The 135,730-nt window shown below is 39.2% G+C and overlaps 3 protein-coding genes across 7 annotated transcripts; 1 reads left to right on the forward strand and 2 right to left on the reverse strand.

Moving 5' to 3' along the window:
* The first annotated feature begins 3,888 nt into the window (after positions 1-3,888).
* LOC102075544 (uncharacterized) lies at positions 3,889-64,656 on the forward strand. 4 transcript variants are annotated; one of them, XM_019360257.2, is made up of 4 exons: positions 3,889-3,921; positions 62,518-62,617; positions 62,747-62,783; positions 63,545-64,656. In XM_019360257.2, exons 2-4 carry the CDS (start codon positions 62,523-62,525, stop codon positions 64,472-64,474), a joined length of 1,062 nt encoding a protein of 353 aa, XP_019215802.1. In that variant the 5' UTR covers positions 3,889-3,921; positions 62,518-62,522; the 3' UTR covers positions 64,475-64,656. The 4 variants fall into 4 exon arrangements, with proteins under 4 accessions (XP_019215802.1, XP_019215801.1, XP_005460208.1 ...); XM_019360256.2 differs by lacking the exon at positions 3,889-3,921 and adding an exon at positions 47,132-47,311; XM_005460151.4 differs by lacking the exon at positions 3,889-3,921 and adding an exon at positions 59,078-59,264.
* Positions 7,099-21,992, reverse strand: LOC112845981 (proline-rich protein 36-like). The gene is made up of 4 exons (XM_025905149.1): positions 21,955-21,992; positions 16,513-16,577; positions 7,681-9,622; positions 7,099-7,533 (listed from the first exon to the last, which is right to left on the reverse strand). Exons 3-4 carry the CDS (start codon positions 8,761-8,763, stop codon positions 7,099-7,101), a joined length of 1,518 nt encoding a protein of 505 aa, XP_025760934.1. The 5' UTR covers positions 8,764-9,622; positions 16,513-16,577; positions 21,955-21,992.
* On the reverse strand, positions 48,445-53,647 carry LOC102083036 (flocculation protein FLO11-like). Of its 2 annotated transcripts, XM_025905993.1 has the most exons (9): positions 52,742-53,647; positions 51,251-51,369; positions 51,041-51,162; positions 50,308-50,373; positions 50,097-50,185; positions 49,327-49,432; positions 49,024-49,129; positions 48,816-48,877; positions 48,445-48,721 (listed from the first exon to the last, which is right to left on the reverse strand). In XM_025905993.1, exons 3-9 carry the CDS (start codon positions 51,077-51,079, stop codon positions 48,629-48,631), a joined length of 561 nt encoding a protein of 186 aa, XP_025761778.1. In that variant the 5' UTR covers positions 51,080-51,162; positions 51,251-51,369; positions 52,742-53,647; the 3' UTR covers positions 48,445-48,628. The 2 variants fall into 2 exon arrangements, with proteins under 2 accessions (XP_025761778.1, XP_025761777.1); XM_025905992.1 differs by lacking the exons at positions 48,445-48,721; positions 48,816-48,877; positions 49,024-49,129; ... (1 more) ...; positions 50,097-50,185; positions 50,308-50,373 and having other exon boundaries at positions 51,073-51,162.
* Positions 64,657-135,730: the final 71,074 nt, after the last annotated feature.

The following is a 135,730-nucleotide window of genomic DNA, read 5'->3' on the forward strand; positions in this document are numbered from 1 at the left end:
CTTCTTAATAAATGAAGACGTGTCACTTTGCTGTTTGTTCGGAGTGTCTCAATTAACCTATCAGATCACATGTGTATGAATAGTTATGTGAGGAAAACATGTAAAATAAATAAAAGAGCTAGTTCTTTGCACATTTCAAAACCACTAATGGCCCCTAATTTGAATCTGCCACCTACTGTTTTATGACTTAGCATCTCCAGCTATTGAGCAGTCTGAGTATAGCACAAAATCTCTTAATCTCTCTAAACTCCAGATCCAACATTCAGAGTATGCACTGCATACTTTATAGTACCACTGAATGTTGTAGGGTTTGATTTTGTTTTCCTACATTACTTTTTGAGCTGCACGTTTGAGTTATAATCAGGGCCAAACATGAACTTTGTCCCAACATATTTAATCCATATATAAATAAATTAGATCAGCAGTTTATTAAACTGCCCAGTGACTTTATTTTTCATGTGAGTATTTACAAGAGCTGAATTTCCTTAAATCAGAAAACAATCTTACTTGACAGCTCCGTTCTCCTTCCTTTGAGGCACTCAGACTCAGGGATGTTGTCATTATTGGCATTAAGCAGGATATACAGGAGGAGTGAGTCCAAACCCTTTAGATCTTACAAAAGCTTGGAGAATTATAAATGTAGAACATTAAGTCCGGCTCCTTATAAAAAAAAAATTAAAGGTAAAGTATAAAGAAATGAGGGATGGTTAAAGACTTATACAGTACCTTATCAAATAATATTTTCTAACTATAGAAATGCTGTCACTCACCTGAGTCCTGTTGTTCGTCAGCGGGGAGCTCCGTTTAATACCAACAAAGTGTTGTTATTAGTGCAGGTGAGCCAGAAATAATAATCCACATGCACTCATCTAACATCAAGTACATATTATTCAAAACTAACCATTATGACATGGCTGTTGATTTGCATATTAGGATTGGACACCTGGTTTACAGTCACCCAAACAGTTTATCTTCTATTTCTTAATACAATACACAGTAATACAGTATTATTCTAACTACTGACCAGTCACATTCTTGTGATTAGCTTTGTGACTTAAGAAAAGATTGGTATCTTTGGACTAAACATATTTTCAGAGGCTTAGTTCAGATTTTCTTTTGTAAATAATTCATCTGGATACTCAGAGAGGGTGTGGTCTATTTGACACTGACAAGTGTCCCAGCACAACTAGCTCTCTGCTAGTGAACTCAAAGTAACTGGAGTCACTGAGCTTGAACTCAGGACTGTGTTTTTGCACATTGTGAATTTTTTTTTTATTGAATTGTGTAACAAATGATATGTCTTACAGTGTGGTACAGATCCTTCAAGACATTCATGTCACACTTCTGCTGGGCAAAAGTTTTGTTTGGTGGCTGATAAGTTTGTAGCTTGAACCTATTCGCTGGAACGTTGAAGACAATTTAATTACACAGCAAGCAAGACACGAGTAGGCAAAGTTCTTTATGTTTCCGTGCACGGGAGAGAACCGGACAAACGTCGTTCCTTCGCTTGACCCCAGTTGCTCTCGTTCGCTCTCCCGTAACACTGCTCTTTTATTGTGGTTACATGAATATGCATAGGTTCACTAACATATGACATCTTACATAGGTATACATGTGAACAAAGAATACCGTGTGTGTGTGTGTGTGTGTGTGTGGGGTCAAGATGTGACCCCATGAAGACTCCCCTAAACCTGCTGGCCTGGAAGTCCAGCAGTTCATCTAAACAAAAGGCGCTTAGACTAAAACAGACATAGATAAGTTTATCCTACCATAAAACAATAAGAGAAGGTACGACCTCTCCCATGCTCCCAGAGAGCTCTGGAATGCACACAAAGTTTGCAGACTATTAAGGATCAAACCTCTACCAATCTACACCTAATTATAAAACTCTAAGAATATATAAGTAGATCTTTCTAAGCATAAATGACAATCAACAATACAAAAACCTAACAGTGGCTTTTAACAATATTTAGTCTACATCTTAGTGGATGATCCATTTTTCTGGATCAGCAGATAGCCCAGACTCCAGCCTGTGCTCCAAATATTTTCATATTTGGTTTCAAAATACAAGATGGCAGCAAAAAAGACTTTGATGTAGAGTCCAGAAACAAATGAGTCATGTAATGGTAGCTACATCCATCTTTATTACAGTGTATGGGTACAGCTAACATCTGCAGAGTTCAGCACAAACAGTGACTGTTTACAAGTAAAAATGATAACCTGCACAACTACTACTGAGAAGGAACAAGTCTCTCTACATACAGTTAGTTAAGATATAGAAATCATCTCTGACCAAGTATATAAAAATTAGTAGTAAATGTAGCAAAAGTAATAAATGTAATAGCACTGCTGGGGTTTGTATATACTCTAAGTCTGTATTATTGTACTTTCCTTATAATTTAAAGTGCTTTACGGCAATGGTTGTTGTGATTTGACCGATATAAATACAATTGAATTGAACTGAAATCACACAAGTAAATAAACATCTAATTTCAGAGTTAAGATAGCTCTGACTCACTTTCTTTTGACAGTGCTTTTTGTCTCTTACCTTGAATTGGAAGTAAAAATTGTGTTGCTTTGCTTTGCATGAATTACAAGGCAATAATGCATGGCTTTTTGTTTCATATATCCACAGTTAATGTGATAGTGTGATATAGCAGCACAAACAAGACCAAGGAAGTATTTAGCTGATATTTCAAATCTTTAATTAAACTACCCTAATCTTACTGACAGTGACTGATCAACAAATAAAACACCCCCTTCTATGTTTAACATCTCTAAAGTGCAAAAATTCTATTTATGAACATAAGCCAGGATCCTCTGAGCAGACACATTACCAATGTGAAATTCACAAATTTCAGTTTTGAAAGTTGAAACCGAAACCCTTAATTAGTTACTCAATGAGTATACAAACTCATAAACTCATAACTTGTCATAACTCATAAGGTTTCAATATTTTAAAATCCCACCACTCCATTTTTTTCAACATCCATAAACTCTTGAGTCCTCTGACTCTATCCTGATCCAGTTTACTTCACATAACATAGTTTTTTTGCTCTGTGCAGAAACAGCAGAGGAAGAACCAGACTGCTGGGGACAGATAGCAGGTTTACTACATTCCACGCAACACATAAATCTGTCTTTTCCACCAATGATAACTGGTCTGCGATGGAACAAATTAGGATCCCAGCAAATTTCAGCAGCAGTGCTCCCATTATGACCACGATCATGTAGAAAGCTCGTTGCTTTGACTGATCAATCCGTCGCAACTCCTGTGGCCCTGAGCGAAACAAAACATGGAGAACAGACAAACAGCAGAAAATAATGACAAATAAGCACATACCTGAATATGCTAGTAGTAGCAGTACTTTTACTGAATCCTCAGCAGACCATATTATCCCGTACCATCCAACATTCTGCACCCAAACACACACAGTGCTGATTTTTCTAATCTTGAGCCCGTGTGTTTCCCGTAGACGCATGTAGGTGATGGGGTGAACAACAGCCAGATATCGCTCCACACAGGTCAGCATGTGAAACACAGTCTGTCCAGGAAAACTGTTTTCAAATAAGTACCTCCCAGTAGAAAGAACTCTCGTGTTAATGGTAAAAGTGCCCACAGTGTAGAGAACTGATCCCAAAACACCAAACATCTCCACAATAATCATGTTGTATGTGAAAAAGTCAGAGTGGCTCATTGTCGTCCCTGTAGGTGCATTGCGCCGATGCCTCCAATGCTGAAAGCCCATGTAGAATATGAAGATGCAGAGTGGAAAGAGGAAGAAGATGTTTATGATGGTGAAACTGGTGAAAATGACATAACCGACTATGGGACATTCGAATGATCTGGAGGAGTTAAAGTTTAAATAGCTGGAGACTGAGACAGGATCACTGAGAGCTGAGGAAGAGTTGATGAACATGGTCTGTTGAAGGCAGTAAAAATAAATATATTTAATAATTTAATACTTTTCAGGAGTTTCAACATGTACTATATCACTTACGCTGACGATGTTCTTGTTTGTAACTGATCCTTTCAAATTATTCATTCTGCAAAAAAACTCATCAATACTATGTTCTTGTCAGTGCTTCGTGCTGACAATTTCCCTTCACTGGCTGTCTGTACATTTTAGAATCCTTTTAAAGATTTCTTTTGTTTGTTTTTAAATCTCTAAATGGCCTCAACACGAGTGATGTGTTGAGGAATTTTCTTTGTCTATGAGTTTGGTCAATGCATATAAGACAGCGAACCGTGACCATCTTCAGAGACTACTTTGGTGTTTGACCAGAGCGTTTCTCCATATTGCCATATGTTATTAAACCCACTTCAAAAGACACTCACCAAGTGTTTGCAGTTCATTTTAAAACTTCACAGCCCAGTTTACCAGAAAAGCAAAATGAAATTCATGGGGATTGGATTGCCAAGGCTTCCACCCCTGAGTGCCACAGTCAGAGGGCAATGAGACCTGGAGAAGCCTGGTCAGGAGGAATGGTCTGCCTGAACTGAAACTGAGTGTTGTTCTGTTATTGAACTTCTGTGCTGATTCCATAACAAACATCATAAGGGTGTTAATGTGGCACTAGGACACCGTAGGCTGCACAAAGCTGTGGTGCACAGAGCTTGTGATTGGTTTCTTTTGTCCTGTGTTTAATCTCTGAACCAGATGGTGGTGACAAAAGCCATCAAGATAAAAAAATGAGTGCTCCTGGGCTTGGTAAGCTTGTAGGACTGTGGAGATAGCTGACAGGTACTGGCAGGCTAACTGGAGTGTGGCTCTGGCAATAACTGAAGCCAACAATTGCATGAAGCCATGGAAGAAGACTTTCGGTCAGCCTTGAAGCAACTCTAGTAAATTTTCAGCTATTATGAAATATGAAGGTCAAAGAATATATTGGTGAATTCTTTAGTAAAGCTATGTGGATGTCAAAATGCTATATTTACTGACTTTAAAAAAAAAATTAAAATCATCAGTCTTATAGAATTTCACTGGCTTTAAGTTACCATACCATAAAATGTCTCTGTAGGTATGAGAGTATTACCAGAACTCTGCAATGGTTTTGGAACTTGACAATTTTTGAATATAATATAATAAAGCAAATACTAAGCTAGTTTGAAGAAATAATGAATGGTCAATAGTTAAAAATGGTATAATTACAGAAGCAAAATTGCTCATCATTGGCGTAAGTTAAGAGACATTTCTTTAATTAAAGAATTTAATCTAATTAAAGAAATTAGTCAGTATAATTAAGCATTTAACATCCATCAGGTCATGGCAACTCAAGTTATGGCTAATCTTTGGCTTTGGTTTTAGCTGAAGTCCACATTGTCCTGTTACTTTTGAAAATGTTCCCCTTTTGAAATAGTAAAACCTTCTTAAAAAAAAAAAAATAATAATTGTCTTTTAGCATTTAGCTAAACCAAAACCCTAAAAAAAAGAGTCAAACCTTATGTATATTTTTCTTATTTCTTCTTAATAAAGGAGGATGTGTCACTGTGCTCTTTGTCCAGACTGTCTCAAGGTGTCTTATCAGAACACATGTTGATGAATAGTTGTGTGAGGAATATCTGTAAAAACAAAATGAAAGAGGGAGTTCTTTGCATGTTTCAAAACCACTAATGATCCCTAATTTGAATGTGCCACATACTGTTTTATGATTTACCACCTCCAGGTGTGGAGCAGTCTCTGTTTAACACAAAATGTCATAATGGCGCATACTCCAGAGCCAACATTTAGAGAATGCAATGCATGTTGTACAATACTTTTTAAGCTGCAGGTTTGTGCCTGTTGTTTTCATGCTGGTGGTCTCTTACTTTAAGAAAAAGGTTTCCTAAATTTTGAGTTTTAATCAGGACTAACATTAATTTTATCCCAGCATATTTATCTATAATAAATTAAATCAAATAACTAGTTCAGGGGTGGGCAATCTCAGTCCACGAGGGCCGGTGTCCCTGCAGGTTTTAGATCTCACCTTGGGTCAACACACCTGAATCACATGATTAGTTCGTTACCAGGCCTCTGGAGAACTTCAGGACATGTTGAGGAGCTAATTTAGCCATTTAAATCAGCTGTGTTGGTTCGAGGACACATCTAAAACCTGCAGGGACACCGGCCCTCGTGGACTGAGATTGCCCACCCCTGAACTAGTTTATTACACACTACCAAGTCAATTTATGTTTCCTGTATCTATAGCAGCTAAATGTCCTTAACTCAGAAAATAATCTTACTCGACTGCTCTGTTCTCTTTCCTTTCAGGTGCTCAGACTCAGGGATGTATAACTAGATACACAGGAGGAGTGAGTGTAAACCCTTTAGTACAGAAGTTCTATAATAACAAAAGTGTGTGTCCCTTTGCAAAAGTGGTTTGATAAAGGTGATATTAGTCACCTGACTTTATTTTAATTGTCAGGTACAAGAAATACTCAGAAATAAAAGAAAAAGCCACCAGTGTCTAAATAAAAAAAAACTCTGAAAGGCTTTCCAAAACCCTCGAAGTGTTTGGAGAACTATAAATATAAAACATTAAGTTTGGCTACTTAAAAAAAGAAAGCTGCAATTTAAAGAACGAGGGATGGTTCAAGACTTATACCCTGCAGTTTTTGAACAATAATTACTGATTATAGACTGACTAAGATTATCTTTTTAAAGTAAAAATATTCTAATCAAATTCATAAAGATTGTATTTAAACATTCTGTCACTCACCTTTGTCCTCTTGTTCCTCAGCGGACAGCTTCCTTTAAAGCCGACAAGTGTTATCAGTGCAGCTGAGCCAGAAATAATAATCCACATGCACTCATTTAACATCAAGTACATATTATTTAAAACGATCCACTAGGTACAGCTGGTGTTTTGCATATTAGGATTGGACATCTACATTGCAGTCAGCCACATAGTTTACTGACCAGACACATTGTTGTGATGTTATATTTTCATGACTTGAGGAAAGAGAGTGTAAGGAGCATGAGTCAGCTGATTCTAAGAGGCTCACATAGAAACTTATTTCAGGTCTTTATTTCTAACTTCATTTGGATACTCCACAGAGGCTTTTCTTTGTGTTGCTGTGCTTTGACATTAAATATTGCCCACTTCAGTTTTTACTAATTACCCTTTGTCAGGGCTCCTGTGCGGAGGTGAGGAAGAGATGACCCACACAGGCACAGTTCCGGTGGGCGGCCGCGTGGCCAGCAGCTGAGCCGAAACAGTTCTGGTGGGCGGCCGCGTGGCCAGCGGCTGAAGTGACTGAGCAGACCGGAGGCTGACCATGCGGAAGGCAGTGGCGACTACTGAGCAGGTCTGGAGGTCAACCACGTGGAAGGCAGTGGCGGCGACTGAGCAGGTCCGGGGTCGACAACACCGGCGACGAGGTCCAGTCAGCAGCCTGGAAGGTGGCCACTGACACCGAATCCGACGTGGACGAGGAGTAGGTGGTGGAGCGGCAGCTGCAGGCGACGGCGTCGGAGCCGACGGAGGCGGAGCAGCGGCCGCAGACGACGGCGTGGTAGCCGGCGGAGGGCCAGCAGGTGCGGAAACCTCTGGCTAAAAAGCAGGAGAGCTCACAGCTGGCACTGAATGCTGTGGCTGCAGGTCAGGGAACTGAATAGGAGGATGAATGAGTGACTGGGCCAGAGACTGGATAGGAGATTGGGCAACGGGTGACTGAGCTACAGACTGGACTGACTGTACTACAGGAGACTGGGCGACAGACTGGACTGACTGGGGAACAGGAGGAGACTGGACTGACTGGGGAGCAGGAGGAGACTGGACTGACTGGGGAACAGGAGACTGAACTGACTGGGCAGGAGGAGACTGGACTGACTGTACTACAGGAGACTGGGCGACAGACTGGACTGACTGGGGAACAGGAGGAGACTGGACTGACTGGGGAGCAGGAGGAGACTGGACTGACTGGGGAGCAAGAGGAGACTGGACTGACTGGGGAGCAAGAGGAGACTGGACTGACTGGAGAACAGGAGACTGAGCTGCAGGTAACTGGACTGACTGGACTGAAAGCTGAACAGCAGGCGAATGAACTGACTGGACTGGGGAGGCTAATGGATGAGCAGAGGTTGGCGAAGCTACTGGTAGAGCTAAAGATGGTGACAGTGCTGCAGCCTGTGCTAGCAAATCTGGTGCTTGAGCTGGGAACAGATCAGCTAGCCTAACTAGGGACTGAGCTAGGGCCCGGAAAGCTGGGTTAGGAGATGGATGAGGTGGTGGACTAGGTGGACAGGTTAGCTCTTCCAAGCGTTCAGAGCGAGAGGTCAGCGGCTGGAGAGCCTCAGCTGAGTCTCTAGGGGGTTCAGGTTGGACCCTGGCTGCCCTCACCATGGGCGCTGGGACAGGCACGGGAGGTAGCTGGACACCAGTCACCCCTACCCGAGGAACAGGAACGGGTGCAGAAGTGGACTGGATCACAGCTGCCCTCGTCCTGGGAGCTGGCACAGGTGTGGGTGTTGGCTGACTGATAGTGGTGGAAATAATGACTGGGTGAGTGATACTGACAGGTTTAGGTGCATGATTACTTTTAACAGTGGCCTGGGCTGATGAAACCGGAACAGGCTGACAGGTAGGTGAAGAAATAGTGATCTGAGAAAAATTATCAGCCTGAGCCAGGAGAGTCCCCCTGAAGACGTCCTCTCGCTCTGCGAAGAGCCGCTGTTTCTCCTTAAGCTCCTCCGCCCAAATGGAGAGCGCTGCCTCCTGTCGCTCGAACAGATCTGAGTCCGCTGGGCCAAAAACGTGTCTTCGTGGCACGGGTCGTGTCATTCTGTCAGGGTTCGTGTGCGGAGGTGAGGAAGAGATGACCCACACGCAGGACTCTTGGTGCAGAATGAGGAGGTTTTATTGGAAACAGGGACGACGGAAGACAAGCTGGCTGGCTGAACTGAACACACGACAAGAACAACATCAATGACAATGACCAGGATGAAACTGAGGACTTAAATACACCGGCTGAATAATAACTGATTGGAAACAGGTGAATGAACAGCTGAACATTATAGAACTAATGATACATAGAAGCGACAGGAACAGAACAACAGGAAATGAGAACGAGTGACAAAATGAGCTGAATCTGAAAAAACAGAAAACACTGGGTCACTGACCCAGGAACCCTGACACCCTTCAATGCTTTAAAAGTCTGTGCAGTGCAAGAATTACATTAATTAACATAAGGTGGCACTGTCTGAGGAGACACATTATCAACATGAGATTCACTCCAGTTTTGACATTTGAAATCATAAGCATTAGTATACAAAAGTCTTCTAGACTTGTTTTAATTCATAAAGTTTTAATAGTTTCAATCCAAGCACTCCATTTTCACATCCCTAAGGTCCTGATTCCTCTGATTCTACCCTGATTCAGGATGCACAACATAACAGTTTTTTTGCTCTTTGCAGAAACAGCAGAGGAAGAAACAGACTGCTGGGGACAGATAGCAAGTTTGTTCCTTCCCACATCACACATAAAACTTTTAGGTCCACCCATGAAAATTGTTCTATGCCAGAACAAATCAGAATGCCAGCACATTTCAGCAGCAGTGCTCCCATTATGACCACGATCATGTGGAAAGCTCGTTGCTTTGCCTGATCAATCCTTTCCTTTTTCTCACGCAGCTCCCCCGGCCCTGGGCGAATCAGAACATGGAGAACAGACAAACAGCAGAAAATAACGACAACTAAGCAGACACCTGAAAATGCTAGTTGTAGTTTGACTGATTCATTAACAGACTGAATTATCCCGTACCATCCAATGTTCTGCACCCAAACACACACAGTGATGATGTTTCTAATCTTGACCCCGTGTGTTTCCCGTAGACGCATGTAGGTGATGGGGTGAACAACAGCCAGATATCGCTCCACACAGGTCAGCATGTGAAACACAGTCTGTCCAGGAAAACTGTTTTCAAATAAGTACCTCCCAGTAGAATTAATTATTATGCTATTGGTAAAAGTGCCCACAGTACAGATAACTGATCTGAAAACAACAAACAACTCCACAATAATCATGTTGTATGTGAAAAAGTCAGAATGGCTCATTGTCATCCCTGCAGGTGCATTGTGCCAATGCCTCCAACGCTGAAAACCCATGTAGAATATGAAGATGTAGAGCGGAAAGAGGAAGAAGGTGTTTGTGATGGTGAAACTTGTGAAAAGGGCCATCCCTGCTATGGGACATTCAGATGAGGTGGAGGAGTTTAAATTTAAAGAGCTGGAGTCTGAGAACGGAGGATCATCAGTGAGAGGTGAGGAAGAGTTGATGAACATGGTCTGTTGAAGATAGTAAAAATAAATATATTTAATAATTTAATACTTTTCAGGAGTTTCAACATGCACTATATCACTTACGCTGACGATGTTCTTGTTTGTAACTGATCCTTTCAAATTATTCATTCTACAAAAAACCCTCATCAATACTATGTTCTTGTCAGTGCATTGTGCTGACTTGATAAAATCCTATTTTATCAAATCAGCTATTTGAGATGGTAATCCATGCCTTTGTTACATCTAGGCTGGATTAGTGTAACACCCTTTATTGTGGGGTTAGTAATGTGTCCATTAGGCTTCTGCAGGTTGAACAAAGTGCTGCAGTCATCATTTAACTGGCATAAAAAGGTCTGAGCACATTAACCCTTTTTTAATTTCCCTTCACTGTCTGTCTGTACATTTTAGAATCCTTTTTAAAAAAAAATTTCATTTGTTTTTAAATGTCTAAATGGCCTGACCCCCTCCCTGCCTCTTTGAGCTATTCTACAGCCATATATACCTGTGCGCACCCTTCAGTGCCAAAAGCCAAGCATAAATTTAGAGGTGACTCTGCTTTCGCTATAGCTGCTCCAAAGTTGTGGAATGATCTGCCCTTGCACATTAGGCAGGCCTCTTCTCCTTCCGAGTTAAAGAGTCTTCTTATTCAAAATGTTTATTTCCTCAAGCTTTTGGCACATTTTGAGAGGCTGACTCTTTTTTTCTATTTTCTCAATTTGTTTTTTACATGTTTGAGTTTATTTAATTATTATTATTATTATTTATATATGTACGTCACTTTGCGAATGCTGGTTTATTTTAAAGTGCTTTATAAATAAAGGTGGTATGGTATGTGGCACTAGGACACTGTGGCTGCACAACGGCTGCAGTGTGCTTGATACGCTTTTAGGACTCTGGAGATAGCTGACAGATTCCTTCGAGCCAAGTACAGTGAAGTTCTGGCAATAACTGAAGCAAACACTTGCATGAGGCAATGGAAAAGAATTTCGGTCAGCCTTGAAGTAATTCTGGAAAAATTTCAGCTATTACCCACATAGCAAGCTGGTCTGGCCCGGATCTGGTATCAAGCCGGCACTGCTGGCTGACTTCTGGCATGATAAGACGTATGTCATCCACATATGGGCCAGGCCTGGCATAGATGGCACTGTCTATGTGATGGCATGCCACATCTGACTCGATTGTGGTTTGGTTTATGTGGCCCAGTCTCATAGAAAACAGGCCTGGCCCGGATCTGGCATCAAGCTGGCACTTCTGACTGACGGTTGTTATGGCAGAGTGTATGTCAACCAGATGTGGGCCAGGTCTGGCAATGATGCACTATTTATGTTCCTATTTTCCTACACAGACGACACAGCCATCATGGGGTATATCTGGGATGATCAGGAAGAGGAGTACAGAAGTCTGGTGAGGAACTTCGTCACATGGAGTCACACAAACCACCTGCAACTCAACACCTCAAAGACCAAGGAACTGGTTGTGGACTTCAGGAGGTCCAGAGCAGGTCCACTGCCGGTTCAGATAGAGGGAGAGGAGGTGGAGGTGGTCAACAAGTACAAGTACCTCGGGCTGTGGGTGGTCAACAAACTGGACTGGTCATGCAACACAGAGCACCTGTATAAAAAAGCCCAAAGCCGACTGTACTTCCTCAGGAGGCTGAGGTCTTTTAACATCTGCAGGAAGCTCCTGAGGCTGTTTTACCAGTCGGTGGTTGCACAAGTACTTTTCTTTGCTGTGGTGTGCTGGGGGAGCAGCACAGCAAAGAAAGACTTATCCAGGTTGGAAAAACTGATCAGGAAGGCTGGCTCTGTGGTCGGCATGAAGCTGGACACTCTGGTGTCAGTGGCAGAGAAAAGGACACTAAAAAAACTCCTGGACATTATGGACAATGCTGGACATCCTCTGCATCCTCTGCACACAGCCATAAACAACCAGAGGAGTCTGTTCAGTGACAGGTTGCTTCTCCCAAAGACAAGAACCAACAGACTTAAAAACTCCTTTGTCCCACATGCCATCAAACTGTTTAACTCCTCACTGGAGGGGAAAGGGAGGGGAAACAGGAGGACAAAGGAGGGGGGAACAACTAAGCTGTAGTGCCTCTTCACTTCACTTTGCAATACTTTTTGTTAATAGTCAACAGTAGGGATGGGTACCGGTATCGTTCTGACATAAACGGTAGTAACCAGACCGAAAAGCAGCGCACATTTCGGTGCTTTATTTTGGTGCTTTTTTTTCCTGAGATGTCATACAGTTTGGATTCTAGCCAATCATTTTACCTGTGCAAGCGTAGTAGGCGGGGCCAGGTACGTACGTTCTTTTAGAGCAGAGCTACAGATTAAAAATGCCCAAGGTGAAGCGATCAAAAGTCTGGCTGTACTTCACAGCAAAAGATGCAAACTCAGCAGCCTGCAACAAGTGCTTTAAGGTGATGCTGTGCAAAGGAGGTAATTCCTCAAATCTAATGAAACACCTGGCGACGCATAGCGTTTTTTCAAAAGCCGAGAAATGCACCGTATTTGATAGCTTGCTGCAAGACCTCACACCGAGCACATCTACTGTGGGTGTGGTGCCTGTTATCGGACCCGGAGTTAGCAACATCCCCCAAAAACCCGAAGAGGAGAGTCCTGGCCCCTAGCCCTGCCAGTGTAGCAGAAATGATGACGGATGATGATGGCAGCAGCAGACGTTCTTCTCTGCGTGAGTAGCTTAATGTTGTTCGTGTGTAATTTACGTTGAGTAGGCTAACCACATTATTACATTAATGCATGTAAGGTGAACTAGCAAACACCGTCGTAGTTACATGCGGCTGTCTTCTTGTTTGATGGCAGATACTCCCTTCACCCTGGCCAAAAAGGCTAAAATGACCAAAGAAAAAGTGGAAACCAGCTAAACATGAGAGGTTTTTGGACAAAGTTTGTGTTTTTTCCATTGTTTAAGCACTCCAGCCAAGAGTGAGACCATATATGCCCTATAGCTGCAGAAAAGGCTAACATTGTTATCTTTTTACAAAAAAAACAGCTGAACATGAGAGGTTTTTGGACCAATTTTGTGTTCTCCATTCTTTAAGCACCGGTTTGAGCACCGTTTAAGCACCGGCACCGTTTCAAAAGTACCGGTTTGGTACTGGTATCGGATAAAACCTAAACGATACCCATCCCTAGTCAACGGTGCAATAGACTTCAATACTTGAAATGTGCAATTCCCTCGTATTCTTATTCCTATTTATTATATTTATCCCTTTCGTATATTTTATTTATATATGTCTCTGTATTTATATATGTGTATATATATAATATTCTGCTCACGTTCCGTAATTCCTGTCGGTGCTGTGCTATTGGAAACCGAATTTCCCAGAGGAACCCACCCGAGGGATTAATAAAGTTTTATCTTATCTTATCTTATCTTATCTTATCTTATCTTATCTAGTTAGAAGACCCAACTGCCATGTTGCAATACTATACTGCTATGGTAGCCAACGTTTCAAATGCAGGTTTGACAGGTTTGTGAGTTTACACTTTATCCAAAACCTAGTGAGGGTTTACTCATGTTTGTCACTGGGTGGCTGTAGCTCAGGTGGTAGAGCAGGTCACCTATTGATTGGAAGGTTAGTGGTTCAATCCCTGGCTTCTCTAGTCTGCATGTTGAGAGTGTGAATGTGTAGGAATGTAGTTAGGAAATACTCAGTTAAGAGGAAATGTGTGACTGTGGCATGTTGTATAGAGCACTTTGAGTAATCTGGGAGGGTAGAAAAGCACTATATATGAATCAGTCCATTCACTGTCTGAACAGAGTTTTGTCATGTTATTACATGGCTTAATTAAGTTACACATTAGGCTGACATCTGGGGCCAGAGCTGAAACTGTTCTGGGCCAGCAGAGGGCCAGCAGTGTGTCTGCAACTGGCCTTGTGCTGGCCCATTTGTGGACTACCTTTGGCAGACCTGATCTGGTCCACCAAAGGGCCGTCATTCTTTGCGGTATGTGGGCCATGTGTAAGCACATTGTGTGGGCCAGATCCGGGCCATACCAATTTTGCTATGTGGGTAGGAAATTGTGAGGGTCAAAGAACTCTGAAATGCGTGGATGTAAACAAAAATATATTGAGTCGATTTGAAAAAGAAATGTGGACAGAAAAATGCAGAACTCAGTCTATTTTCATTGGAACATTGTATGGCAACTTAAAAAAGTCTGGCTCATGGTGGAGGCGGATGCCTCTTTCACCCTCTCCCTCCCTTATCTTTCCTGCTTAGCCTCTATGTCTTTGACTAGTCTCGTCTAACTCTACAATTCGGAACCATGATAACAGAGTTCTGGCAGATCAGAGCTGGCTTATTGAAGAACAAGAAGCGGCTACAGCTGTTCAAAATCCCATAAGGCTGGCTGACATGATACATGATGGGCAGGGCTGTGAGTACTCAGACTGTGTTTATTGAACGCATATGGGCAAGATCTTGGAGAAGCTTATGGCTCTGCTACAGGAGTTGAGAGAATTGGTGACCAGTGATGGACATTAGACCAGCTGTAGAAGTTGCATGCCATTGCTCGCACTAAACCCAAGCAACCACCTTTTGAAAATGTCATACAGTAAGACAGTAATATTTTCAAGTTATGTTTAATTTGCCTTTTAGCATGTAGATAAAACAAAACCTGTTTGTAGCTCTATGTAGGTTCCTAGGTTGTAATGTATTAGAAATAATCTTACATGCTTTAAAAGAGTCAAACCTTAAGTGTGTTCTTCTTACTTCTTAATAAATGAAGGCGTGTCGCTTTGCTGTTTGTCCAGACTGTCTCAAGCTGGTGTCTTATCAGAACACATGTTGATGAATAGTGTACATATGTAAAATAAAAGAGCTTGTTCTGTGCACATTTAAAAACCACTAATGATCCCTAATTTGAATGTGAAACATACTGTTTTATGATTTAGCAGTCTGTGTATAGCAGAAACTCTCTCGATGATGCATACTTCAGATCCAACACTTAGTGCATGCATTGCAAACTTTACAACAGCACTGAATGTTATATGTTTTTCCCCCTGTTACAATATTTTTTTGAGCTGCACTTCTGTTTTGTGCCTTTATTTTCATGCTGATGGTCTGCTATCATAACAGGTTAAGAAGCATATTCAAAATAATATAACATGCCTTGAATACATTAAATAAACCAAACCTTATAGTTAGTCATCTTATTTCTTCCTAATAAATGAAGGTATACCACTTTCCTGTTTGTCCAGACTGTGACAGATTGGTCTCCTGTCAGAACACATGGTTAGCGAATACGTATGCATGGAATATATGAAAAATAAATATGGCAGGGAGTTCTTTGTATCTTACAAAACCACTAATGACCCCTAATTTAAATCTGGTATTTGCTGTTTTATCATTTAGTTAGTGGACATCTGATTAAGGGGCCCTACAAGGGGAGGTGTTCTGGGCATGTCTGGGAAAAGCAACGGAAAATGGATGCATGGATGGATAAATGTTATACTCCTACAATACTCATTTGAATCATCAAAACTATGTGATATAAAATACATTCTGACCCAAAAAGTGTAATTAAATTAATATTTATTTGTAGCTGCAACATGGGCTTATAATTAAAGTACCAGAATTCAGTTAAACTGAATCATAATCATCTCAGTCATGATGTAAATAATATATACAACATTTTATTAATACGATACTGTGCATAATTTTTACATCACCCTTAATTTAATCCTTCGTCAGAAGGATTCTGAGGAAAATGGTTTCTGGATATAGCCATTTATTGAAATGTGGAAACACATTTTTGCACCATTCTAATAAGCTTGAAAATCAATATTTGGTAATTGATACCAGTTTTATTCTTCAACACAATTAAAAGTTTGCCAAGCTTTGTTGTAATTGTGTCATATTTACTTGAAGTGAATTTATAGGTCAATATTAAGGGGTTTAATAAAGAAATAAAATGTTCTTTTGAAAATGGTCAGGTACAAGGACTCGACTGAGCATGAGTGAAAAAAGCAGCCAAGGTGCAGAGAAAAACTTTCAAGGATCTTCAGAAAGCCTGGACAGATATTTTTTTCACCACCCAAACAGTAAAATTTGACTCCTTGTAAGCAAAATTGGATCAGAAATATAAATGAGGCATGGCTGGCTTTGCACCACATGGTACTTTGATGAGTAAATTAAAATATTAATTGGAGACCAACTCAGGATAAGCTCAGTGAGAGAAACTAATCAAACTCATGAAGATTTAATATTCCAAATACTGCCACTCACCTGAGTCCTCCTGTAGCTCAGTGAGCAGCTTCCTTTAATGCCAACAAGTGTTGTTTTCAGTGCAGCTGAAGCAGAAAGAAGAATATGCACATGGTTATCTAAGATCTATAACATAACATTCAAAACTATCCATTAGGTCACTGCTGGTGTTTTGCATATTGGGACGACCTACATTACAGTCACCCATACAGCTTATTTTATACCCCTGTGTTGTGTGCTACAATATCATGATTTCTGTTTCAGGACCATCAAGTTGTGGTGCATCAATCACATGATTCTCAGAGGCTTAGGTGGAAACTTGTTTCAGGTTTGACGGATGTTTATGGCGTGGTGGTTAGAGTCTCCCTTTATAACAACAGGAGTGATTTTTGTGAACTTTAATATTTATCTATCACAATACACTTAACCTGGGCAGGTCTTTCAGGAACTGTACTAAACTGGTTCAAAACATACTTAGAAAACAGGAAATACTTTGTATCAATAGGTAACTTCACATCTGAGCAGACAAGTATCACATGCGGAGTTCCCCAAGGTTCCATCCTGGGACCCCTTCTGTTTAACATTTACATGCTCCCACTGGCACAGATTATAAAGAACAACAAAATAAACTATCACAGCTATGCAGATGACACACAGATATATATCACAATGTCACCAGGAGACCGAGGCCCTGTACAGGCTCTTGGTAAATGCATTGAGGAAATTAATGACTGGCTGTGCCACAATTTTCTCCAGCTAAACAAAAACAAAACTGAAGTAATAGTCTTTGGTGCCAAAGAAAAACGATTACAGGTCACCAGAGAACTTCAATCTATACACCTAAAAACCACAAACCAGGCGAGAAATTTGGGTGTAGTGATGGATGCAGACCTAAACTTAGAAAAACACATTAAGACAATAACAAAATCAGCTTACTATCACCTCAAGAATATTTCAAGGATAAAAGATCTGATGTCTCAACAGGACCGGGAAAAACTAGTCCATGCATTCATTTTCAGTAGGCTTGATTACTGTAACAGCATCTTTACAGGTCTACCTAAAAAATCAGTCAGACAACTACAGCTCATTCAGAACTCTGCTGCTCGAGTCCTCACTAAGACCAAAAAAGTGGACCACATCAGTCCAGCTCTGAGGTCTTTACACTGGCTGCCTGTCCGTCAGAGGATAGACTTTAAAGTTCTGATGCTGGTCTATAAAGCTCTGAATGGTTTAGGACCAAAATACATCAGTGACCTCCTGACCCAGTATGAACCTTCCAGATCTCTCAGGTCATCTGGATCCAGTCTTTTATCAGTTCCCAGAGTCAGAACCAGACACGGAGAAGCTGCATTCAGCTTTTATGCTCCATATATCTGGAACAAACTCCCAGAAAGCCTCAGATCAGCTGAAACACTCAGTTTATTTAAATCCAGGTTGAAGACCCACCTATTCTCTGCTGCTTTTGAATAAAGCACCAAATCCACACTTTTAAGCTTAAATTCCAAAACTTACATTTTAACTACTGATTTTATCTACTGTTTTGTTTGTTTGTTTGTTTGTTTGCTTGTCTTAATCAATTTTAAATCATGCTTTTTATCTATTTTGTTTTTAATGTCTCTGTAAAGCACTTTGAATCACCTTGTTGTTGAATTGTGCTACATAAATAAATTTGCCTTGCCTTGCCTTGCCTAAAAATGACTTCTTCTGGTCGATTATGTTTTTCACCGGAGCAAACAGTATCCAGAGTCGTACGTCATGAGGAGGTTAAATTATTAACAAGATAATTGACCTCTGTTGGGGTAGCGTTCAGGTAGCTGCTTGGTACAGGGCACTGAGGATGATAACAGTGGGTGGATTATATTCTTAAATTTAGTTAGAGCACTTTCAGAAAGACATCTGCTGTGATGAAGTCTACTCTCCACTGCTGTGTAATCAATTATTGTAAAATTAAATGTTATCAGGAAATGATCAGACAGCAGAGGGTTTTCAGGAAATACTGTTAAATGTTCAGTTTCTATGCCATACGTTAAAACCAGATCTAGAGTGTATTTAAAGTGGTGGGTGGTGCTGTCAATTTTAGCATCTACATGGATGTTAAAATCACCCACAATAATTATTTTATCTGAGCTGAGCACTAAATCAGATAAAAAGTCTGAGAAATCAGACAAAAAGGATCAGGCTTTCAAATTAATTAAAAGTCTGTCTTGGTCTTTCGCTGATAGGCTGGTGTGAAAAATTGCTGCCACACCGCCCCCTCGGCTTGTGCTTTGAGGCTTCTGGTAGTTAGAATGACTCGGGGATGTTGACTCATTTAAACTAACATAATCATCCTGCTGCAACCAGAACCAGCAGTGTTTGATCGAACTTCTAACCTTCAGGTCCCCTACTAACCTTAGTAGTGTTCATGTTGCACTAAGACACTGTAGGTTGCACAAAGGTGGGGCTGCAGTATGACTGGTGCCATTTATCATGTTGGTAATCCCTGAACAAGATGGTGGTGAAGGAAGCCATTAAGCAGAAGGAGGCGTCTCCGTTTGGGGTTGGTAAGCTTGTAGGGCTCAGGAGATAGCTGACAGATATCAACTATCTCCTGGTGTCCAATCAGAACACATGTTGATAAATAGTAGTTTGAGAAAGATATGCAAAATAAATAAAAGAGCTAGTTCTTTGCATGTTTCAAAACCACTAATGATCCCGAATTTGAATTTATTAAAATTATAAATACATATTTTAACTCAAAAGTGCAGTTTTTAATTTTAATGTTGTTGAAACAACAAAATAATAAATAAAATCTTATCGAGAAATCACTCATCTTTGGAAAAGAGAGTTTATTACAGAGAAATTGCTCTTTCCAAAATAAAAGCTATACTATACGCTTCTTCTGGGGTATTCTCAGCAGCATATTAGACATATCAGGTCCCCATAAGGCAGGGGTGTCCAAACTTTTTTCACTGAGGGCCACATACATAAAAATATAGGAGGGGCTGGGCCACTTACTAAAAATTAGTGTATTAAAGTTAGAAAAATCACTTCAAAGTGGTCGAATATGTTATATTGTTGAATATAATTAAAGACAAAACTGCCTTCATCACAGCTTTCCATAAATGGATCTTTATTGATTTATTCAGAAAAAGCTTTGGTAGCTCATTCTCAGAACAGCAGCAGATTTCTTCTTGGACAGAAGATTTACAGCACAGAGAAAAAACAATAAAGGGGAAAATGGGACGGGTACATTTCAAGCTTGTTATTTAAGTTCTTAGACTTAGCAACACACATATTAACGTTCGTTTGAAACGGTTATCAACATTAACAGACTGAACTGGACTTAATAACAGGAGTGCACATAATTTTAGTAAATTATTCTGGTGAGTATCAGCTGCGCTGGGTATGTAAATTGGGCCATCCAGCCGCGGTGCTGATCGCCACTCGTGCCAAAAATCCGGACAAATGTCACTTGATCAAGGAGCAGATCTGCATCAGATGAGATCAGCTGACTTTAAGTGTGCGTGCGCTGTGCACAGCGGTGTGTACTCTGTGTGTTAACAAGAAAAACGCATATAAGAAAGTGGTGCGCAAAAGCAGGGTAGTGACAGAATTGATGCGCATTATTGATATTTGAAGCACGTGTACCTGCACATTAACACACGGGTACTGTGGAATATATTTTTTACTCACCTAAAGTGCTCGTGCTCTCGTCCACTCCCCGCAAAAAAATAGCAGCTGTGCGGTGTCTGTGGCATCGGTGCTCTCATCGCATGCACAGCTTTATCAGACAGTTGCAGTTTAATGTTGGCTGACAGTCTTCAGTGCGTCGCACAACTGTATTTCTGGACATGCTGACGTTGTTGAAGTCCTGCACTTTTTTCGGGCACATTATTTCGGTGACTTTAACGAGGCAGCGTTTTATGAGGTCTCCATCTGAAAAAGGCTTGCCATGTCTTGCGATGAGTTGGGCGACCTCATAGCTGCTATTGGAGCCTTTTCCTGGACCTTTTGAGCACGAAAACAATACTGTTGCTGACCCTGCAGGATAGCTACCCTTTGCTTTAATTTCTGCTCTGGCTCAGCACCAGTGTAGGATGCATAGGCCTGATGTTTGGTTTCATAATGATGTCGTACATTATACTCTTTCATAACTGCCACAGTTTCAGTGCAGATCAAACAGACACATGTCCTCTTTAATTCTTTGAAGAAATATTCACTCTCCCACCGTGTCTGAAATTTTCTGCATTCACTTTCTACCTTTTGCTTTTAACTTGGGGTAAATTTCTTCTGTGATTGTCCTTTTTGGTAGTAGTAGTGTGCGTACTTCAAGCGTGCAGACCCTGAATTGGGACACAGCCTTAGTCTCAAAGGAGTTCTGGCAAAGTATCAGGCAATTCGGGAAGACAAAGCAGTTTTCCCACACTGTATACAGTCAGGATGGAATGCTACTGAACTGGAACACAGTCTGGTAGTGAAATAAGAGTTTCCACAAATATTTTGATGCATTCTGTAGAGGAATCAAAGTCTGAGGACAAATGGGATGACTTGTCCATAACTTGGGCCAAGGTCACTGATGTATTTGTTAATGCAAAAATATCAGTGCATTTTTTTGAAAGACTGATTGATGCTCATAATTATGTCACTTCAATTTTTACACTTTGCCAAAACGCATTTAGTAGGCCACTGGACATTTTATTATGTTGGTTGTATCCATACGGTGGTCTACACTCTTCAAATGAAATGCAGATTTTAATAATTATTTATTAATATTGTGGCCGTGATAGACATGTTGCCATTTGCGATATCAGGATAAATTTAAACCTCCAAAACAATCCACAAAGGAGTTTAGTTTCCATGTATTATGTATACATGGAAACTAAAGGAAAACTAACAAAAATCCCGTGACATCCTTGTTTTTGATTTATTTCAATCAGTGTGAACGATATATATTAATCTTAATAAAAATTACATGTCATGTGATGATGTCTAGATAAATAGTTTATTGGACGAGGAAAAATGTATGATTGCTAGCAGATAAGTACCACAACGAAAGAAAAAACATATGTCCAGCAGTATTCACTGTCCTGCCTTCACATGCTTAACGTGAACTAGAGCTAAATACTGTGCTTAATTCATAAAGTTTAGTATGACGTTGTGGCGGGGTGTGGTCGGCGGTGCCGCTGCAGCGTAGGTGAATGCACCTGCAGGGCATTGTGACAAAGTGGCTAGGACAGAATTCATTTGCCATTTGTCACTTGCATATATTGTTATTTTGTGTTCTGTTATCCTATAGTCTATCATAATGCTTTAATGTAAACACAGCACATGTAGCCTTGGCTCTACATACTATCCCGGGTCTGTTTGTGGTAGCATTGGTTATATTCATTTCATCTGTGCAAATGTACTTAAAGCTAAATGTCACTTCATCATTAATTGATTTGAATCTTTCATTTGTTTATGTAGTTTGGTTATACTTACCATTGTGTGTTCCTTTGAGCAGGTCCTATGTGTAAAACAGGTATGTGGGAAGGGCCGCCCCAGTACTTCCTGATTTTATAGGATATGATGTCATTGATCATGTCAATTGGGTGTAACCAAATGAAGGGTTGTTTCTTTTGTGTAAAATTGTGTATTTAATTTAAAATAACCCCATGAGTCAGATTAGGTGAAGAGATTGACTTTTCAAACTGTTTAGTTGGGTGAATGAGTTTGTTAAGTGGGAAAATGATTTTATTCCTGTTTCTTTGTCTAGACTGTGTTATTTAGTCTACCCTGTTTTCCCAATGGTAGAGGTTAATGAGATCCAGGTGTGAGTGTAATTCTATATAAAGCAGGTGAGATTTTGACTCACAGGTTCTTATGTTTTGTGAAACAATTGTTGAGAGGCGACGCCAGAAAATAAAGAACACTTAAAAGAAACTTGAACAGTCTGCAGATGCTGTCTTCCTATCATCTTCCATGCTGCTCATGTTATGCTACACCACAGGCATCTGCAATCACGCCTTGCCAGGTTAAAAGACTGAACTGGGTCCTGTCATGTTGTTGTTGGTGATGATGTCTGCGGCTGGCAGCAGAGGAGCTGCAGCTATTGATTTTGTAACAGCAACCGAGTTGAATAAAATAAAAAGTCACTGAATGCTGAATCGTGGTTGCGTCATGCTTCATACCTGCCACAGATGTCAATCCATCCATTGCAGCTATAACAGTTTCAAGTCTTCTGGGAAGGCTTTTCACAAGGTTTAGGAGTCTGATTATAATTTTTTTTTAAACCGTTCTTCCAGAAGTGTGTTTTTGAGTCAGGCCATTTGGAAAATTGCCTTGCTTGCATTCTCCACCCATATTAATCCCAAAGGTTTTCTAACAGGCAGAGGTCAGGACTGTGCCAGTGAAGTTTGTCCACACCAAACTTGCTCATCCATGTCTTTATGGACTGTGCTTTGTGTTTTGTGCACTCATCCACAGTCATGGTGGAACATAAGGGGCCAAACTGTTCCCACAAAGATGGGGGCATGTTTTCGTATGCTCAAGTATTAAGAGTTCCCTTAGGGATGAGCCCAACTCCTGAAAAACCCCAGACTTGTCTACTGGATTTCCAGACAGAAAAGCATAATTTGTCACGCGAGAGAACACAACTCTGGCCATGTACTAGACACCACTTGATGCCGCAGTTTGCATTGCTCTTGATGATGTAATCTTGGATGCACCTGGAACCACTAAATGATAATATGGCACGTACCACATTTGAATTAGAGGTCATTCATGGTTTTGTAACATGCAAAGAACCCCCTTTTTATTTCATTTTCACACACACACACACACACACACACACACACACACACACGCACACACTTCAACATATATTTGGACAGGACACCGGTATATGACAGTTTGAAGAAACAGGAAACGGACACATCTTCATATATTAAGAAGAAATAAGTAGACTACAGATAAGGTTTGACTGTTTTAAGGTATTCAGAACGTCTAATATTAATTCTAATATTCCATTTAACCTTTTGAAAAACAGTTACCAAATTTCTGGTGACTTGTGTGGAGCTAGGGATGGGTTTTGTTTCAGCCATATACTAACAGGCAATTTTCAAAAAGTAAACGATCTTACCTTCGATGTAAAGTATTAGAGATTTTGGCCTTACAGTTTTTCTGTTAAGAGCTCTTACAAAAAGTAATTCATAAAAGGGAATATTTCTTATAACCAAAATGTGGACATTAGCTAAAACCAAAGCCTAAGCTTTGCCTAGACTTGGGTTGCTAATGACCTGAAGGATGTTAAGACATTAATTGCAGTGACAACTTTATTCACTATTATAATAATAGTATTATAGTATCACGGTATACTATAATGCTATAGAAGAAAGTGAGTGATGGTAGGGGGAAGTAACAAATGGTGGAAGTTGAAGTCGGAAGAATGTTTTAGGAGTTCATGGTCTGGGTGGTAGGAAGAGTTACCAGATGTCTGGGAAAGTGCAGCTGAAGTTGTAAGGAAAACTGCCAAGAAGGTCTCTGGTTTATCCGCTGGATAAAGGAAACAGAACATGGAGACTTGGGATGAGATTTTACAGGAAAGTATTTAAAGGAAGAGGTTAACAATGTAAAATTAGAATAGCCAGGGAAATGAAGAAAGTAGACATGAGTACTTAAAGATAAGTATACTACATACTTTGATGAACTTGTGAATTAAGAAAATGACAGAGGGTGGAGGTGGAAATGAAAATGCAGAGGAAGGAACTGAGGGCTGCCACTGTACACAAAATATAAAAATTGGGGGCAGTTGCTCCAGGTGACATACCTAAGAAAGTTTGGAAACATCTAGGAGAGACTGGGCTTTTTAACCAGAATATTGTGAGAGGATGACTGAAGAATGGAAGAATGCCTGGTACCAGTTTTTAAGAGTTTCAGAAGCTAGGTAAGAACTAAGAAGAAAGGTGACAATCAGTGAGCAACAATATAGCTTTAAAGGACCATGACCCAACACACTGTTTTTGCTGTTGCTTAATGGTTTTTATTGATTTTGCACTCATGTACGATTTCCTGATTCTGCACACTCATCCACCAGCTTTCCAGCTGCCTGCATACTCTCCCATCTCTTGTCTCCGACCTCACTATAAGAATGGAGAAGCCTCGTTAGCTTAATCATACCCGTCTGTCCCTCCAACCTCATGTAATCATGTGGGGTTACATGAGGGATCAGCTCTGAGCCCCTTCATGTGTACCGTGGTGATGGACTGGTTGACATATGTCAAATAGGACAAAATATTAGTCCTACTAAGAATAATATTTGCAGATGATATTGTGATCTATGGTGAGGGTAGGGAGTTCTGAAAAGAAGAAGAATGACTGTTAGTACAAGCACGAAAGAATACATGCGTGAATAAGTGACAGAGGTTTAACAGTAAAGCTGACATTGTGAACTTAAAGGAGTTACCTGCAAATACCTAAATACAATTCACAGCAATGGACAGTACACAAGAGAGTGCAGACAGGGTGGAGTAGGTGGAGACAAGTGTCCGGGGGGATTTGTGTTGTGACAAAAGGATGGTAGCAATAGCGAAATGGAAGATTTACAATATCATAGTGAGATCTCCTATGATGCATGTTGTGGAGATAATGCACTAACAAAAAGACATGAAGCTGAGCTGGAGGTGAGATTTTTGTTGGGGGTGACAAGGATGGATAAGATTAGAAAAGAATATATCAGAGGGACAGTTAAGGTTGGAGGTAAAGTTAGAGAGGCAAGGCTGAGACAGTCCGGACATTCGCAGAGGAGGAGTAATGGATAATGTCGAATGTGGAGCTGTCAGGCAGGAGGAAAAGGGAAAGACTAAATAAAAGATTCATGGATGTAATGCAGGGCACACAGAAGGTTGGGAAAACAGAGGAGGATACTGGTGATAGGATGAGATGGAGGCAGATTATCAGCTGTGGCGACCACTAAGGGGAGCAGCTAATAGACTTAAAAGAAATCTATTCAAGAGTTTTTCTTGCAGAAGCACAAATATATTTTGTGAGACTCTGTTAAAAACTTCATCACTGCAACCGTATTGAATAACTTACAGCATGTTTTAGCTTTCACAAAACATGAAATTATTTACTATTTTTCTTTTTTTGCTGTCTTCCATAGGTCATGTTCATCAACATTTCCTCCTCTCTCTCATCCTTAAATTCCTCCGTTAACTCGTTTGACTCAATATGCCAGAATTCAACAGTCTTTACCATCTACACCTCCATGACCATCCTCCTCTTCCTTCCACTCTACATCTTCATCCTCTACATGGGCTTCCAACAGTGGTGTCAGAAATCTGCACATACAGGGACAACAATGACCAACTCCAACTTCTTCACCTACAACATGATGTGGGTGGAGAGTTTTGGAGCTTTTGGATCGATCTTCTACACCGTGGGTGGTTACACCAATAACATAATAATGATGTATGTTGGGATTCTTATGTTTAACATGCCTCTTCCTGTAGAGACTTTGTTTCATGTCCTGACCTGCCTGGAGCGCTACCTGGCTGTTGTTCACCCCATCACCTATATGCGTCTACAAGAATCACATGGTGTCAGGATTAGAAACATCTGTGCTGTTTGTGCTTGGCTGCAGTGTTTTGCATGGTTGGGAATTTATGTCTTTGCTGGGCCTCAATTTTTAAATATCATAATTTTGTCCTACTTGGTTATCTGCATGGTTGTTGTTGTTTTTTGCTGCCTATCTGTTCTTCTTGTTCTGAATCGCCCAAGACCAGGGGATGTGGGCCACAACAAGGAGCATGTTGATCAATCAAAGCTCAAGGCTTTCCGGATGATCATGGTGATAACAGGAGTGCTCGTGCTGAGATTTGCTGGGGTGATTATTTCGTTTGTATTGCAATATTTTTCATTGAAAGAATTGTGCGTTTTGATGGAATCAGCAGTTTGGTTGAGTGTACCCAGCCGTCTGGTTCTTCCTCTGCTGTTTCTGCACAAAGTAGGAAAACTGTCATGTTGTAGCAAAAAAAAGAAAAAAAAGAAAAAAGATTCAGGATAGGGAGTCAAGTGAATAGAAAGTTTGTAGATGTGGACAAAATCACGATATGAAGAGGCACTCATGAAGTAACTGTTGAAGTTTCAATGGCTCATTGATGTTTTAGTGTTTTTAATGTACTGTATCTCCTCAGAGATAGTTTATGTTGCTAATTATCATCTCGGTACATGGAACCAACATAACTATCAGTAATACCAGCTGGATTAGTTTAGTTTAGGAAGTTTTAGTGTGCTTCTTGTTGTGTACTATGATATTACATTACAATATTAACTTCAGATAGATGACATAAAGAGTTGAGCATTATTTTTTTGAAATGCATAGCAAACCATTCAAGAATATTCCACTTCTTTGCTTTAATAAACTCCTGGGTTGCTTTGGCTTCATGTTTTGGGTCATTGTGCCACAGCGGGATGCGCCTGTGTATTTTGCAAAGGACACAAGAGCAGATACTGTAGGAGACAGAACTCAACTTAAACCAAAAGCGAGCCTTTATTTGGGCTGATGAAAAAAACAACAATAACACTAAGGTAAAATCAGAAACCACTACTAAACTGAGAATAGGCTATGACAACTATGAAACTCTGACAAAACTATAAAAGCTATGATGAGACTATGGTTTGGCATAACAGACAATAACTGACAATGAGTGGGCAAAAACACACAGACTAAATACACACAAGGGGTAATCAGGGGAACTGGAAACACACGAGGAAACAGCTGACACAAATGAACCTAATGACGTCACAGGGAAAGTGAACCTAAACACAATGACAAAGATGCACCAAACTCTTTCAAAATAAAGCAAGAAACACTGAGAACATACAATAATCCAAGAATAAAACTAAAATATGCAAAACACTGGGTCCCAGACCCAGTACCGTGATGAATTGTCCATCTGTATTATGAAACACCGCCCAGTCAATGTGACTACATTGTCTCTGAACACATCAGAATTAATTTGGCTCCTTTTGACCTGTGTCACATCATCCATAAACACTAGCGTCCCAGGGCCAATGACAGCCATGTACGCCTAAGCAATGACACTGCCTCCGCCGTGTTTTACAACCGATGTAAAGGTATGCTTTGGATCTTGAGCTGTTCCACACCTTCTCCATACTTTTTTCTTGCCATTGCTCTTGGTTTCATTTGTCCAAAGAATGTTTTTCCAGAACTGTGCTGGGTCTTATTTAAATAATCTAGGCTTTCTATTCTTGAGGCTTATGAGTGGCTTGCACCTTGTAGTGAACCTTCTGTATGCACTTTCCTGCAGTCTTTTCTTTATGGTAGACTTGAATATCGAAACATCTAACTCCCGGAGAGTGTTGTTCACTTGGTTGGCTGTTGTGAGGGGATTTCTCTTCACCATGAAAATAACTGGATTTTTTAAATGCTTGATGAAGTTTGAGCACGACACCAAATACCGGGCATGAGGTTATTATGTGTGTGACACCTCTCAATAGACAAATATCTCCACGCCTACAACCACTAAATGATTGTCTTGTGGCCAGGGATGCACATGACATTTGAATAAGATGTCATTAATGCAAAGCACACACATTTCTCCAATCTGGCTTTCATAGAGCTCACTCTACTGAAACTGCACTTGTTAGAGACTCCAGTGACATCCTGATGAGATGTGATGCAGGAGAATGCTCTGTTTTGCTAATGTTGGATCTGACCTCTGCCAATGCACATCATAGTTTGCTCAATAGGCTGACACACTGGGTGGGTATATCTGGGTCTGCTTTGGACTGGTTCGCATCTTATTTGTGTGAACGATCCTTACTATTGCATGATGTGGAAACAGTGATTGTGGATTGTTTTGTCACTGGGATAGAATTAAGAGACGGTATTCTATATTCAAATCCATCCACACCCCGAGCCACTAAATGTTCTTTACCTGGCCACTGGCACATATAAAATTTAAATTTGCAGTCAGAGCTTTTTCAGCATGCAAAGAACTGCCACTTCTGTTTATTTTGAATTTTTCCAGACACACCTATTTTAACAATCTGTTATTGTTACAGGACACTGGTCTATTGATTGATTGATTGATTGATTGATTGATTGATTGATTGATTGATCATACTTTATTCATCCCGAGGGAAATTGGGTTAAGGCTGCCAGCCGTGCCAGCGCCGTCTTACCCTTCCGACCATACATACACTACACAAACATCACATGTGGAAGACAGGTCAGAGAGGTATAACATGGAAAAAGCACAACATGAGGAAAGATAAGGAGAAAAAAATACTCCCCCCAGACTGAGCTTCAACAGGGAGATCAGTTTGAGAAGAGGAAAAAACACCTCTGCACATAGCACATGAAAAAACTCTTAATACACCAAAGAAACACATGACAAGCAACAGGGATGGGTAAAGGGTGAGAGACAGCCAGAGTAGACAGTACATCCGGGCCTGCAGCATATGTGCTAGTCTCCATGATCCACCGTCAGCATCGGAGGGGAATAAGCGTTGAAGGCATTTGGAGGGGGAGGGGGGATGAGTGTACATCTGCATGTGTATATGTCTGTGTGTGTGTGTGTGTGTGTGTGTGTGTGTGCGTGTGTGTGTGTGTGTGTGTGTGTGTGTGTGTGTATGTGTCCAGAGTTCAGCTGAGACAGTGTCCTTCGACCTGCCAGGCTAAGTAAACAGTCTTCCAGCCAACCCAGGTGGCCTTGCATAGAATGGGAAGAACAGTCTCAACACAGTCGTTATCAGTGTGTTGTTGTTCAGCTCCAGCCTTGCAGCTGGCGCCAAAAGGGTATCCGCATGAAGTGATGGTGGTTTTTACTTTAGTGCGAACAACTCATATGAATTTCAGAGCTGTTCTAACAGTCCAACACTGGTCACTCAATCTCCCGTTGGAGAGCCTTTGCTCTTCTCCATGATGTTATCAGATCTACGCTCCGTGATGTTGTCATTCTTGTGCTCAAAGAGCCGATTTCTGAGAACTCACGACCACAGTGAGCTTCTCCAAGATGTAATCCAGTCTGCACTCAGAGATCTTATTCTGAGTATTCACGGCAGCCGTGCGGTTCTCCAAGATCTTATCCCTGCTGCACTCAATGAGCCCATTTTGAAAACGCCTTGTCCCATCGTTTCAATCCCAGCAGGCAGCCTTGTGGGGGTTTGAACAGCTGGTTCCGCTTTCTTAATTCTTCGATAAGTCAGGGCCAAGCCAGCTCCGATCAGCAAGAACCCTGTTACCATGGTTCAGAATAGGTAGATATCTTCAGCACTCAGGCTCACCCGAGCCCAGACTTCTCGTTGAGAAAAGGGTGTCAATAGCATTCAGAGACCAGTTGATCAAATCCATAATTCCTCTTTTAGGTTTTAGAGAGCAGACTGTGAGAGAATGTTCCAGGGAAAAGTAATACAAAAAACACGAGACTAGACAAGGACACAAGAGGCTAAGCAGGGAAGATAAGGGAGAGGAGAGGAGGAGGAGAAAAGTGCGACCGCCTTCGTCAAGAGCAAGAGATGGCAGTGTGTGTTAAAAAACAGAAAGAGACATGCCAAGAAACAAACAAAAACCACAACCACACACTTCAAGTTCCTGCACATCTTTCACAGGGGAAACATGATCAGGTGATGGACCTCAGGTGTGTCAGCCTCCCCTGACACCACACCCTGATCCCACTGCTTCACCCCTCCCCTGCAGCTGAGCCACAAACCACACCCCGCCACAGATAGGCTTCATTACCAAGTCTCAGTGTTTTGCTTGATTGGTTTATGTACCATGAAAAATACTAAAGATGCATGGGTCCAACAGTTTCTTTGCTGAGTGATGGTAACATTAATGTTCTTAGAAACTCTTCATGTAAAGCAACTTAAAGGCAGTGAAGTCAACTGGCACCAGCAGACTTTGAATACAAATTTTTAAATGATCTGCTCTAAGGACATCTACAGTGTTTCGACCTTTAAGAACACCAAATCGCTGAAAATTATTTGTACTAATGAATATATCTGTTAGCTGAAAAAGTAATTTGTAAAATAAGATAATTGTAAAAAGATTGTATTTTAACGATAATATATATTTACTGTGTGTGTGTGTTTGTTTTGTGTAAACGCTTAACAGAGATGATTGTTCTTTCATTCAAATGTTTGTGCTCCTGACCTTGGAATCTGATTCCCATTTAGCACTATGTTTGGAATTTTGCTCATTAAAACCTTACCTGCAAGAAAGGAAAAACCCCCAAAACAAAACAGAAAGATGAAGAAAGCAATGAGTTTGCACCTTTTCTTTACACACAATCATAAACAACACATAAAGTTTGAAGTAGTGAGAAATATTTCAATAAGTTATCAGAAAAGAGCAGTCAGACTGTTTAGAGGTGCATCACAAGGAATATCAAGAACATACCATGCTTACGTATTTAAAGATTTACTGTTGACTTATTGATGTGTGTGTATATATATATATATATATATATATATATATGTATATATATATATATATTAGGGGTGCAATGATACACAAAATTCACGGTTCGGTTCGATACTTTGGTGGCACGGTTCGATATTTTTTCGATACAAAAAAATGTTCATGCCTTTTTAATTTGTCATTTATTAAAATTATAAATATATATTTTAACTCAAAAGTACAGTTTTTAAATTTAATGTTGCTGAAACAACAAAATAATACAAAAAATAAATCTATCTGATCGAGAAATCACTAATCTTTGAAAAAGAGAAATGGCACTTTCCAAAATAAAAGCTATACTATACGCTTCTTCTGGGCTATATTATCAGCAGCATATTAAACATATCAGGTCCCCATAAGGAGAATCATGTGCTAACGGCTGTCTAAATGACTCGGGTAAAGTTTGTAGCATGCGTGCTTGTTGTTTTTGTCTGCTTCCACTTGTGTTTGCACTAGGACAGGGGTCTGCAACCTTTTACACCCAAAGAGCCACTTGGACCCGGTTTCCACGCAAAAGAAAACACCGGGAGCCGCAAATACTTTTTGAAATCTAAAATGAAGATAACACTGTATATATTGGTTTTTATCTTTGTGCTTTGTGTGAACAACTAAAGTAAGTAAGTAAAGTTTATTTATTAAGCGCTTTTCACAGACAGGCAGTCACAAAGCGCTGTACACAAATATTAAAATAAACAATACAATCAATAGACATTATACACAATGTTAAAGACCAAATGTAAATAATGTAAAGAATATAAAATACATAGATCAACAAAAGGCTTGTTTGAACAGAAAACTTTTTAACTGCTTTTTAAAAGAATCTACAGAGCAACTAAGGTCTGTTGCTTATGAAATCCATGAAGTGCTACAGAGAAAATTACATTTTATTTATGTAATTAACACATTTTGAACTCTTAAAGAAATATAACAAAAGGAAAGAAACCCAGCTGAACTAAAATGTAGCAAACAAAAACTGTTGTGAGCCGCCACCCTTTTCAGGTCAAGGCTTTTGGAGCCTTGACCTGACTTTTAAAAAGTAATTGGAAAAAAAGCACTATGCCGCTAAAAAAAAAAAAGAAGATATTTGCAAAATTCTGCCTAAATATCTATTTTACCTTGTTAATGTGTGTGGCGGGGCGTGGTCTGCAGTGCTGCTGAATGGGAGTCGGACACACCTGAGCGGCACCCGCAATCACGCCTCGCCGCCTTAAAGCCTGTGCTCTCTCTGCTGTTGTGTTGTCGGGCTGTGAGCTGAAAAGCTACAGCCGGCTGTATGCGTACAGCAACCGTGTGTGAAAAGTGGTCAATAAAGAGATGCTGAAAAGCGTGTTCATGCAAACATTGTCGGGTCTGCAGTGATTTGTTTACAATGAGACTTCTGGTCCCGAACCTCTGCGCACAGAGTCCGCAAATCGGGGCTTACAGTCGCAGGACTGTAAGCTGTCATCTGTGAGGCGTGAGCGGTGTTTGTTTTTAACATAGTTCACGGTGGAGAACAGCTGCTGACATAATGTGGATCCGAAGATCCATAATTGGCCGACCTGGGGTTGAAAGTCTCGATATATGCACGGCGTTTCGGCGGGTATACCGGCTTCCGCGAGTGTGACGCTTATTTTGAGTGATGAAAAAAATAATAAGATATAATTTTATTTTTATATTTCAAAATCACAATAATCTTCCAATTTAGAACTACAAGTTAAAAAAAGAACTAAACACAAATAAAATGCACTTCAGCAAAATACTTCTTCTATTTTCCCAAACCACTCGGAGCTGCAAAATAAGGACTAAAGAGCCGCATGCGGCTCCGGAGCCGTGGGTTGCCGACCCCTGGCCTAGGATGATGTCGGCATAAATGTGCAGTGATATTCGTTGTGTTCCCCCTAGTGCTGTCAGCGTTAATCTCGTTTACAAGCTAACTGTGCTAACACACTAGTTCGCACCAATTGAGTATTGCGTGGCACATCCGACATACTGTTTTACTTTTGTCCATGACACACTTACCATCAGGGTGAAGCGTCACATGAAAACCAAGATAGTTCCAAAGGCCAGATCTGAATGAGGGTGGTTCAGTTACAAACACTTTTTTTTTTAACAAAATACAAAATTAGGAGAAAAAGGTGCAAAAGGTGTTGCATGTTTTTTGTTTTTACATTACCTTAAAGGCAACTCAAAGACATGGGCTATTTAAATTATTTAATTTTTTTTTTCCAATGATGACTCTGGCTTGAGTGACAGAAGTTAATTGAACTGAACCATGATGATGTTTAATAATAGGTCAATAAAGAAATAATAATCAAAATAACCCTTTATACTCGGTTGGATCATTTTAAAATTGTATTAGAGGTGCACAAAAGCTTTTAAAGTAACAGAAGCTAATCAAATCAATCAAGATGATAGAGATTTAATATTAATCACTAATCCAAATCATCCTGTAGCTTCCTTGAATGCTTTTCAGAGCTAAATCCAGATACATCCACCTATCATCTATTACATTCAGTTCAAAATCATCCATATGATCACTACACTGATGACCCAAGAAGAAATGAGTGTTGGGAGCATGTTCTTTTGCATGAATCAGCTGATTCTCAGAGGGTGAGGTCAAAACTCCTTTCCAATTGGATTCTTGTTTACAACCTTGTACACAAAATTAGACCACAATCAATAGATTTACTCTTCATAAGAACTATGTGAAAATGTTTTAATAATGGATCCACCTGGATAATGGAGAGGGGATACAGGCAGCTGTAGCCAGTTGCTGTCTGCAAGCCAACTGGAGTCACCAAACTTGTTGGTTGTGTTTTTCATATCGGTTCCTTTTGGAACATTTTGATGGAATTAACTGACAAATAATATAGCGTGTTTTCTGTCACAGATCTTTCAGAAAGTTCATGCTTCAGTTTTGGTGGGCAAAACTGTACTTGTTGGCCTCTGGAACTACTTAAACTATATCTTAGTAGCTCATGCTTTTTTTTTTGTATCAAGCTTGTTAACCAAGTGAGCTACTATTAGCAGATAGCTTTCACCCCATCTTTTAATCCAAATATGGCCACATTTGAGAACATCAGCAGCAGCCACAACTAACCACTTAGTTGTGTCATGGTGATTACATCCATCTTTATTGCAGTGTATGTATACAGCTCTATAGAGTTCAGTGCAAATGTGTACTGTTTCTAGGTATTAACCACGGTCTGTACAGCTAAGCTGTCACATTTTCTCAAATAACGCAACTATGATTCATCATCTAAAACCATCAAAACCACCTCCCAACTATACTAAGTTATAGTAAATTATTAAGTAATAGTAGTAATAAAACAATATTGGAAATAAATACTACTGGTAATAAATAGTATTCAATAGTACAGAATAGACTAGCCCATTATTGTCAATGTAAATACACAACACCAACTGTGCAGGAATAAAATGTAAGTAGTAAGACAGCAGGAATAAATAAAAAACAGGGGAAATATATGCAATCAAGAAGAATTTATATATAAAAAAGACACACATTGGACTTGGTTTGAGTTTAGAGCCTGTATGTAAGTGGCTGCCCAGAAACCTGAAGGTGGAGACAGATTCCACCCGCTCCTCATTTATAATCAGATAGGAGTGGCCCTAAAGTCCATTAGGAGTTGTTTTGTTTGAGGGACGGTCAGCTTCAGGCTATTTTCTGAGCACCAGCAGGACAACTTCTCTGCCTCTGCCCACAGCACAGGGCGGAGGCCCCTATCCTGAATCTTTTTTTTTTGCTACAACATGACAGTTTTCCTGCTTTGTGCAGAAACAGCAGAGGAAGGACCAGACGGCTGGGTACACTCAACCAAGCTGATGATTCCATCAAAGTGCACAAGTCTTTGAGATCAATCAATGACATATTTTTGATCACATAACAAATCATCAACCCAACAAATCTCAGCAGGAGCACTCCTGTTATCACCATGATCAGGTGGAAAGCCTTGAGCTTTGATTGATCAACATGCTCCTTGTTGTGGCTCACATCCCCTGGTCTTGGGAGATTAAGAACATGAAGAACAGATAGGCAGCAAAAAACAACAACAACCATGCAGACACCCAAGTAAGACAAAATTATGATATTTAAAAATTGAGACCCAGGCAAGGAAATAATCCCCAACCATGCAATGCACTGCAGCCAAGCACAAACAGCACAGATGTTTCTAATCCTGACCCCATCTGATTCTCGCAGACGCATATAGGTGATGGGGTGAACAACAGCCAGGTAGCGCTCCAGGCAGGTCAGGACATGAAACAAAGTCTCTACAGGAAGAAGGATGATAAACATAAACATCCCAACATACATCATTATTATGTTATTGGTGTAACCACCCACAGTATATAAGATCGATCCAAAAGCTCCAAAACTCTCCACCCACATCATGTTGTAGGTGAAAAAGTTAGAGTTGGTCATTGTTGTCCCTGCATGTGCAGATTTCTGATGCCAATGTTGGAAGCCCATGCAGAGGATGAAGATGTAGAGTGGAAGGAAGAGGAGGATGGTCATGGAGGTGTAGATGGTGTAGAAAACTTTGCTGACTGTTGAATCCTGGCATATTGACTCAAACGAGTTAATGGAGGAATTTAAGGATGAGAGAGAGGAGGAAATGTTGATGAACATGACCTATGGAAGACAGCAAAGGAAAAAAAAACAGTAACATATGGAATAATTTATTGTTGTTTAGAAAATACAGTAAAGTTTTGCATATGCTGACAATGGTCATGTTTTTAACCAAGCCTGCATCTGTGCCTTTGCAAGAACAATTCATATAAATGAATTTCTAAGATTTTTTAGTTTGTACTATTTCCTTAAACTTAAAAAGTTTTGTCATGTCAGCCATGTAGTCTTGCTTCCCACTACAGTCCAAAGACATGCAAGTTAAGTGGTGATTGTAAGTGGTAACAGATGCTTCTTTCTTTTAGCTCAGTGACAGACTGTCAACCTGTACAGGGCGTATCCTGCCTTTCAACACATGCAGCTTCACAGGGGCCAGCACCACCACAACCCTGAATTGGATAAGCAAAAAAAAAAAAAAATGGATGGATGGGTGAATGGAAAGCCTCACATGCTGCTTGTCTTTGTAACATTAAAAGATTCTTATATGTTCAGGGATTTGTCTTTCACACTATCGTGTTTTGACAGTAGCCCAGTATTGGCTACCTGAGAGAAAAGTCCTCATATATGAGGATGAAAGAGGAGGCTGAATAATAATACTAAAACATATTAATAATAACAAAGAAAGAAGTCACTGTAATTAACCTCATAACCTTCAGGTTGTTCACAGCTGAAGTTATGACTAAGCTTCAGGTTTGATTTTAACTAACATCCACATCTTTCATTAATGATGCATACTCCACATTCAATAATATTATTGTAGAAGTGTTGGATTTTTTTAAATTTTTTTCTGTTAGAGTACTTTTTGAGCTGTACATCTGTTTTGTGCGGCTCACAAAACTCTGTACTACATACAATTTAAGGTTCCTTGAGGAAACTGTTGATGTGATATAAATTGAATTAAAATTGATTTGAGTCATAGTCAGCTAAAAATCAACTTTGTTTCGGCAAATTTAATCAGTTAGTAAAGAAATTATATTAGTATTTTATAACATAATATCACTTAATTTTTTCAGTGTCTATCGCAGCTGAATCACAAAATTAGAAAATAACCTCTCTTTACGGCCTCATATAGGTGGACTGAGGGTGGTAAATTTAAATGTAAACATAAATACTATAAATATGCTATATGTGTTTTTATTGTCTGTGTCAGTTTGCTCTTATAGCATATTATAGTATGTTGCCATTCATGTGGCTGTATTATAGGTTTGTGTATTCTCTTAAGTACTTTGCAAATAAAAAAAGAAGGTATGTGTTGGTCAATAAATCTGATTCTGACTTTGACAAGATTCCCAACACCACTGGCTGACATGCAGCTTCAAACCATGACAGCAGCATGTTTCACATGTTGTACCTCTCTCCTGAACTCCACCATAAATTTTTACTAACAAGCTATAGATTAATCCACTGATGGGCCGGATGCATCTTTCAGGATATGTGTCAAGTTGTTGCTGGACGCTTTCCTATTTCTTAAGAACTTGACTTTAAGAAACTGTTGTGTTGCCTTTTAGGTCTGTGTTAGATTTGTATTGTGATTGTCATTTATGCTTAGAAATATCTACTTATATATTCTTAGAGTTTTATAATTAGGTGTAGATTGGTAGAGGTTTGATCCTTAATAGTCTGCAAGCTTTGTGTGCATTCCAGAGCTCTCTGACTTTCACACCCACATTTTAGGAGCATGGGAGAGGTCGTACCTTGTCTTATTGTTTTATGGTAGGATAAACGTATCTATATCTGTTTTAGGCTAAGTGCCTTTTGTTTAGATGGACGGCTCTGGGGAGTCTTCCTGGGGTCACAGTTTGACCCCCACACACAGATACACACACACACACACACACACACACACACACGCACACACACACACACACGGTATTCTTCGTTCACATGTATACCTATAAGATGTCATATGTTAATGAACCTATGCATATTCATGGAACCACAATAAAAGAGCAGTGTTACAGGGGAGTGGACGAGAGCAACTGGGGTCAAGCGAAGGAACGGCGCCTGTCCAGTTCTCTCCCGTGCACGTGAAACATAAAGAATGTTGCCTACTCGGGTCTTGCTTGCTGTGTAATTACATTGCCTTCAACGTTCCAGCGAATAGGTTCAAGCTACAAACCTATCATTAATTGGTCCTTCGACGCCGGATCCCTGGAGTCGGCATTCACCGAGGAGAGAACCCTGACGTCAGCGAGACGTGAGAATTTGTCATCGGGCCGGTGGATTAGCTGTCTGTTTTCTCTCCCCGACGAATGACGATCGGCGGGATCCGAGGCTGATATTACACGCTAAGCAACGCCGAGTAAGTTGGAAGAGTTGACTGGGTTAGTGTCCCTGAACTGGGTTAGGGTCCCAGAACTGGGTTAGGGTCCCAGAACTGGGTTAGGGTCCCGAGAGAGAGGTTTTGGTGAAATCGCCCAAGGGCCCAAGCGTCCGGTGAGTGTCCGGTTCTGAAATCGCCCTGGGTTTGTGTCCCGAGCGTCCCTTCACTGGGTTTTGAGTCGCGCGACTGGGTTAGGGTCCCAAAAGAGTGTTGCTGTGTTTGTGTGAATGACTGCGGAGCAGGCATGGTCTGTGACACGGTTGTTGTTGTTGTCATTGGTTCCTAAGCAACCAAGAGTGTGTCCGAGCGTGACAGACGTTTATGCTGGACTTCGCTCCTGGGAGCGCACAGTATTTAAAAAAAAGAAAAGAAAAAGTGACGGCTCCTTAGCTGCGCGGGTTCACGCGAGCACGGTCGCGCGGGTTTCACGCGGACCTGAGCCGTGCGGTTAATTGCATGCTTATAAATGGAAGAGATTAAGTTTTCAGAAAACAGCAGCCTTGAAGAGTGTGTGGAGAAGGCCAGCCCACATCAGCAGCAGTTAAGATATGCTCTGGTGAATGGCTTCCCCCACCCCTTGCTGACACAAAATGTTTAGATGATTCTTTAGATTTCCCTGATCAACAACAGCCTGTGCTCCAGACCATTAATTTAACCAGTTGTTAACAGTAATCTGCATTAAGCTTAAGGTTGCTCAAATACAGTACAATGACATATGAGATGAAGTAAAATAGGTAAATATTTTACCTAATTACGTGCATAGAGGCACTTGACCTGTTTGAAAGACTGTCGTCTTATTATGAGCCATTGTTGAGATATAGAGCACACCTATGAAAACAACTATTATGCTGAACCCTGTGTGAAACAGCTGAAAACTACATGATGGAGAAGCTGAGTTGAATATGAAAATGTAAGTCTTTGCCACTGTGGGCAAAGCACGCAACCACAGTGTGAGGTTGTGTTGCTGTCTCTTCTGAGCTGATGAGCAAGCTACACATTATCAGATCAGGAGCTGCTGAGAACTCATCAAAGAGAGAGAAACAGAACTATGATAACTCGAGTATGTAGCGTATCCGTGAGTTCAGCTTCTTCTTTCAGATGCGCAGCAGTTTTCCTGGATCTTGATTCATGTGTGTAGATGTTCATAGCATCAGCATCATGTTTTTGTTTATTTGCTTTGTTGGGTTGAAAAATAAATAAACTTGTGATCATACTTATGGATCTCCATGGCACATATCATCAGCCATATGATTTATTTATGCAGATGAAAAAAGTGAGTGTGAATGTGCCTGACGTCACAGTGTGTGCGCTGTGTAAAAGTAATTATCTCCAATTGTGAGAGCGGTGATTCTGCAGGTCACCAGCTAGTGTAAAGAAAAAAAGAGTAAAACAGAGACAAAATCTACATTGTAGATGGAAAATAATAGGAAAAAGGTTTTGTGTTTATTAGCCAAGAACAACTACAATCTCATTTTCTGCTTTTAAGAAAGGAGAGTTCTGTGTGTTGGTTAAGCAGTGACCTGGATCAGTTTTTCACATGCAGCAGTCAGAATAAAGTTATAGTTTAAGATCATTGGAAATGTTCAGGCCAATTTTTGGGCTAACTTATTTACAGCACCATGTGTCCCTCATCCTCACAAGTGAGCTCTCACTCCTCCCTGAAGACAAGGAATGCAGTTCCAAGAGCAATAACATGGCAGATAAAGAGACAGCAGCAAAGTCCTGAGCAAAGAGTCCCAGCAAGCAGCAGCAGTGTGGACAAACAGCATCAGAGAAGAAGAGCAAACCATCATCCTGACTGATTGGATGAATGACACTGTGTTTCCAACAAGCTGCAAAGTCACTGTGCTTGTGAAAAGGACGTTTGAGGAGAACTGAGGAGACTGTTGGAGTTTGACATTTGACACTTTCGGAGTAAAATGGCAAGAAGAGACAGTGGAACACAAGACAAAGCTGAAGAAGAACTGCCGGCTATTGGACTGTTGAAGTGGGAGAGAACAACAGAGTGGGAGCAGTAGGTGAGAACACAGAGGAATTGCTGTTGTTTAATGTGGGAAATCAAAATTTGGGTTAGCAAACCTGGGGAAAAGAAAACTGACTGCTTAAGTTGGAAAATTGTGAAGGAATCTGAAACACTGCAAAAAGAAACATATACAAAATCACACACACAAGCAGAACATGCATTAACCCTACTAACACAAACAAGAGAGCCCATGAAGATTAGACAACATCTTAAGCATGTGAGCCTGTTTATCACCTTGTCCAAGTCACCTGGTGTGATGCAAAGATCAGTGGACTCATAGCACATTAGTTACAAAATGATCAATTAATAGCAGAGAAGTGTGTAGGAAAGGCAGCTTTAAGAACATGCCCTGCTGGAGATGCGACTCCAGACACATTGATTGAACCTGCCTAATAACACAAACACACATGCAATGAAAATCAGCTTGTTATCTCTCATCATTGTTAAAATAGTGTAAATTTAACAGAGACTTGTTATCAAATGCTGAATTTATCCAATGCTGACAGTTAACTCTCTAGGTTGCAGGACAACAGTTTAATTTTTATGGGGAAAAAAAGATTCTGGTTTGACCAACCAGTGATCAGACAATAAATTTAGTTGTTAATATAGTAAATTGGGAGATGCTTTCTGCCTGACTGATGAAGCACAAGTAATTTACTGTATGAGGGAAATTCTATTTTTGTGATAATATTTTGAACATGCATTTCTGTTGTCCTGTCATCTTAGTGGGTTAATAGCTGATATGCAAATTAGTTGATGGTTCTTAGATTAATGAAAGGTGACTGAATTCTAGCACGAGTGAATGGGATGTGTTGGAGTGGAGACACTAAAACACTGAGTTTCCTGTTGTGATGTGCGAGTGAATCCTGCATCCAGATACACAACTCTGAATACATGAGAACAAACTTCTTTTGTGGAATGTATGACAACATGTCACATGTTTTATGATGACGGGGAAAAAGGAAAACCAAATAAAATTTGTGGCCTAAATGAGTAAAAAGTACAGTCCTGGGGATTAAAATTCATAGCTAATAGGACATGAGGCTTATGTTGTGTGTTGTGCGGCTGATGGTTGGTTTGGAGTTTATCTAGCTGATGATTTTTCTTTTGTTGTGAAGTTGAGCCTGCCAATTAGTATGATGGTATGATAAACCATGCTAATGGTATGATTTACCCTCCTGAGATGAGGAGCATGTGTCATGACTTAACGAGGCCTTTTTATTTTGATACTTTCATAGTGCACTGAAAGTTTTGTTTGATGATCTCTGTTTGAGCAGATCTGCACGATTAGAACAGAAGCGCTATACGACGCATCGTCGAGGAAATTGTTGCAAGTGAGTTTCTCCAAAAGATTGCAATGGGCTCTGGAGAAAGCCACTTATATGGGACAATTAGAAAACAGGTCCCTACCCAAAAAAGGATTAAGCGAGATAATCCCATATAAAGTTCTTCTTTTCTTTTTGAAATGACGTCATTTTGCTGAGAAGTGGAAATGAAAATGCGACAATAATTTCCACTGTCAGCAAAGAAAGAATGAATGAATGCATGAATGAATGAGTGGAAGAGGAGAAAAAATTGACTGACTGGTAAAAGCGGACAGAAGCTGACAGACTGACTGACATCACTGTGCGAAGTTAACCCCCACCTGACAAAGGTGCAGATGAATCTATGTGTGTTTCTCTTTTTTGGAGCAGAAAGAGGACAACAACATTTGAGGTTGCGTGAGCTTTGGCTGTACCGATTTAACCTTTTAAATGTCACTTTCTGTGTCTGTGCATCTACCAGGGGTGTTATTCATTACCTTGTGTTGCTCACAGAGGTAACTGTGAGAAAGTGTGTATACACCTGCGCAGCGCTAACATTTCTACAGCATTACAGTTCTTCATGTGATTTGATCATGTGATTTATACCAGGACAGCTGGTTGATGTTTTCTACTACAGGATTTCTGGGTTTATGTGTGAAGAAAACTGTGTTTACAGGTTATGAGTTGGTGATGCTGTTACACTGTGTTGTTGGGGAAATGTTAAAGGTTACTTTGATGATGTGAATAACATGTGAGACATTTCCTGTGTTGAAACTAGTGTCACTTCTTTCCACAGCTATGGATGGCTAACTTTATGGTCTTTTATAGCACCTCTGGAACCTGTCAACTTGTGCCTGACCTCCAGGATTGTCCATGTGTGTTGCTGATGTTGTTTTTCTAAGGGTGCATGTAGAGGATTCAGCAGAAACGGACAAGTAACATGAGAAAGCAACTAAGAGATGCAGTGTTTATGGAATAGTTTGATATGGGGCTCATTAGCTGGCCACTACTGAGCTCCTAGTGTTAAATACATGGAGTGACTTTGCTTAAGGGAAGTCACCGATTACACTAATGTTAACTGAGTACATGGGATGATCCATGTCTGAGGCAAATTATGCCAATAATTGTAGTTTACTGATTTGAGAAAACCTGCACGTGGTACTTGTCCTGCTGATGCTGAATGCTTTATTACTCTAATGATACAATTGTTTATAGGTGTGGAGTTTGATTTCACTTCCAGGTTTTGTTTTCCAGGCCATGATGGTGTGTATGATGGCTCCAGGCAGAGCCAGATGTTGAGCACACTTACTGTGCAAAACACACTAACATCTTTTATTGCAGGGTTACAGAGCTACTCCAGAGGGGGGAGACACCCTGATGTTGCCTGGGACATGATCTAGCTACCCCTTTTCTTTAAGACAGGAATCTAGGGTTGATGAGTTGACTCATGGGAGTGTCCATGCGTCAAGAGGAGGGGTCCAGAATTACAGAGTTACATGAAACTATGTTTTCTATGTTTTCTGAACTATGTTTTTATGATTTTTGTGTGATCTTCGTGATTAACAGTTCAGACGGGTATTAAACCTATGCAAGTGGTGCATCCATGTTCAGATGAGGCTTTGATGGTCCATAGATGAAGCTCACTGAACTAAAGAATGTGGTTTGATGATGCTTTACATGCTTTCCAAGTAGGAGTTTTTCCTCCTAGCAAGGAAATACAGGTGCAGCAGTCAGAGTATTGCTGAAAGGAATCTCCTGAGAAATCTTCAGAGGCCCAGTGAGAAGCAACCCATTCCAGGCATAGCTGACAGTCCGGGCAGTGGTTGAGGTCAAAGGTCGAGCTGTTTGGGGCCCATTGGGAGATCAGATTCCACAGCAAGGACCACGAAGCTGCGTTGGAATGAGAGCTGTGCCAAGGGGGCTTTCCAGAGGCCAACAGAGGAGATTGTGGACGACAGACGGGCACCTGAAGGATGAGGGGAGCGTGCCAAGCTCCACCGACAGCGCAGGGGGAGTCCAAGGATGGCATCATGATTCTGTGAAAAGCACAGGAACCAGAAGCTATGGTGGTGATGACAGCAGTTTCCTATGAACATCACCTAATGCTGTGTCACTATACTGTGCATATGATGGCACACTAAAGACTGCTGGGATCATAACAGCAGTAAGATAACTGGATCCAGCATCCTTTCCATAGAGGATTTTTCCTGCAGAGGATGGACAATGGAGGAGTCATAAATATCCCCTACAGGACGGAGGCCTGAAGTGAGGTGATGGGGGTTGGCAGAGAGGCCATAGAACTGGAGTGCTGAAGAGGTCTGCAGCTTTCACGATAGCTGAGACCCATGTTGACAAACAACAAACTCAACTGGTATGTTTGACTGTTTATTCTACATACATTTGGACTCTGGTCCTATGAACAGTGATGGAAACAACTGGAAGAGACATTTATGATGCCCTGCAGAACTTAAACCACTCTGCAGAGAGACGTGTGATTTACATGTCTTGTGGAGGAGCACCACCAAGCTGGAGTGATCTTGAAAATGTTAATTTCTCTTATGACCATTAACAATTCATCTGTTTGCTTGTAGGATGCAGTTTACCATTGTATGAGATCAATGAGAACTTGGATAACTGCTAATATATTTGTCAGACTGTATACGTTTACATATGCTGAGTATAAAAATGTTTGCATTGACACTGTCAGACATGACGTGATCATAACTGGGGACTTTTCTAGCATAATTGCCAAAAGGGGGGAAATGTTAGATTTGTATTGTGATTGTCATTTATGCTTAGAAATATCTACTTATATATTCTTAGAGTTTTATAATTAGGTGTAGATTGGTAGAGGTTTGATCCTTAATAGTCTGCAAGCTTTGTGTGCATTCCAGAGCTCTCTGACTTTCACACCCACATTTTAGGAGCATGGGAGAGGTCGTACCTTGTCTTATTGTTTTATGGTAGGATAAACGTATCTATATCTGTTTTAGGCTAAGTGCCTTTTGTTTAGATGGACGGCTCTGGGGAGTCTTCCTGGGGTCACAGTTTGACCCCCACACACAGATACACACACACACACACACACACACACACACACACACACACGGTATTCTTCGTTCACATGTATACCTATAAGATGTCATATGTTAATGAACCTATGCATATTCATGTAACCACAATAAAAGAGCAGTGTTACGGGGGAACGGACGAGAGCAACTGGGGTCAAGCGAAGGAACGGCGCCTGTCCAGTTCTCTCCCGTGCACGTGAAACATAAAGAATGTTGCCTACTCGGGTCTTGCTTGTTGTGTGATTACATTGCCTTCAACGTTCCAGCGAATAGGTTCAAGCTACAAACCTATCAGTCTGCCACGTGCTCTTTTGTCTGTCCACTTGTCAAGAATGTTTTCAAATTTCTAAGAACACACTACACATATGTTAAAATATAACACTATTTTGGACCCTTTGGGAATAACCTCGTTGGTGTAACAGTACTATTTTAAATGGTGTCATCTTTGGTGTTTTTCATAGATTCAGAGGTAAAAAAAAAAGTAGCAAAGTACCTAGATTGGTTCCTTTGTAAGTTCTATGTTAAGTCTAGACAAATAAATCCTGTGAGTTAGGTGCCTTTTTATGCTTGAATGATTCATAGTTGAGTATTAATTGGCATTAACAAATGAATAAAACATGTCTTTGTCAATGGTCAGGTACAATGACCAGAAAAAAAGATGAGAAAAAAAGAAGCTAGTGTTCAAATGAAGATATAAAAGCCTGGAGAACCAGACCTCTTTAAAAAAATCTTGAAGAAAGTCTGGCTCCTTGGAAGCTAAATTGGAACCAACATATATGAAGAATATATACTTTTGAACAATACTGCACTTTGTTTAATACTAATTTCAAATTAATCAACCTCATAAAAATGTGATCTCAAAAACTACTCACCTGAATCTGCATGTAGCTCAGCCAGCAGCTTCTTTTAATGTCAACAAGTGTGGTCTTCAGCACAGCTGAACCAGAAAGAAGAATCCACACATACTCTTCTAACACCCACTACATGATATTCAAAACTGTTGATTAGGTCACTGCTGGTGTTTTGCATATCAGGACTGGACACCTGCTTTACAGTCACCCACACAGTTTATCTTATATATCTTAATATAATATACAGCAATACAATATCATTTAAACAACTGACTGCTCACATTCGTTTGATTAGCTTTGTGACTTAAGAAAAGACTGGTTGTTTTGGACTAGTCAGATTCTCAAAGGCTTGACTCAGATTCTTTTTTCTAACTGAGTCATCTGGATACTGCAGAGAGGGTTTGGCGTATTTGACATTGACCGGTGTCCTTGCAGAAGCTGTTGTCTCCAATTCCTATCTGCTAGTTACCCCACTAACCAGAGCCACTAAACTGGAATTCATGATTGTGTTTTCCATATTTGTGCCTGGTGAAAAAATCAAACAAACATTAAATTGCTTGCTATAATACATCCAACTGTGTGGTACAGAGCCACTTTAACCTTTTTCCCACTGCACAAAATTAACTTTATTTGGTGGCTTTTTAACAATATTTAGTCTACATCTTAGTGGATTGTCCATTTTTCTGCCTCAGCAGATAGCCCAGACTCCAGCCTGTGCTCCACATATTTTCACATTTGGTTTCAAAACACAAGAGCAGCATAAAAAGACTTTGGCTACGTTCACACTGCAGGCGAAAGCGCATCAAATCCGATTTTTTCGCCCCTATGCGACCCGTATCCGATCTTGGTATGACAGTGTGAACGGCACAAATCCGATATTTTCAAATCCGATCTGGGTCACTTTCGTATGTGGTACTGAATCCGATATGTATCCGATGTTTTAGAAAGCGACTGCTGTGTGAACGGTCAAGTCGCATTAAATCCGTCTTTTACGTCACTGACACAAGACAGACGTCAATTATCAGCGCCGGAGAAGCGCCCGATAGGACATCGCGAACGATTTCCTACCATCCGGTGAAACTGTTGGGAAGACAACGTTGGAGAAATGTGAACATTTTATTTTTTACTGTATTTTCTGCAGATTCTGACAGAAATCTGCAACTATTCTTTGAAGCACCGCTCCCCTAAAACAGCAAAAAGGATCATTATTAGGTTATCTACATTATTATGTAAATAACAAAATAACTTAAAGCAAAAATTTGGAAACATAAAGTCCGAAGTCTTTATATTAAGGGCAATCAGTCAAACAATATTGTTTGCTCTGGGTCTAAACAGAGCGAGTTGTGTGTGACATCTTCTTTTGTGCATGCGGGCCGCTTTGAGCGTTCACACTAGAGCGCGTTTGATGTCGCATTTTATGTGTAGTGTGAACAAGCAGACAAAAAAATCGGATTTGATCAAAAAATCGGAATTGAGCATTAAGACCTGCAGTGTGAACGTAGCCTTAGATATAGAGTCCAGAAACAAATGAGTCATGTATGAGTCATGTGGTGGCTACATTAATCTTTATTACAGTTTATGGCAGCAGTGGGCAACTCTAGTCATCGAGAGCCGGTGTCCTGCAGGTTTTAGATGTATCCTTGATCCAATACAGCTGATTTAAATGACTAAATGACCTCCTCAACACGTCTTGTATTTCTCCTATATGCATAGGGTCATTAACATATAAGTCTTACATAGGTATACATGTGAACAAAGAATACCTTGTCTGTGTATGTGTGTGTGGGGTCAAGATGTGACCCCGTGAAGACTCCCCAACGCTGGTGCCAGGAGTCTAGTGGTACATTTGAACAAAAGGCCCTTACACTCAAACAGATATACGTGTGTTTGTGTTACGGCTGTCGCCGTGGGTTGGGATTAGGCTATGCAAATGTGACTGTGCAGGTGCGCCTCCGGGAGTGGTGGATCCTGGGGACGGTCCGCCAGGATTGGATGCTGCCCTGGAGGCGAAGTGTAAGGCGGCACGATTGAAGACGGAAGCCATCCATCCTCGGTTTTACCCCAACCGGCAGGGGCTGCGACATGCCCTATGTGGGTTGGCTGGTCCAGGAGGAAGTAGGGGTGGACCGCCTTTTCTGTTGGGTACAGTTTTCTCCTGTTTCGTTAGTTAGGGAGGTAAGTGACTGTTGTTTTGTTATGTTATTTTGGGGCTAGGTAAGTACACGCTCCCTTGAGTTAGTTTCCCTTTTTGTTTGTTATTTTGGCGTGGGTCCACCCGGAAGCCTGAGTGACTCCTGTGATCTTTTCTATTTGGTTTGTCTGTAAATAAAACTACTTTATGTTTTAAGTATGGTGTGATGTGCTGCTTGGGGTGGAGCAGGGGATGGATCACTCTTTCGTGTTGCGGTCGGGGTTCCTAGACAGGTGTTGTGCCAAAGTAGTTACCCCCGTCAAAAATTGTTTCCCCATCCACGAGAGCGCGCAAAGTAGGAGGAGCCACTTGCCCAGCTCCGTTCTGTACGCTACTTGTCACTGATCTGCAGTCGACGCAATAAAGAGTAAAAGCTGGAAAACGGCAGGCTCGATTAATTTAATATTAGTTTCGTGACATTGTAATGTGCCGTGTGGAAGACAATTTACATTAAACTGTACACTGAAATAACCTGCTGGGAATACTTTGTCTAGAAAAATACTTTGATACTATAATACTGTAAAACCAGACGCGATCATGGAAACACGTCGCTCTCCGGTGAATTTACACTCGGTTTACATTTTGTAGCGAAGCTATCACGAAGGAGTTTATTTGCGAAATCAATCACAGTATAACCAATAACTACAGTAACGTTGGAGAGGGTTTCTTCACAGCAAAAGTTATGGAGGGATACAGATTTTATCAGGCTGTGTGGCATCGGCTGCCAAAATGTGTGCCCCCCCTATCTGTAATCCATATTGGCTTTGCTATCACAAAGGGTATATTTGCAAAATAAGTCACAGTATAACCAATAAGTACAGTAACTTTGGAGAGGATTTCTCCTTCACAGCAAAAGTTATGGAGGGATACAAAATTTATCAGGCTGTGTGGCATCGGCTGCCAAAATGTGTGCCCCCCTATCTTTAATCCATATTGGCTTTGCTATCACAAAGGGTATATTTGCAAAATAAGTCACAGTGTAACCAATAAGTACAGTAACTTTGGAGAGGATTTCTTCTTCACAGCAAAAGTTATAGAGGGATACAAAATTTATCAGGTTGTGTGGCCTCGGCTGCCAAAATGTGTGCCCCCCCCCCATCAATAATGCACATTGGCGTTGCTATCACGAAAGAGTTTATTTGCAAAATAAATCACAGTATAACTAATAACTACAGTAACTTTGGAGACCATTTTCTTTTTTTAGACTTCTTAATTTAACATCTACATATATATATATGTCGATATGTGTGTTCTCAACAATGTGTGCCATAAGAACACTAGCTGTGCACCTTTAGTGTCAACTATGTACAAGCGAAACAAATAAACACGTCTTCTGGTGGTGGGCTTTTCACGCAGAGCTGGTGGAACCACCGCAAACACATCTCACACTGAATCTGTAAAAAAAATAAATAATTATAAATCCCAATGTTAAAATTTCATTTACGGGAATTGATCATAACATTTAGCAGTCTTTCATGATGACATTACCCATTTGTTGTCAGTTTCATGCTCTTCTTCGCCGCAGAAAAGACAGATGTTTGTCAAGTCATCTGTTTTAAAAAGTGAAAAAATAGCACAGAGTATACTACCTACTGCACTTATTACTTCATTCAAACAACTATATGGTTTGTTTCTACAGCTATCATGATGAAAATATTCATGATTTCAGAACACTGAATTGTGGAAAATGAGTTACCTGTCTCTAGGAGGAGAGTGGTGGCAATTTGCAGCCTGTGTGTGTTTATGGCCTTTTTTGTAGACGGAAAGTCTATTGACTCTTTTTGCAAGATCTTTTCAGCAAACTGAAAAAGAGATTCTAAGATGACTAAATAGGCTAATATCGTAAATGTTATTTTATAGAAATTTGTTTGCTGTGAATCAATTTCTTTCTTTTTTTGTGTAATTATCTTATATTCCTTTTCCTGTCATTAACATTTATTACAACACAACATTTCCAATATTGTTGTATATATGTATGTATTACGGTTAAGACTCGTACTTTCAATGCAAAGACTCCACATGAGGTAGCGTCCAATTGTTTTGGGTGTTTGACTGTGTCACAAGTCCATCTTGAGACGTTGCATCCTTTTTTTCGCATGAATGCCCTGAAAGACAAGTACAATAAAAACAAATAACATGTTTTAAAATTTTGGTGACACAAAAAGATGAACAGTATGGAGAGCTTAAGTGTCTGTTGAACATCAAGTTAAGAACACTGACCACACTGTTTTGTTAAAATCATTACTTTTTAAAAGTCTACAACGCATTTTCGTGGACAATTACTTGTGCTTTTATTTTCCTGTTTCCTCCCATGATATAGAAATCAATCACTTACACAGTACACTTTGAAGAGATGTGGAGGAGAAGCAAAGATGAAATTCACACATGTATAACCTATGTGGAATTATTTTAGACATTTGTCTGATGTTTTAGTGCTAAACCTCCGCAACACTTTATGCAACTACTAAACATTATTATCCCCGTGCTATATTTTCTAATGTAAAAACATCATCTCATACAGACATCAGGTCCTCAAATAAACATTGAAACATGGGGAGACTTCTCTTTAAAGGCAAAATTAACCCATAACACCACAATATCAGAAGACGAACACAAAAATTTAAACCTGTTGCTGCTAGTTTTTTAATTCTGAGTACCATTTATTTTTGATTGACATCATACTTGTAATTGTCATAATAAACACAAAAATAACAAAAGCAACAAAGAGTTTAATAAAGGGTCGAAATAAATTTGAGCAGTTATCCTTACCTTGTTGATTCCAAACAATTTTGGATACCTTGTTTAGTTTCTCCGAGTGGATCAAGATACAGCGACTTCTTTTCTTGTGGGTAAATGACCTACAGTAAAATTATGTGGAGAATTACATGTAATAATTCAAGACTTAAGATTATCTGCATGCCATGCATTTTTCTTATAAAACTGATTTGATGAATATTGTAAATGCAATTATTTTGTTTACCACTAATGTCCAGTGATGATGTTCATTTACAATTCCCAGAATCACTTCATGCTCCATGGGTTTGATCTTAAATTGAAACAAAAGAATAAAAATATTAACTTCAGACATAAAAAAGAAATGCAATAACATGTTGTTTAGAGTCCTTTTTTATTAAAGCAATTTATGATATATTATATATCATCCACTTATAAAGTACTCTGTGACAGCCATGATTCATCCCTCATTTCTTTAAACTGTGCAAGAAGCTGGACTATCTTATATTTTTTATAAGTGGTTTTGCACATTACTTCCTCCAAGACTAATAAAGCTCTTTCTAAGGATTTTCTTTGGACATGGAGTTCATTTTCACTCATTTTCAATGCGATCATTGTGCCATCTGCAAAATAATGTGTAATGCTTTATTAAGCCTCTTTAACAGTGACGTATGAATCACTTGAGAATAAAAAGGTACCTATTAAAGAGATGAAGCAGTGTTGATGATTTCAAAAGAGATATTAGCCCAAATGTTTGCAAATCTCAAATCAAGCATTGATTGGAGTGTGTACAAAAAAGGAGGAAACCAGACAAACAGAGAACAAAAGAGAACTGGCAAGTCTAATAAACTATCCACATCTACTAACCCCAGTCTCAATTCGTTCTTTCTCCATAAGCTGTTATCCAATCTAAATCTGGATGTGGATATGATCTGAGGTACTTAAACAATACACACAAGATTCTTTCTAGAGATACCTACCTTGAGTCTTGGAGCTTTTCTCTTCCAAATGGCAGTCATTGAAATGAATCAATGAATGCTGCTTTGGCTGAATTATGGCGATTGCATTGTCTCACCATGATCGCAAGATATGCATTAATAGACTGCGAATACAAAATGTAAACATTTTTTAACTGTTGTCAAGCAATAAAACACTGATAGTTGCATTGTTGTCAGTAAAGATCACTGTACCTCACTTTCCAACTCCATGTCCGGACCAATTTGTTGGATATCCCAGTAGAATAATTTGTAAGCACCAATTTTGGAGAGTAGAACGTGAGGACTCTTTCCAGCCCAGGCATCCATTATATCTACAAAAAGTAATGAGAAAAAGAGACAAGTCATCAGGACTAAATGTAAATCAAAATTTAAAATGCATAATTTCTTATGTAGTTTTCTGACAAAAGGCGTGTTTCAGGGTAAATACTTTTAAGACGCTGATAAAATGGGCACATGGTTTAACATTGTATTTTGTAGAAAAAAAGAGCACTTAAATTTGCTTTTATTTGGGGGTAAAGTTACACTTACAATGTCCTCTAAAGAAATTTAAATAAATTCATATTAATAAAAGAAAAGGAATTTAAATACATAGCAATAGAAATGCTCTTGCCCCCTATCAAATTTTTTTTCCAGCAGAAACACCTATTACAACAATTTTTTAAAATTATGTTTAGTTGAAGCTACATGAATATGTTTTAAAATACTCAGGCTCAAGGCTTGCACCTGTGGCCTTTACTATTACATAACCATTTCTGGAAAAATGTTATTTTTCTCCTCCAAAACTAGTTTTATTGTCTTTAAAATAGAGTGTCAATTTCTGGGCTGTTAAAAGCAGCTTCTTAAAGAGTATTTGATCTTTCGAACTATTGCTGGCAGGCAGTCATCATCACAACATTAATATACTGCTTGTAGTGGGCATTCTATGTCACTAACAGCATATATGACAGCAATTTCAGAAAAGAAGAAAATGAAGAACATACACTACTAGTCAAAATTAGGGACACACCATCCCATTCAGTGTTTTTCTGTGTGTTCATGCTTTTCATGCAGTGACAATCATCTTATGTGACTACCCCATGAAGCTCACTGACAGAAGGCCTAGAGTGTGCAAAGCAGTGATCAAAGCAAAGGGTGGCTAATTTGAAGAATCTAAGATATAAAAATATTTTTGGTTCTTTCATATTTTTTGGTTTACTACATCATTTGTGTTAGGGTTAGTTCTCCATATGTGTCCATTCATAGTTTTGATGCCTCGAGTTCTAATCAACAATGAATCTACAAAATAGACAAGGAAATTAAGAAGCAACATTAAAATGAAGGTGTGTCCAAACTTTCACTCTTAGTGTACATCAGATGTACAATATCAATCATTAACATTCTGGGTTCCACAACAACAAAAGAAAGATTCACAGTTTTGAAGGACTCACTTTTTCATTTGTGTAATTTTACACATGTGGCTTACATCCTTTTACAAGTTTTCTATAATGTTTTGCCCCATGAAGGTTTTTTTTTTAAAGCATTAACATATTGTTAAATTTAAATATTCTGTTAGGAAATATACCTAAAAAAATCTTTTTAAAGGTGTAAAATTTGCTATGCCATGATCTACAGAGTACTGAAACAAACACTGTCATAGGAACAAAAGTCCTTTTTTAAAAAATAAAAAATATTATATTTATTTACATTTCTCTGCAACAGGTTCAGTGTATCTCTGAGAGGGTGATGCTGGAGGTGGTGCAGGGCTAGCTTGTGTGGCTGTTGCTGGGGCTGGTGTCACAAGTGGAACTGTTGCTTCCATGGTTTGTGCTGTAGATTGCTGGGCTGTAATCTGTGGAGCTGAGGCTTGTGTGGTTGTAGCATTTGGAGCTGTGGTCTGTGAGGATGGGTCTGCTGCCGTTGTGGTCTGTGATGCTGGGTCTGCTGCCGTTGTGGTTTGTGAGGCCTGGTCTGCTGTTGTGGTTTGTGAGGCCTGGTCTGCTGTTGTGGTTTGTGAGGCCTGGTCTGCTGTTGTGGTTTGTGAGGCCTGGTCTGCTGTTGTGGTTTGTGAGGCCTGGTCTGCTGTTGTGGTTTGTGAGGCCTGGTCTGCTGTTATGGTCTTTGAGGCTGGGTCTGCTGCTGTTTGGGATTCGGTTTGTACAGCTGTAGCATATTCTGGTGCTGTAGCACTTGTGGCTGGTTCGTTCTCTTTCTGTGCTGTTGCTCCTGACTCTGGATCTGATACCGTTATTGCTATACCTTGTGGAACTGGAGATGGATGTTGTGTTTGAACCGATAGTGATGTAAGTGATGCCATTGGTGCTGTAGGCTGTGTAGCTCTAGGAGGAGGTGGTGGTGGTGCTACCGCCACTGGTGCTGCTGTAGCCTGTGAAGCTAGAGCAGATGCTGGTGCTGCTGCAGCTTGTGGTGCTGCTGGACCTGGTTGTGCTGTTGGTAATGTGGCTGCTGTTTTCTTTGAACCCCGGTGTGGCACTCTTGGCATGCTGTCTTTGCTTAACTTTAGTTGGTCAATATTTACTTTTGGAATGATTGTCCCATTGGAATCCTGAAGATCTGCACTTTTACCTTGGATTGCTGTAATAATGTAAGGGCCTAAAAGTTTGCTTCAAGTTTTCCCCTTTCCTCTGCTGACTTCTTATGTTAGCTCTTAAAACTTTGTCACCAACTTTGAAGACGACATCTCTCGTCATCATTTTTATTTTGCCCTTTGTTTTTTCCTGAGCTTTGACCACATTGTCCTTCACCAGTTCCAACAGCTTTTGATGCTTTTGAATGTCTTCCGACAGCTCCTCCTGCCCCACAATGTCTTCCACACTCTCATCAACCTTTGAATCAAAAGACATGTCTATCATTACTATAATTTGTGTAAGATACACAGATAATACATAAAAGAACTGAGAAATACAGTGAAAATTTACATTAAGTGTCTTTGGTAAGGTTTTAAGACACAATGTATTTCTGGCAAAGCTTCAGTGTATCTTGGGATTGATTGGACATGAAGAAAACTGTTATTGAGGGTTTGAACAATCCATAAAAATATTCAATGGTGTAGTGCTTTTATGGCGGTGACATAGCATCCATTGAAACTGATCTGCCTGTGCCTCAAAAACTAAAAAAAGTTTCGTTGTGTGGGATTTCCGTGTAGTTTGTCACAGACAGAAAGACATACCATGAACTCTTCTGGGATTTCGGAAGGATAGCGAGCCTCTCTGCCAAACATTAGGTAATAAGGTGAGTATTTGGTGGTCACTTGTTTTTTAGTTCTGAGTCCAAACATTACAGCATCCAGATACTCATCCCACATTTCTGGTTGGTCGCCAACGACTTTACACAGGGCTCTGACAATGAAAGCACATAGAAGACATTCATATGAAAGATCATTTACATTTTTTAATAGTTTAATGTCATGCATTCATGTTTTGGTTGAAGGGAACCCCATAAATGTATAACATGTACTCCAAGAATTTACCTCTGGATGGTGCCATTCATTTTCTCCACCAGCCCATTTGTTTGTGGGTGATAGGGGGAGCAGAGGCTTCTTTTAATTTTTAACAATCCGCAAACCCTTTTGTTGAGCTGCAAAAGAAAGTTATATACACTGACTATAAGCACATTACAATAAGAATTTAAATAAACAGCTGTCATACTAATATCTCAAAAACAGATTTATAAAGACCAGAAAATTAACCATTTTCAAAAAATTATTCAAATATGAGTTCACATATTTTTGCCAAAGACTAAAGTACTTACAGAATTGACAAATTCTTTGCCTTGGTCAGTAAGAATCCTTTTGGGGGCTTCGAACTGGTGGACAAATTTTATGAGACAGTTTGTCACTTCCCCGGCTGATTTTGACTTTAAAGGGTATGCTTGTGGCCATTTTGTAAAATAATCAATAAAAACACATATGTATTGATGTCCATTGTTGGTTTCAGTAAGTTTTCCAATAAGGTCCATCCCAACCAGTTCAAATGGCTGAGAGACCTTAAAAACAAAATCATAGTTAAGTTAATAATACTGAAATTACACAGAATGCTAGTCTACTGTTATAATTTTTTCAAGTATATAATCAGTAGGTTTCTAAGCAATGAAAACATTGTGTGATTAAATGTGATTATTTGCTGTGGTCGATGACTAACCTTTATTGGAATGTATTCCGCTGGTTTTTTAATTGTTGCAGCACTTGCCTGGCAAAGTGCACATTGGGAAACCTAATCAAAAATAAAAGCAATTCAATAAGAAACACAAGAGTTGATGATCAAGGTTTACATAACTTATTATGAGAGATACAGAAACATTGCTGTGTTCCTCTTAAAATAAATTAGCTGTAGTCGAATTACATAGAGTTTGTTTTGGAGTACCCACCCAATTATTGATGTCCACTGACATCCCTGGCCAGTAGAACCGCTTTGAAATGGCTTCTCTTGTTTTTGTTTGCCCGCAATGGGCCCCAGTAGGACTGGCATGAAAATCTGAAAAATTGTGTTTGCCTCATCAGCCCCACAGACTACCGTTGTCTTTATGGTTTTGTCTGTGCCTTTGTAGCGCCAGTAAAACAGCTGCTCCCCTAAACATAAACAAGAAAATAGAAAAGTTTATTATAGCTGTTTAAACCATGACAGGTCTATATGTGGTAAAAGTCATGACAATACATCTTCAATGTAATGAATCAATTATGTATGTGATATAATTTGGGGGTGACTATTGGACTGGTTCTCTATAGTTATGACAGTATGACTACTTCAGAAGCCAAAAAGATTATGCCACTCACAAGACTGTATTAGTGATACTAAACAAAGTGATGGATGTGTAAAGTCATTATAACTAATGGCCTTCAGATATCATGGAGTTATCTTTTGTACAAATATCAATTCAAAGTAGTTTAATTCCAAATTTCCTGCTGTCCGTAATTTTCCACATATGTAATTTAAAGACATAAAGAGATAACAGTGGGTACACCTGCGTAAAAGGGTGTGGCACATACCACTCCAAAAGTAATTACGACGTAATATATTGTAGTTAAGCTATAAAAGGACAAAAACAGTTCTTAGTTAACGCTGTCTTCCCAATAGCAAACCTTAAAACTTTTACTTTAATAAACGCCCATGTGCCTATTAACCGGGGTTAACTAGGTCAAAGAAAGGTCAAGCTAATTAAATCGGTTAGTGCAAATTAAGACTACACATTATGCCTTTGTATATGTGTTAATATATATGTATTGATGACATTTATAAACGCTACGAAGTTGCTGTTATTACCTTCAATGTCGTAAATAGCAGCTTTTCTTCGGAGAAGAAACTTCTCTTTCTTCGTGAAAAGCGCTGGATACTCGCCTTTCAGTTTATATGCAACCAAAATCTTGTACTCGTCTGGTTCCATTCTCTTGTGGTGTTTGTTATTTTCGAAAACAAATTGTAAAGTAATCTTCTAGTTAGTTCAGAGCCACTCTGTTTTTCGGTTCGTGCGCACAACGTGAGCTAATTTGCATAATTGATGAGGAAAACCCACGTGACCAGAGATTTTGGAAAAATTTGACAATGTCGGAGTCGAGTAGGCCTACGAAAGGTTGGCCAAAACTAACTTGCAAAATTTTGAAAAGCCCTGTGACTTACAAAGACGATATATATATATTTAAATGTTGTTTTAAATTTTATTTATTTACAAAGAAAAACTCTGCCAATGTGCATTATTGATGGGGGGGGCACACATTTGGCAGCCGAGGCCACACAGCCTGATAAATTTTGTATCCCTCCATAACTTTTGCTGTGAAGGAGAAATCGTCTCCAAAATTACTGTACTTATTGGTTATACTGTGACTTATTTTGCAAATATACCCTTTGTGATAGCAAAGCCAATATGGATTACAGATAGGGGGGCACACATTTTGGCAGCCGAGGCCACACAGCCTGATAAATTTTGTATCCCTCTATAACTTTTGCTGTGAAGAAGAAATCCTCTCCAAAGTTACTGTACTTATTGGTTATACTGTGACTTATTTTGCAAATATACCCTTTGTGATAGCAAAGCCAATATGGATTACAGATAGGGGGGGCACACATTTTGGCAGCCGAGGCCACACAACCTGATAAATTTTGTATCCCTCTATAACTTTTGCTGTGAAGAAGAAATCCTCTCCAAAGTTACTGTACTTATTGGTTACACTGTGACTTATTTTGCAAATATACCCTTTGTGATAGCAAAGCCAATATGGATTAAAGATAGGGGGGGCACACATTTTGGCAGCCGATGCCACACAGCCTGATAAATTTTGTATCCCTCCATAACTTTTGCTGTGAAGGAGAAATCCTCTCCAAAGTTACTGTACTTATTGGTTATACTGTGACTTATTTTGCAAATATACCCTTTGTGATAGCAAAGCCAATATGGATTACAGATAGGGGGGGGCACACATTTTGGCAGCCGATGCCACACAGCCTGATAAAATCTGTATCCCTCCATAACTTTTGCTGTGAAGAAACCCTCTCCAACGTTACTGTAGTTATTGGTTATACTGTGATTGATTTCGCAAATAAACTCCTTCGTGATAGCTTCGCTACAAAATGTAAACCGAGTGTAAATTCACCGGAGAGCGACGTGTTTCCATGATCGCGTCTGGTTTTACAGTATTATAGTATCAAAGTATTTTTCTAGACAAAGTATTCCCAGCAGGTTATTTCAGTGTACAGTTTAATGTAAATTGTCTTCCACACGGCACATTACAATGTCACGAAACTAATATTAAATTAATCGAGCCTGCCGTTTTCCAGCTTTTACTCTTTATTGCGTCGACTGCAGATCAGTGACAAGTAGCGTACAGAACGGAGCTGGGCAAGTGGCTCCTCCTACTTTGCGCGCTCTCGTGGATGGGGAAACAATTTTTGACGGGGGTAACTACTTTGGCACAACACCGGCCGTAACATAATTGGGGCTCATTCGTTCGTTTCTTTTTTCTCGTTGCGGGGTTATTCGTGTTTTGTTTGGGGTGTGGGTGCGCTCCTTGGTGGGTTGTTGGGTGGTGATTATGGAGTTTTCGCTGGACGACTTTGTGGAGACGCCTGCGCTGTGTAAGATTGAGAAATGTCGGAAAGCGGATTTGCTGCTTGTGGCTGATTACTATGGTGTGGTGGTGTCTGGCAGTGCTTGTAAGGCGGACTTGCAGGATGAGTTGGCGGGGCGGCTCGTGGAGAAAGGGGTGCTGCAAGGAGTTACGGTGAAGGGGGCAGGGAGCGCGGCGGTTGAGGCCGGTGCTGAAGCGGCCGGTGCGGCTGCTGTGGGTGCTGAGGTTGACTCAGTTTCGGACCCAGGTGAAGCTACGGCTTCCGCGGATTTGCGCCTCACGCTCCGTATAAAGGAGGTGGAGACCCGGAATAAAGCTCTGGAGGTGCAGGCTTTGCATCTCCGCATTAGAGCCCTTGAGCTTGAGAAGAGCCCCACCCCGGGTTCCCCGGCGTCGCCGAATGTTAGTGCGTCCACTCCTGGTAGCTTTGATATCAGCAAACACATTTCGTTGGTCCCTCCGTTTCGGGAGTCAGAGGTTGATTCTTATTTTAACGCTTTCGAGCGCATTGCTGCTGCCTTGAAGTGGCCGAAGGAGTTCTGGTCGCTTTTGCTTCAATGCAAACTGGTCGGGTAGGCGCAGGAGGTGTGTTCGAGTTTGTCTATTGACCTTTGTCTATACCATATATCAGTAAGAGCAGATATAACCTCTCTCCTGACCTTAAGTTGTGTGTGCATGCCAGAGTGCTCTGGGAGGCACACAGAGTCTCCACAGACTACTAAGGATCAAACCCCTACCAACATGACATTGTTTATAAAACTCTAAGCATATATTAGTAGATATTTCTAAGCATAAATGACAATCCACTATATAAACCTGACACTCCCCAGTAGACCTGATTATCATCCTATAGGTAAAAGTGCCCACAGTACAGAGAAGTGTTCCAAAAACAACAAACATCTCCACACTAATCATGTTGTATGTGAAAAAGTCAGAGTGGCTCATTGTCGTCCCTGTAGGTGCATTGCGCAGATGCCTCCAACGCTGAAAGCCGTGTAGAATATGAAGATGTAGAGTGGAAAGAGGAAGAAGGTGTTTGTGGTGGTGAAACTGATGAAAAGGGCCATCCCTGCTATGGGACATTCAAATGAAGTGGAGGAGTTTAAAAGGCCGGAGACATCACTGAGAGCTGAGGAAGAGTTGATGAACATGGTAAATGGCCTGTATTTATATAGCGCTTTTCTAGTCCCTAAGGACCCCAAAGCGCTTTACATATCCAGTCATTCACCCATTCACACACTGGTGATGGCAAGCTACATTGTAGCCACAGCCACCCTGGGGCGCACTGACAGAGAGGCGATGAACATGGTCTGTTGAAGACGCCAAGAATAAATATATTTGTAAATATATATTTTTATAGACTGATTTTTCTTTTGTGATGTGGAAAGCTTGGATTGTTTTAGGTTTGTGGGAGTGGATTGGCCTTGTTTCTGGCACAGCCTCTTCTTTGGAAAACTTATTTTCTTGCTTCTCTGGTCTGCTTCAAGGGCCATCTTAACTGGTGTATCAGTGAGTATTGCTATTTGTTCCCTTTTTCTTCCCGTTGAAGGGGTTTTTCTAGGTCCAGCTTTTGGTAAGGGTCGCACATCTTCTGGGTTAAAGCCCAAGGAGGTCTGTGGGTTTTCATCACAGCCTGATGAGGGAGCAGCTTGGAGGTCAGTTGGGAGACTGGAGATGTGAGCATCTGGAGGAGTGGTCATGTCGTCAGCTGTAGGACTGGTGAGATGAGCAGCAAGAGGAGCGGACTGTTGGTCAGCTGGAGAAATGTCCATATGGACTGCTGGAGAAGGACGATCTGTGACCTGTGATGGAGCAAAGTCACTGTCCTCAAAAATGTTTGGATTGTATGGCCAAATTCCACAGCACTGGAATCCAGCCTGTATATTCTTTGGTGTAACTGCTGCTGGAAGTGCGAGATGAGATGAATTGCAGAATGGCAGATAGAGACAAAATACTGTTAATCTGACTATCTGCAGGTTTTACACGCTTACATATACACACGCAGTTAGAAAGGCAGAGGCGTCACGGTGTGATTATTTTATGTGTAGTTGTTGTTTTTTTCCTGTGTAATAATATTCAACATTGCTGTCAATACATTTCTCAAAAAATGTCTCTCTGTGCAAAACAGGTTCAAAAACATAAACAGCTGTGGGATACTGTTTGTCCGTGATTTAAACCGGGGTAACAAATTACGGCAGGATCAGCCTGATATTATTTGTATCCCGCTGTAACTTTACTGTATAAAGAGCTAACATGTCCAAAATGTCAGGAGTAGTTCGTTATTACAAGAAGTGTTTGTGAACTAAAAATCAAGAATGTGGGATACTGTTTGTCCGTGATTTGGAGAGCCCAGCGCTGCTCCCGACGCAGGGAAAACCAATTTTGCAGGGGAGACCTACCTTGGCACTTGTTCAGGTGAAGCCAAAGGGAAGATATGCTTCATCATATTTTCTAGTCTTTGTCTTAGAATGAAGTTGGTTTGAAAACATATTCAGCGATGCTTCATCTCCTGCTTTGCGTTTGCGTGGGCGCCCCATCAAAAACCTGTCCATTATGCTTGCAGTGTCCAAGCATTCTCCCCCCCCTTTTCATCCCGCGCCCCCCTGCAATGGCTCTGCGCCCCCCTAGGAAGCTCTGCTATGGAGCGTGGCCAGGATTACTGCATAGATAGGATAAACTGACTAGAGCAGGGGTCGGCAACCTTCCTGATGATGAGTGCCATCTAAAATTCCCTCAGACGTGCATAGCAATAAATTTAATAATGCACTATATGAACAGTTACACACTATATAGAACCACTTTATAGAATTATATTTGTTCGCAGATGTTGGCAGTTATCAGCTATTTTGAAACAAACAAAAGACACTTTTTATCCATAACAGCAAATGAACTGTACAACAGAAAATACAAATGCTATTTATGGTCTCCTCACAACAATGATAAGAAAAATAAACTGGCCCAATATGGCATGTTTGTTAATACAGGGATACACATGTTAATGTGATCTCTGGTCTCACACTCAGAGACACAGGTCTCCGAGTGTCCAGCATTCAGACGGCTACCTGAGGACACTCATGTGAGAGAAAATCTGCTCACACAGATATGTAGAGCCAAATACTGTCAATAAGACCTCTGCAATGTTCTGAAGACAGTTAAACTTGTCAGGTAGTGATGTCCAGCAGGTGACAATGCAAGCTCCATGAACACGCACAGCTATGGATTACAGCTGCGTTCGTAGTTCTGCAAACTTTGACCCCCACAGGGTCGAGATTTTCACTTCAGTCAGCTGCATTTTGATGTCCTCTGTGTGCAGCCAGTCATGCAAGACAATTGTTATCATTAAAGCTTTCTGGTTTGATCAAAAAAACATTGGTCCATACACCTGAAAGTCCCGAAAACACATTGTGAATTCTGTCTCCAGTCTACAGATGTATCCGTGTATTTCCGCGGTGCTGATGCTGCGCTGAGCGGGCAGCTGCTGAAGCATTTGAAGTGTTGGAATGTGGAAATTTCAACATCGCTTGAAAAAACTGCCAGCTAGCAACGCCCCTCTCACTGGTAGGCTAAGTTATTTTTAGCCAATTGCAAGTTGAATCTGGTAGTTGGTGTTGTTAGCTAAGATACCGTCATTAAGAAGTGGCACAACTAAAAGCTAGTTTGCGATGTGCACCGTTGGCTCGGCCATTTATTTTTTAATGCACCTTCTCAGATTAATTCACTGCGTGTCGTGCCCAGGGCTGGACTGGGACAAAAAGTTGGCCCGGGCATTTTGAGAAGAGACCGGCCCACCAGGTATTATAGGAAAAGCCATAAAGTCTTTGAATGAAAACAAATGTTGTTGTGACAGTGCGGTACACTCTCTTGTTGGTATATGTTTGATTTCTATACATGTTACATCATGTTACATCATGTTACCCCCCTCTCCCTGTTAATGCCCTACCTGGCCCCCCTGGCAAAACTTTGTTAGATCCGCCCCTGCACAGTTACCAGCTGTCAGCTACTTAGAAAAGGATCCTGGTGTTATTTGTCTCTCAGAAACAGCTCATAACTTCCCTTCAACTCATTCATGTCACCTAAAAGGTAAACCTGTTTCTCCATCACCTGTTCAGCTCTGATGATTCAGTAAGGACATCTCCTGGTTTCATCTGCATGTTTCCCTCTCACCAGATATACAAACCGATATCATGACCAGCAGCTTTCACAGCTGTGGCTCCAGCAAACTAAATGATGGTGACACAATAAGAATTGTCATCCAAACCAACAAGTCATCGCACACCTGGAGCCACTACTAACTTTTAGCCATCAAGGCACACGTTAGATTAACATTTGCATCATTAGATGTTTTGTAACATGCAAACGACTTCAGTTCTGTTCATTTTCCATATGGCACACCTGTTTTTGACAGGATGAATGAAGTGTTGCAGCCTTAGGAAACAAGTTAAAAGCCATCGTTTATGTAGCAGAAACAAACGAAAACACTGCAGACAAGGTTCGACTTCCTCAAGGTAGGTCTACTCAATCTGAAAAACTTGGTTATAATTTTCATTGTAACCTGTGTGAGAGATATATTTTGGTTATGTTATGGTTATATTGGTTATATTATTGACGTTATCCGACTATCTCAACCTTCGCAGGGTGCTGAAAAACCTGGTGACTTTGGATATATTTAAGGTATAATTTTGCACAGTTGACTAGACCCTTATAGGAACTTTAGGAAGTAAAACACTAAATCCAGGGACTGGTCAATGTAAAGAATTTACTCTTTAGATTTTTTAGAATGGTAACACTCACATCTGGGCTCAAATTTTGAATAAATCTTTTTAAAACTATATATTAAATTATAAACATTATATTTGTGTAACAGAAATGATCCAAAATGTAATTTTAAGCTTAATCCTACAAGTGTTCAGTAAGGTTGAGGTCAGGGCTGCAGGCAGGCATCCCATCCTGTCCACTACTAAATTCTGGAGGTAATCACTGATAAACGCCACTGTGTAGGGGGTGAACATTGTCAACTTGGAGGATAGCATACAGTAGGATAGGATAGAGGATAAAGGATAGAAATATTGGAGCTACGGTTGTATACTCTTGATGCCCTGTTTTACCTGTGAGGGAAATGCTGCCTCACAGTATCACACTACCTCTACTAACAAGAGTCAATAGCAGGGAGGATTTAGCAAGTTTTTTGTGGCCACAAATCATATATTTAACTATGCTGCTCAACCCACAAATGTACTTACAAATGTGTCACCATTTAAAGAGAAATGCTTTACGTGCTTTTTAACGGTATGTGATTTACTATACCGTTGCAGTTTTAGCAAACACAAATTTCCTTACTTTTTGTGCGAAACTGACAGAAGTAAATAGTAAATAATTTAATAGTACCATTTTGTTAGACTGCTATCCTCTGTTTTTCTTACTTTCTTCCACAGGTCATGCTCTTCAACTCTTCCTCCTTCGCCACAGTTTTCCCCGCCCCAACATCCCGCGACTTTTTCAATTCCTCCAACTCCACAGTGTCTTTCTACGCATTATGCAGGGCATCAGTACCGAGCATTGTCATCTACACCATGTACACCTTTACAAACATCCTTGTCCTCTGTCCACTCTACATCTGCATCCTCTACATGGGTTTCCAACATTGGAGGCGTCAGTGCTCTGCATCCGCAGGAAGGACGATGAGCCTCTCTGACTTTTTCACCTACAACATGATGATCTTGGAGATGTTTGGTGTGTTTGGATCAGTCCTCTATTGTTTGAGCAAACCTACAAGTAATGACTCACTGATGATGTTGGGGATATATTTATTTTGCGTAGTTTTTCCTGGACAGACATTTTTCCATGTCCTGACCTGTGTGGAGCGCTATCTGGCCGTTGTTCACCCTATTAACTACATGCATGTGCGAGAAGTATCGAGGGTCAGAATTAAAAACATCTGCACCTTGTGTGTTTGGCTGATATGCGTTGGATGGGTGGGGATAGTAAAGCTGTACTACCCCAATTTTCCCATGGTCCCTTTTCTTTCATTGGGCATCTGCCTTTTAGTTATTATTGTGTGCTGTGTGTTTGTTCTCCGTGCTCTGACTCGTCCAGGGCCAGGACACAAGGATCGAGTTGACCAATCAAAGCAGAGGGCTTTCTATATGATTACAGCCATAACAGGAGTGATGCTGTTGAGGACTGCTGGCCTCGTGCTTTGTTTTGTAATAGAAACAAGGAACTTAGCTGATCTTCAAGTGCTGTGCTGGTTGCTGGATTTAGTGATCTGGCTGTCTGTCCCCAGCAGTCTGGTTCTTCCTCTGCTGTTTCTGCACAGAACAGGAAAACTATCAGGCTGTAGGAAGAAAACTGAGTCAGGATAAAGAGTCCATTAAGACAGCTTGATTGATGTGTACAAAACGATGTTATAATGTATAAAAACATATTGCAACTTATATACAGTGTATACAAAGTAATCATAGCTGGTAGTTTATGTAACATATTTTGATTATATGATTACATTATAAATGGATTTGTATTATACTGCGATGAACAATAAATATTAAACAAAGACATATCTATCTATCTATCTATCTATATGTGTGTATATATATATATATATATATACACATATACATATATATGTGTGTGTGTGCGTGCGTGTGTGTGTGTATATATATACAATTCTGAACTTCAAATATAAAACCACAGGAACCCTGATATACTCTTAATCTAATTAATCTAATTGAAATGTGTTTTTTTTATTAAGGTATGGTAGTTTCCTAATTTAAGTTTCTTTTCATTAACCTCACTTCAATTAAATTATTTGATATATTAATTTAGAGACAAAGCCATATGATCCTGTATAGATGTGCTATAAACTGCTAAAAAAAAACTTTAATAAAATGACAACAAATAAAAACACTGTATGTCTTACATGCTTTTGTTTATTACTTTTTAATCCATTCACACAACAGCATGACATAAGAGTCAGATTGTCAGGAGGTCTCAGAGCTCATTTTTATGTTTTTATGGGGGTCATTCTGTCTCAGATCAGCCAATTTTTAGAACACTTTCTGCTTTATTGTCCCTGATTTCAACAAAAACTTTATTTTTCTTTTTGCCTGTCCCGTTTGATTCTTTAGCCTTCAGAACTCCTGTCTGAACGCCAAGAAAGATACCCAACGGATTTACTTTACCTAGTGGATCGTCACGGCCTTGCCGTATTGGTTCATTTGATTGACCTTTGTTGTTATTATTTATTTATTTATTTTATTTTATTCTATTTTCAGCTGTTACAGATGGGACATAGATGGCTGGGGGATAGGAAAGGGAGAAAGAAAGAGGAAGGAAAAGATTTTTAGAATGAACTTTAGTCCCACTTGCCAAATCTTTTCTTTGTTAATAAAGAACATAATCCACTTACACTTATCTTTCTTTCAAAATGTATTTATTCTTTATTACTATGTAATTATAATTTTTTGTGGACAGAGATAGGACAGATATTTAAAAGTTTGCAAAACATAGATGCTATTTTCTCACTAAAATTGTCTCAGGCTAAAAGTGGCCCTTAATAATTATTAATACTGATAAAATTCTGTGAGAAAAGAAAACAGGTTAGTAAAAAAGTCATAACAATGTGTAGAAAAAGGGGTTGTTGGACCAATTTTCAGTAGTATTTGATATTTGAAGCAAACATTTTGTGATTGTTTCGCACGGCATTATAAGTAAACATGTTGCTCAGGAGTTCAGTTTAGACTGCATTTTCTGTTGTGTTGTGTTTAGTTTCCCGATCTTCAGCAATAAAGCTGTGTGAGTCCTGAATCAGTCTCTGAGTCTGATAACTGTCAGCCACACACTCACACATGACAAAAGCAAATATGGTATGGCTTGATACAAATGTCTAATTAGTCATTCAGTTACTCAGTCAATTAGTCATGGCAGAAACTCATTTAGGCATGTAGACATGGTCGAGGTGATCTGGTGAAACTCAAAGTAATAATAATAATTATTATTATTTCACTTTAACCAAAACAAAGACTCATTTGTAGAATAAAGACAACACAGGAGTTAAATCGGCCCCTCTGGCCAACACCAGTAGGCGGTAGGTGAGGTGTCTTGCCCAAGGACACCACGACCAACACTGTCTCGAACCGGCAACCTTCTGATTACAAGACGAACTGCTAACTCTTGAGCCACGATCGCTCTCTATCTTTCTGTGTCCCAAGTTGATGATAATCCCCCAACAGCAAAGTAACATCCCCTAGGCCTTCAGTGGATAGATGGTGAAAATTCACATCCTTTTGAATTATTAATCAAACACAGCAAAAAATTAGGAGAGAAAAAGCCAAAGATGCAAAAAACAATTTGCCAGTTCATAGTTTGGGCAGCAATTGATTCTTCTGGTATCTCTGCTTGAATTTTCTAACCAAACTTTTATACTTGTTATCCCTTTCTCGACCTCTCTCTTTCTAAGAGGTAGGGAGGACATCTGGCTTCACCTCAGGGCACATGCAACAACTTTATTAACATCTATCATCCTCTCTCTGACTTTTTCACAGACATGATTTATGACAAAGTTGAAACTTTCACCTTTGAAATAACTTCATTACATTTTTTTCTTTTTTCTTTTGCACTCTTTACATTGAAAATCCCCTCACATATAAACATTCAGTCCCATATGAATATAATTCACTCCATGTTTCATTCAGTTTATGCAATCTTAATTCAATTAGATATCATGAGTACATTCTTACACGAACATTCATTTTATTTGAATCCCTTTTAATCCACTTATACAGGAACACAAGTACTTTTTACTTTTTCTCCTTAAAACTGGATATTAAGACACTTGACCCCATTTCAGCTGTGATGACAGGGGAAAGCCCGATGTGACTTATTTGTAAACTTACAAAAAGTTGTAATAAAATGTAAACAATATGATTAAATAATTATTCAAAGACAGAGTTAATAGTCTAGTCAATGATAAGAAAAGAATAGCAGCTTTACTGGTCCCACCAATGAAATAGCAACTTCAAATTAATAATACACACCAGCAGTCATTTCTAAGTAGCAAACAGCAATATTACAACACCTACAACAAGTGGGACCATAGTGAATACTATACTAACTGTAATTTTCTTTTCAATAAATCATTGGTTCTCAAACTGCGATCTGGCATTCCTTGGTGAAGCATAAACCCAATGGTATGGTGGTTTGGACAAATTATGTCAAATGAAAACAATTTATACAGGAGAAAAACAGTAGAGTTTGTGGATGCTTCTCACTTGACCTTTGGATCACTAAAATTACACTTGGTTCTTTTTCTATTGTTAATAACTGATAAAAATCTAGTTTTGGTCTTGCCTTTTTTTCTGCAGGGGTGCATGCCAGAAAAAAGTCTAAACACCATTCAGCTATGAAATTCTGATATAACAAAAGTTCTTTGAGTCAATTTTCCAATGAAGGGTACTTTCAAAATAAAATCCAGTTATCTTTACCCACTGTTGTAATGGCATGGCAGATTTCCTGTTCTCCGCAGGTACAGCAGAGGTAACACCAAACAACTGGGAATATTTAACCAGTACCCAGCGACGAGTGCTACACATTTAAAACTAATGCTTACCAGTGTTGACTGGTTCAGAGAGGTGGTAATAATCGACCCAAGAAACAACAAGCTCAGTGCTGCCAATATGGCCATAATAGTAAAGAACGCCCTTTGCTTTGAGTGGTCAACCTGTTCCCGGTCTCTACTGCCTTCCCCTGGCCCTGAATGCATGAGAGCATAGAGAACACAAAGGCAGCAGTAAGAGGTGACAGCTAAGGACGAGACCGAAATGCAGAACAATGGGATTATAGGTGTAGTAGGATATTGGGCAAGTGCTAAAGAGCTCCACACAAAGCAGAACATCCAAATGAAAGCAATGCAGATGTTTCTGATTTTGATGCCCCTTGTGTTTTTTAGCACTCTGTATGTGATGGGGTGAACAACAGCCAAGTAGCACTCCACACAGGTGAGGATGTGAAAATTGCTCTCTCCACAAAAAACCATAGTAGAAAGAAAATACCCCACTGGCACGATATTTGGGAACTTTAAGTAGGAGCCACAGTAGAATAAAGCTGTTCCCAAAATCCAGATAAGCTCCATGGCAGCCAGGTGGTACGTGAAGATGTCACTGTGGCTTACTGCTTGGAAGGAGCGATGTTGTTGCCATTGTTGGTAGCCCTGGTAGAGGATGAAGATGGAAAGGGGAAGGAGTAAGAAGAGTCTGCTGACAGTGAAGAAGGTGAGATTTAAAAAAACAGCTGTGGAGTCCTCGCATTTATATTCTTCTGAAAAATGGGAATAGTTGGAATGGAAAGAAGTCATGACTAAAATGCCCGTTGTATGTAGTGCAGCTCGAAGTCTGAGAATGAGAAAGAAGTAAGATGCCAAACAAGTGAAAATAGGTATTTAAATTTGTGGAGGTTGGTTTTTACTTTGGGACCTTTTTAAATGTTAATCAACTAAACTGAAGGCAGTTGCCACAATAGGTAGATCCACCTGCAAAATCAAAATCTTCACAAATACAAACTGAACTGAAATCAGAAGAAAATGAGGAGACATTGCCTGTTGTCAAGAAAGTACCTGAAATCATAATTATTAAATAATGTATCCAGGAAACATTCCCCTAAACAATTCTGGAGACAGGGAAGTCTACTCAGACGAGTGTTATCCAAGAAAATGCAGAAATGTCTAAAATATATTTTCATTAATTATCAGGTTATACAGATTTATTAAAGGACTAAAAGATGAATCTCCCAAAGTTCTTTGAGTCCACCCACCTTGTTTAACCTCTTATTATGCGATCTACTTTCTCCTGTGTCGCCAATCTCTCTGACTGCTCTTCATCGGTGAATACGTGAATACTGATGGGTAATTAAAACCATTCGTATGTCAGGATGAGAGATGGAAGAAGTTTTGCATGTTACGAAACACATTTAGGAGAATTCGGTGCTATTAATCGCAGCAAGCAAACCTAATGTACTTTTAACATCATCCACCCACATCTAGGCCTTAATTTAAATGTCTGCAAAGGTTCACTCATGGTGTTAAAGGAAAATAACTATCATATAATACATGAAATCTTTGTGTCTCTGTTTGTCTGTCTGTGAACTACTCCTTTATTATGAGCAGTCGAGCACCCTAACATGGCACACAGGAGCAGGCAGCGTTTATTCTTAAAACACTGTAATAAAGCTTTGTGTCATTTTAGTATATCAGTAGCATCTAAATAAGAAAATATTAAATATTTATTTTTGATCCCTCCAGGTTATGTTTACAGTATCCATGTTACATCATTTGACACACATTTAGGGATACATGATTGTATTTAAGGCAGTGTGATTTTTAATAATGTTTTTGATATGCAAGGGTAAACCATAAAGAATATAAATGTTTAACTGTAATGAAAGTTTCAACATGTAAATTAATCAGAACGGTAGCAAAATTGAAATGTATTGATTTTTGTATAGTATTTTTTTCTCTCTTCTTTTCTTTTCTAAATGTACCTGTATATTGTTTACATGTTTGAAATAAATTAACAATCAATCACTCAATCAAAGTTAACCTATGAAGTCCTGTCATAAGGGTTTATATTCAATTGAACACATTCTTGCATGGTTTCTGGCTGATGATTATAATAGTATACTTGTTTTTTTGGATGATGAAGTGGTCCCCTTTTCATCCATATATGTAAATACATTTTGCACTATATAAATATACAGTGAGTTTGATATTTATCCTCTATTTACTGAAACACATTTACTCTCTGTTGTTTTGGATGGTTGATCTCAAGTATTTCAACTCATCTGCCTTCACTACCTGTCCTCCTTGGATGTTTACCTTTCCGCCTGTTACCCTCCAATTCACGTTAATATTTCCTGTTTTGCTCGTACTGACTCGCATTCGTCTTCTCTCCAATGCATACCTTCATCTCACCAGAGTGTCTCTCACCTGCTCCCTTATCTCACTAGCGATCACATTATTGTTTGTGGGACTCAGTCAAGACTGATAGGTTTAAGGTGGAGGCTACATTTGGGGGTCTAAGTTTCCTCCATCTGTCTCCCTTTCTCTCATGTTCATTAATCATCATCAATGTACCAGTTTATTTAATTTAACATGTAACAATTTAATTTAACTCCTTTATTGAATCTACACATAAATAAACATGTTTTAAAAAATCCACATTAAATATCTAAATTAAGGATTTATACAGTAGCCACAGCCAAAGTCTAGAGTGTGACTAGTGTAGTTTGAAGCAGCTGACATTTAATCAGCTCTAAATGACCTGTCAACTATTCAAATCCGATGGTATCGTGTGACATGACTTCCTTCAGTCTGCTGATGAAAAAAAAAAAAATCCAGTCAAAGCAGCAACTTCAGAGTTTTATAAGGTTTATATGAAACACAGAAAAGTACAGACATTCAGTGAACCACACAATAATTTATTATTTCAGTCTGTGAAAAATTAGAGATATATTTCTGAGAGCAGTGTCTTCTATAGATGAGAATTGAAAATATAAAGTTTAAAAAGTAATGGGTGATGTTAAAGTGCTGTCTACCAAACAACTCAAACTACAAAATATAATATAGGAACTGCCCCAAAACAAGCACACAACAGCCTGAGATCAGAAAAACCCCACTAGTGACCAACAAACAAAACTAAAAAACAAAAGAAAAACATGAAATCTAACAAAAAAAAAATGTGGTTCATATATAATAACCTAATTATGTTGGTCATATTACAAGATATCTATTGGTTATGCTTCCCCCATAACCCTGAACTGGATTAGATGAACTTAAAATATAAATAAAATAAATAAATGTAAAAGCCAGTACGCACTACTGGAACTACTGGAACACTCCCAACAACTACTACTAGTGTAAAGGTGTTCAAACTGTAGTCTCACTCCTCTTGTTTTATTTGGACATTAGCTGCTTTTTTTTTAGTCATTTTCAGTCCAGTCAGACTTTCAGCTACTTTGTTTAAATCACTTAACATTGTCCTAGCAAACATTCAAGAATAAAAAAAATGAACAAAAAATTAAAAAGGCACCTAATGTGAAGGACAAAAAGTCGTGGCAGGTATCTTATGGAATGATATATGTTATGACATGATGTGTTGTATTATTGTAGGATCTTTATCTTACAGTTTAAAGCGCCTTGAGGTGACTGTTGATGTGATTTGGTGCTTTATTGATTGCCTGAATGGCAACTTTATCAAGGAATTACTAATCAGAACATTACTGCTGAAGACTGTCCAGAATTGATAAAAAATTGTGTCTAATAAATTTGGGCTTCATAAAAGAATTTACTTTGTAAATATTCAGTGATTATCTTTGCCCATTATCACTGTGCCAGCATGAGAGTTTTCCTATCTTGCGTAGATACAACAGAGGTAACACCAAAGTGTTTGGAAAGCCAAAGCAGAGCAACAAAGCCCACAATGCACACTCGACACTTCTGCTCAGCTGCAGTAATTGGAATATAGCAGATGTCACAAGATTCCCGAGAAACCATAAACACAATGTTGCCAAAATAGCCATAATAGTAAAGAATGCAGTTTGCTTTGATTTATGAGTCAGTTCCCTGTCTCTGCCTTCTTCCCTCGGTCCTGGATAAGTGAGAGAGCAGAGCACACAGAGGCTGCAGTAAGAGGCAATAGCTAAGGAAAAGGCCAAAAGACAAAAAAATGGGATATTGAGTATGCTAAAATTATACAGATTTGTTACTGAGGTCCATATGAAGCATAACAGCCAAACACAACCAATGCAGATGTTCCTAATTGTGATGCCTCTGGTGTTTCTTAGAGCCCGGTATTTGAGGGGGCGAACAACAGCCAAGTAGCGATCCACACAGGTTAGAAGGTGAAAACAGGTCTGTCCACTGAAATTGACACCTGTAAACCAATTCCCCACTGTCATTACATGTGGTACATTTAAGAAGTAGCCACAGTAGTACAGGACTGTCCCCAAACACCAAAGCAGCTCCACCGTTGTGATGTGGTAGGTGAAAATGTCGGAGTGACTCATCATTCGGAAGGAGCGCTGAATTTGCCATTGTTGGTAGCCCAGGTAGAGGATGAAGATGGAGAGAGGGACGTGAATACAGACTCTCGTGATACTGATGGTTGCAGCAGAAACTGGGGAGCAGTCAGAGTTTATTGCATTGAGCGAGGAGTTGGAGGGTGAAGATGAATTTACTGACATGCCTGCTGTGTGGAGCACTGAGAGAAGCCTGAGGAGGAGAAGATAAGAAGTAAGTGTGCTCTTGAAATACATCTAAAATGTTACTGTGTACCAAAGTAAGACTAATAAAAGGTTCACACCCTGCAAGTAGTTCCACGTAACTGTGTGTAACTGTAAGTAGCTCTTAACAAACATATCAACTGTGTTAGTTTAACAAATTACTGCATTTTGCCAGGTTAATCCAGTTGCTCTTGTTGTGAGCAACAACAAATTTCAAAACTTTAGAGTAAACAACTGTCAATTTCTTTGGAATTACTAAACGCAGTTGGGTGCAAATAATTTTCTTTAATTGGATTTACAGATTTTTGTTTTTTCAGCAAAATACTGTGAACTCAGAGAAGTGTTTTTAGATTTACTTATAAAAGTTGCACCCGACTGCATTCAGCATTTGTGTAACATTAATTCCATCATTTTACAAAGAAATTAAAAGAAGACTGAAAGTTATTAAGTTATAAAGCTGTCTGAGAACCCACCTCATCTCTTGTGTTTGTGATTGTCCTCCCTCTGCATCACTGAACTCACTTAATAGAACTATATATGAATCATTCATTTTTGTGACAGTAGATATTTGATATAATTAGCATTTGTTGTGACAAGAGATGGAAGCAGGAGTTGCTTTAAATGTTATATAAACATATGATTGTTCTTAACCACGGTAATCAAATGTTTAAAAATCACGAGACAGATTCAATTGTCTGATCAGGGAAAACCATTTTGAAAAATTGATTTGTTCATTGCTTAAAAACAACACAATCTTCAAAAATAGAAATATTAAAAATGTGACAATGCAAAATAGTGCACGAGCCTGTGTAGCAGCCAATCCAGTTCATCAGTCCACAGGATTTAAAGGTCCTGTCATCTACTCAAATCAGCTGGTTTCATGTGACCCAGAACACCTGTGACTTCCTTTGGTCTGATGTTTTGAGCATGCTCATGTTGTTTAGTTTCTGTTTTGTCATCTTGTCTATTAGCCCAAATGTATAACTAAGATTACCAGAAGGTTACGAAGACAATCCCTTTTTCCGGCATCTATTTTTTAAGAAAGTTTTTTTTAGAATAGAGAGCAGATGGGAACACATCCTATGCTATACACTCAAAAATATGAACTGCCAATAAAGCTGGTGCATTTTTTTTGTTGGATTTACTGAACACCTTTTGTTTTTCCTAATTGTCCTTGAGTAATCTGTGTTATTTAATCAAAAATAACAAAATAACTTAAGCAAACTGAAGTAAACTGTTTCTTAGGAGTTGGTTCACACAGCTGTATGGAATTATTCGATACTCATTTTTTAAGTAAGTTAAAAACACCTTTTTTGTCGACCATTAATCCAAGGCTTTTCTCTCATTGGCCTAAATCATTCAAAGAAAAAGAACTCAAAAACAAGTGCATGCTGTACAGTAAAAGCCTCTAGAAGCTCTGAAACATTTTCCAAGCTGGTTATCATTTTTCAAATAGTCTGGCTCCAATTGTGTTGTGGTGAACATATTAACTCGATATGTTGAAAGGCCACTGGTTTAATTCTAGCCAGAGACACAGATCTTTTTTAGGGTTGCATCAGAAAGCGTATCTGACGTGAAACTCTGCCCAAACATCTTTGTGACAGAGGAGCTCATAAAAGTAGCTTTTAATTATTACCCAAAAGTTTTTCCAACTACACCCAATTTATTCTTCAAATCAAATCAAATCACCTTTATTGTCACGTCACATGTGCAGGTACACTGGTACAGTACATGCGAGTGAAATTCTTGTGTGCGAGCTTCACAAGCAACAGAGTTGTGCAAAATACAATAACGTGCGACAAGCAAAATATAAAAATGGTTAATCTAAAAAGTAATAAATATATGTACCATATATAAAGGTATATACATTACTGAATGTGTGTACTAAATATGTTTTTCTACGTGTGTGTGTGTGTGTGTGTGAGTGTGTATATACATGTTTTACAAATGAAATAGAGTAAACAATAAAATAAGATATATAAAATATAAAATATACAGAGGTAGGTATGTGCAAAACAGTGGCATTAATGTACAGTATGGAGTGCATAATGTTGAAGTTCCAGTAGTGAGGGTGAGGTGTCTATGACGTGTTCAGCAGTCTGAACATGTCATAGTCTTCTCCAGCAGACTCGTAGCTTTCCAGCCCTTTGCAGATACAGCATAGCCAACACCAGGCTGCAGAGAAACTGCAGAAAGCAATAATAAAAATGGAGAATGCTGAGAATAAAATACTGATGATACTAAATTTAAAGGGTTCCGGCACTGAAAAGGAAATCAACCAAACACAGTGGAAATGGGTGGCTTGTTTACAGACCCAGGTACTTAATACAGTGGACCATGGCCAAGATGTACATCCCCACATTCTTCAAATGTTGTTGAGTAGTATGACTGCCAAAACAACAAAAGCAAGTACCCATGATTCTGATCAATAGGTGAACATATCTGTGTGGCTCATCATCAGCCACACAGGAGAACTGCTCCAGCACTGATAACCCACACAAAGGACAAGGATGGAGAAGGAAAGCCAAAAGATGTAGGTGACAAAAAGGCCTGTTATGGTGAATCTTCTTTTGTGGATGAAGCATTCCTGAAAGTAGAAAGGATGGAAAGGAAATTCATCAGTTGATGGCGGTCAGCTGCTCACACACAATAAAAGAAAAACACTCACTTTGAAAAAAAGCAGAAAAGAAAAGAAAGAGAATAAATGAATAAATGAGTTAATATAATATAAAGACACCTAAGCTCAGTTTGAGTGTCTTGACAAAAGGTGTGTATAATTATACCCATGTAATATCTATCTATCTATCTATCTATCTTGTACACATGATGTTAGTAACCTATCACGTGTCATGCTCTTTAAGATATCATGTATAGAGCCTATCATGTAAACTAGTCTGTAGAATGGTGCGATCTCCAAACTAAAAAAACAAAACAACAACAACAAAAAAAACACCTGTTCAACTGTGTGATCACAAAACTCTGAAGAGTGTTTTACCAAGAATTTGAGACCAGGCAGAATGAGTCCAGTATTATGGATTGGAGATATTTAAATTTTATTTCACTTTTTGTTTAAGGGTTAAAGGTAAATCTAAGCAATAAAACTATATGATCTACAAAATTAAAATATCAAAATTATGAAATATATTTTATATCTGGTCAATGTAACTGCACTGCAGAAATTACGTATGCTTAATCAGATCTTAGCTAAAGATATCTGCCTGAGAAAAGATTTAATAGAGGAGGTGGAAATCATTACTATTAAATTACTCTGTGTTTAACCCTTAAAAAATGTAACACTAGATTTCTTTTTCAAGAGTGTAATGATGGGTTGTCATCACAATTTTTATGTTCTAAAACTCAAACATGAATAAAAAGGTTGATGACTGATCATGTCTACACACAAAATTTAGACAAAATAGACATTTTCACTACTTAGATGTATATTAACATATTGATTAGACTTTTATCTTTGATTTATCTTTATCTAAGAATTAACATGATATACTTAACTAGCAGACTAGCAGCCCTGTTTTAGCACACTGGCAATTTTCTACACATTTTTTAGCACATAAGCTGTAGTACTATTCACCATATGAATAGTACTTGATTGAGCTGCCTTCTGGCTTTAAAGTTAAAATATCAGTAGTGACCAAGGGTGGGCAAAATTCTATTAAGTCCAGAAATAAGCACCTGTATGTTACGGCCAGGCGGCCGGTGTGTTTTTGCAAAGCAGACCCAAAAGCAGAAGGGAGGAAAGCTAAGTGCAATACTAAGGGAGCTGTTTATTAGGCTGAATACAAGAACACAAATCAAGGCAAGGCAAACGGGGGCATAACCAAAACTAAACTAAACTGGGGACAGCTAAACCAAACATGAAAACTAGAAACTGAAAACCAGAACATGAAACTGAGCAGGTACCTGCAAAACTTTAGCGCAGGGGTGGGCAATCTCAGGCCACGAGGGCCGGTGTCCCTGCAGGTTTTAGATCTCACCTTGGGTCAACACACCTGAATCACATGATTAGTTCGTTACAGGCCTCTGGAGAACTTCAGGACATGTTGAGGAGCTAATTTAGCCATTTAAATCAGCTGTGTTGGTTCGAGGACACATCTAAAACCTGCAGGGACACCGGCCCTCGTGGCCTGAGATTGCCCACCCCTGCTTTAGCGTGAAGGAGTCTAAACATGAACCTGAACAGAAGCTTGGAAAATCCTGAGACGTGAAATGAAGTGAGTTGGACAGACGAACCAACACTCAACAGAGGGCGACAGAGGACTTAAATGAGGGAAGTGGAAACGCCTGGGGAAACACAGCTGATACAAACGAACCTGAACGCCACAGGGAAAGTAAAACTAAACACACTAAACATGGGCACACCAGACTCTTCAAAATAAAACAGGAACATAATGCGACGTAGACAAGACAACACGAGCTTGACGACATGGATCACACAGACATGAAACACATGACAGACTGGGGAGACACGGAACATAAGGAGAGACACATGAGAACAGATATGGGAGACGCAAGCACGAGTAAAACTGAAAGTTAAACACAGACGTCATGAAAAGACTCATGAACAAGAAGACAGATAAAACATAAACTAGACTAAAACTCAACTAAACTCCAATTAATAATAATAACACACAGACTCCGCCCCCTGTCACTGTGAAGAAGAGAAAGGGAAGGGGGAGAGGGGACAAAATTCAACACAAATCTCTTGTGCTTAAATAAGAATAAGAATACTAATTCTAAACTATTCTAAATAAAGACTAGAATGCAAGTAGAGCATGTTTATGAGTGTGAAATCACTGTAGACTCAACATGCCATCCAGCACTTTTGGCCAAATGGCTGGTGTATAATTGCATTATTTACTTTTTTGCTCAAAAGACCTGAGTGTGTAATTGTCTTTTCAATGGGCTGTGACATCCTGTGTTAGATACTGTTTTTGTCCAGCACTAGGTAGGCAAATAAATAAGCATGAATTCAGCCTCATGACAAACTATGTGTCACACAGCTTTGTGAGATGTGATGGAAAAAACAAAGCTATGCAAACACAGGCTGCAGCAGCCTTTCATTTGAATGAACAGCAGCCTGCGGTCAGCAGTCTTTTGAATCCTGTCAAATGTAATGGACAAAGCTTGGCTCCTGGTTTGGACCTCTACTAGATGCATATCATTTGTTTTGTTCTTAATCCTGTCCTGTTGGCAGCATTTGCATTTTAGAATTATGATCTGAATACACTGTTGTGGCAAGCACATTTTGCTTTTCAAAAATGAACTTTATTAATTCTCTACAGGCTCCTCTTGTTCAAGTGTTTCTTTTTTCTGTTTATTTATTAATTTCTATGTGTGGCATGACAGTGACTATGCTGACAGGTAGGGAAAGAAAGGGGAAATAAAGTAAATACAAGAAACTATAATGAAAGGATAGAGCATAAATTGAAAAGCATGATACATCACCACCTGATGCACCTATAACAACAAAAGAAAAAACAAACATACCCACATACTTGCAGCAGCTGGAACACAGACGTATGACCAGATACACAAATCAATCTTCGTGTGTGTGTGTGTGTGTGTGTGTGTGTGTGTGTGTGTGTCTGTGTGTGTGTGTGTGTGTGTGTGTGTGTGTGTGCCTCTGTCATGAAATGTACTTGATAATGAGGGTGGGAAACCACAGATATAATTTTAGACATGAACAGAATACTTATTGTAATAAACTAATGGTTAAACTTTGTAACTGCTTTAATTTTTTTTTAATTCCACTTCAGATTTCTGTTATTTCATTTGCTGAAATAACAGAAATCTGCGGAATTTCCATTACAAACCATATTGGGTAATTTTATAGTTCAATATCTTCTTACGACATTTTAAAATATTTTATAAATAATTATAATCATATCTTAATAATTATTTTGCTATTGTTTTTAAGTTCTCTGCTTTTATTATTATTATTATTATTATTATTATTATTATTGTTGTTGTTGTTGGTGTTCTTGTTATTAGTGGTGCTTCTGAGCATGTGACCCTGCACTCAGTGAAAGAAGAAGCTGAGAAGAGAATTTGCATGCTGCAGCTTACAGTATAGTCATAGAATTATTTGTTTGTTTTGCAAGTTGGAAAAAGAAAAGCTCCACACTCCTCCGTCACTGATACATGAGCAACATAACCTACATATTTAGCTCAGGTAACACCGATCAGCAACATCTCACAAGAGACAGAAGAAAGATTCTAACATAAATAATCAGGTGGGTATCTTTTAATACTTGGATCAGCATTTTAATATGAAATCATGTTGCGTGTAATGTTGTAGTAATAGTTCTATAAAACATTTTAGAAAAATCAAGATTCTGGAAGAATTTTCATCAAAAATTTGATTCTAAGCTTAAATTAAGTTTGTTCCAATAAAGGTGATTTAATATTTCCATTAACATTGTGGTGATTTTCTTGTATTAAAATCCATAATTACAAAACTTCAAAATTGCCTCATGATCTGGCTGCCTGCCACATCGCTCATATCATATATTTGTTTTGGTAGAGATTATCTTCCCACATGTCTAACTTATTAATCATTGCATTGAATTAAAAAAAAACAACTAATTATTTTTCTGTCTCTGTGGTATATAGAAATTGAAAACCTTACAACAGAAAACTGGGAAAAGGGTGATTACATCACAGCTCATCTTTTAAAGGTGGGACTTGTCAACGATTTCCTTGAAAATGTTTGGAGGGGAAAAATATACATCCTATCATCAGTACCTGATGGTCATTTGTTTAAAGGAAAATATTGTTTTTCTAATGTGCTTTTTAAAGAGGCTTTTTATTGATACATATCCTCTCCTCTTCTGCCAGAGAAGAAGAAGAAAAGAAAGAAGCCATGCTTACCTGCATGGGTGTAATGTAGGATGATGTAGCCGGTTTAAAGGTCCTGAAGGTCCAGTCAAACAGCCTCTCCCCTACTTCACCCTGGATGCTCATAGTCATAACATATTATATTATCATATTATTAATATATTATGTGAATTGTACGGTACATGAAAGGTCATAAAAATAATTCCAGTGTCTGATGTGCAAGATTATGGTTAATACAGGCCTCCAAATCTGCAGGTCAGCAGTTTTGGAGCCAAGGTTGGATGTCCAAAATATTTCATATGTTAACTTAACTGACACTCCTGAGTGTACTCGCTGAAAACCTTGAAGAATGTAGTTCAGGAATAACATGTAAAATCACCCCTACCTTCATGAACTGAAAACAATGCTTTTGATGATTTGATGATTTGAGAAGAGAAGTTTTTCACGGGTGCAACCCCTTACTCACCTCTGCTGCTCAACTCACAAATGCATTTTCTCTGTAAATGTGGCTTAATTTATGGGAAAATAATCATGTTTTGACATCTCTTTCATGCTGCTACGAGCCTTTAAAGTTAATCCAAAAGGCAGGTTGTCTGCAGTGAATTATCAGAGTCCTGTTCAAACAGGTATCAGTGCTCGTTTTTGTTCCTCTGCTGCTATTAAAACAATTATTCATGATGATACTGAAGTTCAAAGTTGATCATAGAAAAGATTTTGATACCTGGAATGAGTGAAAATTGATTTGGTTGCAGTTTTTAAGAGTGCTTAAATGTATTTTCAGCCCAGAAAATGTCACGTACTTATAACTTTCTCCTAAGCCTTCATAACTTAATAAGCAGGAGATGAGAAAAAAGAATCTACAATCTACTTTAGGGGCTTTTTTTATAGTGTTAAATCTTCCAGTGCTTCATTAACCCTACGAAATTAAAATTAATTATACCTAAAGGTAATTTTCTAAAAATCAAACATTACTTCCAAAGGGGTTGCCACAATTCATGTGGTGGTTGGTTGCATCAGCAGGGATGATGAGACAGAGTACCGGGCTGTGGTCGACTCCTTTGTCACGTGGTGTGAGCAGAATCATCTGCAGCTCAACGTGGCAAAGAACAAGGAATTAATTGTGGACTTCAGGAAGACCAGGAAACACTTGACCCCTGTTTCAATCCAGGGGGTCAGTGTTGACATTGTGGAGGACTATAAACACCTTGGAGTTCACATAGACAATAAACTGGACTGGGTTAAAAACACCACAGCACTTTACAGGAAAGTCGTCTCTATTTTCTGAGGCAGCTGAGGTCTTTCAACATCTGTCGAACAATGCTCAGGATTTTCTATGAGCCTGTTGTGGTCATTGCAGTCCTCTATGCTGATGCATGCTGGGGCAGCAGGTTGAGGGTCGCAGATGCCAACAGACTCAATAAACTGATCCGTAAGGCCAGAAATGTTGTGGGGATGGAGCTGGACTCAGCTGGTGTCTGAGAGGCAGATGTTGTCCAAGATAAAGACATTGTTGGATAACACCTCCCACCCACTCCATGACATGCTGGTCAGTCACAGGAGCACGTTCAGTGAGAGACTGAGATTACCAAAAAGCACCACTGACCGACACAGGAAATCATTTATTTATTTATAATCACCACTGTTGATTCTTGATATTTATACTTGAGTGATCTGTATATATTAGTGCTATTTCTTAAATCTGTAAAATCTGTAACATAATGTATTGATTAAATAGTTTAGTCTGTCACTGTAACTGTCTTAGAGCAATTTCCTTCGGGATTACTGAAGTATTCTGATTCTGATTTACCAAGCTTAGCACTGGCATTAGCAGTACACAAACATGGTACCTTGAGGCTGAGTTTGTATTTCCTCTGGGAGTAGAACTCTTATAATTTAAGCTGAAAATGTTAATAACTACACCATGGAATCACCGATAAATGGATTGTTACTGATTAGTAGTTTTGCTATTGATTTTGAAGTGTCATGTTTGTACCAATCCATACCTGCATTTCTATCAAGTAAATTAAGCATGTCATTAAAGAAGTTTAGCACAGTGAGCGGTGTGCCATAACTAACCTAACCACAAACCTCCAAACAAAATTATTGAGCAAAATAATCTAATAGCCAGTTTATGAAATTTAAGGAAGGGGAATAACAATTAAAGCTATAGCCTATATAAGCTCTCCAAGGCCAAAACAACAAACGGAAACTTTGTCTTTTGTAAAAGAGATTAAATACTAAGCTATGTGTTAAAAAAAAAAACAGAAAGCAAACAATACTGAAACTCTCTGGCTGGCCATGAAATGGGAGAAATATATTTTAAAAAAGAACAGTGAACCCATAGACCCATCAACTTGACAAAATGTTTGTGAAGAGTTATTTCTCATTTTACAAAAGTGCTGTCTGAATGCTATAGATACCAATTCACAAGCTCTGACACATAGCCTCATATATGATTCTATGTTTGGTTCCTAGCTGCACAGGCCTCTTGTGCCTTTCAGGTTCAGGATGAGGAGCTTCAGAAACATCAGCGGTGACCTCCCTCAGCTCATCCTTACCCAAGAGAGGAAGAAACAAACTTAAAACCGACAATAAGCTGTTCTTCCTCTAGTCTCCTGCGATGGAGACTAGAGGAACATTACTTGTTGTTTCTAGATGTCTGTGAAGGTTCTCAGTCATCCAGGTCATCGTAGTCTAAGGAGCTTGGAAAGAAAAGCATCTGGACTTCTTTAAGTTGTTTGAAGACGTTTCACCTCTCATCTGAGAAGCTTCTTCAATTCTAAGGTCAAATGGTGGAGAGTCCCAGATTTAAACCCTGTGGGAGTGTCCCCCCAAAGAGGGACAAAAGGACCCCCTGATGATCCTCTACCTAATCACATGGGCCAAGGTGTGAAAACAGGTTTAGATCACATTCAGCCACGGTTTCGGGTGAGCTCATTGTGAAACCTAGCCCCACCCTATCATGTAATTTCCTGAGGTCAGATGGCCCAGGACGTGAGTGGGAGTTAAGGCGTCTAGGAAACAATGTTCCCTCTAAGCTGCGCGCGTGCGCAATTGCGCACTGCTGGCACGGTCTCTGCACACAGAAAATCTGCGTTGCGCACAAAAAAAAATCTAACCTGAATTGAAATTAAAATGAATACTTTAACAATTCTGTTTTGCCGTGTTAGTCAGTAAGTGACTGGCTGCTCCTGTATGGGATTAGAACTTTGCCACCTTATCCCATAGTCCAGCCAATGATGCGATTCACATTCGTATATACGCAGCTAATCAACGTTGTTGACAGACTATGACAGCGTCCTTGTGCCCCCACCGGTGTTTTAGCTAGCAAAGCAGCGTGACTGATGTGGAGTGAAGCCATGTTAATGACAACGTGTACAACCATTGGAGATGTGAGCAGGACAGACGGAACAATTGACGGAAAAAGTGTGGACTTTATAGCAGTTTTTAAATTGTGTTGATGGGACACGTAAAACCAGAGTTATGATAAAAATATATGCAATGTTTGGTTTTCTTCCTGAATACTGTCGTTGTTTATATTTACTGCGGGAAGAAACGGTTAAAAGGCATTTTATAAGGAAAACGCTCAAAAGCACTCTCGGCCTATGAGCAAAAACAAAATAAAAAAACCCCCACCCTTTCCTATTGGTGGAAAAATGTACCATGTCGACCAATCAAAAAATGATATGGCAACATGGCATTTAGTTGTTCTCCTTTATCTCATAGTGGACAGAAATTATTTTTTGGAGTGGCACAAATAATTTGTGTGGCATCAGATTTGATGCAGAACAGCTGATTGTTCTGTAAATAGTTTGAAATGTTTATTTAAAAATGCCTTGGCTGCATTTTTAGGTAAACAGCTGCAAAAAACTTTGTTGTTTGCGTAATTCTGTTACTTTTTTGAAGAAGTAACTATATAATTATTGCCCAACATTGGCCATTATATTCTGTATTTTGCAGACAGAAAGTTACAGGACTCTCTCCCAGACCACAGACTCATAATACATGTCACAGCTTTATTTTAAAAAAAAGAAAAAAAAGAAGGAAAGTTTTGTTTACAAAATTGGAGTTCAAGTTATTTTTACTTCCAATAGTGTTAACATACTAGACAGGTCTCTTTCAAGACAGATGGTTTGAAAGAGGAGTAAAGTGCTGGTGAGGATGCAGTGCTGGCTATCATGTCGAGCTTTGAAAACAACAACACAAACCCCTGCTTCCATCCAGCTTCCTCACCGACACCAGATCCCTCACATACAAAATGAAGGAGCTGCAATCTGAGAATTACTACAACCGCTTTGTCTGGGATGTTGTCTATCATTTGTTACTGAGTACTGGTTTTAGATGCAGATCATGCCTCAGTGCCTCAGTGGAGTTACTGGGCGGGACCTCACACCGCCAAGAATGTAACGAAGGCTCGGGTAAAGGAAGGGGTGATGGGCACTTATCCAAGTGACTTCTTCAGTCTCAGGTGGCTGCAGGTTTCCCCAACCTTATAAACAGTACATTTGCTCAATAACTGAAACCAGCCCACCGAATTAACAATGAGCTGCAAGGTCAGTTACGTGATCATTAATATGAAAATTGTCATGACCATTGTTCAACAACCTCTGCTCATAGCCCACTGAGCAATGGCCCTGAGTACCATTCACAGAGACTTTTGGAATGTCTGCAATCACAGCATTGTAATTACGTTTTATCCTTTACTGCACACAGGACTCAACCTGTCCTCTAATTTGTGCCTTTCTATTGTGTGTCTTCCTCTTTTTTCTATATATTCCTCCTTGTTTGTATTTATATATTATGTTTTTTATTTATTCCTGCACAGTGGATGTGAAGAACCACAATTTCAATGTACATTTACAATGGCAATAAAGGGCTACTTTATTCTATTGTATTCTGCTCTCATAATTCATGTGCATTTGGCATTTGAAGAGACATCCTCCCTCAAAATTCTAAAAAAGTGATTTATCACACAAACACTCTGACACCAGAAAACTGTGCACTTTATTAAGTAAGTAAAACTAGTTCTAACTTGACTAAATGTAACATAAAATGACTTCTTAAAGACAGATTCCTTAATATTAATGCTAATGCACTATATTAGTAGTACATTACCTATTACATTTTATAGTACAAGTACTGCTATTTTTGCCCCTTTGAATACATTATTAACCTCCTAAGACCCGATCTCTTCCACAGCATGCATTTTTAATTTCTCTTTGATTGGGCTGATTGGAGCCCGATGAATGTAAAAACAAAGAATTACCAGATTTTTTTTTAAAAGCCACATATGAGGATATTCATTTAAAATTTTGATAGAACAGTAACAGTATAATGTCCTCGTAAGTAGATATCAGGCCCTTGTAGAACAAAATTGAGTATTTTGGTCTAAATAACCCAAAATGTGATGTCCATGTATGTGGACACCAGGTCCTAGGAGGATAAAGATACTTTTGTACTTTTTCCAAGTTGCATTTTGAATACAAGACTCATAGTGGGGGATTAAAAAGTGTGGTATTATAGAATATTTCTTGAATGATCTGAATACCTTCTCCCCTCTGGCTCTTTTGTTCCATTTGTCTGGATACCTCTCAGTTAAGAAGACAGTACCTATTGTTTCATCATTATTATTATTATTTTTTTTATCTCAGGGACCGGCCTCATAGGCAAATCTCCAATTATAAAAGGAGAGCAAAGGTAATTTGCCTGATGAAATTTATTTCATAATGTACAATAAGGTCTGCATTGTTTATATAAGAAACATGCAAAACATCGCTGCCCTGCCCTGAAAGCTGCAAAACGCAAACATGATAAGTTACATGTAGTTTATTTGGCCACCATATCTGTGAACTGCAGTCAGTCAGGGTTCAGACGCTTCAGAATAAGGATCAAAAACAACCTCCTCAGGTAAGTATTTAATAAGATGCAGGATTTCAGTTAAGACTCATTTGTGTCACCTTGAAAACGGAATGATTTACTTATTTATTTACTTCTTTTTTTTGTGGTTTATGTTTATACCAGAAAGAGGAAAATTTGGGAAAAGGAACGCACACTGAATGTATTAAGATAGACTGGAGAAGTCTACATTTAAACAATTTACATAATAAGATAAAGTAAATGAAAATAGATACAGCTTACCTTTTATTATGTAGTGTAAATAATTTTCTTCAGGCAGGCTGAAAATTGTCTGTATTTTATGTTATTTTATTTTATTAATGTGTGTTTCATTTGATCAGGTTAATTGTGTTATTTATATTTTATAGTGACAAATTAATATCAAGTTTCAACATTTTTATATATAGTTATTAATTTGATATTAAAAGGTCCTTATCTGTACCAAGGCTAATACATAGAGACAGACAGCCATTCACACTCACATTCATGACAGTTTAGAATCACCGATTATCTCCAGAGTGTTTGGGATGTTTTCCTTATTTGGTAAACATAATTTTGTCTGCCTCTGTGGTCAAAAAGGGTTGCCACAGCTGCCACTGATGCGGTTTTTATGCCAGATGGCCTTCCTGACATAACCCCCAAGGAGATTTGTGTCTCCTCAGTTCTGGATGATGAATGATGTGCATGAAAAAAAAATTGCAACCTCAAATTATCATCACGGCCACAATCTTGCAAGTAATATTTTAACGTTTTAGTAGACTTCCATTTTCAGTTGTTACCAGGAGAATTAGATGTGAGACCATAGATCCTCCTTATTAAAGTTATGCATATGCTTAAATTATATTCACTTACCATGACTTAGTCACCTGACTCACAGTCACTGAATTCATTGTGCAGGAACTTTACTGATTATCTTGTTATTTTCAATAATAGTATATATTTTAAAAATTAAATATTTTTTTAATAATTAACATGTTCTTTGATGCCATTTCTTATCTATGCCAACGATTTTCAGCTTTATGTCTTTTAAGTCTCACCAGCTGTCCATTCTGGTCCACTTTTGAACCCAGTATACTAATTGGCTCTCTAGTAATTACTTTGTTTTAAATACCAACAAAATTAAGGCCATAACCACAGCTCAGACTTTTGCTTCTTTTTGATCAACTACTTTGTCCAGTGTTCGAAATCTTGGCATAAATTTCCTTTCATTTCTAAAAAATTGTGATTGATGAAAGTCTTTCATACTTTTGTGTCATGCACTTTGATTCGTGTACTGCCCTGTGTAAATGCTTGGACAAATAATCTCTTTCACAACTCCAAATTATACAAAATGCTGCAAACCAGCCTATTAAGACATTTTAGCAAGCTCACATCGCTGTCATTTTATACTTTTTACACTGTTTCCTTGTAGATTTTAGCATATCTTTCAAAATTCTTGTCTTCACATGCAGAGCACAGCACAGCCAGGCTCCAGATTATTTATCACAGCTTCTTACAAATTACACAGTTGCTTGTAGTCACTGAGGTAATGCAATATCAGGGATTGTAACATCCTTTTATTGAATTATTTAGTTAACTATGGATGTTTTTAAAAATCAGTTAACAACTTTTTATTAAACATGCTTTGTATTCAGAATTTAGATTTTTTTTAAAAAATCATCAGTTTTATTTTCTTAGTTATTTTATTCTTTTCTCTTGTAAAGAATAAAATAAATATGTGCTGTACTGACAAATAGTACTGTTTGTCTGTGAAAAGCATTTAATAAATAAACTTACTTTAGCACAGATTTTAAACTGGATGGACGTGCCTGACACAACCCTCCCATTTTAGTAAGCTTGGGAAGGGCACTGGGGGTACATAGTCTAGCTGAGTTTTTGTCTTCTCCACCAATCAAACCCTGAATTTTTTGTAAGGTGAATACGTTAAGAACTACACAATGGAGCCACTATTAAATATTCAGTGGGTAAAATAACTATTGAACACGTCACTAGTTTTCTAACTAAATGTATTTCTAAATGCACTATGGACATGAAATTCTTAGACAACAATTTAATAAATTTTATACATTTGATAAAATATTAAAACTCTTAAGGTCTTATGTAGAAAAGCAGAGTTCACTGACACAGAGTTTATTTAGCATCTACAACAAGAATAGATTCATATAACCAACAAAAGATAACAGTACAGTAATAGCAAAGCAAAGCAACCCTGGGGTGCAGAGCCTTGTGCAAATGCACAAGCAGCAGACAAAGACAAACAATAGATGTAAGTAAAACACAGCAGAAAACAAATAAAATCAAAGATTCGGCGGCACTAAGTCCTGTTGCTCTTAAGTCTATTTTCACCTGTTCAGCAGGAGTGGAGCAGTGGGAGATTTGCCCGGTCATGTCAGTGGGGGGATCGCTCTGTGAATTTCACATTGCCCTGTCAGCGTACTCGGTGCTTGCTCAGATTTGAAGTTCAATGTTTGGCTGCAGAAAGTTTTCTTCTGATGTGGGGAACAGTGGACGATAATGTTTTTGTCACTTTTTTCAGAGTCAAACTCAAATCAAACGTCACACGCTTGTACATCATTGTCATGAGACACTCTCACAAACAAAATCACAGTTTAGTAACGCAATAACGCAGCGTGCTTACAGGAAAGTAACCGTAATATAATTACTTTTTTGCAATAGTAATCCCTTACTTTACTTGTTAACTGGAAAAAGTAATCAGATTACAAAACAGAAAAAACTTTAAAAAATTACATAAAATGACAGAAAACTGAATTTCAATCATACAGACAAGTTTGCTGAGACATGACTGAACAGGAAAGGTCTGCAGTTCACATTCTAGGCAGGCTTTAAGTTAAACTGAATAGCATTAATACATAAACTCCACATCTTGGAGCCATGTGACCAAATGGCAAGGGGCATTCATTATCAACACAAAAAAGCAGAATGATCTTGAGGCAATCAGGTGTAACAGACCTGGAACACACTTTGAAATTGCACGTATTGCTTTGGTAGAAAATCATGAGACATGTACTCTGTATATCCATTGTCCTGAAAATAGTCATACAGGGAGTGCAGAATTATTAGGCAAGTTGTATTTTTGAGGAATAATTTTATTATTGAACAACAACCATGTTCTCAATGAACCCAAAAAACACATTAATATCAAAGCTGAATGTTTTCGGAAGTAGTTTTTAGTTTGTGTTTAGTTTTAGCTATTTTAGGGGGATATCTGTGTGTGCAGGTGACTATTACTGTGCATAATTATTAGGCAACTTAACAAAAAACAAATATATACCCATTTCAATTATTTATTTTTACCAGTGAAACCAATATAACATCTCCACATTCACAAATATACATTTCTGACATTCAAAAACAAAACAAAAACAAATCAGCGACCAATATAGCCACCTTTCTTTGCAAGGACACTCAAAAGCCTGCCATCCATGGATTCTGTCAGTGTTTTGATCTGTTCACCATCAACATTGCGTGCAGCAGCAACCACAGCCTCCCAGACACTGTTCAGAGAGGTGTACTGTTTTCCCTCCTTGTAAATCTCACATTTGATGATGGACCACAGGTTCTCAATGGGGTTCAGATCAGGTGAACAAGGAGGCCATGTCATTAGTTTTTCTTCTTTTAAACCCTTTCTTGCCAGCCACGCTGTGGAGTACTTGGACGCGTGTGATGGAGCATTGTCCTGCATGAAAATCATGTTTTTCTTGAAGGATGCAGACTTTTTCCTGTACCACTGCTTGAAGAAGGTGTCTTCCAGAAACTTGCAGTAGGACTGGGAGTTGAGCTTGACGCCATCCTCAACCCGAAAAGGCCCCACAAGCTCACCTTTGATGATACCAGCCCAAACCAGTACTCCACCTCCACCTTGCTGGCGTCTGAGTGGGACTGGAGCTCTCTGCCCTTTACCAATCCAGCCACGGGCCCATCCATCTGGCCCATCAAGACTCACTCTCATTTCATCAGTCCATAAAACCTTAGAAAAATCAGTCTTGAGATATTTCTTGGCCCAGTCTTGACGTTTCAGCTTGTGTGTCTTGTTCAGTGGTGGTCGTCTTTCAGCCTTTCTTACCTTGGCCATGTCTCTGAGTATTGCACACCTTGTGCTTTTGGGCACTCCAGTGATGTTGCAGCTCTGAAATATGGCCAAACTGGTGGCAAGTGGCATCTTGGCAGCTGCACGCTTGACTTTTCTCAGTTCATGGGCAGTTATTTTGCGCCTTGGTTTTTCCACACGCTTCTTGCGACCCTGTTGACTATTTTGAATGAAACGCTTGATTGTTCGATGATCACGCTTCAGAAGCTTTGCGATTTTAAGACTGCTGCATGCCTCTGCAAGATATCTCACTATTTTTGACTTTTCTGAGCCTGTCAAGTCCTTCTTTTGACCCATTTTGCCAAAGGACAGGAAGTTGCCTAATAATTATGCACACCTGATATAGGGTGTTGATGTCATTAGACCACACCCCTTCTCATTACAGAGATGCACATCACCTAATATGCTTAATTGGTAGTAGGCTTTCGAGCCTATACAGCTTGGAGTAAGACAACATGCATGAAGAGGATGATGTGGACAAAATACTCATTTGCCTAATAATTCTGCACTCCCTGTATATGATATTTGTCTGTACTCTCTAGCCATAGAACAATTTACTGTTTAGAAGCATAAGCAAATACAAAAATGATGATAATGACACTAAGCTCATTCTCAGGTCCTCTTCTTTCTCCTCCTCAGGCTTCATCTTCTTCAGGTTTTCCACCAACATACAACATGTCTCTTAACTCATCTTCCTCCTCCAATTTCTCCTTTGAGCCTGCGTTTTACCATTGTTCCAACTCCAATGCTGACATTTTATTTGCTTTTATTGTCACAAAAGGTATCCTATTAATCCCTCTTGCTGTCCTGATCATTTACTTGGGATATCAGCAATGGCGTCAACAGCACTCGTTCAAAGCCATGAGCCACTCTGACATCTTCACTTACCACCTGACTGTCATGCAGCTGGTTGGGATTTCTGGTGCTTCTTTGTACATGTTTGGATTTGCTCTCCGTTATATGGTTACAGTGGGAGCGTCTATTTCAGGAGCCTCTTTATTTGGAGAGGTCATGTTTCACCTGCTAACCTGTGTGGAGCGCTACTTGGCTATTCTTCATCCCATTACTTACTTGAAGCTAAAAGAAACAGGTGGTGTCAGAATAAGAAATAAATGCATTGGGTGTGTTTGGCTTTTTTACTTGGGGTGGGTTGGTGTAATGTTTTACTATAGCCCTAATATTCCCATTATCGAATATTTCTGCTTTATATCCATGTCATTTTTTGTTGCCTCTTTCTGCAGCATCTCTGTTCTCCATGCTTTACTTCGTCCAGGGCCAGGGGAGGTTAGTGGGGACAGGGGGCAGGTTGACCAGTCAAAAAAGAAGGCTTTCCACACTATCATGGCTATAACGGGAGTGCTATGGTTAATGTTTGTTGGTGAAGTTATTTGTCTTGCCCTGGGCTCTTCAGGCCTGCTGAGCTACAGTAGTGGATGTTTCCTGTTTGTATGTGGAATATGGCTCAGTTTGCCCAGCAGTTTTGTGTTACCTCTGCTCTTCCTGCACAGAGGAGGAAGACTAAAATGTAGTCACTGATTAAAATGCAGTATAATGCTATAATCTGATTATTTTATTATTATTGAATGTGTGCAACCACATTCACGGTGTACTAGCTACACCCTGAGTGCATAACACTTAAAGTCAGGCAAAATTAGATTTTCAGCTGGTGTTGTGTAGGAAGTAATATGAAGTTAGTTAAATATAACATATATAAACACATTAAACATTGCAAAATCCTTGAAATAAATGAAGGCAGCTTGTGATGTTTGCTTTTATAATAATAGTAACTTGTGGTGTGGGTGTAATTCTTTAGTATCTTTATGATACGCTTTTGTGGATGACTATTTATGAGCCTCTGGGATTGCTGATATGTTTGCTCACGATTCCATGAAAATTTCTTTCAGTTTCAAGCTCTTACAGAGACTACTTATTTCAAATTTATAAATAACGTTTGATTCAAGTCAATGCTTTGACTCAGCATGCCATAAATGCTAGTGTTTTTTCTATCCTGTTTTCTTCATTTTTTCTTGCTGGCTGTAAAGATTACCTGTGTATTACCTACAGTGCAATTCAATTCATGATGAGCAGCATCATGTCTGGAGGAAAAGTTAAATCTTTCATTCATCACACCAGAGAATATCCTCATTATCTCAGTGTCCTTCAGGTGCCTTTTGGCAAACACCAGGCAGACTGTCATATGCCTTTTACTGAGGAGTGGCTTTCATTTTCATACAGGCCTGATTGGTGGAGTGCTGCAGAAATGGTATTCCTTCTAGACGGTTCTCCCGTCTCCAAAAAGCAACATATTAGGTTCTTGGTCATCTCCTGGACTAAGGCCCTTCGGTCCTGATAACTCAGGTTGACTGGATGCCAGCTGTAGGTTCCAAACTTCATCCATTTATGGATGACGGAGGCCTCTTCGCTCACTGGCACTCATTCTGTACCCTTCTCCAGATCTGTCCCTCAATACAATTCTGTCTTAAAGGTCTATAGACAATTTTTTGATGGCTTCATGGCTTGGTTGTATTCTGACATGCGCTATCACCTATGGGACCTCATACAGACAGGTGCCTTTTCCAAATTATTTTTAACTATCTGAACTTGCCACAGGTGGACTCAAATCAAGTTGTAGAGACATCTACCGAATAGGCCCAAACTTAATTTTGAACGTCATGGCAAAGCCTACGAGTATTTATGTTTGTGTTATATTTTTGTTTCTTATTTTAACATGTTTGCAAGGATTTCAAGCAAAACTTTTAATTCACTGCGTTATTGTATGTAGAATTTTGAAGTAATATACCTCTTAGTAGCTGACCTGGAAGAGAAAAATCATAGCTAAGGCTGCGATGTGATAAAATGAAGACCAAGTCACGCACTGAGAATGCTTTTTATTCATTCATTCCTGAATATTTTTTTGTGGTAGCGCATAATTGAAGGAGGCAACAGATTTTGACAAGTGTTGTTACCCCTGGAGGGTTTGCTTGGTGTCCTGGTGTCCTTTTAAGCTGGAGATGTTCACCTGTGCCTCCGCGAGTCCTGCTCTTGGATCCACCTTTCTTGCCTGCCTTCACACAGCCTAAATGTGACAGAACGACGCGACCAGTATGGATCCAGCAGACTCGCTGAGGAAGCGCAGCTCACCCTTTGACGGGACCCGGCTAGCGCTTGGAGGGCCTCCGTGCTGCCGTTCCTCGCTAGCAGCCTACCCTTCGGCCCACTCACCTGCTTCTCCCCCCCGGACGCCCCGGTCTCGCAGAAAACGCTCCAGCCGGTCCCGGGAGGATTACTATGAGACCGCGAGCAACCAGCTTACACCAGCTCAAGCTTTCTACAAGATGTTAGGGATCATTATTGTGCCACCCGACTCACCCAGTGTTTCCACATCACAGCAGGAGCAGCCACAGCCGAGTCATCCCTCGTCGCATTCTGCCGGCGCTGCTCCCTCTTCTACAAGGAAGCGGAGAATGCGCCGCCAGCACTCACAGCTCCAGCAGGAGCCTGGGACTCTTTTCGAACAACTGCCTAGGGTGAGTGACAAAGTCTCCCTACATTCGCCTTCTGTGTCGAGGGATAAACAGACTGTTTCCCCCAAGGCCGCTAACGCCGGCTTCATGAACTCTAGAACTTGTGTTTCTCCTGTTCAGGAAAATGAAAGTATTTGTTTTGAGAGCGATCGTTTCCCCTTTGGTTCAAAAGACTGTGCTTCTGATGCTCCTTCGGACCCAGGAGTTAAGACTGTTTCATCTGGAAGTGTTTACTCTGGGGCTATGGCTATTCAGTTAGCTGCCCAGCAGCCACCTTCGGTTCAGTTAGCCACCCGGCCCGAAACTCAGTCGCCACCTCCACCACATTTAGCCTCACTACCCAAAGCACAGTCACATCCACAGCCTGACTTACTACAAACCTTATTTCAATCCTTAGCCCAGTCAGTAGCTCAGTTGGTAGAAGAATCATTAGCCTTATCATCAGTTCAGTCTCCAGTCCTCATTACTCGTAGTTCAACCATCTTCTCCACCACTAGTTTCCTCCTCTCCTTACCTGATACTTCAGCCTATAGCAGCCCAGTCCCCTGCTGAACCGCTCTCCTCATTCACTTATGCCAGACAAAAAGACACACTCAATAAAACTGTTTCGTTCCCTCAAAAGTTGGCCTTTCATCAGACTGTAACTCTCTTCAGGGCCTCCTGAGCTCCAACCCTCAGCTGACTCTGGACCCCCGGAGACCAAGAAACTAGCCAGTCCCAGGTTACCTGAGGACTCTGAGACCTCTCAGCCATCACTCTCCGCCGAGAGCCTGGGAGAGTTAATCCTGCCAGAGTCGGTGCACCTACTGGTTCTGTTTTGTCCCTGCCAGAGGCCCATGTGCCTGCTGGCCCTGTTCTGTCCCTGCCAGAGGCCCGTGTGCCTGCTGGCCCTGTTCTGTCCCTGCCAGAGGCCCGTGTGCCTGCTGGTTCAGCTCTGTGTTTTCCGGAGGCCCACGTGCCTGTTGGTTCAGCCCTGCGTGTGCCAGGGGCCCTGGTGCCCGCTGGTTTTGGGACTGTTTTTGCTGGGGGGCCCGAGGAGCCCGTCCAGCAGCCTGCCTCGTCAGCAGCTGGGGGGCCCGAGGAGCCCGTCCAGCCACCTGCCTCGTCTGCTGGGGGGCCCGAGGAGCCTGTCCAGCCACCAGCTTCATTCACGCCGCCTGCAGCAGCAGCAGCAGCCTCCTCAGCAGCTTCATTCACGCCGCCTGCAGCAGCCTCCTCATCAGCTTCATTCACGTCGCCTGCAGCAGCCTCCTCATCAGCTTCATTCACGCCACCTGCAGCAGCCTCCTCATCAGCTTCATTCACGCCGCCTGCAGCAGCCTCCTCATCAGCTTCATCAGCGTCGCCTGCAGCAGCCTCCTCATCAGCTTCATCAGCGTCGCCTGCAGCAGCCTCCTCCTCAGCTTCGCCTTCGCCTGGTCCAGCTCCGGCTTCAGCCTCGCCTGGTCCAGCCGCCGCCGTTGCCGTCCACACGGTCGGCCCCCAGAACTGTTTCCACGCCTACTGCGTGGCCGGCCTCTGGACCTGCCCCACTGCCGCTGCCTTTCACACGGTCGGCCTCCGGAACTGAACTGTTTTGGCCTCCTGCGCTGTCGGCCTCCGGGACGGCCCCCTGAACTTGACCATCTGGGTCTTTCTGGACAATAAAGCTGAGGGTTTTGAGTTCACCTGTGCCTCCGCGAGTCCTGCTCTTGGATCCACCTTTCTTGCCTGCCTTCACACAGCCTAAACGTGACAAAAATAGCAAATTCATAAATTTATCAACTGATTTTTTTCAAGAATAAATAGTTGTTGTGATATTAAATATGGGTCTGTGTTTTGGGCATTTGGAGAGATATTTCCCACCTCAAACTTTAACTCAAAAGAATCAAAGAATGCAAAATGATCACAACATTGCTCCCCCAGGCTTAGCTGGTTTGAACTGAATCGGGTACTTAGTATTCATGTTAAAGCATTACATTTTATAACAACTATGTGTGCCACTTTAAATACATCAGTCTAAGGATCCTTTTGGAGTTTTAAAAGTAGGATTTGAATTGGAGACTTGTTGTGGGGAATTTTAAATTGCAGTATTGGTATTCATATTTCTAAGAGACAATAATATTTCCTTTCCATGGAGTGAAGTGCATTTTAGTCAAGAATACAATACTTAATAAGGTGTTTGTTTTGTTTTATCTCAAAGACCTCCCTCATATGCAAATGTCTATTTACGTAATTTGCCTGATGAAATTGATCTCATAATGTACAAGGTCTTGTGTGTATGAGGTATTTAATGTTTTTACAAGCAACATGCAAAACATTACAGCCCTGCCTTTACAACTTTAACACGCAAATGTGAAGATTATGTGTCATGTATTTGGCCAACTTACCTCTGAACTGCAGTTAGCAAACAGATGCTGTAGAATAAGGATCGAACCCCAGTTCCACAGGTAGGAGTTTAATGATTAGATTCCAAATTTAATACTGAAAGATTTATAGTAAGAGCTTTTTATGTTACCTTATAAGTGAATGGTAATTATTTTTATTACCAATGTTATTTTCATGTGGTTGATGTCAATAGACAGGAATAAAGTTAGGAAAAGGAGCGCAGACTATATATGCAGTACATATGTTTCTTTTTAGATCAGCTGGTTCAATGAGATGGATTCAAGGTTTGGGATGTTTGAAGCCCACCATGAAAACTGCACAAACTGTAGAATAAATTAACACTTAGGCTGCATGCATCTTATAGAATATATTATTTGCTATAAGCATATTGAGGAAACATATAGTTATACAAATTACATAAAATTACATGTGACTGTTTTTCTTTGTATTTTGGGGTGTTTGTTAACCAAAGTGCCTTCCTTCACCAGGGGACGTATTTGACACTTGCATCTAGTCCCAATTTGCATGATCAATCTTAGAGTTATTTTTATGTCTTACCAATTGCTTTGTTTCCATAATACTTACATTTTGAGAATATTTCTCTTATGTGTTAAAGGTTTTTTTAGGGTGCTTCTTATTTCCCAAGATGGATCAATGTGATTTGCCACAGACTTTACACAACTCTTCTTTACATCTGGGCTCAGGATGAGCACAATAACTCTGTTTTTTTCCTCCCAGTGTTGAATCTTTCATGTGTGAGAATTATGTGTTGATGACACCACAAATTTACTATTATATTATTATAAGCCGCTATATAAAATATCTTATTTTATACAGCCAATTCAAAACCAGAAAACATCTTGTTAAAAAAAAGACAAGAATGAAACAAACTGGTCACTGGAACAGATCTTAACCTGCAGCAAAGAGTTCTTAACAAAATTTCAAAATAGTGATATAATGATAATAGTGATTATTATTATTATTTTCCCTCTCTTTTATCCTCCTCCTCCACAGCTGTTATCCTCTACAGGCTTCCACTAGCATACGGAAGAAATGTCCATCAACTCATCATCTTCCTCCATCTCATCCACCATTCTTGTATTCCACCATTGCTCCACTTTCAAAGCTAACATTACTTTCTCTGCCTTCATCATTACTAAATCTGTCACAGTTTTTCTTCTTACTGCATTGGTCCTTCATCTGGGACACCAACAATGGCGGCAGCATCGCTCATTCAAACACATGAGCCACTCTGATATCTTCACCTATCACCTGGCTGTAATGGAGCTCATTGGGACCTTTTCATGTCCTCTGTATCTTTGTGGATTTGCTGTCCCTTATTTGTTTACTTTGGGTGCCTGTGTTATACCGTCCTTCATCTGTGGAGAGATTATGTTTCACCTGCTAACATGTGTGGAGCGCTACCTAGCCGTTGTTCATCCCTTAACCTACCTGGGATTAAAAAAGGCGAGTGGGGTTAGGATCAGAAAAATCTGTATTGGATGTGTTTGGCTAATTACTTCTGGATGGATTGGTTTGATGGTTTGGTACAGTCCTGATTTTCCCTTTATCTATTTTTTCTGTTTTTTGGCATTCTCCTTTGTTGTTGTCTCATCCTGCAGCATCTCTGTTTCATATATTCTGCTTCGTCCAGGGCCAGGGGAAGGGAATGTTGACAGGGTTGACCAGTCAAAAAAGAGGGCTTTCCACACCATCATGGCCATAACACTAGTCTTGTTGTTAATGTTTGTTGGAGAACTGATTTTTGTTACCCTGTATGCTTTAAATCTACTGGACTACGAAAGTATGTGTTTGCTGATGCCATTTGGAATGTGGCTCAGTCTTCCCAGTAGTTTGATGTTACCCTTGCTTTTTCTACAGAGAGCAGGAAAGCTACAACTTCATTAAATAAAAAAAAAACACACGCTCACCTCTTATTGTTGAAAAGGTGACCCTCTGACCACACCTATCAATGCTGCTAGGGTGCACTGATGACACCCTGAGGACATTTACATATCACACCAAGAACTTCACTAAACTGAGCTAAAGGCTGGCAAAAACAACAACAATTTTCAGTTGTTGTTGTTGTGGCTCAATTACACAAAAGCCAATGTAGGATGGCAACTTCCTTGTTACTAGAAAAAAAATAACATTTAGCACAGTTAACTCTAGCTGACCACTTGTAATGGTAATGGTTTCCTAGGAGGAAATATTTCTGCAAAGAAATCGAGGTTCAACTCCCAGATTAGCAAAAGTATGTTAAACTACTGTTTAATTTCCCAAACAATTATAATCAGTCTGTACATATGAGCATCAATCGTCTGCAACACGTCACTTTGCAATAGAAGTCAGTTAAGCCTCTGGTACTTATACATGCGGTCAAAAAAGGTTTGGTCATGCCATGATCTCCAAATACTACTTTCCCTGGTGTGACTGTAGCATTTCAGAAAAATAAGTATAAGGCTTAAATTTTTGGTACACATGCAGTGTACCAAACATTCGATCCTCTTTGAAAAAGACCTTAGACATGAATGTGGCATACTGAAACAACACTGCAGTTAATTTAATCAAGTAAATATATTAATATATAACCTTCAGAAATAACTTTCTGTAGATTTAATGAAAGTAAATCAAAACTAATGAAAGGAGAAAAAATTGATAGAGAAAAATCTTCAGAGGCATCTCAGACCTCAGGGTGGACTGAGCTAAATGCAAGTCAAAATTAAGGTCAAGGGCAAAAGACCATCTTTGAAGACACACACAACAAATGAACTGTAGTACACAGAATCCAGATGCTGAATTTGACCTAGTCATCCTTTACTGTCCTGGGATCTAAAATAATTAATAATAACTATATTCCAAGAGTGGTATGGCCAGAAAAACATCAGGAAGATCAGATGGACGTTAGATTAAAAGGTAATTATGAATGAATAAAACTGAAAAATGTATATGCTACATTGAATCCGTTTATAAACATGGAATGCATGATTTGTCTTCTACCATCAACATTCTGGAATTATACCAAATTTTCTCTGTATATTTACTGTACAATTTATTTGAAACCAAATAATAAAGATGTCAATGATTTACAAACGTTCTTGCTTTATTTAAATCACAATGGGGACCTCATTGCTTGGCTGGATGTTGAACTAACCCAACTGGATGACTGATCTCATGAGCTGTAAGCCTGCTTGATGTGATGGGTAAATAAAGTGCAAGATAATACATGATTTCTATCACAGTGGTATAAATACACTGAAGGTTGAGAAGGTGTGGATTCACTGACTGCATACAGATTCTTCGACCAGTGAACCTAAACAACGGCAAGGCTCTTAGCTTAGTCCAAGAAGACAGACTCGTGAAAAAGTGCCATTTAGAGTCTGTGGCCTTGAGAAAACCAAATGAGCTGTTGACTACCGCTTAGAGCCCAGACGGTCTTTGAGTTTAGATTTGGTGCTAACAGTTAATATCTACAATGAGCATCAGTTATTAATCCCTGAGGAAATTATGTGGTTACAGTTGCTCCAAGATAATAAGAATAGTAACAGACTAAACTCAATTATATAACATAATATCTCCATCCCCACAACATTAATGGCCTGGCGGATCAGTTTACTGAGTCTGTTGGCTTCTGTGACCCCCAACCTGCTGCTTCAGCATGCAACAGCATAGAGGATAGCACTGGCCACAACAGACTTGTAAAAAAATCCTGAGCATTAATAGATGTTAAAAGAACACAACAGGATAAACTGAACTAAGAGCTGAAGTCAAAACAAAACACACCTCGAACATGATGAAATAACCATGAACCTAAGAATCACGATTAATATTCAAAAACAAACAGCATAACGTCCAGAACCAGACAACTGAGAGGATGAGTGTGTCAAATACTTAATTTAAAGTTTTTCCTATATGTTGTGTTTCAAAATATGTTTTCACACTTTTAGTCACTGTATCAATGTCCCAGACCCTTTGGGAGTTCTGTTTTTTCAACAATATTGTGCACAGGTCACTTTATTTCACATTTGTATGAGTTGTGAACATTTTTTTGTAACATTGGGAAGATACACCCTTCCAGACCAACTAGAACAGAATAAGCACCCAACTGAATACTTTATGGAGTAGATAGAACTAGTTTCAGCTTGACTAGCTGCAGTATTAGATCAATGTATGCACGTGGATCAAACATATTACATACTGTAGCTTTTCTCTCCCAGAGACCTTCTACCAGAGACAAAACAGCATTTGTCTGCTGCAATTTACCATGAAAAGCAACACGACGTCTTTTTTTACAGGAAGCATCCAACTCTCAACACAGTCCTGCTCTCACAAGTTCATTATGCAAACATTATAAATGGCAGGTATTGTATTTGACCACTTTATCAGCAAGCAGCAGTCAGTAAGCGTTCAGGTGCTCCAGAAGAATCAGAAAAAAACAACTTCTCAGGTGGGTGTTAATGAAACGATGATGAATTCAATTATTTCTTGGGTCAAACCTTGAATGTTTTTCTAACTAAATGACAATTAGGTTGTGATTCTTTTCATGCCAAGAATAACATTAAAATCATATAAATTTTTTGCTTATTTTTTTATTATTGTCTACACAAGTAAATTAATTCTGTATTATTTCACAGGCCTTTATCTAGAGAGATTAAAATCTTTAAAGCAATTAGAAAGAATGTAGGCTTGAGGCACTCACACAGGCTTCACTTTTCACACCTTACAAGCTGAGAGTTTTTTCTATTGATGCCACACGTCCTCAGATACCAAAGAACAAAGTATGTTGTTTTGCAATGACTTCCAAGACAATACACATTTAATGAGTCTTTTCATGTTTGCACTTCTAGCACCTCTAAAGACAAAATTCACATTTGGACTACTAGACGGCAAGCTTAAAGGGATGCAGACCGCCCATACTTGAAATACAAATTGTAATATTCTGGCATTAAATGTATGCATGCTATTTTAGGTAATATAGCATATTTGCAGTGTGTGGATTTGGGAAGTTTATCTGCTAATATGATTTAAAAGATAAGTATTTGTTGAAAAAATACCATAATGATGAAGCACATCTGATTCTAATGGCCCTCTTTTTCCATCCTGTTCAGGCTTCCAAAGTCAGACAAACGATGCTGACCAACTACTCTTCTTCCTCCAACTTATCCGTCAATTCTGAGTCCTACCAATGTCCTGCCATCAATTTTATCATTCTTATCTCTGCTTTCATTATCACCAAATCAGTCCTCATTTTTCCTTTTGCTGTATTGGTCCTTTATCAGGGATATCAGCGATGGCAGCAACGCTCCATCAAAAACATAAGCAATGCTGACATCTTCACCTACCACCTGAGTCTAATGGAACTCATTGGGACCTTTTGGTGTCCCTTGTATCTTTGTGGATTTGCTGTCCCTTATTTGTTTACAGTGGGTATCTGTGTTGTATCATCCTTCGTGTGTGGAGAGGTTGTATTTTACCTACTAACTTGTGTGGAGTGCTACATAGCTGTTGTCCATCCCATAACCTACCTGGCAATAAAAACTACAGGTTGGACAAGGATCAGAAATATTTGCATTGGGTGTGTTTGGCTATTTAGCTTTGGGTGGGTTGGTTTAATGTTTTTATATGCCCCAGATACTCCCACAATCCATTTCTTCTGCCTTTTGACGTTCTGTTTTATTGTTGTCTCTTTCTGCAGCATCTCTGTTCTCTGTGTTTTGATTCGTCCAGGTCCGGGAGAGGTGGGTGGGGACAGGAAACGGGTTGACCAGTCAAAAAGGAAGTCTTTCCATACTGTGATGGCCATAACAGCAGTGCTGTGGTTTATGTTTGTTGGGGACATTATTTGTGCTGCCCTGAAATCTTCTGCACCACAAGGCTACTATAAGTGCCTGCTACTCCCCATTGGACTGTGGCTGACTCTGCCAAGTAGTTTTGTGTTACCCCTGCTGTTTTTGTACAGGGCAGGAAAACTAACTTGTTAATGACTTTTTCATTTTTATTTCGTTTTTTTGCTTTTGTTTTACAGAATTTCATCACAACCCATTTAAATATTACTGACATTTATAAAGGCCAATTAGCCATAATGTAATAATTATCATAACCATTATTGAATATGCAAGTAAAACAGAAAGAAAGAAAGAAAGAAAGAAAGAAAGACTTTTTAATCTGATTAAAGCATTATGACAAATATACTGCCAATTCTGGTATTCCAACAATGCCTATCAGGCATTTGCCATGGATTCATTTATTCTTCTATTTTTTCCCTATTTAGATTGTCAGGGTTCCTGGGTCATTGACCCAGTGTTTTCAGTTTGTTCATGTTCACTGTTTATTTTCCATATGTTTCCTGTCATAGTGTGTTAGCCATGTGTCTATATGCATTGCATCTGGTTCTACTTCCTGTGTTATTAGTTAGATTAAGTTTATCTGTGTACTTACCAGTCTATTATCATCATCATTAGCCTATGTATTTAAGTCCTCAGTTTCCCTCAGTTCCTTGTCTTGTCATCATCAGTCCCTCGTGTGTGTTTTCCAGTTCAGTTAGTCAGCCATTCAGTCTGTTTAAGTTCATCTGTTATGTTCTGTTAATCCTGCCTTTACAATAAAACTGTCCATATCCTTCACCAACCTGTGAGTCCTGCGTTTGGGTCCTCTCTTCCTTCTCTCCACACCACGACACCCTGACATAGATCTGTTGTGTTCTCGGTGTGTTCTTTAAATATTTCTTAAGCGGTAAGGATGTATATATGGTATCTTTGGAAAGGAAAGGAAATGTTTGGATCGAATTTTATTTTTCTGTTATATTTCTGATTTGCTGTGATTTGCTTATGAAAATATTTTATCCACAAGTAGAGTTACAGATGAAAACACATGACTTGTGCACAAGCCGAGAGGTGACCTACATGTAGGGTTTAATTTGAATGCATGCCTCTGTGCCTATGAGTTTTTGAATGCTTTCAAATGTTCATCTTAATGGGTTAACTAAATGATCCTTAACACTGCTATGATAGTGTCAGCAATGCAAATTGTTGAGTGAATGAGTCATGCAAATAGGAAATTTATTTTGTGTGAAATTCAAATAAGATATTCAAAGTTATGTGTGTATTATGTAATAGCATAATATATGTTATGATACAATCGCTATAATTATGCCATAAATGTTCTGATAATTTACTGTTTGTGTTTTCTTTTACAACTTGAGAGATGATTTATTCTGGTTTATTCAAACACCCATGCTCCTGAAATGCAATCTAACCTCCAACCTTAAAATGTGCCCCCCCCCAATATATAACCACAATATATATAAAAATAAAATAGATATAAATATATCTATTTTATTTTATATATATATATAAAATACATGACAAATACCTGGCTTGATCAGCAGCTGGGCAAATTTAGTTTTACAGGGCCCAGTCACTCAGACCTAGACAGAAGTTGGTGTTCCCTATGGCGTTATTTTTGTGCCACTATTTTGAGTGCACATAAAAAAAAATTGAGCGCACACAAAAAAAAATTGAGTGCACGTAAAAAATTTTGCAGGTGCCAGTGTTGTATTTTGAGGAGAAATTTATTTTGAGCAGTGTTGGGCAAGTTACTTTGAAAAAGTAATTAATTATAGTTACTAGTTACTTCTTCAAAAAAGTAACTGAGTTAGTAACTGAGTTACAATATTCGAAAAGTAATTAATTACTTGAAAAGTAACTATTGCGTTACTTTAAAAAAAAACGTTTAACCCCCTGGGGAGGGTATAATTGGCCATTTTTATCTACTTTTGATTTTCCCTCCACATTTTACCTTAAAAACGATTTACTTTGCCTTGTTTGGTATCATCCTTTTCAGCACAACCTCATGTGTCTGAATTTACAGTCATGTTTTCATTTTGACATACTGTATTAACACAATTGATCTAAAATCAGACAAAAAACATAAAATCAGCATAGAAAAAGTTATATTTTTTACCATAACAACCACAAACATGTTTAATGAAACATATTTCATAACTTTAAATGCAAATATAAATTGTCAATTTTAAAATCCTATGCACAAGTTTTACAAACAACAAAGTTATTTGCATCCATTTACCTTTTACCTTGATTTTTTAAACAACCATTTCAAACTATTTACAGAACAATCAGCTGTTCTTCAATAAGATGCCACACAAATTATTTGTGCCACTCCAAAAAAAAACTTTCTGTCCACTATAAAGGAGAACATCACAGCCTGATACCTGCAGGTCTGACAGCAGCAGGTGTATCACTCCTGTTTCTACCTGGAGACAGCAGTCACCTCATTGTTCTGACACACAACACAAAACTATCCACAACACTACACACTAACTACACAAGACAACACATTAACTACACACTCCAAACACGCTAAACGTCTCAAATCTCTCACATCTCAAAACTCTCTCTCCCTCTTTTTCTGCTGTCTTACTCTCTCTCTCTCTCTCTCTCTCTCTCTCACCGTCACTCCTAAAACTTCCAGTTTATTTATTTTTTGGGGTTTTTGGTCATAAGCAGAGAGTGCTCACTAACGCTGTCCTTAGACAGTAAACGTGACGAAACTATTGAGGAAAAAACGCCACGTATATATTGTTTATCATGACTCTGGTTTTACGTGGCCTATCGACACAGTTTAAAAACTGGCACCTTGTTGCTTTGTCTTTAAGTGGTCACATGATTGACTTACCACGACTACTTTATTCTTCCTCAGTCAAACAGCAGCACTCATGCGATTGTTTTGCCCCCTGAGCTCCAGGTGTTGTGCTAGACAGTGATCGTGATTACCGTCCGCGGGAGCGCGCAGCTGCTTAAAGCTGTAGCGTCCAGATTACTTACAGCTACTTCCGTGCAACTGATATAAAATGCGGTAAGCTGAACACAGGTTTAACCATCTGTTTGTTGAAAAATAGTAACGGACCGCATTTTCTTCTAAGTAACTGTAACGGCGTTGTAACGATAGGAATAGTAATTAGTTAGATTACTCGTTACTGAAAAAAGTAATGCTGTTAGTAACGCCATTACTTGTAACGCCGTTATTCCCATCACTGATTTTGATTTGATTGATTTTGATTTTGATTTAATTTGTCTGCCTCATCCAGAAAGGGGCAGCAACTATGGCATTATTTTTGTCCCCCTATTTTGAGGGCATGTAAAAAAAAAAATTGCAGGTGCAAGTGTTGCATTTTCAGGAGAAATTTATTTTGAACGAAGAAAAGCTAAATTTGAGTGAACAAAATTCATTGCTGCGTGCAAAAACTGTATTTCAGTGTTTGCTATTATCCATACACACACACAATAGCAGCCCCTCTTGCTCAGGTTTTGCATTTGCACTTGCTCACAATGTTTTGCTTGCGCTCTCAACATTTCTGCCTGTGCGCGCTCAACTCTTTCTGTACACCGTTATATTTGTGCCACAAAACCAGCCAATCACAGACTTGGATGCAGAAAAATCTTATTGGCTGTTTTGGTCTCCAGTCAGCTCGAAATGACAAAATGCAAATTCCCAGAATCCATTTCGTCCAAAATTCAAACGAGGCAGTGGCGGAGGAACACAGAGTGGCGGAGTTTGAAATATTATTATTTCTGGATCACAAAATAAACTTTTAAGATATTTTCATGCGAGAATGGTGCCGTGTAAACGTCAAATACCTGCTCGATTTATCAAGACATCACATATTTGCATAAGTGCTCTAATGTTTTCGGAGATGCCTGTTACCCACCAGCTGACCGGGTGGTCACTCGGGTTAAACATAATATATAAAGCTCAACTGACAAAAAATCGGCCGACTGCACCACCAGATATTATAGGAAAAACCATAAAGCCTTTGAACTAAAACAAACGCTGTTGTGACAGTGATGTACACTGTCTTGTTGGTATATATGTATGATTTGTATCACCTTCATGTTTCCCTCTCACCACATATCCAACCTGATATCATGACCAGCAGCTTTTACGGCTGTGGCTCCAGCACACATCAGCTGATACTAGAAAGTAATATTAAATAAATTATAACAACAGCTGATCAAGCTTGAACGTGCTGCTGTTATTTGGCGCAACATCTGCTGGTTTCCTCTTTCTGGCACAAAGTGGGAGATAAACAAACAAGAGAGCCGATCAGCTGATCATTGATCAGTTTCATGATTGAAGTAGCAACAGGAGAGGGAGGGGAGAGAATGAAAGAAGAAGAGGCAGTTGTGCAGTAAAGACACAGAAAACCTCCAGCTTTGTATCTTTTTCATTGTAGCTGAAATACGGGACTAATCACGTTACTTTTACCCTCAATACAGATGTATTGTAATTGGTCCAGCCCAGAGTTGATTATGACCAATTGGCTAATCCACCACTTTTCATTGTTTATACCGTTACAAAAACAGACAAACAAACATAAAAATTAAAAATCACCATCGGCCCACCGGGCAAATGCCCAATGGCCACTCCAACTATGCGGTCAGCTAGTGGGTAACAGGCATCTCCGAAAACATTAGAGCACTTATGCAAATATATGATGTCTTGATAAATCAAGCAGATATTTGAAGTTTACACAGCACCATTCTCGTATGAAAATATCTTAAAAGTTTATTTTGTGACCCAGAAAGAGTAATATTTCAAACTCCGCCACTCTGTGTTCCTCCACCACTGCCTCGTTTGAGTTTTGGACGAAATGGATTCTGGGATATTGCATTTCGTCATTTTGAGCTGATTGGAGACCAAAACAGCCAATCAGATTTTTTTGCATCCAAGTCTGTTATTGGCTGGTTTTGTGGCACAAATATAACGGTGTACAGAATGAGTTGAGCGCGCACGGGCAGAAATGTTGAGAGCGCAAGCAACACATTGCGAGCAAGCGCAAATGCAAAATCTGAGCGAGAGGGGCTGCTGTTGTGTGTGTGTATGGATAATAGCAAACACTGAAATACAGTTTTTGCATGCAGCAATGAATTTTGTTCACTGAAATTTAGCTTTTCTTCACTCAAAATAAATTTCTCCTCAAAATGCAACACTTGCACCTGCAAATTTTTTTTTATGTGCACTCAGAATAGTGGCACAAAAATAACACCATGGTTCCCCAACTAATTAGCACTTGGTTGCTGAAAGTCACAGGTCAGTAGGGTAAAAATAATCAACACTTACTGAATAGTTACTGCAGGCTGCTGGCAGTCGCAAGATGAAATTAGTCACAAGGTGATATACAGTGCTGGAACAAAAACTCCCTTGTGATTACTGCAGTCATTTGTAGTTTGCAAGGAAGACACTGAAAGATACTACCACCATCTAGCACTACCAAGTGATTGTAAATAAAGAATGTTCACTTGTGAATGAGTGTTTGCAGACAAATTGGGATCTTCCATACAAACTATGAGTGACCACCGACATCTGCTAGTTACAAAAGCATTCAGCACATGGTTTTGGTGTAATGCAATCGTTTTAGATATTTTCACTTAGCAACTACTTGACAACCTTTTAGGATATCAGTGCAATCTTCTTTTTTATACATAAGCTAAACTAGTGCTTAAAACGGTAACAAGTTATTAAATCTATGGTGGATATTAATTGGATTCAAAAGAAACATGTCTTTTGAATCTTAGGCTGAAAGTAAGTCTCACTACATTGAGACTGACATTGATTTGTGAACATGTACATACAGTACAAACTGACAGATGTGCTAAAGTTTAAGACAGGATTTAATTTGAATGCACGACTGGCTACTCATGAATGATAATGAAATGTTCATTTTGAAGGACTGATACAATGATCAATAAGATTGCCACACTGAAGCAAACAATGTAAATTCTAAGTGGCTGATCATGATTTAATGACCCATTCAAATACTGGAAATTTGTTTTCTTTAAATCCCTGTAGAGATGGTTGCTCTTTTATTCAAATGTTCTTGCTCCTGATCCTGCAATAAAAACCCCTTATGCACCGTAATGTGGAAAAAAAGGACTGTGGTCACCTGTTTGTCATACAGGCATTATGTGTGATTAAGTAACCCCTTCAGTCAGAGCAGTTAGAAGACTGGCTACGGTTACCAGTTACGGAATGGTGCATTCATTAGTCACCTCCTCTACACCTTTACCTGGCAAGCTGTATTCCAAGAGTGGATCAGACATTGATTCACTGATCCACACCACTAGGATCTACCGCAAAGACATCAGAATGTCATTTGGACTAGAGAAGGGTAGACCAAAGACGAAGAGATGAAGAGACAGTAGCAACTGACATCAAGACAATAAAGCTCCCGACCATGCATGGAGGGTTTCACCCCAAAACCAACATCCTGAGGCTTTATGCTAAGTGGTGGAAAGAAGGCTGAGGTCTCGTGAGTGTCAGAACCACTGTCCAAGATGAAAAAACAAAGATCCATGAATACATAAGGAAGATAGCCACAACTGATCATGTGGTTAGCAAATACCTGGGCAGCAGAAACCTGTGGAAGAAGAGGAGCAAGAGGATCCATCATGGAAGGAGAGGCCCCTGCATGGTATGTACCTCCGGAAGATAGAGGAAGTGGCTGACATCTAGAAATCCTACCAATGCCTGGACAAAGCTGGACTGAAAGACAGTACAAAGGCACTAATCATGGCAACAGAGGAACAAGCTCTAAGTACAAGATCCATAGAGGCTGGAGTCTATCAGACCAGACAAGACCCCACGTGCAGGCTGTGTAAAGATGCTCCTGAGACAAAGGATTGTCGGAGCAGTACGGCTACCGTATTCAGAAGCCTAGCAAATCAAATGAACACTACGGCATCACTGAGAGTTAAAAACTGTCTAAATTCCTTCATCTTTAATAAAATGATCAGTGTTGCTGCTTTACCAGGTGTAACAATTATGTTTAACATTCAGGCATCCATGAAAACAGAACTTATTAAATTTAACGGAGTTGGAAGTTAGCAGGAAGTTAGCTCGCTAGTTTCCACCTAAACATGATATAGCATGTTCTGACTGAAAAAAATTAAAACGTACAGCTCTGCTACCACTCCCAACATAAATTAAGACAGAAAACTAAACAGCAGTGACTTTTGTAGGGTTACTGAAGTTGGACTAGCTGATATATAATGATGCGCTACGTGACTGCTAGCAACACAGCTATGTTAGCATAACATAAACACAGTGAAGCTGGAGGATGAATACTAACTTTTTCCCACTTGATAAAAGTTAACGTGAGGGTTCCCGATGGTTAGGGAAAATGCAATGGCATGGCAGGATGCTGTAAACGGACCAAACTTGAGTCAGGAGAACAACTGAGATAATCCATCCACAATACGAGGTTAGTCATTGATATACTGCAACAACATGGGAATAGAGCAGCTGCGAGACATTAATGAATCAATGGTAAGGAAGTGGAGGAAGCAAGAAGAATGGTCATGTGATTTGAGAATGAGTTTGACTTATCTGACTGTTTTGTTTTGCTTAACGCGCCTTATAACCCGAAAAATACAAAAATCAAAATCTTGGGCCCATAAAAGAGGTCGAAGTAAGAGAACTCTATTCAAAGACTGGCAACAAATCAACTCTAACTCAAATAAACAGACTTACCTACATAAGGCAGAGATGAAAATAGTTGCTGATCAGCCTACAGTGACCAAAAACAGGGTATACGTGTGGCAAAGATATTGAGTAATATCTCATTTATTCTGTTTAAAAAATTTTCTACTCAAATTCTTACTCTCAGGCGTTAAACACAGTCATTCCAATTGACACATATCGAAAACTATTCACATTATCAATAATGATAAATGTAACTGTTAAACTAAGTGGAAAAAAAAAAGTCATCCGTGCTTTGAATGTAAATTTGTAGTAGGAAAGCAGCCACACCCGTGTGCTGGCCAACGTGATAGGAGTTAATTTTAATACATTCATCTTTACCCATGTTCATTTGAATCCTTTTAAATATCCTGTCAGTCATTGGAGTGACTTAATGAACCATGCAATTTCTACATTATTATTTAAAGTGTAAAATCTAAAAGCTGGTTATAAATCAGTTAGATCAGAGTTACTAAAATACTGCATTTTTTCATGAAAGTTTAAGCTGTTTAAAATTATTTTTAAAAGTTGCAAGATTGTGTATTAAAGTGTTTGCATTTAAAATAAGTTTACTGTGTTTTCATTTTTAATCTGTACCAACTCAACAGGGATGATTGCGGTTTTATTCAAAACACAATCGGACTCCACAATCAAAGCACATTTCTCAGCTGTACTTTAAACACACACACACGCACACGCATACACACAGCTAAACCACAGATTCGCATTGAGCTATATCTAGATCAGATATCCATAAACAACATTCAGACACTTCAGAGATGCGGGACAAGAACAATTTCTGCTGAGGTACCTTTTTAAAAAAAACATTTTAATGTTTTCTTTGGAGAACGCCGTAGATCATTGATCATGTGAATCCTTGTGCTAATTATCTATGTTTAATACTGTTGAAACTTCATGCTTTGCAAAGACATAATAGTGTTAGTATGAAAAAAAAATGTTGCTACACGGGTTTTTCAAATGTTATCATATTTAAAGGAAAATCATGCACACAAAGCATACTAAATTATACTAAAGCTACATAGACGGATTAAAAGCAGTACATAAAAAGTGCTCAAATTTGATTTTGGGGATAAAGTTTTCAAAGGTTTTTTTCAACCTTTGTTTCTGAAGTAGAGTCATTGCATCCTATGTCTTTTTCTTAATGGAAGAAGATGTGGATGGATGTTCATGACATACAAGTTTATAGAACACATTGTTCTATAAACTTGAACAAAGTGTTTAAGTTTATAGAACAGGCGACTGTTGTGTTTTGGGGCTGTATAAATAAATTTGAATTGAATTGAATGTTAGCAACATATTTGCATTACCTCTCTTGTAACATTGATTTGTACAAGACTTTCTACATTTCATTAGGGATTCCACTTTGAGATCAGTGGCTACAAAAATAACCTTTAATCCCACCACTTCCAGTGATTCAGCTACCTCAGCAGCAGCATGAAAGAGAATATATAACACTGCTATTTTCTATTGTATGTTGCCATTTTAGCTGCACCCCTGGTGAAAAACTGAAAATTGCTGCTGAGGTACTTTTATGTATTTCAGTTAGAATCATTATTTTCTTGGTTATCCAATTCCATAATTAAATTATTTTTTCTTTTTAACATCCTAATTGTTTTCTGTACTTCCTTTTCCCCTTCAGCCCGACATGTATTTAGATATGACCATCAATTCTTCATCGTTTGCTGCAGTCCCCTTCATTCCTACAAAGCTCACAAACTCCAATTCCACCGTGATTCAGTGTTACCGGTCCAAAGTGAGCATCTTAGTCTTCATTGCATCTTACATCGCCTTCTTCCTCCTCCTTCCTCTATGTATCCTTGTTCTCTTTCTGGGATACCAACAATGGAAAAAACAGCACTCTACTTCCAGGGCTGCAGTCAGTCACTCTGATGCCTTCCTCCACCACTCCTTAGCCATGGAGTTGGCTTCATTCCTGGCAGTCACTCTTTCATTTTGTGGTGGCTATTTAAACTTTGAAGAGATGAGGTTTCTGGGGCTCAATGTTTGGTATGTCACTTGGCTAGGACAGGCTCTGTTCCAATTCCTCACATGTGTGGACAGATACCTTGCTGTTGTTAAACCCATCACCTATCGAAGACTGAAGCAGGCAGATTGTGTCAGGATCAGAAATATGATCATTGGCTGTGTTTGGTTACTGAGCTTTGGATGGCTGTCTGTGTTTTATCTAACTGTCTTTAGTGTCCAATTAATCTTGCACTTCTGTGTTATGACTTTCTTTATAATTAGCTTTTCTTTTTGTAGCATTTCTGTTCTCTATGCCCTCAAGCGCCCAGGCCCAGGGGAAGTAGGTGGGGGCAGAGAGCGAGTTGATCAGTCAAAGCTGAAGGCTTGGTACAACATCATAGCTATAATGGGGACACTGCTGTTCAGGATTGGAGGCAATCTGATAAGCACTATCATCTACAATTTAAGGCTGTTGGGGCCAAGTGAAAATTGTATGATCTATATGTGCGATATCTGGTTTTCAGTGCCCAGCAGTCTGGTGCTACCTTTGCTGTTTTTGCACCGAACAGGAAAGCTGCAATGCTATAAAAAACCAACTAAATCAAAGTGAGAGGAAAACGAAATTCAAAAATGTAAAAACAAGTAGAGGAATCTTTGGCAGTAAACTGAAGAGTTAAGATGGACACATATAAAATGGAATGATCTGCATACAAATACACCACAACAGACTTCATGCCACTGAGTGGCCAATCAATGGTGTCACTCGAAGAGTCATGCAAATTACTTCTTTACAAAAAAAACAAAAAAAACAAACCATTTTTGAAAACTGGCAATGAGGGCAATGGGTACACAAAAACCAAGACCATGGTTTCTGAGTCTGACAAAAAGCCATAGAGCAGGGGTCTCAAACCTAAACAGCTGTGGGCCTCTGCTGGCACTGTCATCTCAGTGGGGGGGTGTTCAAGTAGTACAGAAAAAAACAACAACAATCAAACAAGAAAACACCCACAAATATTTCTGCAAATGTTGTGGGGTTTTTAATATTTCAAGTATTTTGTAGTAAGACAAAACTGCAAATGTGAGTGCAAATCTTTTTTTCCTCACTCTTTACTAACTGAAGCCTTTCAGTGAACTAACAAATAAACAAATTGGTACTCTCTTCCTGGCCAGAGACATGTCAGCACTTCAGGGATTAATAATTCATTGGATTAATTAATTTTAACTTGGAAGTATGTGTATTTAAATTTATTTATGGAGTAGTTTAGACATACTTGGGCTGTAGAATATGTTCATCTGGAAGGAAAATCTATGCAGAAATTTAGCCTAAAACTATAATCTCGACTGTGCAGGTTGACATATCAGGAGTGCATCTTAATACAAACTTCTTAGATTATGGATGAACTGAAATATTCACTGAGTGGCATGCAGTCTGCTGTGTTGTATTTGTAATTGCCAAACTGGTAACAATAATGTAAATTCTTAATGACTGGTTTCATCAGACTTATTTAAATAGTGGATAGATATTTAAATAGATTCAGTTTGAAGAAAAGACATTTGAAATTATGTGCTAAGTGAAGATCTATTATAGTGTATATTGTAAGATACTGTAATTCAACAAAATTATTTTCTGGTAAAATGATTGGATTTCAATAAAGTAAAAAACGTATGATCATTCATTTTATGTGTTTTTCCTTTCTTTCTATTTCTTTGCATCCCAACACAGCTAATTGGTGATTTGTTCAAACATTCTCCATTTTTTGGTGCACCTTACACTGTTCAGACTCTACTGAGGGAATCATGGAGTGGTTCTTAGGTAGTGCTTTTCTACTCTACCTGAGCACTTGAAGCTCTTTAAACAACTTGCCTCATTCACACAAGAACTTTTTTCTATGCTCTGTAAGTGCTTTCTCTCTAACATTCGCACATATTCAGACTCTGATGGATGCATCAGAGAGCAACCTCCCCAAGGATACTTTGGATCAGACCACCAACTTTCTGATTAGGTGACCTGCTCTACTTCCTGAGCAACAGCCACCCCATTCATTATTAATGTATTTTCTCTCTTAAACAGACTTTTTATAATTATGAAAGTAATAATATTAATTAATTTGGTATTTTCAAAGTGATAAAGTATGTTTTGACAAAAGTATTAAAGACTTAGACGTAAATGCTTTTACAGATTCAAATACATGGAGTCTTTTATGCTGATATTTGTTATTTGGTGAACTGATAAGCCATAATCTAAGAAGAAAAGAAAAGGAAATTTTTAGTTGAACATGTGGATACTGTTTTTGGACATAATGCCTTTTCTGGTGTTGTGGTAACACTACATTTCTTTATGAGTCCTATATATGCATTTAAGCACTTTGAGGTGACGGTTGTTGTGATTTGGTGCTATAGAAATGAAATGAAATAACTTTTCCAAGTTAGTGTTACTTCAGTCAGAGCTTCACTAAGTATATACTGCTAAGGCACTATTGTGGATGGTAAGGTGATGCACTGGTTAACACTACTGACCAGTGTTGGGTAAGTTACTTTAAATTAGTAACTTAGTTACATTACTAGTTACTTCTCTAAAAAAGTAACTCAGTTACTTCAAGTTACTCGTTACTTTCAAAGTAACTAGTTACTAGGGAAAGTAACTTTGGTTTTACTCAGAATTCTCTTGTTAATGTGTTGCTTCCGTAACTGGATACCCAGCCAGACTGCCAGTCTTCTAGCTTGCTTACTTGCCACAAGTGCACTGTGTCACCTACCAATAGAAAGGAAAAAATAATGCGCACATTTCCACGAGAGAAATCCCACGCCTGGACCGTCGTTGACCGCCGCCACGATTCTAGCCTGCTTTTTACATCCAACACAAAAACTGCAGTCGTGGTGCTTTTGATTGTACTCAGAACTTGGAAATTCTGCCTTCTGAATAGGAAGATGTAGGTAACACCAGACTGCAGATGAGCTGCATACAGAGCTGGACTGGGATAAAACAATCGTCCCGGGCATTTTGACTAGAGACCGGCCCACCATTATAGGAAAAATCATAAAGCCTTTGAATGAAAACAAACACTGTTGTGACAGTGATGTACACTGTTCTGATGGTATATATGTATCAATCTATCAGTTGTTTGTTGTAAGTTTCAGATAATTATTTTTTTAAAAGCGAGACATTTTAAATGAGAATAAGAAAGTATTTCCTTGTGCCCCCCTTTCCCTGTTAATGCCCTACCTGGCCCCCTGGCAACACTTTGCTAGACCCGCCCCTGCACAGTTACCAGCTGTCAGCTACATAGAAAAGGATCCTGGTGTTATTTGTCTCTCAGAAACAGTTCATAACTTCCCTTCAACTCATTCATGTCACCTAAAAGGTAAACCTGTTTCTCCATCACCTGTTCAGCTCTGATGATTCAGTAAGAACATCTCCTGGTTTCATCTTCATGTTTCCCTCTCACCAGATAACCAAACCGATATCATGACCAGCAGCTTTACAGCTGTGGCTCCAGCAAACATCAGCTGATACTAGAAATTAATATTAAATAAATTCTAACAGCAGCTGATCAAGCTTAAACGTGCTGCTGTTGTTTAACGCGACATCCGCTGATTTCCTCTTTCTGGCGCAAAGTGGGCGATAAATAAACAAGAGAGAAAAGGCGATCAGCTGATCATTGATCAGTTTCGTGACTGAAGTAGAAACAGGAGAGGGAGGGGGAGAGAATGAGAGAAGAAGAGGCAGCTGTGCAGCTTCAGCTTTGTGTCTTTTTCATTGTAGCTGAAGTCCGGGACAAACTGTGTTCCTTTTCACCTCAGTACGAAACGCGTAATATTTTCTCTGAATACCAGACGATTCTGTTTTTTACGGGACGGTTGGCAACTCTAATAATTAACTGTATGAACAAAATAAAGTTCAACATCAGTAACATAGCACCCACCCAGCTGTATAGAAACTCCGTCATGCTAGCTAGCACGCAGTACGAAAATGTCAGCATACCGAAAATAAACTCCACCTAAACTTGGTTTATATCTGACTCAGATAGACTGCAGGTCATAACTTCTTACCTGAAGTTCAGTTCACCTGACACGCGGACCGGCGGCCGCTTCGGGTCTCTCCTCTTGCCTCCCTTTTCCTTCATCCACCTGCTGGCCTCCACCACTTGCTAATGTTATTGAATCTGTGGAAGCTCCACGATATCCACCACACGAAGTAACGAGTAACGAGCCTATCTAAATCCCAGTAACGAGTAACGCGTTCCTGGTTTTGGCATAATAACTAGTTACCGTGCTCGTTACCACAATAATAACGTAGTTACTGTAACGCGTTACTTAATAACGCGTTAGTCCCAACACTGCTACTGACTAACTGCAAATGGATACTGGGATCCTGTCGGCTGATGCCTTCCTGTGTGGAGTTTTAAGATAAGATAAGATAAGATGACCTTTATTAGTCCCACAGGTGGGAAATTTGTTTCGTTACAGCAGAAGCGCAAAGTTATGTAGCAGAAATTAGAAAACACTGGAATGGAAGTGTTTTCACTTGCCAGCATGGATTTTCTCTGGGTATTCCAGCTTCCGATGGAGAGTCTCTGGCACCCGCATCTGATGATGTAAGATGAGATGGTCTCTGTAGCTGAAAGCTGTGTACAACTGGAATATGATATACAACCCATCAATTCCCAAACAATCTAAAAATCAAACTAAAGTTAAATAAAGCACAAAAAAAAGAAAGAAAAAAAAGCTGAGAAAACTAACATGTGTTGCTCTACTACAGTACCAGCTTGTGTTGTTTGTTTGGTAGGTTTCTCCTGAAAGTTCATCTACGCCTTGGTTTATTCTTTTTTTTTTCTTTCTATCTTCTCCCATTTTAGTTGTTGCACCAATTCTTCCCCTTCAGGCCATGGATTTAAATATGTCCACCAACTCTTCATCATGCGCTGACACCTTGCTTCCTCCATCAATTTTGCCATTAACCCATGTTTAATGTCTAAAGAAGGCTGTCTCCATCTCCAATCTTCTCTTCCTTCCACTCAGCATTCATGTCCTCTACCTTGGACACCACCAATTCAGGCAACGGTGCTCCACTTCCACAGAAAGTCACTCTGACATGTTTCTCTATCACTCACTCACCAAGGACTTTAATTCATTTCTGGGGTACCACCTCTTCATTTGATATTTGATATACCTTTATTAGTCCCACAAGGGGAAATTTCAAAAGTAGCCTTTTCAATCTCCCAGTCATGATGTTGGTGGTGGATGGCTTTTTGAATGTTGCCTCCTGTGGACAAGCTTTGCTTCACCTCCTCACCTGTTTGGACCTTAATGTTATTAAACCAATGACCTGCCTTAGACTGTAACAGGCAGAGGGGCAGGATCAGAAATTTCAGCAATGGATGTCTCTGGTTAGTGACACATCACTCTATGATTAACAAATTAGATTTTTTGTAATAGTTTGGCTTTATGGAGAAAATCCACACATGCAAAGGGAGAACCTGAAAACTCCACACAGGAGGGCATCAGCTGGCAGTCTGTAAAATCTTGCCATCTTTTAGAAAAGACTGCAATTTGGTAAACCTGTCCATGGCCATAAAGCATATAACATCTGATGACTTTGCTAATCTCCTGACTTTTCCTGTAGCACCATGCAGGAATAAACTAAGGAACTGATGTAAAAAATTATCAAAGTAAAATGTTTTCTTTTCTTTTTCTTTTTAATTAACAAGTGTTGCAGTTAAGATTTGCATAAACTGCTAAATATTTGACAAACTGGGGCAGAGGTTCACAACCTTGTTGATGTTGGACTGTAGCAGGGCTGCCCTTTGTTGCCAGTTTTATTCACCTTTTTTGGACACAGTGGAATGATTCATATTTCCACCCTCACCTGTTGTCCTGAGCCGTGGGTAGTGACCAAAACTATAACGTCAAAGATACAAGGAGAAAGTCAACCTCTCTACTTTTAATGTGAGGCTTAAAGCTTTCCTTTTTGATAAAGCATCTTCAATATTTAGGGCTGGATCAGGTGACCCTGAGTCATTCCTTTGTTTTGCTGTAATAGGCCTAGGCTGCTGAGGGCTTCACATGATGCACTGTGAAAATGTGAAAGTGTTTTTCCATTTTCTTTGTACAGTACCAGTGGAGGTAATTGCTGTTTCATTCAAATATTAGTGCTCCTGGAAATGTAACCTGACCTCCCTCAATAACCCAACGCAATAATTTGAAGATTTGCCTGTTGTAATATGACCAGCGTAGACAAGAGTCATGCACATACAAATATAATGAGCAACACATACCTAAATCAGTGATTTACATGGAGATGTATTTGGATCACATCCAAGTGATCAACAGCCAAAGAGTCGACAATCAGAGGACAATCAGAGAGACGTCTACTGCGGTATTTAAAGATTTCTAATTTTGTTGTTAATGTTTTTCTTTATTTAATAAAATGTTGATAATTTATATTCTTTTAATTTATAGGAAAAAAATATGCAACATTTTTCCGTATATTTGCTGCATTATTTGGTAATAATGTGAACCCCCCCTTGTAAGATAAATATTGTTTCAGAAACCTGTTGTTTCGGGGGGAGGGGGGGGGGTTGTTATAGATCTTTCTCACCACTGCACTGTTATACGAGTGTCACTTGCTTATGGATTATTTTGTTAACTTCACACTAAAATCCTCAAATTCAGTGCAAAACAGTTCTACAGTTCTTTACATGAAAATAACAGTCACATCGAGATTTCAAAACATCTGCATTTTTGGCGCCAATAAGAGAAAAATTAATCTCAGTACAACCACGAGGTTAAACTGGACTGGAACTTTACAAAACAGGTTTCTAGACCCAAAAAAATAAGTGACTTTACTTTTGATTTCTCTCATACCTTCTCATGCGTGCACATGTTAGTAAAGGTGCAACTGCCATATTTATTTTAGCATTCAGCCATCTGATACAGTAAGGCACAGTTACTCCAAGAAAAACATTAAAAACAAAAAAGTAAGAGACCCTGAAAGAAAGATGAGAAATTGTTTTCAAAGTTAAAGACTGTACGTCAAGTAAAAGTTGATTAACCAAAAATGTAAAGCTTATTGTTTTTATATTTAGTGAATCCAACAACAAAAAGGGGTGCTGTTGAAGTGTTTTTTCCACTTCCTTTTCTTATTTTTTTTACAAACTGATCAAAACAGTGTTTTTTTGTGTAATTGAAAAAGTTACACTGAACACAGATACACCTGAAACTAGTCAGTTTTGCACTACTGTTGTACAGTTCAATGGATGCAGAGCAGTATGTCATATTTTATAGTCACTAGTAGTTAGTTGTTAATTTAAATGCTTATATATCGCAGAAAACAGTTGGCTAAATCTCCAAAAGCTCACGTGGTCACAGCTTGTCCCCAAATAAATATATAAATTTAAAATATTTATGTATGAAGTGCATACATGAAAATCTACTAAAGATCCTAATACAAATAACTGTGTGACTTGATGCTGCTGCATCACTACAGTGAATCCATCAACCCACACTTTAAACCCAACTTATTGCAATTAGTCAGAGACTCTGGCGCCATTGAAGCTGTTCTAAAAATACTCAACCAAACTGTCACTAAACCAAATATACAAAAAGAAACACTGAACAATCCATTTTATTCACTGTGGTACCACCAAGAGAATCTAAAATGATCTAAACATCAAACTCACTGTACATAACTTTAAACAACAGTGAGTTGTCTCAGATTGATGGCATGGCCATTTAACATAATAGATATACATAACCTGTGAGTCTGACAAGTGAGGCTAACGGAAAATAATCTAAACCTTTTCTTTCTTTATTTTAAAAAAAAAAAATGTATTTTAATTTTTTAAATTTTATTATGAGACACCAGAGGGGCAACTTCTCAGTTCAAAAGTATGTGATATCAGATTCTCAACTCTGTTCATCGACAATCTAAACAAATATTTTTCCTCTGAGTTCATAAGATTTGTTTACGCAAATGAACGCTTTCAAATGCAACGAAAAAATAAACACAGGCAGTTTGGCCGACAGGGACCGTCTGACCATGACAACAGGACGTGAATTATGGTGCCTGTTAAAGTCCAAAAGGACATTAAAGAAGTTAAGTTTTTACTAATGACTGAACTGGCTGTCTCCTCACCTGTCACATTTGTTATAAAGCATCAGAAAGCATTCAGCCTGCAGTTTCTCAACATTATTTCACTGATTAGTTAGAAACTTTGTTGGCTATCTACAATCTTTACCATTGATGTCTAAAATAAAAACTAATTGGCACAGTGGGTTACTGTGATTATTATTAGTTTTAGTGGTTTAAAATATTCTTTCCAAGACCTACTGTAATTTTTGTTTACCCTCCTTCCCATCTCTTCACAGGTCTCTGTGAATTTGAGTATGTCAATCAACTCCTCATCCTTTCCCCACATCTCCATTCCTCATCATCTCACATCCTTTAACTCCTCAATCCCTCCTATTGTGACTCCATGTTTCACATCCAAAGAAAGTATCTTTGCTTTTGTTGCTGTCTCCATCACCTACCTCCTCCTCTTCCTTCCCCTCTTCATCCTTGTCCTCTACTTTGGATACCAACAATTCAGGCAACAACACTCCACTTCCACATCAACGGCTCAGTCTGACGCCTTCCTCTATAACTCGTTTGTCATGGACCTGATTACATGCGTGGGGTACAACCTCTTATTTTTTGGCAGCTATTTCAATCTCCCAGACATGATGTTGGTGGGGTCATGCTTTGAGACTGTTGCCTCCTGCGGACAGGATTTCTTCCACCTCCTTAGCTGTGTGGAGCGCTACCTTGCCGTTGTTAAACCCATCACCTACCGGAGACTGAGACATGCAAGAGGGGTCAAGATCAGATATATCAGCATTGGATGTGTTTGGTTTCTGAGTTTTCTTTATCTGACTCAGACTTTTCTGGGCAACGAAAAACTCAATATGATATTGTATTTCTGTTTTATGGGTTTCTTTTTAATTGCCACCTGTTTTTGCAGCATTTCTGTTCTCTGTGTTCTCAAACACCCAGGCCCAGGGGAACAGGGTGGAAAGAGAGAGCAGGCTAACCAATCAAAGCAGAGGGCTTTTTACACCATTATGGTAATAATGGGGGCACTACTGTTCAGGTTTGGAGGTCATCTGATAACCTATATCATACAGACTGCGATAGTCATTGGGGCCACTGAAGCGTGTGTGATAATGTTTTCTGAGTCCTTGTTTAATCTGCCCAGCACTCTGGTGTTACCTCTGTTGTTTTTACACCGAGTAGGAAATCTGCAATAGGGTAATACAAATAATAAGGTAATTAGACCATAAACATGGATGTAAAAAACTGTATCATCTGCACAAAAAATGATTTGAATATTGCACATTTCAATGTAAAAACACAGAATTTTCATTCATTTCATTCACGACATTATCAACTGCTTCTTAGATATATTAAAAAAGATCATCTGAGTCATCAAAATGCTGACTAAAAAGGTTCTAACTGTGAAATAAGTCTTTAGAGTGTTCCACGTCTATAAACATGACTACACAAGACAAATGTAAAATAGAGTGCTGTTTTTCCTAAACAGGTTACATGGACCAGTTATTTATTGTCTATTCAGATTAGAAAGTAAAAAGCATTTACTGTGTGCCTAATGTAAATGATTGTTCCACTCTTGATTTAACTTCTCAAACTCAAGACTCTTTGCTTGGTTAAACTATATTTTCTCCTTGTTTTGCACTGCATTGAACTGAGCCAGATATCCAGACAATGATATATCTAGGCTCAATTTGACATTTTCTTGTCCTATTCACTTTCCTGGAAACATGAATCTTTCAGCTCAAAGCTGCTTCTGGTTCATGGTATAGCAGCCAGCTTAACAATCCATGTATATACAAAGAGCATTGCTAAGCACCCAGATGTGTTGTAAGTGTTGAATATGATTTTTTATGTGATCATACTCATACTCATAGTTATCTCACAGATGTAACAGTATGTATAGCTACTTTTTTCAATTCATTTTTTGAGTTAACTTCAGTAACTACTTCCTCTAAACTGTTTAGTTTCTTTTAGACCCCATTCTTACAAAACGTCTCAAAGAAGTCCTACCATCATATGTGCTAACCCTAACTCTACCATGGACTTTAGGAGACCAGCACCAAACACTGCCAGCAAATGACATGTTGCAATATCAAATTAAAACAAATAACTGAAACCCAAATGTCCATTTAGATTATATAAATGTTTTTTTCTTCTTTTGTATGTATTATTTTACACAGATTAACAGTATCATTATCATATCAGCAAACATCTACAAAGCTTTTGTGTTATTTATAGGACTGCATGAAACTGTCAATAAAACCCACATAACTGCATATAACACCTGTTTTCACTCAGTGTGTTTTTATACAACACTCTGCATTTAACCATGTGTTATTACTAACCTCTGGCTCTTTTCCACAACATGTCTTTGTCATGTCTCCATCCTATCAACTGAAACCAGTCGTGGTAGATGCCTGCGCCTCCCTGAGGCTGGTTCTGCTGATAGTTTCTTCATGTTAAATGGAAGTTTTCCTTCTCACTCTTGCCAAGTGCTCATAGGGGGTTATTGGGTTTTAGGAGTTTTCTCTGTATTATTGTAGGGTCTATATCTTATAATATAAAACATCTAGAGGTGAGTTTTAATGATGCTTATGGAATACCGGAAGCAGTGCTTTATCTTCTCCAGCATATTTGAGTGTGCATGTGTAACTGTAGTAGAAGCTTGGTCCACATAACTCAGACTCCTGGCTGGTGTTTGCCTTTGTAACTGATGGTGGTGTTCTGGTTCCTTCCATGAGGTAGACCCAGCCGAGAGATTGTGTCTCTCGGCTGGCCAAAAAAAGAAAGACAGATGTACACTTCTGTCTTTCCCCGGATGAGCTGGGGAAAGGGGCTCATTAGAGGGAAGCCTGGACTTCTCTGCTTCGGCTGTTGCTCTATGATAGATGGATGACTGGATACTGGTTGTTTTGTACTATTCTTGAATACTTTAGAGTAAAGAGATATACTGGACATGGGCTAAGTAGTAGGGAACAGGAAGTAGGTTGACCAATCAAAGCACAGGGTTTTCTTTACCATTATAGTTTTAATGACAACACTATCTTTTAACTTTTTAGCATTATTTAAATATTGGTTACACAGAGTTATTATATTTTTATACTATATTATCAGAATTATATTATTTTTTACATTTTCCAATTAGTTATAATTTTTTATTTCATTTGGATATTTTTAATTCGACCAGTTTAGCTTTTGTCTAAAAATATTTACTTAGGACAATTTTTAATTTTCAGTATTAGTATTTAGTCATTTTCATTTGTAATTGTGTGGACGCCATGTCAGAGATTCAAGATTTAAGGAAATAAGTACAGGTATTACAATAAAATCACACAACTTTTTTAAAAATAGTCAACTAACAATTTTCTCTCAATAAAAACATTCATCGATGCCTCATGAGCTAAGCTGTTATAAGGTTTTATTTCCAACTTTGTTTTATTGATTTCAACGATGACATACAAAGTTAGTAGCAACAAAGTCGATCTTGATTTCAAAACAGTTCTATGTCCATTATACCCTCCAACCCTCCCAACCCCCCCATCCCGAATTCTCCCCGTACCAGGTCCACACTAGACAAGACACCGCAGAGAGCCAGTCTCTGCCCACACACACACATGAAAAAAAAAACATCTCAAGACCCATACACATAACAAGCAAAAAAAAAACCCACAAAAAAACACAACAACAACAGCAACAACAACAACAAAACAAAAACAAATCAAAACAAACAAAAACAAAACAAAAAAGGGACCAAAACAAACAAAAAAAGGAAAACAAATAAATAAAGTAAAAATAAGACAAAATAAAATAAAAAAATCCGAACTTTATAATGTAGCTTCACTCAGTTCACTTCAGACTCAGGAAGTAAAGTGATGGTGTCCACCAGTAGGAGAAATGATTTCCAGATTTTGTTAAATTTCCTAATAGAACCTTTTAGAGAGAATCTAAGTTTTTCCAACTTTAAGTTAAAGAGTACATCTCTCACCCAATGATCATGAGTTGGGGAATGGGGAAGCTTCCACTTCAACAGAATAAGCCTCCGAGCTAATAAAGTGGTAAAGGCTAGGGCCTGTTTGAGGGGGCCAGATAAGTTCAAGTCGGGAGGAATGCCAAAAATTGCGGAGAGTGGGTTAGGAGGGACAGTCTGGCCATATGCTTGGCTAAGTGTGTCGAATATATCCCTCCAAAATGCACTCAGTTTCGAACAAGACCAAAACATGTGGACATGGTTGGCAGGTGATAGTCCGCATCTGCTAGATTTTAGATAATTTTGCGTTTGTATAATGTACTTTATAGACCACCTTGCACTGAATCAAAGCATGACAGGCACAAATTGAGGATGAGTGAATCAATTTCAAAGCAGAATCCCACTGCTGTTCTGGCAGGGTTGTCTGTAGCTCTTCCTCCCATCTCAGCTTAGTATGAGAAATAGATTTGGGGACCAAAGTATCTAGTATTTTATACAAGGCTGATATCAGTCTGTTCTGATGAGGGTTCGTCTTCAGGATGATATCCAGATTTGTTTCTGGAGGCCGATTGGGAAAGTGAGGGAACTGCGTTTTTACAAAATCTCTAGCCTGAAGATAACGAAAAAAATTGGAATTAGGCAGGTCGTATTTAGATGATAGGTCAGCAAAAGATAGAAAGGTGTCCTGACTGTACAAGTCCTTAACAGTCCTAGGTCCTTTATCTTTCCAACTTCTAATGGCCGCATCAATGTTTGAAGGTGCAAAATTAAATTTTTTTAATAAAGGTGTTAGCAAAGACGGTCCAAGTAGCCCAAAGTATTTTCTGAACTGTCGCCAGATAGTTCAGAAAGATAGATGTTTAGCTATTGGATTCTCTCCAACAAGGGTTGGAGAGAAAAGGATTGTTGAGCTGAGTATCGATGATAATGAGTAACAGCTAGATGCAGTTTCCATTTGTACCCAGGCTGGTACAGGGGGGTCGTTGTGAACCCAATGTAAGAGTTTTTGCATGTTAGCTGCCCAATAGTAGTGTCTAAAATTGGGGAGGCCCAAACCACCGTCAGTTTTAGAGGACTGAAGAATAGACTTGTGAATTCTAGCTTGTTTCCCTCCCCATATGAAATGTGACAGAGTCTTTTCTAACTTGTCCAAGGATGCCTTAGTAAGAAGAATTGGGACATGTTGAAAAAGATACAAGAACTTGGGGAGGACACTCATCTTTATCAGGTTAACTCTCCCTGCCACTGACAATGGTAGTGAAGTCCAACGGTCACAATCTTTCCCAACATTGTCTAGTAGGGATAGAAAACTCTCCCTCATCATTTTAGGTATAGAAGAGGAAATAAAAACGCCCAGATATCTAAATCCGGTTTCTGTCCACTTAAAGGGCACTATTGAGTGGGGAAGAGCTCTGGCCAGGGAGTTAAGGGGTTGCAACTCGCTTTTTTGATAATTGAGCTTATATCCTGACAGTGTACCATATTGGTCCAGTATGCTAAAAAGCACCGGGAATGAGTTTAGAGGGTCAGAAATGTACAGGAGCAAGTCGCCTGCATAAAGGGAGAGTTTGTGGGTCACACCGAACCTTGTAATGCCTTTAAATCTATCCTCTGATCCACATGTGTCAAAGTCAAGGCCCGCGGGCCGGACCATTTTATATAGATGTACTATTATTGTTAATCATGGTCTGGCGATATGAGGCGCTAATAACACACAAACTACAGATCCCATAATGCAGCGCTGCAGCCTCCTTGCTGAACGCTAGGCTAACTGGGAAAATTCCCGCATCAATCAAGTCAAACTTCTGTTATTGCGAAGCTAGCCGCGCACAATGGTGGAGAGAAAAGTTGATTCTGAAAGCAGAGCCTTTCAACGCCAGTGGGAGACTGAATATATGTTTACAGACATTGCTGGTAAACCCGTGTGTCTTATTAGTAGAGATGGACCGATCCGATATTACGTATCGGTATCGGTCCGATACTGACGTAAATTACTGGATCGGATATAGGAGAGAAATAAAAAATGGAATCCGATCCATTAAATATCAAAAAAGCACCTCACTAAACTTGCGACACGGCGAAACTCGGCTCATAACCGTAGCACGTCGGAGCAGTGCTCACGTGATAGAGCGACTGTGTGTATTTGTAGCCTCGCTACCAAACCAGCATTTCATCTCTGAGGAAGTTATCCCAGAGAGAAGTAAAGCAAGTGTGTAAGTTCATCTCTGAATGTTTGTAAAGCATTCCCACGTTAAGCTTAACAACCGATATATGGAGCGACTGCCTCTCTCTCTCTCTCCCTCTCCTGCCGCTACTTCAATCGTGAAACTGATCAATGATCAGCTGATCGGCTTTTCTGTCGTGAGTCCGTCTCTCTTCTTTGTTTTTGGCCCACTTTGCGCCAGAAAGAGGAAACCAGCGGCTGAACAACAGCAGCACGTTTAAGCTTGATAAGCTGTTGTTAGAATGTATTTAATATTACTTTCTACACCAGGATCCTTTTCTACGTAGCTGACAGCTGGTAACTGTGCAGGGGCGGATCTAGCAAAGTTTAGCCAGGGGGGCCAATAGGGCATGAACAGGGAAAAGGGGGCACAAAGACATACTTTTCTTTCTTATTCTCATTTAAAATGTCTAGCTTTTAATAAATAATTATCTGAATCTTACACCCAAAGTTTTAATCTGATGTAAAATGTATAGAAGTCCATTACTGTATATAGTAACTGTTAAGTCTAATATACCCTAGTAAGCTATAGTACTTTTTCCTTTGGGAAGATACCATCTGTGCAGTCTGCAATTCTGTAGAAGAAAGATGTTGAATCTATTTAATTATTCTTGAAAAATAATTTATTTCTGTGCATTTTTTTTTTTCACACTGCATCAAATTAAAGTTGATTACGTCGATTAAGCGTCATGAGGTGGAGGGTGGGGGGTTCCCTATTTTTTTTTGCTGGGAGTTTGCAACCCTATTAGTTAGGTTGCTTAATATTTCTGCTAAGTGCTCTTTAAAATACCAGAATAGGGAGGATGGAGTAGGTTTAAGTTTATTAGATTGATCAGTGTTGCTGAACTATGAAATATTTTGGGTGCAGTGTATTTTTTACATACAGGTATAACAGAATAGCTTTAGTGTTGTTGTTTATTTAAACTTGAGTATGAACTTATACAAAATGCAGGAAGATATTTAAAAAAACAGTTTTATTGATTAAAAAACACAATATCGGATTCATATCGGTATCGGCAGATATCCAAATTTATGATATCGGTATCGGACATAAAAAAGTGGTATCGTGCCATCTCTACTTATTAGTGGAGCTAATGTGGCTGTAATTAAGGAATTTAATTTAAGACGGCACTACGAGACAAAACGTCAGGATAAGCTGAAAAACCTAAACACAGAGCAGAAACTACAGAAAGTAGAAGAGCTAAAGAAGAATCTGACATTTCAGCAGACTCTTTTCACCAGAGCAAAATCACAAAGTGAAGCTGTTGTGAAAGAGCTGCATGATGAAGGTGTGCGACGTCTTGTGTCCAGACAAAACACAGATTTTGGCAAATGTGAGCCTGAGGAGACATACGATTGCTGATCGACAGGAAAAGACATTTTTTAAAACGTATGTCAAAGTGTAACCGACATGAAACTGCCCTTGTTGGATTACAACAGATGGAGCGCCGGTGTTGTGCGGTGAAAAAAGCGGACTAGTCAGTAGGATGTGAGTAAAGATGCAGGAGGAGAACTGTACCAGTGAGTTATCAGCATATCACTGCATCATACACCAGGAAACGCTGTGTGGTAAAGTCCTAAAAATGGAGCATGTAATGATTACCGTAATGCAAACCGTAAATTTTATCTGAGCTAAAAGTTTAAATCACCATCAATTTCAGTCTTTTATGTGGGAAATAGATTCAGAGTTTGCCGACATTCCATATCATACAGAGGTCCGTTGGCTGAGTTGGGGAAAAGTTCTCAATAGAGTTTTTGAGCTCAGCAAGGAAATCTGTCAGTTCATGGACATGACATGTATGATGCTGTGAAGGCATTTCAAGTGAAGCTGTCACAAATGCACCAGTGCAACCTGCCTCACTTTCCCTGTTGCCAAGTAATGTTGAACCAAGTCAGCGGACTTTGCTGAACTGCACCTGTGCAGATTCAGATGTAGCTGCAGTGTAATGATACACTCGAGGGAAAGTACGACACTGAATGGCCCGCACAGTTTATTAGTTCCATTCCTGAAGCAATGCCCCAGCTCCGTCTACATGCGGCTCCAACCTTGTGTTTGCTTTCATTTATTTTTTTCTGGGGTTTTTGGCAGCATGTTCATATTTCTAACTTGCATAATTTTGACAGGATATATTTGTATGAAGAGCAAAATATTTAAAGTTAAAGTTATTTTTTTTTAAGTTTATTTAATCTGGAATAATATTCCTGTCCACTTTTTTTTCATATTTATGTTTAAAAAACATTGTTTTAGTGTGTTCAAAAAATGTTTATCTTGTTTGGCCCGCGACCTAAAGTGGGCCTTGAGTTTTGGCCCCCTGTGCAATTGAGTTTGACACCCCTGCCCTAATCCCTTCGTCAGATCTCTATCTATTCTTGGAAAATTTATATTTTGGAGAGTTTCTTCTGATAGAGGGGGAGAGCTTGAAGTGTACAGATTGGAATAGAAACGAACAAATACTTCATTAATTCCCTCTGGGTCCGATATTATGTCACCAGCGGCAGACTTGACCTTTGGAATTAGTTTGGAGGTTGCTTCGGCACGGGCTTGATAGGCCAGAAGTTTCCCTGCCTTATCACCGGATTCAAAAAAGCGTTGCTTTGTCTTAATTAATTGAACTATAGCTGTTGCGGTGGTGGTTAGATTGAGACTGGCTTGAACTTTCACGCATTCTGTATAGAGGTTAGGATTTGGGTTTGATGCATATCTGCCATCTAGACCTTTGATGTTATAAGGTTTTTACCAAATGAACACATATTAAACTAAGTATATTTTTTCACATTTTTCCTATTTTAGTTTCTTAAATTACAAAAAAATATTAGAAAGTTTTGTTTTTTGAAAGTCCACTTTCTATTTTTAATTTAGAAAAAATGTTTTTCACATGTAGTTTTAGTTAACGATTATAACTTCATCCAATGGAACGCCTTTGTTATCATTGGTCTCCATCCTGGTTTGATCTGCTCGGCTGTTACCTTTGTTGTTTGTTCATCATGCAGGAAAACAAGACACGTAGATGAAGACTTTTAAATTTATTTTTTTTAAAGTACCTCTAAGTCATAATGAAAATTTCAAACAGTGACGTGCAAAACATTTGTATATATTTTTGCATAAAAACTACTAACACTGCATCTCTGGCCATGTTAGGCAGTAATGCAAAAGTATTGTAATGACTAGTGTAACAGATGACTTTATTCAAGAAGAGATTTAGTAGTATATTTAAAAGTATAGCTTTTACTTTTTATGACTTATTTTACTCTACATATTTTGTTTAAAAAAGCATTTCTGGTGGAAAATCTTGGTGGATGGTGGAAATGTAGCACAAATCATCAGTCGCATGGAAAAATACAGCCATGTGCACATGTGCGCTGGGCTGCGTGACTACATCCACACCTTTTCACTTACGAGCCATTTGAATACTTTCAAATTTTCAGAATAATGGACTGACTAAATGATCCATACAATTTCTGCATTATTCACAATGATGGAAATTGTTAATGACTGGTGATGTAAGACTTCTTCAATAATTTTGGGAAATTATTTTTGTGATAGAAGTACTGATATGCATGTTTTATTCATGCATTTATCATTCTTATTATAGTTTACACCGTGCATTTGTAATTCACTTTTATGATACTTTGCTTTTGTAAATGCTCAGTAGAGGTGACTGATGTTTTATTCAAACAGTGGTTCACCTGACCCTGCAATTTGAATCCCTAGGCATGAAAGAATACATCTGACTGTCTGGTCTGCCAAAAAAAATACCACCCGAAAAAGGAACACAAACCTATCTTAGAGATTAATATTTGATCAGACATCAGTGAACAGGAGTCTGGTTGTTTGCAGACACTGAAACAGGACGACTGGGAAGAAATTTTGGTGAGGTACTTGATTAGGCAGATGATTTATTTAGTTCTTAATGAGTTTTCTAATTGAGCTGTGCACTTAATTTAGGTCGTTTCTTATATGGTTGTGCTTAGAGCTGGGCGATATGACCCAAAATTCATATCTCGATATTTTTTAGCTGGATGGCGATATAAGATATATATCTTGATATTTTTTTAAAGCCATAAAGTAAGAACAAAAAGAGAGTTCTTAGTCAAAGCTGTGTCCCAGATGTCACACAGGCACTTTTATTAACATACAGCATAGATGTACCTGAAAAAAACTACTCAAAAATAAATTATGAGCATTTATTAAATAATGATGCTCCATAAATAAAAGAAAACTATGTTGTTTTGTGCATAACAAAGAGCTCACAATTGTGCAGTCAAAATGTAAACTAACAGACGCTGAGCATAATAACAAAGACAGATTTCACAGCTGCTCTGTTCCCAACTTCTACTGCGTGACTGACAGCCTGGAGTTTGAAATCCGCTTCATAACCATGTCTCTGAACAGGTGCCATTTATGGTCCTTATACACACACAATATGGTAATATTACATTGAAGCACAGTACGTATCACTCCGCGAGGCTCCTCGGTAGCCGTAATGCTCCGACAATCCATCAAGCGGTGCAGCTCCGTAGCTTACCAAAGTCGAACTAAAACATTTTTTGACAGATTGCTGAGCGCCGTGTATCACATAAAATCGGTTCGCGGTCATCAAGCACAACCACAATTCATACAAAAGGCGCGCAGTCAACTTTTGAGAAAATGAAAGGATTTCAGGCCGTGCATGGCGTTAGCGTGGCTAGCTCGTTAGCGTGGCTAGCTCGTTAACACGTTGACACCGTCCAGCTCCACGCACGGGGCGATGCGCAGTAACTCATTAACGGAGATTTGCCGTGTCCATCTTGTCGCTGCCTGCAGGTGAAGCGATGGGGGAGGAGGGAGGGGGAGTTGTGTTCAGTGAAGGAGAGGCGAGGTCGAGTAACGTTGCGTAAAGACAAAAGTGGACGAAAGAGAGGCAAACTTGCGGCTCCGCAACTATAATTATAACGTAACATAGACTATATCGATATAAAGAATAATGTCACATCTTATATCTCGTATAAAAATATATCGATATTTTTAAAAAACTCGATATATCGCCCAGCTCTAGTTGTGCTTTATATTAAGTCTTTTTCTGCACTACATTTTTGCTTTTGTTTAAAAATTTTTTAGAAACTGTTAATCTTTCAAACAAATTCTGTCTTCTGAGTTAGAACTTCCTAAACTTTCTAGTTCTATAAACTATTCTATTCTATATGTAGGGTGTAGTCTTAACACATTGGATAAATATTTTATATTTGACTCCATTTCCAAAGGCCAGGAGGTTGGTTGTAACTTTCTGACATTCACAAGTTGCTACGGAGAAATGTATATTCCCTGAGTGATTCATAAGTAGTTGCTGGCAGTTGTAGGTGAAATTTGTTACAAAGAAGTACATGGTGCTGTACAAAAAACCTCCTTGTGATTGCTCTGATCACTTGCAGATTGCTGTGGTTGCATGTAGCTTGAATGGAAGATTCTGACACATCTCCAACACATGCAAAATATCAACCAAACAGGGTTAAAAATGTGAAAACTGCAACAGAAAGCAAAGCACATTTTTGTTTTGTGCTGCACTTTTTAAAAGTGCGAGCCACAGCAGTAATTTGCTAGCAACCAAAGGAATTGCAATTTTCCTTCTTTTTTTTGATGCAGCACCCTATTTACAACCAATTTCATCTAGTTACTTTCAGAAACGTCTGTAGTGACCCAATCGTTGCTAACTGGTCTGTAAACCTGTTTAGGTCTCAAGCTGTAGCCTTGGATTTACTCTTTTTCCTTTCTGTTTTCTTTCCCACTGCCCCTATTCACCATTAATCCCTTTTGTTTCTTAAACCTCCTCTTCGTTTTCAGGCCTCCATGATTTTAAGCATCCCTGTCAACTCCTCCACCTTCACTGACATTCCCCTTCTTCCTCCTGAGATCACACACCAATACTTCCTCCCATCCTGCCATGAACAAATGTTTCAGATTAGGGCTGCTTGATTATGGCAAAAATGATAATCACGATTATTTTCACTGAAATTGAGATCTCGATTATTTGACGATATTTATTTAACAATAACAATGTATTGAATAATGGCTTTAAAGATTGTCAAAAAATAATATAAAATAGTGTGCAAATACTGATAACAGTGCAAATGTTTGCAATATAAAAAATAAATGAAAAATGTAAAGATCTATGTGTAGTGAACTTCAAAATACTGCATAATATTTATGCATACAAATAACCAAACATCACGGCAAGCTGTGTAGCCACACAATGCACAATTGCATCAAACTGACATTGAGGTATGTCAACTAAAGTTGCTGCTCCTTCATTGTTTGATCGTATGTCACTTTGTGAGTGGTCTTCAAATGATTGAATAAATTTGTAGTGTTGCTCTGTGGTGCAGCTACGACACCGTAGCAAAGTTTACACACTATGTCTACTTGATCCACGTCTGACTCCGCCAACCCGTAATGGTTCCACACCACTTAAGTCGTTTTACCTCTCTTTTCAACCAACTGCATTCTTTCTTCAGCAGCCATTATCCTCTCCAAATAACTTCTGCTTAGCTTTCCAAGCTTCCCTCGGGTCCTCTTAATTGTTGTGACGCGTGTTCGAATCGCAGAGAGGTGCGCTTGTTTTACCACACGGAGCAGCGCGAGAGTAAAGCACGAGGGCGGTGCTAATAATCGGCTCAGTCGTTTTTAATGATCATTGACAGCCCAGATCTTAATTTAGATTAAAATTCGATTAATTGAGCAGCCTTATTTCAGGTCCAAGGAGATTTTTTTTGTGGTGGTTACATTTACTGCCCCCAAAATACATGTGGTCCAATGTTTTCTGAGAATCAGAAGCTTTGGACAGGCTCTGTTTCAACTCTTCACCTGTGTGGAGTGCTACCTTGCTGTTACTAAGCCCATCACCTACAACAGACTAACATAGGCAAATGGGATCAGAATCAGAAACATCAGCATTAGAAACGTTTGCATTCTGTACCAAGGCTCGCAAAATTTCAAAATCTCTGGTAGCCCTTCGGGCAGGCACTCTTCAGTTTTTGGAAGCCCAAAATAAATTTAAGTAGCCCGAATAAAAAAGAGAGCAATTTTTTTAATGTTTTGTTTCCTTTACAATATTATACTTTAATGTATAATATTGTAACGGAAACAAAAATTAATCAGAAAGTTGTTAAAATACAAATCACAACAACTGTATAAAAATCACAGTCATCAACTCAAATACTTGTTTCTAACTGAACAGAAATTTCTATGAACTTGTAAGATCTGTGTAGAACATGAATCAGTCTGTGTCAGATCCTGAATCTGAAATTTCCACTGAAGTCAAGGGTAAGGGGTAAGTGGAACCAAGATCTAGGCCATTTGCTTTTTGAAGTTTGCAAAGACTGTCACGGTTCTGGGTCCGTTTGACCCAGTATTTTGAGTTGTTATGATTTGGTGTGTTTTTGCATTTTGGATTCTTTTCTTATTATGATGATAATGATGATTATGACTCTGTTTCAGTTATTCTTGTTTAGGGATTAGTTCGTAGGTTTGTGTTCTCATGTTTATTGCAGGTTAGTTCAGTTTTTAGTCTGTCTCTCAGTTTCGTGTCTGCGTCTTTGTTTAGTGGTGTCTTGTTTCCTGTTTTAGTCTGAAGGTTCATGTTCCTGTCTTATGTCAGTGTTTCTAGCTTTGTTCCCCCTGTCTCATTAGGTCTTATTTCTCCCAGCTGTGTTCCCCTTCTGTCTCTAATTCCTTGATGACTTCCTCAGTGTATTTAAGCCCAGTGTGTCTTTGTGTCAGTGTCGCGTTGTCTGTGTACTTCCCCTCTGGTTAAGCTAAGTGTTTTTCAGGATTCTGTGCAGTTCATGTTTGCCATTTGGTTTATGTTGTTTTTCATGTAGCTGCACGATGAGGTTCTGTGCAGGTCATGTTCATGTCTGTTTCGTCATGCCATTTGGTTCACAGTTTCCATGCAGCTGCACAGCATTCTGTTCACAGTGATCATGGGGGGATACTCCCACTGGGTTTAAATCTGGGACTCTCGGCCATTTGACCTTAGAACTGAAGAAGCTTCTCGAATGAGAGGTGAAACGTCTTCAAGCAACTCAAAGAAGTCCAGACGCTTTTCTTTGCAAACTCCTTTGACCACAGTGATCATAGTTGTTCCTTCCAGTCAGGTTAGTGTTTTTCCAGTTTAGGTTTTTGGTTAGTTGCAGTCTCTGTCCCTGTTATGTTTTGTCTACCCCCCCCTTTTGCATCAGCCCAAATAAAGGCTCGCTTTCAGTTTAAGTTCACTCCTGTCTCCTCGCCTGTGTTCGCGCCTGGGTCCACCACACACACTCTCCACACGGTCTGCCCCGGCTGGCCTTGACAAAGACTGCTAAATTTGGCCAATGGTAGTTCACTCTTTGCAACATAGTACGCTTTTGAAAGATTTTTCAGGACTTCTTCTTGTGCTTGGTTTATTTTTAGTATGTTTTTTGCAATTGCTGTTTGTTCTGGGAAAGATATTGCAGACTGGGCAATAATGCATTTCTCATGGGTTCTGATGGGGTCTTTCTTAAAATTACTGGTCCCAGTTACAAAGGCGCTTGTCGACTCAAATGAAATGAAACTCACAACACACCTGGCAGAACATCATGTTATTTAGCTTGTCATATTCCAGCCACAGAAATTCTTTTGTCCATGAAACCAAAAAAGCTGAGCTTTCTTTTTGCCTCATAGTCTGATTTGTCATAACTTTTCCATTTTGTGGTAGGTTTTTATTTGGCTGCCCCTTCTTCACCCTGACCTGTCTTATTTGGCTCAGCAAAACTAAAATACCGGCGTAAATCCTGCTGCTTTTACACACGTACTTGCATAACAGTCAGCGATTCTCTGCGCAATCAACCTCTCACATGTTTAAGCTTGCTGTGGGAGATTTCACTTGTCACGTTTGAATAGTAAGCTAATGAGTGATAAGACGATGTCAGAGGAATTGGTGCGCAATTAATCGTCACTCACCAATCAGTGCTGCCGCGCTCTGCACACCGTTCGCGCGATTGCAAAGTGAAAGTGAAAGCAAAAAACAAGCACAACTTCAAAGGCGATTTCAATATGTCGTATATTGACAGTGGCTCATCGATGCCGATGACATAATTACTCAGCTACATTTCCGAAAGAATGCAAAAGCATTGACATATATTTTCCCTTCCTATGATAGCCCGACGGGCAGGGCTGAGATAGATTTTGGTAGCCCGACTGGAAAAATCGCTAGCCCCGAGACGTCGGGCTAGCGATTTTGCGAGCCCTGTGTACTTACTTAATTTCATTGTATATTATCTGGTTAGCTCTGACCTGATCATGTTCTTCTGTATTACAGGCTTCATTTTAACTGTCATATGCAGTATTTCAGTTCGCTGTGCCCTCATGCACCCAGGGCCAGAGGAATTGAGTAGAAACAGGGAGTGGGTTGACCGATCAAAACAGAGGGCTGTTTACACCATTATCGCTCTATCATATCGGTAGTGTTGTTGATCAGCTTTGGGTGCTATATGATTGGCACTTTTACATATAATTCAGTTGTAGGTGACCCCTACAGTGCTGACCCCAACTAAAGCGTGTGTGGTGATGTTCTCCTTAGTGTGGTTCAATCTGCCCAGCAGTCTTTGGTTAGCTGTATTATTTCTTCAGCGAGCTAGAAAACTACATTGTTGTAAACAAAGCCGAAAGAAGAACCACTTTTGGAGAACCACCTTATTATCCTTATAATAGGAAAACAAAATAACCCACATGGTAAGAGCTCATTATTTCTTTTCTTTTCTGTTCTTTTTTTTTTTTTTTTTAAAGAAGTGTCATTACATTGAGAACTGTTTTATGCAGCCTGAGTTTAATACTGGGCATTTGAGTCTAGGGAATTTTTTTGTGAAGAGGGAAACTAATTACTTACATTTTGCACTGTTCTAAACACTGTAAGCTCCTTGTTGAATTGCATTGTGTTGTGCTGCTTGCTGTTATTTTGTGCACTGTAAACTTTGTTTATAGAGACTGGTTTTAAGCTCGTTCTTTGTATAGTGGCTGGCAATACACCATTTATTTTTTTGAAGACATCATTTCATCATTTGGGCGTGTTATATGTGTGACATTAGAGGATTTTTGCACTATAAAAGGCAAATCAATACAATGTAGACAACTCTTTTTTGGTATCTGTATATAAAGTAAGAGGGATGATAAATATCTGGAGACTAAAGCATAGTGGAAGCAGGTAACGTTGTGTAATCCACATTTTGAACACAATATAGTTTCCTGTCTACAAACATGTAGAGAGAATTCAGATGCAAAACAGAAGTAATGCTGCATTTCACAGAGCATTAAGTTTTCCATGTGCAAGCTACTGTCTATTCAAATTAGAAAATTAAATACATTGTGTGTGTTTAATGCAAATGTGTGTCCATGATGTAAGATATGACGGGCTCATTTCTGCAGACTTAATTTAAGTGTCAACAGTAAAATATATCCACAATCATCTTTTAAAAACCTCTTATCTGGCAGCTTTCGCAATCAGAATCTTGATCTAAATGAATCGTTGTGACAAACTGTCAATGGAAAATTGTACTTAGTAGTCAGTATAATCTTTTAATGATATAAGTTTCCATATATGCTTAGAGGTGTATAATCGATTGTGTAGTGATAGAGTGTGTGATCTTTAGTGGGCTGCTGGGACTTTGTGTGCATTCCAGAGTGTTCTGGCATTCACACCCACATCCTCCAAGCATGGGAAAAGGGCATACCTTCTCTTATTGTTTTATGATAGGATAAACGTACCTATGTCTGTTTTTAGCTAAGTGCCTTTTGTTTAGATGAACTG

The sequence above is a fragment of the Oreochromis niloticus genome, linkage group LG3 (genome assembly GCF_001858045.2).
Source record: "Oreochromis niloticus isolate F11D_XX linkage group LG3, O_niloticus_UMD_NMBU, whole genome shotgun sequence".
Taxonomy (NCBI): domain Eukaryota; kingdom Metazoa; phylum Chordata; class Actinopteri; order Cichliformes; family Cichlidae; genus Oreochromis; species Oreochromis niloticus.

What these genes read in the sequence shown, in the direction of transcription:
- LOC102075544 (XM_019360257.2), top strand. Translation starts at nt 62,523, where the DNA reads ATGAAGTGTTGCAGCCTTAGGAAACAAGTTAAAAGCCATCGTTTATGT. An exon ending in CAAGGTTCGACTTCCTCAAG is followed by an intron (nt 62,618 to 62,746) that starts GTAGGTCTACTC and finishes CAACCTTCGCAG; the next exon opens with GGTGCTGAAAAACCTGGTGA. An exon ending in TGACTTTGGATATATTTAAG is followed by an intron (nt 62,784 to 63,544) that starts GTATAATTTTGC and finishes TTTCTTCCACAG; the next exon opens with GTCATGCTCTTCAACTCTTC.
- LOC102083036 (XM_025905992.1), bottom strand. Translation starts at nt 53,537, where the DNA reads ATGCCAAGAGTGCCACACCGGGGTTCAAAGAAAACAGCAGCCACATTA. An exon ending in TGAACCTGTTGCAGAGAAAT is followed by an intron (nt 51,370 to 52,741) that starts GTAAATAAATAT and finishes TACTTTTTGTAG; the next exon opens with ATATAATGGATGCCTGGGCT. An exon ending in ACATGGAGTTGGAAAGTGAG is followed by an intron (nt 51,163 to 51,250) that starts GTACAGTGATCT and finishes TTGTATTCGCAG; the next exon opens with TCTATTAATGCATATCTTGC.
- LOC112845981 (XM_025905149.1), bottom strand. Translation starts at nt 8,763, where the DNA reads ATGACACGACCCGTGCCACGAAGACACGTTTTTGGCCCAGCGGACTCA. An exon ending in CTGTCGCCCAGTCTCCTGTA is followed by an intron (nt 7,534 to 7,680) that starts GTACAGTCAGTC and finishes CCTGCTTTTTAG; the next exon opens with CCAGAGGTTTCCGCACCTGC.